At 38.0% G+C, this 144,179-nt stretch overlaps 1 protein-coding gene and 1 long non-coding RNA gene across 3 annotated transcripts; both read right to left on the reverse strand.

Annotated features, from left to right (window-relative positions):
• Window positions 1-38,526: 38,526 nt before the first annotated feature.
• LOC111899100 (thylakoidal processing peptidase 1, chloroplastic) lies at window positions 38,527-111,125 on the reverse strand. Its single transcript, XM_052766781.1, has 5 exons — window positions 111,051-111,125; window positions 39,108-39,251; window positions 38,912-38,980; window positions 38,756-38,824; window positions 38,527-38,662 (listed from the first exon to the last, which is right to left on the reverse strand). The coding sequence occupies exons 1-5, from the start codon at window positions 111,123-111,125 to the stop codon at window positions 38,546-38,548; spliced, it is 474 nt and encodes a 157-aa protein (XP_052622741.1). The 3' UTR covers window positions 38,527-38,545.
• A 15,513-nt stretch (window positions 111,126-126,638) lies between these two features.
• Window positions 126,639-134,724, reverse strand: LOC122195515 (uncharacterized). Of its 2 annotated transcripts, XR_008225484.1 has the most exons (3): window positions 129,772-134,724; window positions 128,567-128,628; window positions 126,639-127,277 (listed from the first exon to the last, which is right to left on the reverse strand). It is a non-coding gene; the product is annotated as an uncharacterized LOC122195515 (long non-coding RNA). The 2 variants fall into 2 exon arrangements; XR_006185758.1 differs by having other exon boundaries at window positions 128,567-134,724.
• Between the last annotated feature and the right edge of the window lie 9,455 nt (window positions 134,725-144,179).

The following is a 144,179-nucleotide window of genomic DNA, read 5'->3' on the forward strand; positions in this document are numbered from 1 at the left end:
TATCTCTTGAATATCTGACAAGAAAGTCTTATATGTCAAGAGGACAGTGGGAGTCTTAAAGGTCTTGAAAGTCTCAAGAACTAATCAACAATAAAACCTGAAGTTCTTCACTAGCACACGACTTGGGGTTTATAACCTATCGTGTTGACATATTTTGTGCCCATTCCAGTTAAAGTTAGCTTTGCATATGAGTTCTTAGAGTTCTCAATTTGTTGCACAACAACTTGGAAGCAATGGCAGGCCCTTGAGCTGCCAGGTGGCAAGGAATTAAGATCGAGTTCAGTCCATATGAGTTTGGAATTGTCATTATCCTTGTCTTGTGACTATGGTTTTGACAATTCACATGGATCAGAACACATACACCAGCAAATCTAAGTGTCATAAGGTTTCTCTCCGATTCATGAAAATGATGGTGAGGAAACACTTTCACTAAGTAGATTTTAGTTAGATAGCAATTGTGATATTTGCATTCTCAAAGTCGTTAGTGGAGCGTGTGTGGTTTACCGGCACACTAATTTGGACCTGTGAGAAGTGGCAAAAAGGTCTAACCATTATGATTACGACATCCCTCTTCATAATTGTTGAGATACACAAGTGTGCTATCTAAGGGAAGGTGTATGATTTTGATAAAGTTTTATCAAAACAATCTAGCATCAGAAATCTGAACTTTGGTAAGAAAGTCAATGAAGTATTGATTTCTAGAAGTCCAGCTGATTTTTGAGTACATGTCAAAGCTAGTGGGAGCATAAGTGTTATGCTAATAATCATCATGTTAGTGGGAGCATGATAATTATGATAAGTATTGCAAGTTAGCAATGCTAATTATAGAAAACAAAAGGTTTCAATTGGGAAAAGTTGTTTTGCTATAATTAAGGGAGAGGAAATTATACTTCATCTCAAATCTATAAGCTTAGATCGTGAGGTTTTAATCATTTAGTCAAGGGTATATGTATGAATTTCTTGTTGGAATGGCTCAACATAAGGAAATTTTGTATATGGGTCCATTATTTGCGTTCTAAAATTCTATTATGATTACGGCATCCCTTTTCATAATCTGAATTATGAGAACTTGGCAAATTGAAATCGAAATATTATAGCAAATGACTGGTTTAGTCTTTATGTGAGACATCATGAATCGTGTCCCATATGCTTCGGATATAGGATCGATTACATGTGCTATATTCATCCTTTCTAAAATTTTCTAAATGCCTGGGGCATTAAGAAGGAAAAAGGTTTAGAACTGGATATGACTAAAAGGATTACACAATTGTCGAGGACAATCTAAGGTTTACCAAAGATTGGTTGCTCAAGGACAGTTGGAAGAATAGTGATAAATCTGGAAGGACCATATTGACATAGTCTGTAAGGAGGCCACTCTTGTTCAGAAGTGATTGTCAAAATGGAATCTGGAAATGTTTCAAAGTTAGAATTTTCAATCTGTTGAAGATTAGGAAACTTAATGCAAGAAGGATGTTTCCAAGGAGCTAATCTCCTTTGGAATACTCTGTAATGATTGTTGTCAAGTCTTTCTGACTTTGTGCATAATCATTACAAGAGGATCAATGCATATAAGTTTAAAATCTAACAGATTTCAGTAAATGACATGAATTTGGAATTCTTGTATTTGCAGTAAGGATTTGGGAGTGTGAAAAGAGAATCATTGAAGTTATGTTCAATGGATCTAGTTCACAAAGTAAAGATCATAGACAAACATAGTATGCATACTTGGTGTATGGCATGACTAGTGTTTAGAAAACATAGTGTACATGCTTGGAGCATGGGACAACTATTGTTTTAAATTCAAGAATAAAGTTGATAGCTGAAACAATATACAATGAATAATGTGTAATCATATGGTGATAAATAAAAGGTGTTTTATTTATGTTCATAGGTTTTGATACCATATTGGATTCAATTATTATTGTGTTTCACTTTGCATGTTTTGACTTCCCGAATAAACTGGATTATTCTTCCGGAATGACTAAGTTATTCAAACCATCCACAGTCGGTCATATGTTGGAAGTAGATATGAATTAAGACTATCATGGGTTGGCTTGTAGAGGTCTAAGGTGTTGGAGAAAGGGCTACAACACTCATGAGTGCTCATAAGTTCTGAGTATTGGATTCAGCCCACGCTCATTGGAATCACTTCATGGATTTTATCACAAGTGATCATGAGACGATAATATCTTATATTCTTCAAACCTAGAGATATGAGTTGTTACTATGTGTTAATAGTACATTGATTGCACGAAAACACATTTGGTAACTCTGTGCTATAAAACGTGTCTTTGTGTATGATTCAACAAGTAGTAGAACAAGCCATATGAGTCGAAGTTTATCCATTCCTTTTACCTTCGGGATAAAAGCGATATTTGTGGGCCCCTCGATGATTTGATGATGACAAATGTGTAACAACCCGATATTTCAACTCTTTGTAATGACCTCAAAAGTCAAGTATTGTAACCACCTTGGAGTTAATAAAATTAACTTTGATAATAAAATGCCCAAAAAGTATCTATTTAAATTCCAACTATGTTTAATATCATTAAACCGGGATCGTACGTAAAAAGAATGCCCAAATCCGGCTTCGTATATTGAAGTTAAGATTTTTCCAAGTTCGGCTTAGCAGCAGACAGCTAAAAACTCGAATCGGAGATCGAGCGACTTTTGGCCGGAATGACCTAAACGAGAATCGAAGGTCTCGACAATGGTATTTCAGCGGTAAAAAGTCTGGCAAAAACCGACGTCAGGTAAAGAAGTTATGAATTTTTAAAGAAATTCCTTAATCACGACATTTTATAAATAAATAATAAAAATAATTTCATAATTTGCCAACGGAGTCTAAACGAAGGTTGTAGATCATAGTCTCACCTACGCGTGGATATAAAGACCATCGAAAACGGAGTCCTTATGAAAAAGATATGATTTTTTGAAGTTTATTAAATAAATTATATATAAATTTAAATCAAAAATCTGGTAATATCCGAAGGAGGAGTCAGCGTCCTCATCCGAGTTATGCGCTGCGTAGCCTCGTACGCCCCGCGTACGCGAAGGCCTTCGTCTCGGTCCGTCCACGACGCCCCTATGCAAGCCTATGCGATCCGTCCCATCCGAAGCGAAGCAGTCGAGGACTCGATACGGGTGACGCATGAGTACGCCCCGCGTATCGAGGCTTCCCAGACCACTATAAATAGAGATGCGAGGGTTCCGGAAAATTCACCCCATTTCTCTCATTTCTCTCACGATATTGCCTCGATTTCCGTTCCCGCACTACCCCGAAGCCCTGATCATTTTGCTCAAGTCCCGAAGGTCGATTTTACTCCCGAGATTCCCGAAAATCCCGACAAAAATCCGTTTCCCAAGACGAAACTCTGCCCGGTTTTCCATCTCGCTATCTTCAAACTTTCAAGTGAGTTCATACCCCTACAAACACACTTTAAATACGTTTTAAATGTTTTTCTTTTGATACATATACTCTTTTAGGGGGGAATACAAGTAAACATACGGTTATTATCGTGTATTTCATAAAATTTCACTTTACTCGTTTTTATCAAATGAATCACTTGTGATTTAGTACTACTATGTGAAACTCTTGTCATACTTTGCATGCACTAGATTTATACAAAGTATTTAGTAATTCCAAAGTATCCTTCGTTGCTAAACCGTTTTATACATTCTAAAAACTTATGATTTATGCTTTGTCAAACATTGTGAAAAAGGATAAACTTTGCATACAAAACTATTACTTTAATACAGACTTAGTTGAGAATCCATGAGACGTGTACATCTTCAAATACTGCCTTTTTGTTAGAGGGTATCGCTACAAGTCCTGTCTATAACCAGAGTCTCCCGTTCGGAGAACGTGTCAAATGTGTATAGATCTATACAGGAAGTCATGATCCCGCGCCCTGACTGTTAGCTACAGTGCTTCCTTTGGGGTGACAGTTTGTCATAACGCTACGACGCCTGAAGAACGTCGCTACAGACATATTATGTTTAGTATGGTTATAAAACTCATCGGATACACAACTATTATAGTACTTCTGATTGATGAACGAGTAGCTACTAAAGTTATTCCTTATCTAACAAACTGAAATCTTCGGATAGGTTTATTATATAAATCTATGTTTAAAATCTTCTAAAGCATGTGGATTGCTTCCAATTTTTAGTCTTGGACATTAAACAAACAACTATTAGGAAAATAAGGGATTTTCTTGGTTCAACTATCTACATTTTTCAACACAAATACTCTCATGCACTACATACTTTTATAAGAAAATAAGGGATTTTCATGGAAAATATACACTCATTTTGGAATGGCATTCAATGTTTCTAAATCACTTATGAACTCACCAACTTAATTGTTGACACTTTTTCTTTGAAAAAACTTGTATTCTCAGGGAACCGTTCAGCAGGTTTGGAAATCAACTTTTGGGGATTAACGCGCTGGCATTAATTATTTCTTTTGAAAGATGTTTATGCATTTATCTTTTGAGCATGTAATGAATACAACGATGTAAACATTTTTAAAACCTTTATATATGTATGGTGGTGTGTACCTTCCTTTCTATGAACTGTTATGATACTGAATATGACGTCCTCCGCCCCCGAACGTTTCCGCCGTTCTGGTTTGGGGGTGTGACAGATTGGTATCAGAGCTTTGTTTATAGGGAATTAAGTATATCAAAACCATTTCTTTTTGGTATACAACTATAAACTCAACTGGGCAAAAACACTATGAGAAGAGTCATACTTTTGAAATTAAATTTAATTAGTTTTTAAAGTAGGCATGCACTCATTTCATACTAATAACAGTTTCATATCGGATAATTTTAGAAGTATTATAAATAAATTGTGCAGTACAGGTACGCATTCGGACATGTAATCAGAACTGGGAAGAATATAGCCTGATCAACTATATTTGTCCGAGAGTCGACTAACATGTGCCAAGGAGTGTCTGCAGTGGACAACAATTTTAAAACTTACCAAAAGCACATCATTACATAATACTAAGGGAGTTTTTGTGTTGTCATCAACCATTAAACTTAAGGGTAAATTTCATGTACTCTAGCTTATAGTAAATTCTTAACCCTATTCTCGTACAGACTCAATGGCTGGATTCCACCACCCCAATGATCCCTACCACCCCAACCAAGGTAATGGAGGATGGATAGAAGAAGATCCCGAAGAAGACGAAGAGCCGATAGAATTGGATGAGGGAGATGACTCTGGTACAGATTCAGAGCCAAAGGTTATCAATCCACCGGCCCCACAACCTCCTATCCATGTGAGGAACTTCCAATGACCCACTCCTATGTGGGGAAGTTACCTCCACCATTAGAGCCGACAACAAAGCTTACGCCCTCCCTACGGCATGTGCCGAGACTTTTATGATATCATAGGCGAGGGATCGGCAGACCGAGGACTTCCGGTCATGGTTGGCAAACTAGCCAACCAATGCTATCAATCCAGAGTTCAAGCCAACTGGATCCGCGAGATAACCGTAGAAGTACAGGTTCACACTTCTGACATCCGTAGGCTGGATGGGATTCAGGACCATGCCCAACTCCAAACTGAGGCATTTCAGGCACAAATGATTGTAGCCCTAGCCGAGTTAAGGGAGCAACAAGCCGCTTTTGATAGGCGTCTAATGGAATCGAAGCAATCAGATGCGGAGTCAAGCTCCAAGTGCAACCTACGTCGCAAATAGTGCTTGCCAGGATTTCAAATTTTGTTATAAATCAGGACTTCGGATAAGAATATTGTCACACCCACAAACCAAGGATGGCGGAAACGTCCGGGGGTGGAGGACTTCATGTGTAGTATCATAACAACAATGGCAATAGTGATGAAAGTAAACACAACCAACATATATATAATTGAATGAGTTACATGATTGTATGAATTACATGTTTCAAAATCAATTACAATATGTTGTCAAAATATGATAAGTTTGACGCCTCAACGCCCCATCCTCAAAAGTACTTTGTTACCTGTTTAGCGATTTCCTGAGAATACAAGTAGTTTGAAAAAGAAGTGTCAACACAATGGTTGGTGAGTTCATAAGTTTTTGTATATAATTATGAAAAAAGCTTGTCTCGTAATTGTATAGTTATTCCAGAAAAATCCGATATTTTCGTTAAAATAACGTGAGTTTATTTCAATATAAACGCGTATGATATTAGTGAAATTCTCGTAAATTCTTAAGTTTGTTAATACTTTCTGTGAGTTATTATAACCATACTTGACATAGACGGCCTCGTAATGCGACGTTCTTCAGGCGTCGCCGTTAAATGACACTTGTCACCACAGACCTGCCGGTCTAGCTGTTGCAAGCAGCTCTGGTGTGGGTTTGTCAAACCCAATATAGATCTATACACAACTATCACGTTCTCCCTACAAGAGACTCTGGTTACAATTTACAGGACTTTTCGACTTTGTTACTTTGGATGTAACCCGAAGGGAATGCCTCACAATTTATTCATTAACAGATTTACATGAACTAAACTGAAAACCTTTGGTAAATAAGTTTGAGAAGTAAATGATACATAAACTATACCAATTATAGTTTATCCAAAACGTTTGTAATGTATAAGAATTCTTTTATGAATGCTTTAATGCTATGAATCCATAAACTATGCTCATTATAGTTTAATATACGTGTTCTGAATAATCTTATCATGAATAACTATATTTCAGTTTATGATGATGAACTAACAAGGTAACACATTCAATATTTAGAACTTATCGTTATACACTTTGCTCAACATAATACAAAGTGTTATGAAGGTTATAAGCTGTTAACAAATTTTCAACCTTTCTACACTGTTTTTGAAAAATCATAGAAAAATCATACAAAATTGAAAACTAGATCCGTAAATTCTGAGAGTTCCCAAAGTGTGTCTAGTTTACTCATAATTTTTATCATGATTTTTAGTGACCTCCAACTTGGGTGAAAAAGTCCATAATCACAGACTGGTCCGGCTTGGTGTTTGAAATGATAGGTAGTTTTGTAAAAATCACCATAAATTGTAGAAAAATCGTATGGAAATGTGCAAGTAGTCATTTTAAAGCTAAGAACTGGAACTACTTCCACCTAAAACAGTTTTTCAAACAAAAATGTTTAAGTTGCCCAAAACAGTCCGTGAATGGAGTCCAACTTTTCTGATGAAAGCTGTTAGAAAAATTTAGTTATGTTTGAACTTGTATTCCCCCCCCCCCCCCCCCCCCCCCCCCCTAAAAACTTGAGAAAACATGAAAATATAGGGGTATGAACTCACCTTGAGTGATTTCAGTAGATAAGTGTTGAAGAATGGAGGTTTTTAACTCAAGAACACTTGGAGATGCCTTGAAGATTTTTGAGAATCTAGCATCATAGTTATGGAGTTTGTATAAGCTATCAATGATTTGAGTAGAATGAAGTGTAAAAATCACAAGGAGGATGAATTACACTTACCAAGAGTGGAAGAACACTTGATGATCAGCCTTGGGATCTTGAATTAGAGAGAAAAGTTGGAGAGAAAAATTGGAGTTGGATCTTTGGTGGAATGAGAGTGATTGAAAGAAAATGAGGAGAGAGGTTGAGTGACCAGCCCTAAAAACGTGGGGATGGCTTGTGAGAGGGATAAAAAGTACAAGGAAGTGACAAGGTATGGTGGGGAGGAGTGTGGGTTAATCATGGAGTGGGTATGGGTTGCTTGTGTCATAAAATAAGGTAAAGTCAACACTCTACCTTTGTACTTTACCTACTCTCTTTTGGATAAGGTTTTATCCTTAAAATGTGATTAAATCATTAATTTAGGGGTCTTATATTTTAAAATAAAGTTTTGGGTGAAAATCCTGTGTTAAAACAATTAAAAACGGGCTTAAAACGCGAATTTAATCAAAAACCGGGAGAAAAAGGCTTCCCAGCGAGACCTCTCGGTCCTAGGCCGAGGTTCGGTCCCTAGGCCGAGGTTCGGTCCTTGCTGAGGATTGTAGCCGGAAACGAACAGAGGGAAACGAAGGGGCGAGGAGCTCGGTCCGAAGTCAGAAGCGAAGGTGAGGGTTCGGTCCGGAGATAAAAGGCGAGAAGTCAGAACCGAATGAACTGTAGTGAACAGTACCTTCGGGTTCGGTTCATCCTTTTAAGCGAGGTTCGGTTCGGAGATAAAAGGCGAGAAGTCAGAACCGAATGAACTATAGTGAACAGTACCTTCGGGTTCGGTTCTTCCTCATCAGAAGGTTCGGTTCCTAAGAGGGGTTTCGGTTCCTAAGAGGGGTTTCGGTTCCTAAGGTCCGTTTTTCGCGTAGACTTCCGTTTTTGGGCTGTTTTCGCCAAATTCGAGGGTCGGGATGCCCCGAGTGACTATAGAAAGTTGGGAGTGATTTCGAGAGAGATTTGAGGGAGATTCCACATACTCAGAGAGATTTGGGAGAGATTTGACATACTTGGAGAGATTTCACATACAGAGAGATATTTGGGAGAGATTTCACTTTCTTAGAGAGATTTGGGAGAGATTTGACATACTTGGAGAGATTTCACATACAGAGAGATATTTGGGAGAGATTTCACATACTTAAAGAGATTTGGGAGAGATTTGACATACTTGGAGAGATTTCACATACAAAGAGATATTTGGGAGAGATTTCACTTTCTTAGAGAGATTTGGGAGAGATTTGACATTCTTGGAGAGATTTCACATACAGAGAGATATTTGGGAGAGATTTCACATACTTAGAGAGATTTGGGAGAGATTTGACATTCTTGGAGAGGTTTCACATACAGAGAGATATTTGGGAGAGATTTGACATACTTGGAGAGATTTCACATACAGAGAGATATTTGGGAGAGATTTCACTTTCTTAGAGAAATTTGGGAGAGATTTGACATTCTTGGAGAGATTTCACATACAAAGAGATATTTGGGAGAGATTTCACTTTCTTAGAGAGATTTGGGAGAGATTCTCGATAAGAAGAGATAGAGTGAAAACGATTGAGAGCGGTTTCGTGTGTGACGAATGTGAGTGTCCGGCTTCGCAATGCAAGGTCCGTAGTCCCCTTTATGCCATGTTTTAGGATCTTACACACTCCCTATGAGTATGCAACATTGTTTTATTGTTCTTGTTCATTGTTTAGCACTAAGGTTAAAGAAATTTAAACACACGAACTTTCCAAGTGATGTTTTCTCATTAAGATATTGAGTTATGCAGAAATTACATAATACAAACCCTATTATACAAGGTTTAATTGAGTTGACCGGTTTGACTCGTTGACCTTGTCCGGCTTAGACTTGACCCGAATTTGACTATTGTCACAAATATAATTTTCTTTAAAACTTTCTGTAATCGGAGGCCTTTAGAAAGGTCAAAAAGTTTTGTCTAAACTCGGATGTAACACAACTATATGTTTAATATATATAGGGCATATCTCTTTCTTGTTTTAATTATGTGTAGTCCGTTCAATTCATAAGTACATCTATTCAAACGTTATTTATGAATCAAGCTCAAAACCCTGTGTTGGCCAAACCAAATTCTTAAACTATTAAAGGAAGTTAACTCAATATCATTCAACTTGCAACCACCAAAACTTATAATCTCTCATTTTTTTTTCTTTTGGCAGCGCGATGCCTCCTCGTAGATCAGCACGTACCAACGCAACCCCACCACCACCTCCACCACTGACATATGATCCGGCCATGGTCCAGGCTGCTATCACAGCAGCAGTAACAGCAGCTCTCTCGCAAATAAACTCCAATGCAAATGGAGGTACAGGAAGCAGCACGAATCATTCCAATCGTGGCACCGGCCAGGGTCATGTAAGGGAATGTACTTACAAGGAGTTCTCCAACTCAAAGCCAAAGACTTTTAATGGCATTGGAGGAGTCATTGCACTACTGCAATGGTTCGAAAAGACCGAAACAGTCTTCGAGATCTGCTCGTGCCAAGAAACAAGCAAGGTTAAGTTCGCTCCTTGCACCTTCATAGATCGAGCCCTCACTTGGTGGAAAAGCCATGTGAATTCAGTGACGCTCACTGTCGCTAACGCCATGAGTTGGGAAGATCTGAAAGTTCTACTACTGGAAGAATACTGCCCAAGAGGTGAAGTGAAAAAGCTTGAGCAGGAGCTCTGGAATCTGAAAATGACTGGGTCTGATCTAGTCGCCTACACAGCTAGGTTCAACGACCTCGCTGCTTTGTGCCCTACCATGGTCAACCCAGAATCAAAGAAGGTCGAAAGGTACATTTGGGGGTTGTCACCCCAGATTCAAGGGCATATCCTAGCTTCCAACCCTATTACCTACAACAACGCTAAACGCCTGGCTCAGCGACTCATCGACCACGGAGTAAAACAGGGTACCATTGCAACAACCGCAAATCCACCTAAGGAGGCTCAGGGCCAGAGTAGGCCTTGGAACAAGAGGAGGGGACAAACCTGTTGGATTAGTGTCTAAGTCCATAACTATTTTGGTATGTACTTGACCCGATGGTGCATGGTCCTTTTGGGTTGCCTTCACCAAAGCAACTTGATTGGAGAAATAAATAGAAAGAGAGGATAATATGATTTATTAATATGTTATAAGGATAATATATTAAAGGAGAAATCATATTTGTTTAATTAATATTGGTCAATAATTAATTGAGAATTAATTTTGTGATCAAGTGTAATTAATTAAACTTGAGGGGCTGAATTGTAATTATGTGATAGTTACAAAATAAGGTAAGGATTATCTTATAAGTATGGTGAACGAATTTAAGGTTGGAAAGCCTTAGAATTCGAGTATGATAAGGATTCAAGGATTATCTTATTGGTTGCTTAATGGATAATCAACTAGATAAGGATAATGACTGAAACCCTATCTCTACACCTATATAAACACCCCTAGGGTTATGAATTCGAAAATCCCTTCCCAAGAAGTCTTAGAGACGAATTCTAACCTCCCTCCTCTCTCCTTATACCTTCTCCACTTGCTTATGGTGTTTGTGAGCCATTAGAGGAGTGACACTTGTGACTCTTTGCTTTCCAAGGTCAATTCAAGGAGGAATTGGATTGTTATTGCTATATAACAATCAAGGTATGTTCTTAAACCTATTTACATGTGAATTCTGATTTCCATATGCTAGAATTAGGGTTCAAGTCTTGGATTCAAAGTATGTACAATAGAGAAACCTAGATCCGAGCTTTAGGGTTTGTATGAGCACATAGGATGTCTTATGACCAAAACCCATCAGTGGTATCAGAGCCTTGATTGGTTTCTATTGTATTGATGCTTGTTGTAACTGAAAAATTCGATTTTTTGCATTCTGGAGGCTGGACTCGCCGAGTCCATGGCTGAACTCGCCGAGTCCAAGGTGACTCGACGAGTCCAAGGCTGACTCGACGAGTCAACTCGTCAGAAGGAGGGTACTTCGGGATTTCTTGCTGTTTTTGCTTATGGATAATTACCTTATCATGTTAGATTAATATTAATCCGATTATGTGATATATTTGACTGTATTTTTAATCTAATTGAAGATATTTATCAATTAATAGGATAATTGTTTCCTTATAAGATAATTGATTAATTATTTTAAGTAAATTGATAAATTATTTTGCAAGAAATCATCAAATATGGATAATTATGTGATTAAATGTTAATTTGAATTATTTGTTATTTGATCCTTGTTGTTGTGAAAAGTTTCATATTTGGCCCTTTAGGTTTTATAGTTTAAATTTGAACCCCAAAAGTTTTGTTGTTTTGAAATTTAAATAGTTGAAACCTTAATGTTTTGAAATGTTTCAAAACTTGCCCTCAAGTTTTGGAATTTAAAAGTTGATTAAAAGTTTAATTAGGAATGTTAAATTCTAAAACATCTAAGTAATTTTGAAAAAGTTCAAATCACACCCTTATGGTTTTATTAATTAATTAAGGTGTATAATTAAAAGAGATTTAATAAATCCATTAAAGTTTAGGTTTACAGTTTAAGTAAATTAAAAGTATAATTGTTAAATTGAACCACCTAATATTTTAAAAGTGTAAAATACACCCTATACTATATATAACATTAAAAGTCTAACATTATATATATGTATGAGTAAAAGTCAGTCTTACCGTTAGTAGGCCTCATTCACGAAGCTGGTCTATAAGGGGTGTTTAAGGAAATTGCCTATAAAATGGCGATTGAATGGGTATCCACTCTTACCCACCGCACTCTTGACTAGTGGAGGGTCGTTAGCCGAACGGGTAGGATAGGACGAAACCTCCCATTATAAGTATAATGAATTATCAAGTAACTAAATGTTTTATAAAATTCCCAATCTTAGTTACTTAGGCAAAAGTGAATTGATGCAATTCCATGAAATTACACTTTGTGCCCTTGCGAAGACGTTAGTGGAGCGTGTGTGGTTAACCGGCACACTAAATGGGTCTAAGCAAAGGTAGCAAAGGGTGACTCAATGTTTGTCATAGTTCGGTGGAGCGTGTGTGGTTTACCGGCACATCGAATAGGCGACTGTAACATGTGAGGGCACCATGTAGTTTGCATGGTTATTCACACCCGCTTTGTGATCCTCGGCATCCCAGTCACAAACAAGAGGGGCATATCGAGATATAAACATGCCATTGAAAGTTCAATGTATCTCAAAGGATCTAGGAGTTTTCATAGATTTAAAACTTAAATTCTTTTTCGTTTTTCGTGGTGGAAATTAGTGAATCGTCATTCACTTACCTTCAAATGTTCTGCAATTTGGGTTACGGCATCCCTCTCCCGAGTTGTAGAATATTGTGTTGGGTCCTAGCCTTGGAATTTCATTTGGGTGATTTACCAAGGACTCAATCAATCAACTAACTTGAATTGGTTTCTCCCGTTTTGTAGATGTCAAAGTTCGACAACTATGGTATTCCCAAATCCCGTGGAACAAGCATTCCACATGAAGATGATATTCCACGATTCGATCAAGGATCAAGAAATCATGTTTCACTTCCTCCTCCTCCTCAAATTATTCTCCCTAACCCACAAGATTGTAAAATTGAAAGGTTCAATATCACTCAAGCCCTTTTGGCAAGTAAACATAAAGAAGGAAAGTCGGTGTGTGCACACGTCCTAGGGATGAAATCGCGCATTGATAGACTAAGAATGATGGGATCCGTTGTTAGTGAAGAGATGGCTGTTGATTGGGTTCTTCAGTCACTTCCCAACTCATATAGTGAGTTCGTAAGAGAGTACTATATGACGAACCACAACGTGGCCTTATAGATCTCACCTATATGCTTATTGTTGCCGAATCAGCAATGGTTTGGCGCAATAGAAAAGCAAGATTGATTGGTGAATCTGCCTTCAAGAACTCTATGGATATAGACAATGGCAATAAAAGACATGCAATGATCGAAAAGTTTGATCATAAGAGAAAGGCGATGTCTGAAGTAGTTCCATGTGTTGTTCCAAAAGAGTCAATTTGCTTTTATTGCCAAGAGAAGGGGCATTGGAGACGAAGTTGCCTTAATTACCTAAGAGATCTAAGAGATGGGAGAGTCAAAGGTATGACTGCGCTTTAGGTAAAATCCACTATCTAACTCCATTAAGTTCCTATTCATTAATTCTTAATACATAATGTAATAAGATTGCATTTGAATGTTTTACAGGATCGGTGAAAAGAAAGGAAGCTTGGTGAAAGAGCAAGATGAATCTAATCACAAGGAATGGATCTTGATCGCATGGACTTGAAGATTAGATTTTGATCTTAGAAAGTTATGATAGAGTTGTTAGAAAATTTTCTTTTGAAATACATAGTTTTCAATGGATTTTGCATTGTAAGGACATATATTCTCCGCTGCTTTTATAAATAAAATAAAATTTTTGTTTGACTTATTTATTTATTTATTTCCTTGCGATGAAATCGTTATGAAAATTGGTGTTTGCATATTTCTACAACAAATGGATATGATTCTTATTTATGGTGTTTATGGAAAAGTCAAGAATTTACCAAATAGGGAGAGTTTTCTCATCGCCCAAGTTTCAATTGGACAGAAATTTGGAATCATGCAACTTGGTTGCACGATGAATGAGAAATTTCATATTTGGAAATTAGACCAATTCGTTGACAAAGTGTCAAGTGAAGGACTAGAAGATCGAGTACACAAAGTTGCGTGTTGATCAAGACCACCATAAGAGTAACAAAGATATTCGACATGATTTACTAAAGGTTTAGTAAATATGATTATACTTACAAGACTAAGTGTAATTCTGAATTGATTAAAGGTTTTAGATCAATAGCAGAACGAATAAGAAGAATCAAGTAGGCAGAAAGATAAAAGTTTCTCCATTCTAAGAAGAAGGGAGAGTAGCTTTTATGCTTTATGATATGTCTTAGTGATTAAGAACCATATCTCAATTGATCCTCTAAGTGAGTCTTAGTACAATTGTATGTCTAAGAAAAGGAATCAAGAATTGAAGAAATGGTTAAATCAAGAAGTCAATCATACTTCGTTCCAATGATAAATCTTAAAGTTAAGATTGTGACATTGAGTGAAAAGTATTAAAAAGGTTTATAACATTCATCAAATGTGGAAAGTTGTGATGTCTTGAATAAGACAAAGACCGACTAGGACCAATTTATGAAGTGTTCTTGATAAAAGCTACACTAACTCTTGAATATTTGTTTGTCAAGAAATGTTTATTGACAAAAGAATCTTATATGTCAAGGAGTCAGTGGGACCCTTAATGGTCTTGAAAGGTTTCAAGAACAAATCAAATAAACCTTATCGATCATCACTAGCACACGAGTTGAGGTTTGCAACCTATCGTATTGACATTATTTTGATTATGTGCTGTTCCAATTGAGTTAATTATGCATATGAGTTCTTTGAGTTCTCATCTTGAATGCATAAAAGGCAAGGCACCTTAATCAATGAAAGGTACATTGATAAGAAAGGGTGAGATGCTTAACTACTTGGAAGACGTGGTGGGCAGCTGTGCTACCATGAGGCAAGAAATCAAGATTAAGAAAGTTCGATCCATATGAGTTTGAATTTGTCGTAAACGTTGGTTTTGACAAATTCACATGGATAGGAACGTTTATACACTATTTAAATCTAAGTGTCATAAGATTTCCTCCTTCATGAAAATGGTTGTGAGAAAATGCTTTCACTAAGAAAGATTTTAAGAAGATAGTGATTGTAAAATTGCATTCTCGAATTCAATTATGGTTACGGCATCCCTTTCCATAATTTGAATTGTGAGGTTTGGCAATTAGTCTTAATTGTTTAGACACACATATGAACTATCGAAGGCAAAGGTGTATAAAGAATCCTTGATAAAAGATTATCAAAGCACTAAGTATTAGAAACATGAACTTAAGAAATTCAATAAGCATTGTTTCTGAAAGTTAAGATGTTTATGAATACATGTCGAAGCTAGTGGGAGCATAAGTGTTATGTTTTATAATAATCATCAAGATAGTGGGAGCATAAAAGTTATGATTGTATGATTATTAAGGAAAGTATTGCAAGGTTAGCAATATTAATTATAGAAAACAAGAGTCATACTTTGCAAAGTCGCAATAGTTGAAGAATTGTTTTGCTATAATTAAGGGAGAGAATATTATGCTTCATTTCAAATCTAAAGGATTAGGTTGAGAAATGTTAATAAATTTAGTCAAAGGTACATAGTGTGTTCTTAAAATTTCGATTATGATTACGGCATCCCTTTTCACAATTCGAATTTTGAGAACATAGCAAATAAAACATTATGCGTCGTGTCCCATACGCTTCGGGTATAGGATCGATTGCAAATGCTTTAATGTTTGACCATTCTAAAATTTTCCAAATGTCGAGCACATTTAGAGGGAAAAAGGACAAGAATCGGTTTAGACTAAAATAATTAAACAACTATCAAAGGACAATCCAAGTTCGACGAGGATTGGTCGCTTGTGAGTAGTTGGAAGTATAGTATTGGAAAATATGGAAATGTTTCCATATTGGATGGACCATATCGACATCATTATGAATAGATAAGATTCTATTAAGAATGAGTTGTCATATGGAACATATGGAAGTGTGTCCATATTGGGAATTGAATATTGAGAAATCTATGACTAGATTAGAAACTTCTATGCAAAAGGATGTTCAAAGAAAGTACTTTGAGTGAGAGACATCACATCTATAGAATTGTCTTGTAACAATCTCCGATAGAAGACTTTGTAATATCATTGGCAATAGTCTTTGTGACTTTGGTGCAGTGACATTACGAAAGGATAGTTGCATAGAATGTTAGAATCTAGCATATTCTATGAGTAGCAAGAATTTGATATTCTTTCACTTATGAAAAAGGATTTGGAGTTGTGAAATGAGAAGGATTGGAAATGTGTTCAATGTGATCTATTTCACAAAGTAAGAACCATAGGTAAACATTGTGTGCATGCTAGGAGCATGAGACAAGTGTTACAATTCAAGTAAGAAGTTGATTACCCGAAACGACAAATAATGAGTAATCAATATGGTGATAAATAAAAGGTGTTTTATTTATACTCAAAGGTTGAGGCCATATGGGATTAGTATTATTCTTGTGTTTCACATTTGCATGTTTTGACTTCCAGAATAATTGAGTTTATTAAGAATAATCGAATTATTCAAACGGGCCACAGTCGTTCATATGTTGGAAGTAGGTATGAATGAAGACTGTCGTGAATTGGTGTGTGGATTGTCTAAAAGAGTATTAGACATAAGCAAATGTTTGCTGCAACGTTCATGAGTGCTTATGAATATGATTTGAGCATTGGATTAGACCCACGCTCACTTGGATCACTCCATGGATTGTATCACGAGTGATTGGTGAGATGATAACATCTTATATTCTTGAAACCGAGATGTGTGAGTTGTATCTTGCAAATCGGTTGCACATTGATAATATGTAAACGCACCAGTAACTTGGTGTTATAAAACATATTGTTGTGTGTGATTCGGTGCGTGAGTGCAAGCGAGCATTGTATCAAAGTTTATCCGTTCCTTTTATTCAAAGTAGGATAAAAGCGATATCTTTGGGCCCCTCGATGGTTTAGTGATGACAAATGTAAATGCTCGGCCGGGCTAGGGCTAATTTGATTTGTTCAATTAGTCAGTCGTCATAAATCAGAAATCGAGAAGTAGTACAAAGAAAAATGATTTGAAATCATTTCTCATATGATATCTAGAATGGAGGAATATATGATCCCTTATCTAAGGACACGCGTATTTGATATGATCAGAGTTGACAGCGGCTTTGGAAAGCTACGATTGCAGATCGGGATCCGAAGTCATACGCAGAATAGTTGTTAGACTTATCCAAGTGGGAGACTGTTGGATTAGTGTCTAAGTCCATAACTATTTTGGTATGTACTTGACCCGATGGTGCATGGTCCTTTTGGGTTGCCTTCACCAAAGCAACTTGATTGGAGAAATAAATAGAAAGAGAGGATAATATGATTTATTAATATGTTATAAGGATAATATATTAAAGGAGAAATCATATTTGTTTAATTAATATTGGTCAATAATTAATTGAGAATTAATTTTGTGATCAAGTGTAATTAATTAAACTTGAGGGGCTGAATTGTAATTATGTGATAGTTACAAAATAAGGTAAGGATTATCTTATAAGTATGGTGAACGAATTTAAGGTTGGAAAGCCTTAGAATTCGAGTATGATAAGGATTCAAGGATTATCTTATTGGTTGCTTAATGGATAATCAACTAGATAAGGATAATGACTGAAACCCTATCTCTACACCTATATAAACACCCCTAGGGTTATGAATTCGAAAATCCCTTCCCAAGAAGTCTTAGAGACGAATTCTAACCTCCCTCCTCTCTCCTTATACCTTCTCCACTTGCTTATGGTGTTTGTGAGCCATTAGAGGAGTGACACTTGTGACTCTTTGCTTTCCAAGGTCAATTCAAGGAGGAATTGGATTGTTATTGCTATATAACAATCAAGGTATGTTCTTAAACCTATTTACATGTGAATTCTGATTTCCATATGCTAGAATTAGGGTTCAAGTCTTGGATTCAAAGTATGTACAATAGAGAAACCTAGATCCGAGCTTTAGGGTTTGTATGAGCACATAGGATGTCTTATGACCAAAACCCATCAAAACCCTCCAGGAGAACCCCAAGAAACAACAAGTAGTAGCAACCCACGCGATTACTGTACCTACCAACTCTGCCCCCACAAGCTCATACAATGGGAAACTTCCGAAATGCAACCAATGCAACTTCTACTACCACGGTCTCTGTCGTGACCTTCAATGCACCAGGTGCAATAAGAAGGGACATACAACCTGCTATTGCAAAGAGCCAACCCAAAAATCCGCCCCCACTGCTAATACTAGAGTAAGCCGCGCCTGCTTTGAGTGCGGAGACACGGGGCACTACCGCAGGGACTGCCCGAAGGCAAACAACAGGAATACCGGCGGAAGGGGCCGAGTTTTCGCAATGGGACAAGATGAAGCCGTTGCGGACCCTACTGTTGTTACGGGTACGTTTCTTCTCGATAACTCGTATGCATGCATTTTGTTTGATAGTGGAGCGAAAAGGAGTTTTGTGAGCCACGACTTTAAAGGCATGCTAAAACCAATACCACAATCATTAAGTGAACCATTCATAGTAGAAATGGCCAACGGGAAAACCGAAGGCACTAAGGAGATATACTTAAACTGCACCCTAACTCTAAACGATAATCCCTTTCCAATCAACCTCATGCCAGTCTCGATTAAGAGTTTCGATGTCATCATTGGCATGGATTGGCTGAGTTCACATCATGCGGACATTTTATGTTACGATAAGGCCGTTCGCCTTAATCTGCCAACCGGCGAAACCTTCCTTGTCTTGGGCGACAAACCTTGTACCACTCTTCGTATCATCTCAAGTATCCAAGCTCAGAAGTACCTACGCAAGGAGTGTCACGCGTTTTTGGCACATGTTGTAGATGTGAAGCGCGAAGTCCTGGACGTCAAGAATGTGCACGACGTATGCGATTTTCCCGACATTTTTCCTGAGGACCTTCCAGGAATAACACCCGCAAGACAAGTCGAGTTCAGAATCGATCTGGTTCCCGGAGCTACCCCAGTAGCCAAAGCACCCTATCGATTAGCCCCGGCAGAGATGCAGGAGCTATCCAGCTAACTGAATGAACTACTTGGAAAAGGATTCATTAGGACGAGCTTCTCGCCATGGGGAGCACCCGTGTTGTTCGTGAAAAAGAAGGATGGATCGTTCAGGATGTGCATCAACTACCAAGAACTCAACAAACTTACCATCAAGAACTGATACCCCCTACCCCGAATCGACGACTTATTCGATCAACTCCAAGGAGCCAACTACTTCTGTCACACCCCAAAACCAAGAACGGCGGAAACGTTCTGGGGCGGAGGACGTCATGTAAGGTAATCACAACACAGTAAATGTAAATAGGCAAACAACATCATCCATTGCATTAAATATATAAATTTAATACATGCGTGTTCTGTACAATTTTAGACACCAAAAATATAACGTAAATCAAAATAATAAAATGATGAGTCTTGAGTACACTCCATCATCTCAAAAGCTGGCATTGGTACCTGTCTACTGATGACCTGAGAATACAAGTTATTTTGAAAGAGTTTATCAGCATTAAGCTGGTGAGTTCATAAGTATTTTAGTGTCAATGTTCGTTGTCAAAAACGTTTGAACCTGTCTCAATGTATAAGTTTGTAAAAGTTTGATTCTCTCAAAAAATCCTATATTTTCTATAAAAGTAACCTTCTACCAAGGCTAAACTGTTTTGTAAACTCGTCTGTTGTAAAAGTGTGTAATTACCCAAGTATAACTATCATTTGTTAAAATATAGTTTGTACATTAATGCTTAAGTGCGGTTATCCCTAAAATATGTAATGGGTAAATCGTTATAGTACTGTAGCTTGGTATAATAAGACTACTGCTGTACTAAATACTACTACCTTAAACCAGATTTATATTAAGGTATACTGTGATAAATTGCACCATGCTATCGACTGGTAACAACGACATAAAGAACAGTCGTAATAACGGAATGACGTTTGGCACCCGCAGACCTGCAGGTCCGGCTGTAGCTAGCAGCAAGGTGTAGGATAGTCAATCCAGTATCGATCTATACGCAAACTCAACGCTCTCCCTCCAAGAGAATTCTGGCTACAACTCGGGCCATGACATTTAAGGCATGCTCCGATACAGTGGATCACATTTGTTATCATATTCTTGCATATGTGATGAAATGTTTCTTGTTCTAGTATAGTTGTATATGTTCTCATAGTATAGTTGTATATATTCTCTTCCTAGTATACACTCATGAATGAACTGACTCATTGATCTAGCAGTTGTAATAGTATGGTTCTGTGTTACCCCGATGGTAACTTGTTAACGGTGCGTCTAGTACGTATGATTATGGAAGTACTTTTATGTCTGTATATGTATATTTGATATATAATTAACATGGAAACGACCTTCGGATGGTCACCCAAAATCCCACCAGACCACATCCAAATCGAGGAAAAGGAAATAGGGTGGATGGCCTTCCTAAGCCCTTTAAACATTATTTATACGTCTATACATATATGGGCATGCAATTTATAATATAAAAGCATAAATAAGTATTTATAAGACATTTGAAACATAAGTATTATTTTTAAAGAAATATTGACTTGATGTCAATCTATAAAACAATTTGAAGGCGTAGATTTGATTAAAACAGATTAAGTATAAGGAACATTTGTTTAAATCACAGTTGCAGTGTAAATTCGAAAAGTAAATGGGTTTGGAAAACATTTTGAAGTAAAACAGTTTGATAGGCAGTTTGAATAATGATAAAATCACTGGTTTCCCTAGTTATTAATCACATGTGATTAATGCAATCACATGTGATTGAAACAATAACTATAAGTATTTAACTTGTATTCCCCCCCTTGAAAGCATATAAAAGCATTTAGAATATTTAAAAAGGTTGATTAAGGGGTATGAAACTCACTTGATTGATTGAAGAAAGCAAGATGGAAAACCGTGCAGAGTTTCGTCTCGGAAAACAGATTTTTCTCGGGATTCTCGGGAATCTCGGGAGTAAAATCGACCCTCGGGACTTGAGCAAAAAGACCAGAGCTTCGGGTTATAACGGACACGGAAAACGAGGCAAGATCGAGAGAGAAAAGAGAGAAATGAGCAACATTTTCGGAAAACCTCGCATCCTATTTATAGGAAGGCTGAACCGCCTCGGTACGCGGGGCGTACGCTCGTACGCAGCGCGTACGCATACGTCATGCATGACCGAAGCCTCGACTGCCTCGGCCTCAGATGGGACGGGTTGCTGGGTACGCGGGTCGGATGGGACGGCGGGTCGGACGGGACAGCGGGTCGGACGGGTCGGAGCTTCGGACGGGTCGGACGGGTCAGATTCTTCGGATAGTGCGACGTGGACGATCCGAGACCCTCGATCTTAATACGCGGGGCGTACAAAGGTATGCAGGGTGTACTTCGGTCCTATCCGATGACTCCCCTTGGGATAATACCGGGAATTTATAATTAAATTCATATTTATTTTAAATAAACTTCAAAAATTCATATCTCCCTCGTACGAACTCCGTTTTTGACGTTCTTTATATCCACACGAAGGTGAGACCATGATCTACAACTTTCGTTTAGATTCCGTTGGCAAATTCCGAAATTATTTTTATTATTTATTTATTAAAATGACGTGATTAAGGAATTTCTTCAAAAATTCATAACTTCCTCATCCGAAGTCAGATTTGGACGTTCTATTTATGTATGCAAACCTTGATATGATTCCTACTACTTTATTTAGCCCGAATAAGATTTTAGGAAGGTTACATTTTGAACTAAATTTGATTGGTTTTACATTACATTGACTCGAAATATCGGGTTGTCACATCTTCCCCCCGTTAGAAGGAATTTCGTCCCGAAATTAAAATTTTAAGCAAGTTAGAAATTACAAATAACTAAGCAAAAAGGTGAGGGTATTTCAGTTTCATTTGATCCTCACGTTCCCAAGTGAATTCCGGTCCTCGCTTGGCATTCCAGCGAACCTTCACGATAGGGATACGACTTTGCTTTGTTTGCTTGACCTCACGGTCCATGATCTCTACAGGTTCTTCCACGAAGTTGAGGCTCTCGTTGATTTCGATCTCGTCGAGTGGGATTACAAGAGTCTCGTCGGATAGACACTTTTTCAAGTTAGATACATGGAATGTAGAATGTACGTTACGAAGTGCGTCTGGTAGTTCGAGTTTGTAAGCTACGGGGCCGACTCTTGCAAGAATCTCGAAAGGCCCTATGTACCTCGGATTAAGCTTTCCACGCTTGCCGAAGCGTATCAAGCCCTTCCAGGGTGAGACTTTGAGGAGGACTCGGTCTCCCACCTGAAATTCCAAAGGTTTCCTTCGTTTATCAGCGTAGCTCTTCTGTCGGTCTCTAGAGGCTTTCAATCGTTCACGGATCTGAACGATTTTCTCTGTTGTTTCCCAAATGATCTCCGGACCGGTGAGAGTACTGTCGGAAGTTTGCCCCCTGGCTAATTGGGTATCACCCACCTCAACCCAGCACAGAGGGGATCTGCACTTACGGCCGTAGAGAGCTTCAAATGGAGCAGCCTTGATGCTCGTGTGATAACTGTTATTGTAGGAAAACTCGACAAGGGGTAAATGAGTATCCCATGCCTTCCCAAAGTCAATCACGCAGGCTCGCAACATATCTTCCAGAGTTTGGATGGTCCTCTCACTCTGTCCATCGGTCTGAGGATGGTAGGTTGTGCTCATGTCCAGCCTTGTTCCTAGGGAATGTTGTAGTGATTGCCAAAATCTTGAGGTGAACCTACTATCTCTATCGGAGATAATGGACATAGGTACACCATGTAGCCGTACGATTTCCCTAATGTATGTTCTCGTAAGCTTCTCCATCTTGTCGGTTTCTTTGATAGGCAGGAAGTGTGCAGACTTGGTCAATCTATCAACGATGACCCATATGGTGTCAAGTCCACCCGTCGTCTTGGGCAACTTGGTTATGAAATCCATAGTGATCCGCTCCCACTTCCATTCCGGGATCTCTGGTTGTTGCAGTAAGCCAGAGGGCTTCTGGTACTCGACCTTAACCTTTGCGCAAGTAAGGCATCTACTTACGAAGGTAGCAATTTCTGCTTTCATATTAGGCCACCAGTATAGCTTCTTAAGATCCAGATACATCTTATCTGAACCTGGGTGGATGGAATACCGAGTGTTGTGCGCCTCGGTCATGACCAAGTCTCGGAAACCACCATGTTTCGGTGTCCAGATCCGGTTCATGAAATATAAAGCTCCGTCGCCCTTGGCTTCTAAATTCTTGTCCATTCCTCTAAGGGATTCACTTGACACATTTTCAGGTTTCATGGCCTCTAGTTGAGCCGCCTGAATTTGCTTAGTCAGGTGTGAATGGATGGTTATTGACAGTGACTTGACCTTGCGACCAGAATATTCCTTCCGACTTAGGGCGTCTGCTACTACGTTGGCTTTACCCGGATGATAACGAATATCGCATTCGTAATCACTGAGTAGCTCGACCCACCGTCGTTGTCTCATGTTGAGCTCCTTCTGATCGAAAATGTGTTGTAAACTCTTGTGGTCGGTAAAGATAGTGCTCTTCGTTCCATACAAGTAATGTCTCCAGATCTTCAGAGCAAACACCACTGCTCCTAGTTCAAGATCGTGGGTCATGTAGTTAACCTCGTGTGTCTTCAACTGTCTCGAGGCGTAGGCGATGACCTTACCTCGCTGCACCAGAACACATCCGATCCCTTGATTCGATGCATCGCAATAAACTACGAAGTCTTCTATTCCTTCGGGAAGGGATAGTATTGGTGCGGTGCACAAGGCTCGTTTGAGCGTTTGGAACGCTCTTTCTTGTTTCTCTTCCCAGTCAAAGGCCACGCCTTTCTGGGTTAGGGTTGTAAGAGGTTTCGCTATTCGAGAGAAGTTCTGAATGAATCTGCGGTAGTAGCCAGCGAGACCTAGAAATTGACGAATTTCTGTAGGCGTCTTCGGTGCTGACCAGTTCTCAATGGCTTTAATTTTGGATGGGTCCACGTGGATTCCCTCTTCGCTTACCACGTGTCCTAAGAATTCGACTCTTCGGATCCAAAATTCACATTTCGAGAATTTCGCATAAAGTTTCTCCTTTCGTAATGTCCCTAGAACTTGTCGCAGATGATCGCCATGTTCTTTCTTACTTCGGGAGTAGATCAGGATGTCGTCAATGAAAACGATGACGAGCTGATCCAAGTAGGGTCGGCATACTCTATTCATCAGATCCATGAAGACTGCGGGCGCATTGGTCAATCCGAATGGCATCACCACGAACTCGTAATGTCCGTAACGAGTTCGGAAGGCGGTCTTCGGCACATCCTCCTCTAGCACTCGTAACTGGTGATATCCGGATCTCAGATCAATCTTAGAAAAATAGTTCGCCCCTTGCAGTTGGTCGAATAGATCATCTATGAGTGGTAGAGGATAACGATTCTTGACCGTCAGTTTGTTGAGTTCTCTGTAGTCAATACACATACGGAAGGATCCGTCCTTCTTCTTAACGAACAAGACCGGTGCTCCCCAAGGTGAGAAACTCGGTCTTATAAAGCCCTTGCTGAGCAGTTCGTTAAGTTGACCAGAGAGTTCCTGCATCTCAGCTGGTGCTAAACGGTAGGGCGACTTGGCTACTGGGGTAGCTCCTGGGACTAAGTCGATTCTGAACTCGACTTGTCGTTGCGGAGGTAATCCGGGTAGCTCTTCTGGGAAAATGTCGGGGAAGTCGCTCACTACTGGGAGGTTCTTTAGTTCTTTCGTTTCTAGGTTCGTGTCGACGACGTGAGCAAGGAATGCGTGGTATTCCTTACGCAGGTATTTCTGTGCTTGAATACTTGATATGATGCGAAGACTTGCACCGGGTTTGTCGCCATAGACTATAAGAGTTTCGTTAGACGAAAGGTTTAGATGGACTGCTTTCTTGAAGCACATGATGTCGGCACGATGAAGGCTTAACCAATCCATGCCAATGATAACGTCGAAACTTTTTATTGAGACTGGCATGAGGTCGATTGGAAATGAATGGTTATCTAGAGTTAGGGTACAACCTAAGTATATGCTACTTGTATTTTCAGTTTTTCCATTAGCCATTTCTACTGTGAATAGTTCTTTGAGTGCGTGCAGTGGTTGATTAAGCATGCGAGCAAATTTATGGTTTATGAAGCTTCGCTCCGCTCCACTATCGAACAGAATGCATGCATAGGAGTTATCGAGGAGGAACGTACCAGTCACCACTGTCGGGTCAGCAACTGCTTCCCCGTGGCCTATAGCTAGTACCCTCCCTGCTCCTCCCGCATTCCTCGCTTTGGGGCAGTCCCTCTTAAAGTGGCCTGCTTCGCCACATCCATAGCAGGTCGGGCTCGCGCCAGAGCCAGGGACTTGGTTGATAGGTTGTGCCGGGAACTTACAGAATCGGACGGTGTGTCCTTTCCTGTTGCAGTTAGAGCACTGCAATTCACGACAGGGGCCATTGTGGTGGTAGCCGCATTTGTTGCACTTGGGCGAACTTCCAGCATACCGACTCACCGGAGCAGTAGTAGCAGTAGTAGGGGTTACTGCGGCATGAATTGGCACTAATTGTTGCTTTTTGGCAGACTGCTGCTTCTTCTTTTCATCCCAGAATTTCCGCTTAGTATCGGCAGGTTTGGAGGGTTCCGGGATGGCTAGGGTGGTTGTGGTTGCAGGGGTTTTGACTCCATGGTCAATGAGTCGTTGTACCAATCGTTTGGCACTGTCGAAGGTAGCGGGGTTTGACGCTAGCACATTCCCCTGATACGGAGGCACTAGCCCCCATATGTACCTCTCAATCTTCTTCCCCTCGGTGGGAACCATATTGGGGCAGAGGGCCACCAGCTCGCTGAATCGGGCAGTATAAGCGACCACATTGGTGCCCTTCATCATCAGGTTCAAGAGTTCCTGCTCCAGTTTCTGGATCTCGCCCCTCGGGCAGTATTCCTCAGTCATGAGGTCTTTCATTGTTTCCCAGATAGATAGATCTCAAAAATACTGGTATTACTGATGTAATAAGTTCAGGGAAAATCGACCTAACAGTAGGTCATACATCATACCATATAGAAAAGTTTGATAGTTCTTAGATTTCAAATTTTGAGTAAGGAAAGTTAGAAACATTTTACACACAAGTGCTACTTGGAGCACAGATGTTAAAGGCTATCCTTTAATTAAAAGACGGAGATGTACTAGACATCAACCAACGGCGATGGGAAAATCCCGGGCGAGTACTGCGGTCGGACACTTGATGAAACACCTCTTGAAGGTGTCGATCCTGAGTCCTCTGACGAGCTCGAAGCTCCAAGATTTCAGCTCGTGAGGCAGCCAACTGCTATTGCAGGGTTTTATTTGTCCTCCGGGTCCGTTCCATGTCTTCTTCAGGATGGCGGATGTTGGCTGTGTTGACACCTGAGTCGGCATCAATCTCTATGACCCGGTCGACGGCTGCTCCATTTTGCTCGACAATACGAGCTATTCTGCGGATAATGATAGGCAGAGCTCGGTCAGTAGAGCCACCATTGCTGACGTTGTAAAAGGTTCGGTCCCCAAAATATGGTAAGGGTTGACCCTGATCATCACTCCAGCGGTTCAGGTTGTTTGCCCACAAGGGAGTAGGATCTGGAAACGCTGGTCGAGGGTTGTTGTTCGGGGCTTGACCTACAATCGGTAGGTTGTTGACTTCAGGCTCGGAGTCGGATCCATCCGAAAAGCCTTCTGCGAGGTGATCATCCAAAGGGATTGGATGCTCAACTTCAGGCTCTTCATCGATCCACCCGGCATTGCCTTCATTGGGAAAGTACGGGTCGCCATGATGGATATCTAGCCATCAAGGTCTACGCGAGAATAGAGGTATAAGAATATAGTATACGTGTAACTAGTAGCACAAAATACTCCTATAGTATTTTTAAGTTTAAGTTCTATTGATCTTCTTGTGGTATTGTTGGTAAGTTTTTAGACTTGTTAATCTATCACAACCATTCTAAGGCATGTGCTAATCACTCCTAGGACCAGCATAGTTGATCAGGCTATGCCATTCCCAGGACTGACCCTACATCCCCGAGCTCACTTGTGATATTTAATAATCGTAATACTTTTGTTCTTGTCATTGTGACACTGGTTTTAGTATGAATGCAGACTAGTATACTTAATTAAATATTTTAATATTTAAAGTATAGACTCTAGGTCAGAGTTTAATCCCTAATGGGTTTATAGTTTAGTATATCTTTTATGGGTTGATATATTCAATTCACTATAAACAATGCTCTGATACCAATCTGTCACACCCCAAAACCAAGAACGGCGGAAACGTTCTGGGGCGGAGGACGTCATGTAAGGTAATCACAACACAGTAAATGTAAATAGGCAAACAACATCATCCATTGCATTAAATATATAAATTTAATACATGCGTGTTCTGTACAGTTTTAGACACCAAAAATATAACGTAAATCAAAATAATAAAATGATGAGTCTTGAGTACGCTCCATCATCTCAAAAGCTGGCATCGGTACCTGTCTACTGATGACCTGAGAATACAAGTTATTTTGAAAGAGTTTATCAGCATTAAGCTGGTGAGTTCATAAGTACTTTAGTGTCAATGTTCGTTGTCAAAAACGTTTGAACCTGTCTCAATGTATAAGTTTGTAAAAGTTTGATTCTCTCAGAAAATCCTATATTTTCTATAAAAGTAACCTTCTACCAAGGCTAAACTGTTTTGTAAACTCGTCTGTTGCAAAAGTGTGTAATTACCCAAGTATAACTATCATTTGTTAAAATATAGTTTGTACATTAATGCTTAAGTGCGGTTATCCCTAAAATATGTAATGGGTAAATCGTTATAGTACTGTAGCTTGGTATAATAAGACTACTGCTGTACTAAATACTACTACCTTAAACCGGATTTATATTAAGGTTTAATGTGATAAATTGCACCATGCTATCGACTGGTAACAACGACATAAAGAACGGTCGTAATAACGGAATGACGTTTGGCACCCGCAGACCTGCAGGTCCGGCTGTAGCTAGCAGCAAGGTGTAGGATAGTCAATCCAGTATAGATCTATACGCAAACTCAACGCTCTCCCTCCAAGAGAATTCTGGCTACAACTCGGGCCATGACATTTAAGGCATGCTCCGATACAGTGGATCACATTTGTTATCGTATTCTTGCATATGTGATGAAATGTTTCTTGTTCTAGTATAGTTGTATATGTTCTCATAGTATAGTTGTATATATTCTCTTCCTAGTATAGACTCATGAATGAACTGACTCATTGATCTAGCAGTTGTAATAGTATGGTTCTGTGTTACCCCGATGGTAACTTGTTAACGGTGCGTCTAGTACGTATGATTATGGAAGTACTTTTATGTCTATATATGTATATTTGATATATAATTAACATGGAAACGACCTTCGGATGGTCACCCAAAATCCCACCAGACCACATCCAAATCGAGGAAAAGGAAATAGGGTGGATGGCCTTCCTAAGCCCTTTAAACATTATTTATACGTCTATACATATATGGGCATGCAATTTATAATATAAAAGCATAAATAAGTATTTATAAGACATTTGAAACATAAGTATTATTTTTAAAGAAAGATTGACTTGATGTCAATCTATAAAACAATTTGAAGGCGTAGATTTGATTAAAACAGATTAAGTATAAGGAACATTTGTTTAAATCACAGTTGCAGTGTAAATTCGAAAAGTAAATGGGTTTGGAAAACATTTTGAAGTAAAACAGTTTGATAGGCAGTTTGAATAGTGATAAAATCACTGGTTTCCCTAGTTATTAATCACATGTGATTAATGCAATCACATGTGATTGAAACAATAACTATAAGTATTTAACTTGTATTCCCCCCCTTGAAAGCATATAAAAGCATTTAGAATATTTAAAAAGGTTGATTAAGGGGTATGAAACTCACTTGATTGATTGAAGAAAGCGAGATGGAAAACCGGGCAGAGTTTCGTCTCGGAAAACGGATTTTTCTCGGGATTCTCGGGAATCTCAGGAGTAAAATCGACCCTCGGGACTTGAGCAAAAAGACCAGAGCTTCGGGTTATAACGGGCACGGAAAACGAGGCAAGATCGAGAGAGAAAACAGAGAAATGAGCAACATTTTCAGAAAGCCTCGCATCCTATTTATAGGAAGGCTGAACCGCCTCGGTACGCGGGGCGTACGCTCGTACGCAGCGCGTACGCGTACGTCATGCATGACCGAAGCCTCGACTGCCTCGGCCTCGGATGGGACGGGTTGCTGGGTACGCGGGTCGGATGGGACGGCGGGTCGGACGGGACAGCGGGTCGGACGGGTCGGATGGGTCAGATTCTTCGGATAGTGCGACGTGGACGATCCGAGACCCTCGATCTCAGTACGCGGGGCGTACGAAGGTACGCAGGGCGTACTTCGGTCCTATCCGATGACTCCCCTTCGGATAATACCGGGAATTTATAATTAAATTCATATTTATTTTAAATAAACTTCAAAAATTCATATCTCCCTCATACGAACTCCGTTTTTGACGTTCTTTATATCCACGCGAAGGTGAGACCATGATCTACAACTTTCGTTTAGATTCCGTTGGCAAATTCTGAAATTATTTTTATTATTTATTTATTAAAATGACATGATTAAGGAATTTCTTCAAAAATTCATAACTTCCTCATCCGAAGTCAGATTTGGACGTTCTTTTTATGTACGCAAACCTTGATATGATTCCTACTACTTTATTTAGCCCGAATAAGATTTTAGGAAGGTTACATTTTGACCTAAATTTGATTGGTTTTACATTACATTGACTCGAAATATCGGGTTGTCACAACTTCTCCAAGATCGATCTGAGGTCGGGATATCACCAGCTGCGAGTCCTGGAGAGTGATGTTCCCAAGACGGCCTTCCGAACGAGATACGAACATTACGAGTTCGTAGTGATGCCGTTCGGACTAACCAATGCCCCGGCCGTATTCATGGATCTAATGAATCGGTTATGTCGTCCATTCTTGGATAAATTTGTGATAGTATTCATAGACGACATACTCATTTATTCAAAGGATAAAGAAGAACATAGTCAACATCTGAGACAAGTCTTAGAGATGTTACGGACTGAGAGACTTTATGCAAAATTCTCAAAATGTGAGTTTTGGATTAGAAAGGTGGACTTCCTCGGTCACGTGGTCAGCAAGGAAGGAATCCACGTGGACCCCTCAAAAATCAAGGCTATCAAAAACTGGTCTGCACCAACTACACCAACAGAAATTCGCCAGTTTCTAGGTCTTGCTGGTTATTATCGAAGGTTCATCCAGAATTTCTCCAGCATCGCAAAGCCTCTTACCGCTTTAACCCAGAAAGGTGTGACCTACAACTGGGGAGAAAAGCAAGATGCTGCATTTCAGACTTTGAAACAGGCCCTTTGCAGTGCACCCATCCTTTCTCTTCCAGAGGGGACCGAAGATTTTGTGGTGTATTGCGACGCTTCGAAGCAAGGACTGGGCTGTGTGCTAATGCAGAGGGGAAAGGTTATTGCATATGCCTCACGACAACTGAAAATGCATGAGGTCAATTACACCACTCATGACTTAGAACTTGGAGTGGTGGTCTTCGCTCTTAAAATCTGGAGACACTACCTATACGGTACCAAGTGCACTATCTTTACATACCACAAGAGCCTCCAACACATCTTCGACCAGAAGGAGTTAAACATGAGACAGCGACGTTGGGTCGAATTGCTCAACCACTACGAATGTGATATTCGCTATCATCCGGGAAAGGCAAACGTTGTGGCCGATGCCCTTAGTCGAAAGGAGTACTCTGGCCGAAGAGTGAAGTCATTAGCCATGTCGATCCATTCGCACCTGTCAGCGCAAGTCAGGGAAGCTCAAATAGAGGCCTTGAAACCCGAAAACGTGACAGGTGAGGCCCTTAGGGGAATGGACAAGAACTTAGAAATCAAGAGTGATGGAGCACGCTACCTCATGAACCATATATGGACACCCAAGTTTGGTGGATTCAGAGAGGTAGTTATGAGCGAGGCACACAGGACTCCATACTCCGTACACCCAGGGTCAGACAAGATGTATCTAGATCTCAAGCAACTCTACTGGTGGCCAAACATGAAAACAGAGATTGCTACCTATGTGAGCAAGTGTTTGACTTGCGCCAAAATAAAAATAGAACACCAGAAACCCTCAGGTCTACTCCAACAACATGAAATACCTGAGTGGAAATGGGAGCAGATTTCTATGGACTTTATAACGAAACTGCCCAAAACTCAGGGTGGCCAAGATACTATTTGGGTGATCGTCGACAGATTAACCAAGTCTGCTCACTTCTTACCGATCAAGGAAACTGATAGGATGGAATCGACTTTGTCCATCATCTCAGATAGAGACAGCAGATTCACTTCCAGATTCTGACAATCATTGCAAAAATCCATAGGAACAAGGTTGGATATGAGTACAGCATACCACCCACAAACTGACGGACAGAGTGAGAGGACGATCCAAACCTTCGAAGACATGTTGCGAGCATGTGTAATCGACTTTGGTAAGGCATGGGATGTTCACTTAACTTTGGTCGAGTTCTCTTATAACAATAGTTATCATACTAGTATCAAGACTGCTCCACTTGAAGCCCTTTACGGCCATAAGTGCAGATCACCTCTGTGCTGGACGGAAGTGGGCGACACGCAATTGGCAAAAGGTCTAGTCCCCAATAGCACCCTCACTACTCCGGAGATCATCAGAGAAATGACTAAAAAGATCGTGAAAATACGAGAACAACTGAAGTCCTCAAGGGATAGGCAAAAGAGCTATGCCGACAAAAGATGTAAACCTTGGAATTCCAGATTGGCGACCGTGTACTATTGAAAGTCTCACCCTGGAAGGGCATGACATGCTTTGGAAAGCATGGGAAGCTAAATCCTAGGTACATTGGACCATTCAAAGTCATTTCAAGAGTTGGTCCAGTGGCCTACAAACTCCGACTTCCAATCGAGCTTAACAAAGTACATCCAGTATTCCACGTATCGAACCTTAAGAAGTGTTTGTCCGACGAAACACTTGTAATTCCACTCAATGAAATCGAACTAAATGAAAATCTTAACTTTGTGGAAGAACCCATCGAGATCATGGATAGGGAAGTTAAACGAACTAAACAGAGTCGCATTCCAATAGTAAAGGTTCGATGGAATGCTAAGAGAGGACCCGAGTTCACACGGGAACGGGAAGACCAAATGCAACAGAAGTATCCGCACCTCTTCCTCAGCCCCTAAGACCTCTCTTTTGTATTAAAATTTCAGGACGAAATTCCCTCTAACGGGGGGATGATGTAACAACCCGATATTTCAACTCTTTGTAATGACCTAAAAAGTCAAGTATTGTAACCACGTTGGACTTAATAAAATTAACTTTGATAATAAAATGCCCAAAAAGTATCTATTTAAATTCCTACTATGTTTAATATCATTAAACCGGGATCGTACGTAAAAATAATGCCCAAATCCGGCTTCGTATATTGAAGTTAAGATTTTTCCAAGTTCGGCTTAGCAGCAGACAGCTAAAAACTAGAATCGGAGATCGAGCGACTTTTGGCCGGAATGACCTAAACGAGAATCGAAGGTCTCGACAATGGTATTTCAGCAGTAAAAAGTCTGGCAAAAACCGACGTCAGATAAAGAAGTTATGAATTTTTAAAGAAATTCCTTAATCACGACATTTTATAAATAAATAATAAAAATAATTTCATAATTTGCCAACGGAGTCTAAACGAAAGTTGTAGAGCATAGTCTCACCTACGCGTGGATATAAAGACCATCGAAAATGGAGTTCGTATGAAGAAGATATGATTTTTTGAAGTTTATTAAATAAATTATATATAAATTTAAATCAAAAATCTGGTAATATCCGAAGGAGGAGTCAGCGTCCTCATCCGAGTTACGCGCTGCGTAGCCTTGTACGCGAAGGCCTTGGTCTCGGTCCGTCCACATCGCCCCCATGCGAGCCTATGCGATCCGTCCCATCCGAAGCGAAGCAGTCGAGGACTCGGTCACGGGTGACGCACGAGTACGCCCCGTGTACCGAGGCTTCCCAGACCACTATAAATAGAGATGCGAGGGTTTCAGAAAATTCACCCCATTTCTCTCATTTCTCTCACGATATTGCCTCGATTTCCGTGCCCGCACTACCCCGAAGCCCTGATCATTTTGCTCAAGTCCCGAAGGTCGATTTTACTCCCGAGATTCCCGAGAATCCTGAGAAAAATCCGTTTCCCGAGACGAAACTCTGCCCGATTTTCCATCTCGCTATCTTCAAACTTTCAAGTGAGTTCATACCCCTACAAACACACTTTAAATACGTTTTAAATGTTTTTCTTTTTATACATATACTCTTTTAGGGGGAATACAAGTAAACATACGGTTATTATCGTGTATTTCATAAAATTTCAATTTACTCGCTTTTATCAAATCAATCACTTGTGATTTAGTACTACTATGTGAAAACTCTTGTCATACTTTGCATGCACTAGATTTATACAAAGTATTTAGTAATTCCAAAGTATCCTTCGTTGCTAAACCGTTTTATACATTCTAAAAACTTATGATTTATGCTTTGTCAAACATTGTGAAAATGGATAAACTTTGCATACAAAACTATTACTTTAATAGAGACTTAGTTGAGAATCCATGAGACGTGTACATCTTCAAATATTGCCTTTTTGTTAGAGGGTATCGCTACAAGTCCTGTCTATAACCAGACTCTCCCGTTCGGAGAACGTGTCAAATGTGTATAGATCTATACGGGAAGTCCTGATCCCGCGCCCTGACTGTTAGCTACAGTCCTTCCTTTGGGGTGACAGTTTGTCATAACGCTACGACGCCTGAAGAACGTCGCTACAGGCATATTATGTTTAGTATGGTTATAAAACTCATCGGATACACAACTATTATAGTACTTCTGATTGATGAACGAGTAGCTACTAAAGTTATTCCTTATCTAACAAACTGAAATCTTCTGATAGGTTTATCATATAAATCTATGTTTAGAATCTTCTAAAGCATGTGGATTGCTTCCAATTTTTAGTCTTGGACATTAAACAAACAACTATTAGGAAAATAAGGGATTTTCTTGGTTCAACTATCTACATTTTTCAACACAAATACTCTCATGCACTACATACTTTTATAAGAAAATAAGGGATTTTCTTTGAAAATATACACTCATTTTGGAATGGCATTCAATGTTTCTAAATCACTTATGAACTCACCAACTTAATTGTTGACACTTTTTCTTTGAAAAAACTTGTATTCTCAGGGAACCGTTAAGCAGGTTTGGAAATCAACTTTTGGGGATTAACGCGCCGGCGTTAATTATTTCTTTTGAAAGATGTTTATGCATTTATCTTTTGAGCATGTAATGAATACAATGATGTAAACATTTTTAAAACCTCTATATATGTATGGTGGTGTGTACTTTCCTTTCTATGAACTGTTATGATACTGAATATGATGTCCTCCGCCCCCGAACGTTTCTGCCGTTCTGGTTTGGGGGTGTGACAAAATGGAAGTGCTCGGCCGGGCCAGGACTGATTTGATTTGTTCAATTAGTCGGTCATCATAAATCGGAAATCGGGAAACAACAAATGGACAGAGAGAATGATTATAATCCATGTCTCAGTCCATATGATATCTAGAATGGAGGAATATATGATCCCTTATCTAATGGAAAAGTCACTGACAAAGGTCAGAGTTCATCTACAAGGTCAGAGTTCGACAGAAGCTTTTGTGAGCTACGATTGCCAGTCGGTTCCTGAGGTCATACGCAATATTAGTTTAAGACTTATCCAAGTGGGAGACTGTTGGATTATTGTCTAAGTCCGTAACTATAATTGGTAAGACTTGACCCGACCCGGCATGGTCCATTTGGGTTGCATGGCATCATGCACTTGGATAGACTATAATGAGAGAAATAAGACACTTATGGTTATTAATATATTATAAGTTCTAGTATATTAATAATAAGAATAATAAGATTATTTAATTAGTATTCATCAAGAATTAATCTAGGATTAATTAAGTGATCAAAAGAAGACTAATTAAATATATGGGTTGATTGTGTAAATCATCCATACTTGTATAGTGGGCTAATGCTCCCTGGATAATCAAGTTGGGCTAAAACCCATAGGATGGTCCATGGATGCTCCATGGTGTATATGAACCCATGGATCCAAGGAAATGGAAAGTCATGACAATTAGGGTTTACCCTAATTGTAACACTATATAAAGATCTTATTCTTGACAAAAATCGGCCACTAGTGAGAGTAAGAAAGGGCTAGCCGATTTTCATAGATTGTAGATTTCTCTCAAGTTATTCCAAGTGTATCTGGTGTTGTGTGAACCATTTGAGGTGTCACACTTGGGGCACTAGCCACTCAAACTTCATGAAGATATTCTACATCAAAGAGGTATGTATTCTATCTTGTTATATTGATAGTTTTGTATGCTAGATTAGGATAATACCTTGGATGTTCATATTTGCATGTATAATAGAGAAAACATAGATCCAAGGTATTTAGGGTTACATGTACACTTAGGAGTGTTAGAATGCTCAAAACCCAACACCAACTTGGATAAATCTATAACTATATATGCAAGTATAGCCAAATAGCAAAGACTGCTTTCCAAAGCCACTGTCAAACTCTGATTCAAATCAAACGTTGGCCCTAAGATGTTGTCACACTACTAGAAAACAGCCTTTTACGACGCTCATTGCGCGTCGTAAAAGGCTCAGACAACATGCAAATGCGTGTCAAGGAAGGCCCTGTCATAAAGAGAGACGACGCGCATTTACGACGCTCATTTACGACGCGCAATTACGACGCGCGTTTACGACATGCAATGCGTATCAAGGAAGGCCCTGTCATAAAGTAAGATGACACGCATTCGCGTGTCGTAACCTTACGACGCGCATGTTAATGACACGCAATGCGTATCAAGAAAGCCCCTATCAAGAAAGGCCATGTCATAAATGAAGATGACACACATTTTTGCGTATCGTAAATTTAAATGTTTAAAAAAAATAAATTTATATATTTATTAATTTTTAAATTAAATTTGCATTTAATTTCTCATAATAGAAATAAAATACCATATACAAAAAATACAATCCATTGCATAATATAAAATAAAATTTCATACTCAAAAAATAAAATAAATTGCACAAATTGTAATGTCATACAAAGAATCATTCAAATGTTAAACAAAAATAATACATTGCTAACATGGGTTATACATTCCTATAAAACTAACAAATAATCTTACAACTCTGTTTCTTACTGGAAAGGAATGTCAAACATGATTACAAGTCTCCCTTAATCTTGATTACTCACCTGCTTAAGTAGAATGTTGTTGTTGAGAAGGTTACCTAGCAACAGAGAAAAACACAACACCTCTCCCACAATCACAACATCATTTACAGAGAAAGGGTTGTCAATTACTTTCATTAAGTCTTTCATTCAATCACAAAAATATTAAATAAAAGGGTGAAACAGTAACTTACTTTTGATAAGTTGATCTCCCTTAGAGCAAACACAGCTGAAGCATTGAACAAGCCCCTATTTCAAAATTTTATAAATACACAAATCATGATACCTGATATTGGAATACACACTTTGAGACATGAATAAATACGAGTAGATTAACCTGGATACATAGGAAGTAAAGATGGAAGGTGCCAGAACTCCGGGGGCATTGGGTTGGTTCCTTCCCACTCGCACACACCAAGCCAGAACTCCACTTAATCCAACACCAAAATAAGCCTGCATTGGGTTGTACATCCAGACGATTTTATCACGAACATAAGTCATGTTATCAACTTTCTGAAGAAGTATACCAAGACATTTGTAGGAGAAGAATACTCTCAATAAGATAATTTAATTAAAAAAATGTAATGATAATGATAATGAGTTCATACCTGTGAAGTAGTGCATAATGCTCATCATCATATGTATAAAGATCATACTGCTTCGCAAAAGCATTTCCAAGAGAAATGACCCAATCAATGTCTTGAACAACATCCAAAGTTTCTGCAAGAAACTGCAAACAAAAAAAGAAATAAATAATAATGACATGAAAAGTAAGACTATCAGTCTATAACCTCAACAATAAAACAAAACAAATTATTATTAAAATCAAATAATGATAATACAAATTGTTACAAATTATGGGACAGCAGGGTCTTCTATGATGACATATAAAGCATCCCTATTACAATATTACCCTTGTGGGACAGCAGGGTCTTCTTCTATGATGACAAATTGTGGGACAACAGTACATGACTAAATGCATGTAGATTGATAAGGTTGTTTCTTTTTTACTTAATAAAATCAAAATGACTTGACGTGCTAAGTGATAGGTTGGTCACTTTATATATTAAGACCCTCCCTATTACAATATTACCCTTGTTTATTTTTTTATTTTATTCAACTTTTGACAATCTCATGAAAAAGGCACTATCGACCTCGTTTTTTTTCAATGTTCACAAAATTTTAAGCAAAATGTTGGCATCTATTTACCTGTTGTTGTTTGTTTTAGAATTTGGAGAGAGAGAGAGAGAGAGAGAGAGAGAGAGAGAGAGAATCTTCATGCCTTTATGGTGTATCAAAGGAGGGCGCGAAAAGACAACCCAGTTACCATCCTAAGCAATTAGTGGTCCTAGACCATGTGAAAAACAGAGCTCATATCATAAGCTGATTTCATAAGGGGCAACAACGAGTATGGCAATCCTAACATTCCAAAATTTGAAAACTCAAAGCTTGTCATTGGCTCACAAGTTTTGTTGTATTTCCGCACCACCTGACCATCTAAACACTCTTGTTTCTTAGAGGATATTGTAGTTCATCAATTAAAACAAAAGGAAAATATTTAATTTTACCTGTGTCACAAATTACGATATTGTCCTGAAAAGTTACCACAGAATAAAGCAGACCCGCATGTGAAATACACTCCATCGAGAAATTATTTTGTGGCAGCTACTGACTAGGCAGTATTTCTTTTACGAGGGATGATTTCTCCTTTATCAACTGTCCACAGATCTCTATAATCTTTGAAGATCCTTCACACAACAAAAAATATTTTTAAATAACATCATAATTAACCTAGAAACATCAAAAGAATATGTAGACAATAGAAGTCAAACCTTTGACCACTTCTTGAATGATACCAGATGACAGATCCATGATCCATAAAGTTTCAAAACTGCATGAAAACATTATATAGCAGATTAACTGTATATCATGTTAATTAAAATATGACATGTAAAATGTGGTAATTTTCCAATGACTTCAGAAGATGCCAGGGGTAAAAACATAAACATGATTTGAGATTAAACCCTTCTGGCACAAGCTAAACCACAAACAACATAAACATGATTTGAGATTAAATATTTTGTTCTAATTAGCATAATGAAGGCTTTATATGGAGTTGAAGGGAAAAAAAGTTACCATAGGTTTCATTTCGTATTTTAATGGCTCTAAGATGAATTCTTCATCTTGTGCTACACCATTCACTAGTAGTTTACCTCCTCTTACCTAAAATATGGAACGAATTTAACATCTTGGAAAGATAAATGTTGTAGATAATTCTCTTGAAAAAAGGAGGTTAATCATAAATCATAATCTTACCTCAACCCAATCTCCAGCCTTTGCTACAATTCTTTTTATAAATACATCACCAGAACTGTAGCCAAATTCCTACAAGATTATTGATACAAGACAATGAGCAAACAACAAAACACAGAACTAATCAAAGATACTTATAATCAAGAAGTGAAATCGCACCTGAAGAATGGGAGGATCCTTGAAGATCACAATATCTGAAACTTCTGGCTTCCAAAAGATGTATGAAACCTAAATCAATAACAGGCAAAAACTCAAAATCTTGCATACAATCACTATGTGAATTGAAAAGCCAAAATGGCGAAATTGGCAACCATCATTCATATAGTGTGTAATAAGGTTAGAATTGGGATTATACCTTTTCGGCCATTATACGATCACCCACATCAAGGGTAGGGCTCATGGATGCAGAGGGGATGGATCTTGAACCCGCCGTTGCTGCCGGACCGTACCCGGCGAAGTGATCTCGGTCGGGATGTATTGGATTTTCCGGAGGCGGTGGCTAGGTTTTGGGCCACGTAGCCGGAGTAAGAAACAGTGAATCTGATCGCCATACACGCAATTTTGATTAACAACAAAAAGATTTGGAAAATTGCTTCTTCGGTGATCAACTGTTGTGACGTGAAAAGAAAACTCACAAACAAAGAGATCCCATTGAAAATGAAGGAATCAGTGAGATTAGGAGGGTGGGGTGGAATCAAAGGGTAAGATTAGAACAAGAAGGGAAGAATCGGGAGCTGAAAATTGGGGAAAATGATGAAATCGAAAAACCCCAAAGCTGAAAACAACCTGAGATTTCCTCCGGAAAGCGATGGAGAGATCTCAAGGGTGTGGAGACGAAAGAGACTTCCGGTGAAAAACATTGTGGGTAGGTCTGTGTTCAAAATTGATAGATTTTTTTTTTCAAAATTTATAGGGGGTTGTGATTCTTTAGGCTTCAAAATTGATAGATTTTTTTTCGATTCTTTCAAGTTTGAATCAGAAAATGAGAAAGAGTTAGGGAAATCAAGATTGCAATGCTCGTCCTTGTTAGGTTGAAGATGAAAGATAGATAGAAGATAGAAAAAAAAAGGCGGGTTTTCAAAATTTTGGGGATTTCATTTCCCCCCTTGTCTACTAAAAGCTTGCTTCATTAAAATTATAAAGCGACAGGTACAGACGACGCGCGTTTAAGATAAAGCGCCCTCCGTGTTTTTAATTTTTTTTCTTGAGACACTAAATTAAGGGCACACAATAAAGCGTGACGTAAATCCTTAAATTTTTTTGGAGAGATGACACTATTTTAAGGGCACGTCCTTTTGCGTATCGTTAATTATCGCGTGTCGTAAAAAGCGCGTCATTAAAGGTCTTTTTTCTAGTAGTGTCACACCCCGAAACCCAGGGCAGAAACGTTCCAGGGCGGAGGTGACTTCATATTGAATATCATAACCAATGTACATAGTAAGCAAAGTAAACAACCATTACATTACATATAAAAGTTTACATTTGTTTAAAAACCAAGTTGTACAAGTGTTATACATAGTATATATGAACAAAAGTAAGACGTGTCTTCAACGCACTCCGTCTTCGTCAAAAGGATTGTCGGGTACCTGTCTAATGCGGACCTGAGAATAAAAGCAGTTTGAAAATCAACATAAAGCCGGTGAGTTCATAAGCGGTTTTGTTTTTTGAAAATGTACAAGTTTCCTTTCTGTTTTCTGAAAAAGTTACGCACCAAGAAAATACCATATTTTCTTATAAGTTAGTTACCAATCCGAAATGTAATGTAAAAGATGTATACTGAAAACATGGTTACCCTTGTGAAGTGTTTAGTTATCTGGTTTGTTACACGAATCTGGTTATGTACAAATGTTACCCCAGGAAAATCCCATATTTTCCTAAAAGTTGGTTACCATTCCGAAGTGTAATGTAAAAGATGTATTCCGAAAACCTAGTTATCCTTGTGAAATGTATTAGTTTTAACACGTATATAAAACTAATATGTACAAAGTAAACTAGTTACTAAATCCATTATTACTAAGAACTAAATCTCTGTTATCCAAATTGCGAGTTCCATAACCATACGATAGACTAGATATGGCAATAAGTAATCCACATCACCTTATGACTTTCGTCACCCTTGAACCTTTCGGTTCGGTTGTAGCTAGCAGGCAGGTGTGGGGTAGTCAGCCCCGTATAGATCTATACACTCAAGTCACACTCCCTATCTAAGAGATTCTGTTTATGGGTGTGGTCCTCCACTCGCGTATCTTTGTGGAGTGTTCACCGAGGATGTGTCTCCAATTTATAGGAATAGCAAATTTACTAGTAATAATACAGAAAAATCCTGTTACAACAATAATCCTTCACTCGCGTATCTCTGTGGAGTGTTACCGAGGACAAAACAGTGTACTAAGTTTCATGTTTAAAAGTTCAAATGTTATGCTTTTAACTGATATAATGTGTAAAACCATTTGTGAAATATAAAACATAACAGTTTATAACGTATTTCACAAATAATATGAATATGTGTTCTACAAGTTTAAACGGTTATCTGTTATGATTGTCAATGTTAAAAGCACATGAAATATTAAACACAACACATGTAAAACAAGTTTTGAGGACAAATATTCCTTGTACTTTGCTTCTATTCCCCCTGAAAATAGTGAAAAACATTGAAAAAGGGTAGGGGTATGAACTCACAAGATGAGAAAACATGACGGTTTGGATGCTATGTGTCGGTTCGGGGCTGGATAACGCGTGAGGTTCCTATGTAATATGAAATGATATACAAATGTATCTAATTAGACTTTTAATCACTAATTAGATATGGTTATACACTCCAAGACGTGAAAACACTTCAAATCAAGTGTGTGGAGTGACCTGGGTGACATCTATGGACGTATAGGGCTCAGATAATGGGTTTGCTCTTCAAGAGTAAACTCCTTAGGAATTTTACGGCCCTAATACCATGACCTCATGAGTTCACGGCCATGAACTCATGGTTGATGGGTTTTAAGGTGCTAAATGGTCAAATATCACTTGGGGAATGTTGGTATGATTTAATCTAAGGCATGGGAATGAATTAAACCACCAAGGACATTACCAAATGGAGTTTACGGCCGTAATCTCCTATGTGACAATTCCTTACATGATTTTGTGGCCCTAGCTCAATCACATGTGATTCAAACCAATTTTACAAGCCTTAGAATGAATTTAGGGCATCATTTGACTTATATATGTGAGTTTACGGCCCAGGAACCCATTCTTGGGGGGGTTTACGACTGTGAACTCTTAAAGGGAAGGTTTTCATCATGCTTATGGTCCTTAAATCGATTGTGGTTGGTTCTAGAATTTAATCCAAGGCTATTGGTGTGTTTAAGTGGCATTTAAACACTTGAATTTGAGTTTACTCCCCATGAATATGAGTTTACGGCCCAAGCATGTTCTTGGGCAGTAAACTCAAGTTTACTCCCCAAAAGCTGGATTCAAGGTGTTCTATGTCCGTTCCATTAAGTCATTAAGCCATATCCAAACCCCAAAGGTGATTTGGAAGGATTTTAAGGCTCAAAACCCCATTTACATGTGTTCACGGCCTAAGGATGTTCTAGGGCCGTAAACACATGTTTATGGTTCTATTTCTAATATAATTCACGAATTTGAAGGCCAAAGGTGTTATACTAGGAGCCAGGATAGTTACCTTGATGATTTGGGGCTTGAAATGAGTTATTTTGGATCAAGAACTTGGATTTGAGGAGAGAGGTTATAGAGAGAGTAGAGAGAGTAGAGAGAGGGTGCAAAAGCTTCAAATGGAAGACTTTTGAACTTTATATATGGTTCAAGTTTTGGACACGGTGAAATTCTACCCAATACCGACGTTATACGGTGCTTTTGGTCGCACCCGATTAAGTTGCCGTAACCCGATATGGTCGATTCTAAAAATATTCCGATTACTAGAATGGGATGTTAATCTGAGTTCTAAATGCGTTTAGACACCCAATAAGTCATAATAACAATCTAAAATTAATGACTTAATTTAATAGCGTAAACGGAAACGAAATTAAAAACGACGAATGTGTTAACGGAAAGGGTTACAATTGATGGAACGAACTTCGGGTTGTCACAGATGTGTTATCAATTACTCCTTCGTTATGCTAGATATTGTATGGACACGAGACATGGATTCAAATCAATCTCATGGTCCAAATTTTTTTTTCCTGATTTCCGATTAATGATGATTGGATTCAGACTATTGAATGAACACATTAATTTATTCAAGGCAAGGCCTTGCACATGAATATCAACATCAATCATCGAGGGGCCCAAAATATATCACTTTCCTTATTTAGGAAAAAGGAACGAAGTACATTGACTATATAGTCATACCTATAATGACAACTACAAATTACTGAGCGGTCCAAAGATATCGATTTTCCTGTTAAGGTAAAAGGAACGAATAATCTTCGACTACATAATCATACATTTCACTTTCCAAATCATGCATGTAATTACAATTTATAACATCCAGTTACGAGATGAATTTGATTAAACTAAAACACGACTGATTTGTGAACAATGAGCTATATATCTCTTCTTTAAGAAGAGTAGATATTATCATCTTAGAATTACTCGTGATGAAATCCATGAAGTAATCTCTAAGAGTGGGTTTATCCAATACTTAAAATATCCATTTTCTAAGTACTCATGAATATTGTAGCAATCCCGTGCAATGTCTAATCTTGATGGACAATATACAATTGGTTCATGACAGTCTTGACTCGCTACTTACTTCCAAAAGTATGAGCGAAGTGGAATTTGAATAATAAAATTAATTAGTAAGTGAAACATGCAAAGTGAAATACAATAATAAACTAATTAACTATAGTATCAAACCCTTTAAATATAATTAAAACTTTATTATTTAATCACCATAACAATTATAAATTTATTCATTGTATATTTTTTCGTGTAATCAACTAACTACTTGAATGAAGTAACATCAGTTATGTCATGTTCTAAACACACATACCATGCCTCTCTATAGTCCTTCCTTTGTAGACATATCGACTAGACATTACTCCAATGATGCTCATTTCATAATTCCTAATTCTTATCTCTATATGAGATGTAGTGAGATTTTTTCGTTACATGTATTGTCCTTCTGTAATGTCGAGGTCCTAAAGTCTTAGAAATAGAGCCTTCAATATTACAGAATGTTCCACTGGAACTTGTTACTCAAAATAATTCCATGGTTATGAAGTCTTAAATTCAAGGCACACTCCTTGAACACTTCTCTTACATTAAAGTTTCCAATTCACATGTAGATTTTATAACCAACACATATTATGTACCCATCTCCTATTATGGAATAATTTTCATATTCCCATATGACCATCAGTTCTGAAAAAGAGTCATCTCAATCCAAAACGTGCCACTATGTTCCTTCCAAAACAATACCATACTTCCAACTATCCAAAAGCAACCAACCTTCAGTAAACCTCAAAATGTTCTTGACAGTATGTTTAATAACGCTAGTCACTTAAAATCCTAGTCATTTTCCTCACAATGCTCAGAGCATTTGAAAAATTAGAATAAGAAAATATTATAGCATATGTAATTGATCCTATATCTGAAGCATACGAGACTCGAGTCGTTGTATCTTATATAAGGATTTGATATCTCTTCAATCTATTGCTATAATATTTCCATATAGAATCTTCTATGTTGAAACATTTCAACATGATATTCATATATGATTTTGACTAAGTTCTGTTAAACTATATGATCTAAACCTTTAGATTCATGACGAAGTATGAGTGCCCTCTCCCTTAAGTCCATTATGCTCCTAATAGCTTTGACATGTACTCAAAAATTAATTGGACTTGTAGAAGTCATTACTCTTTGATTTCTCATGGAAGTGTTGATTCTTATTTTGCGATGCTTCGTCAAGACTCTAATTAGGTTTCTTAAGCTTATAAACTTTATTCAGATAGTGTATGTGTTCAAATCCTTTCATGTCGTGATAAACATCTCTCCTGAAAGTTTAAACAAATAATTGTCATTCCTCACAAATCGAAATATGAAGAGGGATACTGTAATCATATTGTGAGTTTGAGAATGCAACCAGTATCCGTATTGATCGTTATCATATCTTGAAATCTACTAGCGAGAGTGTTCCCTTATAACCATTTTCATGAATTAGAGCAAAACCTTTTGCCACCAAGATTCGAAAGTGCATACATTCACATCCATGTAGAATTTTCATTTTCAACCTACAGTCATACGGAAAGGTTGAAAACAAACCAAAATCACTTTAGTTGTCCTTCATGGACTGAACTTTTCCTCACTCTTCATTTCTTGCTTTCTGGCAGCTCAAAACCCTCCAATGTTTTTTTTCCTGTTAGTAATGATGGGTTTTATACATAAGAAAATCATATTTTTAGGCGGAAAAATAAAACCATAAGTTTGCATACACCCTAAAGGATCTACGTTCTCACTATGATTTACGAACATCAATTTGAATTCAAGAACCCTAAAGTAGATTGCTATTTTTGAAATTGAGAAAGGGTTATTAGAAACATATCTTTTTGTTTATTGTTGTAGATAAACTTGAATTCTTTCCTTGGATAAGCCTTATCCCTTTGGTCCCCCCCCCCCCCCCCCCCCGCGCCCCAAGTCTCCATAGAGCCCAAGAAAGGCTCTAGAAACCTTCTAGAACCCATTAGAACTCATCCAACCTCTAGCGAGGTTCTACAATTGGTCAATGCTGAATCATTTGAACATTGTCACCTTTAGTCCTTCCATTTTTAATTATTCCAATTAATCCTAAAATTAATTCGAGTTAGTTTCTGATTAATTTATAATTAAACAATATACTTTTGATTTAATATATATTTTAAAAAAATATTAATAAATTATTTATTTTGATTTCTAATTAATTTATTAGTCATATAATAATTAATAAATCAGTCTCTCTCTCCAAATTACATTCTAGTCTCTTACTAGGGTCAAGGGCAACCCAAAAGGACTTTGCTAATAATTTAAGTTTATAATAATTTAGTTAATGGCTTAGAAACCTAATCCAATAGTCTCCCACTTGGATAAGTCTATAACTAAATTACAACTTCCAAATTCAACAGCAAAGTGTGCTCTCCGAAGCAACTGTCGAACTTTGATTTAAAAAGATATTGGTCCTTATATAGTCATGAGATATGGATTAGAATCAATCTCACTGTCCAAATTATGTTTCCTAATTTCCTGATTTGTGATGACGACATAAGACTATAAAATGAACATCTCAACTGAGTCCTAGTTGGGCGCAACACTATAAGTCAACACCAAATCACCGAGGTGCCCACCGATACCGCTTTTCCCGTTAGGACAAAAGGAACAAATAAAATTTGAATTACATGCTTGTATCCTTTACTCACCAAATCATATCTGACACTACGTTTTATAACATCATGTTACTGATGCATTACGCAACACCAATGCACAACCAATTTGTAAATTACAACTCATATATATATATATATATATATATATATATATATATATATATATATATATATATATATATATGTTTCAAGAATATAAAATATTATCATCTTAGATTTACTCATGATATAATCCATGAAGTAATTCTCTGAGCATGAGTTAATCCAATACTTAAATCTCCATTTCTAAGTACTCATGAATGTTGTAGCAATACAATTTCTATGTCTAACTTCATTAGACAATCTACAATCCAATTCATGATAGTCTTAATTCACTTCTTACTTCCCAACATATTAGTGAATGTGGAATTTGAGTAATTAAATTATTCAGGAAGTAAAACATGCAAAAAAACACTAGAATAAATAATTGACAAAGGCGGTAAACAATCTCATAAATAATCTCTATTATTTAATCACCAAAAGTCAATTACATTTATTTTGTTACAAGTTTTCAACTAATCATCAAAATACTAAAAATAATGGCATCTCTCAATCAAATGCTTTTAGCATGTTGTCTATGCATAAGCCTACATAGAGCGTTCGTAAAAGGATCAGCAGGTGTAACGCTCTAAAAATTTCATCCAATTTAAAATTTTCAAAAGCAACCCAGTTTCATTAAGTTATTACAAAAAGTTTTTCAATACAATTATTATCAGAGTCTTCACAGAGACACATCAAAACATATTCATGAGGAGCGGTACGATAACGCCTTTGCCTTGCCACAGTCTCCTGAAGTACCTGAAAAACATTAAACCACAACTGTAAGCTCGAAAGCTTAGTGAGATACCCCCAAAATACCAACCACATATACCATACACGCACAACATATCATATCATAACAGAACACAGAACAGCCATGCACTTCGGGTCTAGTCACATACATCGAGTCTACAGTGTGATTGGTCCGCCCGCACAGGGCCTTCAATCCACCTGGTCCACTCTCTGAGTCAACAGTATGACTGGTCCGCCCGTACTGGGGCTTCAGTCGGCCTGGTCCATTCTCCGAGCCTCGGCACATCTTGTCTTCCCTCTTGGGGCCTACATCCTATCCGGACCGCTCACTGGGCCTTCGGGATAACCGGTCCGCCCTGGGTATGTTGGCCTTCAGCACAAAGCAGGACCCGCCTCATCCCAACCCCAGTCCAACAACCATGTGCATATAAACAATCAATCATATAACGAATCACATCCAATCAAACCGATCTAACAGGTCACATAGCATAACATCATCCTAACCAGGATACCGACCTAACCGGTCACTAGCATAGCATCATCCTATATACCAGGATACCGACCTTAACCAGGTCTCTAACATATACCATCATAACTACCAGATGCAAACATAGCAAAGCAAAACATAACAACGACAACCGGATCACAATCCGATAAAGGGTCGGCCTTGGTGTCGTAGACTCTATCGATATAGTGAGGATAAGTCACCTCGCAACTGCCGACTAAAAAGATAAGACCAAGATGCTCCGACCACTGGTACAATCTCCACCACTAGCCAACACCAACACTAAACTCAAAACAAAAGCCAACAATTATCAAAATGCCCCTGGAAGTCAACTGGTCAACCCTTGGTCAAAGTCAAAGTCAAAGTCAACCTCTTGACTAACTCTACTCGCCGAGTCACCCCGAGACTCGCCGAGTCCAACAACTCTGAGTCCCCTCACACTCAACTCACCAAGTCGTCCCTTGACACACCGATTCACGGCTCAACCAGAAGAAGGTTAGGACCTCACGACCAGACTTGCTAAGTCCAAGAACAGACTCGCCGAGTCCAATGCTATCTTCAACCAACTCGTCGAGTTGTTCTTCCAACTCGTCGAGTTTCTGCCCACCTTCAAGCAACTTGCCGAGTACACCCATGTGACTCGCCGAGTGTCACTAGCTCTTAACCCATACAGAGGCTTTCCAAGCCATTCAGGGCCTCAAATACATAGATCTACTCTTATACAAGTCATCCATCACGTAAAGTGGCAAACTTTACGTGAATCCAAGTAGATCTAAGCATTTTACACTCTAGGGTTTGGGTTTGGGACAAGAGGGCTTCATCAACCATTCTTGGGCAGCACCTTTACAACAAATAGGATCATTACAAGCTTGGATATGAAGTTTCAACTTTAGATCTAGCTTCTAAACTTGCAATTGAATCCACCCAAGCCATAATCCCCAAAAATAGCAACTAAGAACAAATCAAGAAGAAGGAAACTCAAGGTAACAAATTTTTACCTTAGAAATGATCCAAAGGAGGAGTAGATCCCTGATCTACAACAATATCCAGATGTTAGCCTCTGTCACACCCCCAAACCTGAACGGCGGAAACGTTCGAGGGCGGATGACTTCATGTGGTAATGTAACAAATGAATACATAGTAAAGAAAGCAATACAACCATCATATATATAATTGAAAGTTTACATTTGTCAAAAGTTACATGTTCAAAAGTCAATTACAATATGATGTCAAAATACGAGATTAAACTGGCGCCGCAGCATCCCTTCATCAAAAGCGAAATGAATACCTGAAATTACTGATTTCCTGGGACATGCAAGTAATTTTGAAAGAGTAGATCAGCATTTAAGCTGGTGAATTTCATAAGTATTTAAGTGACAATGTTTGAATGAAATGAAATGTTTTATCTTGATTTGTTTGTGTTTAGAAAATCCTATATTTTCTACTAGTATAAAAGTAGCCTTCACTCAAGACCAATGTTTGTTTCCAAAATGTATGTAAATGTAAAATAACCAATGAGTTTGAAAACCTTGTAAATCAATGCATTCTTAATACCCCATGTGAGTTTTATAACCATACTATTGACTCGGAATGCCTATACACAACGTTCTTCAGGCGTTGGAATGTTATGACGTTTGTCACCCCAAACGGTGGACTGCAGCTAACTGTCAGGGCGCGGGTTGTCAAGCCCGTATAGATCTATACACAAACACCATGCTCCCCCTCCAAGGGATTCTGGTATATAATACAGGACTTGAAATGTGTACTCGAACGTACATGAAGTTAGTGTCTCACAAAACCGTGGTATAACAACAGATCTACTTGTTAAAATGTTACGTTTGTTCTTGTATACGAAAGTAAACTTCTTGAAATTCATGTTTCTAGTACATAAGAGTTAGAAATCTGTTCGTAAAACTATACCTATTATAGTTTTCAAAAAGTGTGTCTTGTTTGTTTAGAAATACCTAGAAAAGGAATCACTTGTTTATGAAAGCATAGATTTTTGGTGTAGAGTCTAAGATAGACAAGAATAATCTAAGAAAAGTTTAGTTTATACATGCATTACAATAATGTATATTTCAAAAGATAGAATGCTATTTTAACATATTATATATATATGAAAGTTCCTTATAAAGTTTGTAAATCGCATGTGATTTGGATATATAAAAGCATATAAAAGAGTTTCTTTATGTAACACACGATAATACTCGTGTGTTTTACTTGTAATCCCCCCCTTGAAAGCATATAAAAGAATTTAAAGAATATTTAAAAGGTAGATTAAGGGGTATGAAACTCACTTGAAAGTTTGAAGATAGCGAGATGGAAAACCGGGCAGAGTTTCGTCTCGGGAAACGGATTTTCCTCGGGATTCTCGGGAATCTCGGGAGTAAAATCGACCTTCGGGACATGAGCCAAAAAGACCAGAGCTTCGGGTTTGAACGGACACGGAAAACGAGGCAAGGTTGTGAGAGAGAGGAGAGAAATGAGCCCTTTTCTTGGAAGCCCTCACATCCTATTTATAGGAAGGCTGGTCTGCCTCGGTACGCGGGCCGTACGCTCGTACGCAGCGCGTACGCGTACGTCATGCATGACCGAAGCCTCGACTGCCTCGGCTTCGGATGGGACGGGTTGCTGGGTACGCGGGTCGGTTGGGACGGCGGGTCGGACGGGTCGGATTCCTCGGATAGTGCGACGTGGACGATCAGAGGCCAATCCTCTCGGTTACGCAGGGCGTACAGGGGTACGCAGCGCGTACCTCGGATGAGGACGCTGACTCCCCTTCGGATAATATCCGAATTTTGATTAAAATAAATAATTAATTTATTTAATAAACTTCAAAAATTCATATCTTCTTCATACGAACTCCGTTTTCGATGGTCTTTATATCCTCGCGTAGGTGAGACTACGCTCTACAACTTTCGTTTAGACTCCAACGGCAAATTCCGAAATTATTTTTTTATTATTTATTAAAAACCCATCGTGTTTAAGGAATTTCTTTGAAAATTCATAACTTTTTTATCTGATGTCGGTTTTTGCCAGACTTTTTACCGCTGGAATACTAATGTCGAGACCTTCGATTCTTGTTTAGGACATTTCGGCCAAAAGTCGCTCGATTTCCGATTCGAGTTTTTAGCTGTCTGTTGCTAAGCCGAACTTGGAAAAATCATAACTTCGCTATATGAAGTCGGATTTGGGCGTTCTTTTCACGTACGATCATGGTTCAAAGACATTTAATCATAGAAGGAAATTAAATAGAACTTATTTGTACATTTTATTATGAAAGTAAATTTTATTACTCAGAAGTGGTTACAATACTTGACCAATTTTGGTCGTTACAAAGAGTTGAAATATCGGGTTGTCACATCATCCCCCCGTTAGAGAGAATTTCGTCCCGAAATTTAAAGTAGTAAAGATACTAGTGAACATGAAAGAGATGAGGGTACTTTTGTTTCATCTGATCTTCGCGTTCCCATGTGAATTCAGGTCCCCGCTTGGCGTTCCAGCGAACCTTCACGATGGGTATGCGACTTTGTTTTGTTTGTTTGACCTCTCGGTCCATGATTTCTACTGGTTCTTCCACAAAGTTGAGGCTCTCGTTGATCTCGATCTCGTCGAGTGGAAAAACAAGAGTCTCGTCGGATAGACACTTTTTCAAGTTTGAGACGTGGAAGGTTGGATGGATGTTACTAAGTTCGCGCGGTAGGTTAAGCTTGTAAGCCACAGGGCCGATTCTGGCAAGAATCTCGAAAGGCCCTATGTGTCTTGGATTTAGTTTCCCACGCTTTCCAAATCGTATTAAACCCTTCCACGGTGAGACCTTTAATAAGACGTGGTCTCCCACCTGGAATTCCAAAGGTTTCCTCCTTTGGTCAGCGTAGCTTTTCTGTCGGTCTCTTGAGGCTTTCAATCGTTCACGAATCTGAACGATCTTCTCTGTTGTTTCACGTATGATCTCCGGACCGGTGAGAGTGCTTTCAGGAACTCTTCCTCTAGCTAACTGGGTATCGCCAACTTCAGTCCAGCATAGAGGGGATCTGCACTTTCGACCATAGAGGGCTTCAAACGGAGCAGCCTTTATGCTTGTATGATAACTATTGTTGTATGAAAATTCGACAAGGGGTAAATGCATATCCCATGCCTTTCCAAAGTCAATCACGCAGGCTCTCAGCATGTCTTCTAAAGTTTGTATTGTTCTCTCACTTTGTCCGTCTGTCTGTGGGTGGTAGGCTGTACTCATGTCCAGCCTAGTTCCCAGGGAACTTTGTAGTGACTGCCAGAACCTTGAAGTGAATCTACTATCTCGATCGGAGATAATGGATATCGGAACACCATGCAGTCGCACTACTTCCCGTAAGTAAGTTCTTGTAAGCTTCTCCATTTTGTCAGTCTCTTTGATGGGTAGGAATGCGCGGATTTGGTCAGTCTGTCGACAATGACCCATATGGTATCGAGTCCACTTGTCGTCTTGGGTAACTTGGTTATGAAGTCCATAGTAATCCGCTCCCATTTCCATTCTGGTATCTCTGGTTGTTGTAGTAATCCTGATGGTTTCTGATACTCGACCTTAACCTTAGCGCAAGTAAGACATTTACTCATGAAGGTAGCAATTTCTGGTTTCATGTTAGGCCACCAGTACAGTTTCTTAAGATCCAGATACATTTTATCTGAACCTGGATGAACGGAATATCTTGAGTGGTGAGCCTCGGTCATGACTACATCTCTGAAACCACCATGTTTCGGGGTCCAAATTCGGTCCATGAGATAGTAGGCTCCGCCACCCTTGACTTCTAGATTCTTCTCCATTCCTCGCAGGGATTCACCCGCCACATTTTCAGGTTGCAAAGCTTCCATTTGTGCTTCCTTAATTTGTGTGGATAGGTGGGAATGGATAGTCATGGTCAGAGATTTGACCCTCCGACCAGTGTATTCCTTTCGACTGAGGGCGTCGGCTACTACGTTGGCCTTGCCAGGATGATAACAAATTTCGCATTCGTAGTCATTCAGTAACTCAACCCATCATCGTTGTCGCATGTTGAGTTCCTTCTGATCAAAAATGTGTTGAAGGCTCTTGTGATCGGTGAAAATAGTACTCTTTGTTCCGTATAAGTAGTGCCTCCAGATCTTCAGAGCAAATACCACTGCTCCTAATTCGAGATCGTGTGTCGTATAGTTCACTTCGTGTGTCTTAAGCTGTCGGGAGGCATAAGCGATAACCTTCCCTCTCTGCATAAGAACACAACCAAGTCCTTGATTTGAAGCATCGCAATACACTACGAAGTCTTCTATCCCTTCGGGGAGGGATAGTATCGGTGCGGTGTACAAGGCCTACTTTAGTGTCTGGAATGCCTTCTCTTGTTTCGCTTCCCAGTCAAAGGCCACACCTTTCTGGGTTAATGTAGTAAGGGGTTTCGCAATGCTTGAAAAGTTCTTTATGAATCTGCGATAGTAGCCAACTAGACCTACAAATTGACGAATTTCTGTAGGTGTCTTTGGTGCCGACCAGTTCTCAATAGCCTTAATTTTGGAGGGGTCCACGTGTATACCTTTCTCGCTAACAACGTGGCCTAAAAATTCGACTCTTCGAATCCAAAATTCGCATTTAGAGAACTTCGCATAGAGTTTCTCCGTTCGTAGTGTTTCTAGGACTTTTCGTAGGTGTTGACTATGCTCTTCCTCACTTCGAGAGTAGATAAGTATATCATCGATAAAGACGATGACGAACTGATCCAAGTAAGGGCGGCATACCCTATTCATTAGGTCCATAAATATTGCTGGTGCATTGGTTAATCCGAACGGCATCACCACAAATTCGTAGTGTCCATAACGAGTTCGGAAAGCTGTCTTTGGAATGTCCCCCTCTAGAAATCGTAATTGGTGATATCCGGATCGTAGATCTATTTTGGAGAAGTAGCTCGCCCCTTGAAGTTGATCGAATAGATCGTCGATACGGGGTAGAGGATAGCGGTTCTTGACAGTAAGTTTGTTCAGTTCTCTGTAGTCGATGCACATACGAAACGATCCATCTTTCTTCTTTACAAACAAGACCGGTGCTCCCCAAGGTGAGAAACTTGGTCTTATGAATCCTTTGTGAAGGAATTCATTAAGTTGACTGGAAAGTTCCTGCATCTCTGCTGGTGCAAGACAATAAGGCGACTTCGCTACTAGGGTAGCTCCTGGAATTAAGTCGATTCTGAACTCGACTTGGCGTTGCAGTGGTAATCCTGGTAGTTCTTCTGGAAAGATATCGGGAAAGTCGCGTACTACCGAGATGCTCTTGATGTCCTTTAGTTCTTGACTTGTATCGACAATGTGCGCTAGGAATGCTCGACAATCCTTCCGCAAGCACTTTCGAGCTTGGATACACGAAATGATGCGAAGGTTTGTACTAGATTTGTCGTCGTAGATAACTAATGTTTCGTTGTTAGGGATGTTAAGACGGACTGCTTTCTCAAAGCACATGATGTCGGCGCGAAGAAGACTCAACCAATCCATGCCGACTATGACGTCGAAACTTTTAATTTGAACCGGCATGAGGTTGATTGGGAAAGAATGGTCGTCTAATGTTAACGTACAGCCCATGTATATGCAATTTGTGTTTTCGGTTTTTCCATTGGCCATCTCTACAGTGAATGATTTTTCTAACCTGCTAGGTTTAGGTTTAAGTAAATGAATAAAGTTTTGACTCACGAAGCTTCTCTCCGCTCCACTATCGAATAATATGCATGCGTATGAATTATCGAGAAGGAACGTACCAGCAACTATAGTTGGGTCAGCTACAGCTTCGTCGTGGCCTATTGCCAAAACTCGTCCCACACCTCCGGTGCCTGCTGCCTTAGGACATTTCCTCTTGTAGTGGCCCACCTCGCCACAACCGTAGCAAGCCTGCCCTACACCCGCACCGGGAACTTGAGTGATCGGCTTCGCGGTTTCCTTGCAGAAACGGGCTGTGTGTCCTTTCCTATTGCAGTTGGCGCACTACATTTCTCGACAAGGTCCATGGTGGTGGTAATTGCATTTGGTGCATTTTAGGAGGTTACCTATATAAGGCTTTGTTGGGTAGGTATTTGTAGGGGTTGTAGCAGGTACAGTGGCAGCATTCACTGAAACCAGTTGTTTCTTTGCGGATTCTTGGGAAGACCCACCCTTCCCTTTAATCCACGCTCTCTTCCTGCCATTGTTGTTGTTGTTTCCTTTTTGTGGTGCTGGTGCAGAAGTGGTTGAGTTCTGATGACCTCCGTAGTCGATCAGAGATTGTGCCAGTTCCTTAGCACTTTCAAAGGTGTCAGGTTTAGAAGCTAACACGCTTGACCGCATTTGGGGCGTCAGTCCCCAGATGTACCTTTCTATTTTCTTGCTCTCGGGAGCAATCATATCTGGACAAAGGATTGCCAGTTCACAGAATCTGTTGGTATAAGTAACGATGTCGGTACCCACCATTCCGAGAGTCCATAGCTCGTGTTCAAGCTTTTGAATTTCTCCCCGTGGGCAGTATTCTCTCATCATCATGGCCTTCAAGCTCTCCCAGCTTATGGAGTTTGCCACGATTAGGGTAAGTACTTTAACGTGGCCATTCCACCAAGTTAAAGCTTTATCGAGAAGGGTGAAAGTTGCAAATTTGACCTTGCTGTGCTCGGGACAGGAGCAGATTTCAAAGACTGCCTCCGTCCTTTCAATCCACTGCCTCAGGGCCATCACACCACCAGTACCATAAAACATTCGGGGCTTGGCATTTGTGAAGTCCTTATAGGTGCATTCTCGAGGTGGTCCATGACTCTCGCCATGGTTGGATAGGTGTGTGCCAGATCCCGAGCCATTAGTACTCGAGTTATTGATCTGTGACATGGTAGCTGCTACCGCTGCGGTGACTGCTGCTTGAAACATAACAGCATCAAATTGGGGTGGTGGAGGTGGTGGTGGTATAGGTGCTTCCTCACCGTTGTTTCGCCTTGGATTCCTACGCGGAGGCATCCTTCAACTATACGTTGAAAAGACAAGGATAAGAATTTCATAGAATAGAAAATGTATGTGTCTCATGAACTAAATCTCTATAGTTCAACAACAGATGATAGTATGAGTCTTAAAATAGAAGAATGAAAGTTATTTGTAAGACTGAAGGTATGAAACAAGTATTTAGGTTCACAAAGACCATTCAAGGTTCGAACGAAATACTTAACATAGTAGTAATAGTGTCACTTATATTAATATAAAAGTTGTTACAACGATCATGAAAATTTGACCCCTAAAAGGGTCTCCGATTACAAAGTTCGAGAAATTTAAAGACTTTTAGTCGTGGTCCTAAGCTATAACAAAATTTGAGTCCTTGAAAAGCACTACTTGCGTCGAAGGTTGCGCTTGGAGCTTGACTCCGCATCTGATTGCTTTGACTCCATTAGACGCCTATCGAAAGCGGCTTGTTGTTCCCTGAGTTCAGCGAGGGCTGCAATCATTTGCGCTTGAAACGCTTCGGTTTGGAATTGAGCGTTGTCTTGCATCTTGTCCAGCCTACGGATGTCAGAAGTGTGAACCTGCACTTCCACATTGATATCCCGGAGTCGGCTAGCTTGAACTCCAGACTGATAGGACTGATTGGCTAACTTACCCACCATTACCGGGAGTGCTCGATCAGCCGAACCTCCGCCGCGGACATCATAGAAGTCCCGGCACATGCCGTAGGGAGGGCGTAGGTTTTGCTGTTGGCTCCAATGGTGGAGGTGACTTCCCCAGACGGGAGTCGGTCCTTGAAAGTTCCTTACGAAGACGGGAGGTTGAATGGGTGGTGGATCGATAACTTCCAGCTCTGAGTCGGTACCGGAGTCATCACCCACTTCTATGGGTTCCTCGTCCTCTTCGGGATCATCTTCGATCCATCCTCCGTTGCCTTGGTTGGGAAAGTAGGGGTCGCCAGGGTGGTGAAATCCAGCCATTTGACTGTACGAGAAATAGGGTTATAAGAATTGAATAAAGTCGGAACATGTAAAACATGTAAGTTAAACTAGTTTAGATAGCAAATACTCCTATAGTATTTAAATTCTTGTGTTTGATTCTTGTAATGGTTTGGTAAGGTTTGACTTGTTTCTTACTACGATCATTCCTCGATATACGTTGGTCCAATCTTGGGCAAATATAGTTGATCACGCTATATTTGTCCAAAATCTGATTACATATATCGAGTCTCAGTCGTAGTGTCAACTTGTCTAAATACTTGTATAGTTGTATAACATGAAAATAGTTTGTGGTATGCATGTAATTGTACTTAAATGAACTATCAATTTAAGTTGAACGAAATGCTGCTTAAGTGTAAAAAGAAAATTTGTTTTGTCAGAGAGTATTAGTCCCTTAAGCATTTATAGTTTGTATATCTTATGTGGTTTGATATACTTAGTTCACTATAAACATTGCTCTGATACCAATCTGTCACACCCCCAAACCTGAACGGCGGAAACGTTCGAGGGCGGATGACTTCATGTGGTAACGTAACAAATGAATACATAGTAAAGAAAGCAATACAACCATCATATATATAATTGAAAGTTTACATTTGTCAAAAGTTACATGTTCAAAAGTCAATTACAATATGATGTCAAAATACGAGATTAAACTGGCGCCGCAGTTTAATCTAAGAAAAGTAATCACTTGTTTATGAAAGCATAGATTTTTGGTGTAGAGTCTAAGATAGACACGAATAATCTAAGAAAAGTTTAGTTTATACATGCATTACAATAATGTATATTTCAAAAGATAGAATGCTATTTTAACATATTATATATATATATATGAAAGTTCCTTATAAAGTTTGTAAATCGCATGTGATTTGGATATATAAAAGCATATAAAAGAGTTTCTTTATGTAACACACGATAATACTCGTGTGTTTTACTTGTAATCCCCACCTTGAAAGCATATAAAAGAATTTAAAGAATATTTAAAAGGTAGATTAAGGGGTATGAAACTCACTTGAAAGTTTGAAGATAGCGAGATGGAAAACCGGGCAGAGTTTCGTCTCGGGAAATGGATTTTCCTCGGGATTCTCGGGAATCTCAGGAGTAAAATCGACCTTCGGGACTTGAGCCAAAAAGATCAGAGCTTCGGGTTTGAACGGACACGGAAAACGAGGCAAGGTTGTGAGAGAGAGGAGAGAAATGAGCGCTTTTCTTGGAAGCCCTCGCATCCTATTTATAGGAAGGCTGGTCTGCCTCGGTACGCGGGGCGTACGCTCGTACGCAGCGCGTACGCGTACGTCATGCATGACCGAAGCCTCGACTGCCTCGGCTTCGGATGGGACGGGTTGTTGGGTACGCGGGTCGGATGGGACGGCGGGTCGGACGGATCGGAGCTTCGGACGGGTCGGACGGGTCGGATTCCTCGGATAGTGCGACGTGGACGATCAGAGGCCAATCCTCTCGGTTACGCAGGGCGTACAGGGGTACGCTACGCGTACCTCGGATGAGGACGCTGACTCCCCTTCGGATAATATCCGAATTTTAATTAAAATAAATAATTTATTTATTTAATAAACTTCAAAAATTCATATCTTCTTCATACGAACTCCGTTTTCGATGGTCTTTATATCCTCACGTAGGTGAGACTACGCTCTACAACTTTCGTTTAGACTCCGTCGGCAAATTCCGAAATTATTTTTTTATTATTTATTAAAAACCCATCGTGTTTAAGGAATTTCATTGAAAATTCATAACTTCTTTATCTGATGTCGGTTTTTGCCAGACTTTTTACCGCTGGAATACTAATGTTGAGAGCTTCGATTCCCGTTTAGGACATTTCGGCCAAAAGTCACTCGATTTCCGATTCGAGTTTTTAGCTGTCTGTTGCTAAGCCGAACTTGGAAAAATCATAACTTCGCTATATGAAGTCGGATTTGGGCGTTCTTTTCACGTACGATCATGGTTCAAAGACATTTAATCATAGAAGGAAATTAAATAGAACTTATTTGTACATTTTATTATGAAAGTAAATTTTATTACTCAGAAGTGGTTACAATTCTTGACCCATTTTGGTCGTTACAAAGAGTTGAAATATCGGGTTGTCACAGCCTCTTAATCTTCAACCTTCTTCTTCTCAAGTTCTCTTCCCAAGCTCTAATTCTTCATCAATGGTGGCTATACACGATTCAAGGGTTTTCTGGACTTCAAGAGAGGGTAACGAGGCTGGGGAGAGGGTATAATGTCCTTTCTATAGGGCTCATCCTCCAAAATTAGGGTTTTCCCCACACAGCACCAACTCGCCGAGTCTAGCCGCCGACTCGCCGAGTTGGCCACTTAACACGCGACCAGAATCGCGACCCTACTCGCCGAGTCCACCCATGGACTTGCCGAGATACCCTTTCACATTTACACTTTGAACCCTGAACTTGCACTTCTGAACTCGGGATGTTACAGTTCTCCCCCACTTAAATTAGGCTTCGTCCTCGAAGCCTGCAGTAACACAACTCCAGAACTACTCTCGCAATGCACCACCTAGAATTAACAAGACCAGGTTCTTCAAAACACAACCACCGAAACCCAAAACCCACCTTTCCCTCCCGCGGTGTTCTGACCACCACTTCCAGCCAGCCAACGGCCTAGTCCTCTGATAACCAAACTTATCAATCAAGTACCATTCTAGGATACTTCACTCGCTCCCAATTACGCCAATCACTTGACTCATTCGAGCTAGAAATAACCCTGAACCACCGGAATCCCGATCGGAGTCCAACTTTATCCATTCCAGGTTGACAGAAGAACACATCCTTCAGTCTCAGAGCAACTCCCATGAGTTCTCCTCTGCAATCTCATACCCATGCTGGACTGGTTCTAACATCCTCGGGTTGGGAAAACCCGATGCACTGATGACACCTCCAAACATCCCCCAGTATGAATTTCCGCCCCATACATAATTCCTCGATAAAAATCAAACCGGGAATGCAAGATTCCATCCCTGCATCCTTTCCGAGCCTCTTGGCTTGTCACACCCCCGAACCAGACGGAGGAAACGTCCGAGGGCTGTTGTGACTCAATTGAATACCATCACAGTGAATATACATGAAACATAACATCATTCATCACCATGCATTGAATTAGTACAACTGGTAGTGTTTACATTTAGTACATTGTTTCATAACATTACATTCCCAAAAAGTAAATTTTTCGATACTGAATAAACAAAAAACAAAACATCACTGAGTACAGTTTTCCCTTCGATTTACCTGTTACCTGAGAATACAAGTATTTTGAAAAATGTCAACATATGAAATGTTGGTGAGTTCATAAGTAATGTTTGAAATATAATGTTTTGTATTGTTTTGAAAACCACCAGAAAATCCGATATTTTCCGAAAAGAGTATCGTAAAAATAAGTGTGAAGATCCATAAGTATGCTTTTTTGTTTCTAAAAACAAAATTGTTAGACTTGGTATGCATCTTGTAGGTGTATGACTTGAGAAACCCTAGGAAAACCCGATGTTTTCCTAATACTTTAACTTATGCGTTATACCGTTGTGACGTGTGTATTCGATATTTCCAGGTGACGTTGGATTAATTATGGGTTGTGAGTTGTTATAAACACGCATTAATGAAAACGGCTAGTTTACAACTATACAAACGATCCCTTAGGCGTCGTTCATACTATTCACTTAATCCAATCACCCTAATTTCTCATAGCCCCACAACCGAGGAGGAAAGAGAGCACGAAGCCCTCGATAATTCCATAAGTCGTTCAGGGCTATCGTGAATGCGAAGGGCCCTTAGCCCGATCCGCAATGGTGAATTCTTGACTTTACTAGCAGTACCAAAGGACCCTTGGGGCCCAACAGCACAAAAGCCATTGAAAGTCCTTTTACACGGAATTAGGTCATATAAGACCCAACAACATGTAAGCGAGTTTCCTTCGGGCCTAAAGATCATGTCATTGGGCTAGCTAGGCCCAACAACCACGATTTGAAACTTTCGGGCCCAAAGATGGTGTATCGACATCTGGTGAATTCCCATGTGTGTATTGACTTCCCGTAATTTCAGCGTGTGTATTGTAGTATCGTCGCGTATAGGTTTCTGATTCATTATTGATTCGAGACCGAATCAATTCATTTGGTAACGATTTTTGGTGTTGAAGGTGTATTATGTTTCGTCGGTAGCCGTGGTATTAGTATTTTAGCATAACGGTTTTATTGTTTAACACATTAAAATTTTACTTTTTACAACCCATTTCTTATGGTTAATTTACACTTTTGACCCTTTGTATAAACGAATTTCCATTTTAGTCCTTAAACCATTTTTCTTGACACTTTAGTATCAAAACTTGTTGAAAAGATATTTTTCAGCTCAAATTTGTTTGGAAAACAGTTTTAGTCCCTCAAAATGAAGTTTTCTCGGCTGAAACCTCATTTTTCGGAACTTTTACACTTTTGGCCCAAAATAGAATTTTTTTTCATTTTTGGTCCTTTTTAAATATGAAAAGGATTTTTGACCCTTGAAATGGACTTGGAGCACTAGTAGTCCCCTGTTTTATAGAAAAGTACAGTTTCAGTCCTTCAAATTTGAAAATCTCTCATATTAGGCTTTAGTGGGCCGAAAAATTCATTTTTGGCCCATTATGCTTGAAATTTTACATTTTTAATCCTTCAAGAGAGTATATTTTCAGAAAATACTTTTTTAAAACTGTTTTGTCCCATTTCAACCATCAGAATTCTTATTTTGTCATTTTGGGCCCTATAATTTTATGTTTTTAACATTTTGAGCCCAAAAATGGGTTTTTAGCCCAAAAATGTTCATATTAACCAACTTAGTTATTTTTCTAGAAATGATTTGTGTGTAATAATATGTTTTATACTTGTTTCATACATCCTAATGTAAATCTCGGTTTTAAGGACTTTTTGACTAGATCCAACACCACAATCTCATAAAAACATGAATATAAACATAGAAATCACACAAAGCATACATATACCCATAGATTTACACGTTTGCTTGTATTCCCCCCCCCCCCCCCACAGAACTCATATAAACCGAAAATAGGGGGTATGAAGCTCACCTTTGGGTGTGGTTTCGGTTTTGGAGAAGAGATGGAAGAAAATGAGTTGATATTCGGCCCTAGCAACCTTTCCTTGGAAGATATCGAGTTTAGGAGCTTCTAAGGTGCAAGATCACAAGATTGAATGAATTTAGAAGAGATTTTTATGAAGTGAAGGGAGTAATATCATAAGTTAGCCATTAACTTACCTTAGATGATGAATCACTTTATGAAGATCCTTAAGCTTCAAGCCAAATTTTCGAGATTTTGGATGGAGAGAGTGGGTGATTCTTGAGTAATTTAGAGAGTGTTTTTGTGAGGTGTGTGTGTGTGTGTGTGCTCTAGGCCGAAACAAGAAGGGAGGGGAGGAGAGAGAGGTTTGACAAGATTGTTGCATGGAGATATGTGCGTTGCATGGAAATCCTAAGTGCAAAAGTGAGGTGTCATGAAATAAGTCAACTCTTCCTTTCCTTTTGGGCTTGCCTTGGGCCGAGAATGGAGAGGGGAGAGAGAGGATTTTTGGGCTTTTTGCCCCTAAGCCGATATTAGAGTTAGGTTGAATGATTGTTGGCCTTATAAAATATAAGTGTAATTTTTATGCTTTATTAGGCTAAATTAGGTTAATTATGGTCCATAATAGATCATAATATTTAATTTATTTCATTCTAGACCCAATATGGCCCAAAATGTTGAAATAAATGAAAGTGGGTCCAATTAGAGCCCATTTAAAGGTTCTAAGCCCGAGATAGTCAAATTGGAAGCTTATTGGCCAATTGGGCCCAATAAGGAAGTCCTAGTCCAAAATGGACCTAAACAAGAACTTCTAGGGTTTCCAATTACTTGTTGACTATTTGAAATGCTTGTATAGTGTACTTGATGGAAATTTTTGTTGCCATGAAGTGAGCATCTTACATGCTCTTAAGTTTTTGATTTAAAATTTTACTTGAGTGTTGTAGTTACAAGGCACAAAATTTCTAGTTGTGACATCATCCCCCCGTTAGAGGGAATTTCGTCCCGAAATTCTGTTTGAAAGCTAGATTTGAGAATGCGAGAATAGCTGAGGGTACTTTTGCTTCATTTGATCTTCGCGTTCCCACATGAATTATGGCCCACGTTTCGCGTTCCACCTTACTTTCATGATCGGGATGCGACTTTGCTTAGTACGCTTCACCTCCCAGTCCATGATTTCAACCGGTTCTTCAATGAACAGGAGATTCTCGTTGATTTCAATCTCGTCAAGGGGAATGACGAGGGTTTCATCCGATAGGCACTTCTTTAGGTTAGAGACATGGAACACAGGGTGCACACTGTTTAGCTCCGCGGGTAGTTGCAGTTTATACGCCACTGGACCTATTCGGGCGACGATCTCGAAAGGTCCAATGTATCGTGAGTTCAGTTTTCCCCGTTTTCCGAAACGAATGACTCCTTTCCATGGTGAGACTTTTAACAGTACTTGATCCCCGAATTTAAATTCTAAGGGCTTTCGCCGTTTATCGGCGTAGCTCTTTTATCGGTCGCGGGATGCTTGTAATCGAGCTCTAATTTGAACGATCTTTTCCGTGGTTTCACGAATGATCTCCGGCCCCATTAGCGCCTTGTCCGACGTATATGCTTTTGCTAGTTGGGTATCACCCACCTCAGCCCAACATAGCGGTGACCTACACTTACGCTCGTACAGTGCTTCAAAAGGAGCGACCTTGATGCTCGAATGGTGACTGTTGTTGTACGAGAATTCAACTAAGGGTAAGTGGGTATCCCAAGACTTCCCAAAGTCTATCACACATGCACCAAGCATGTCTTCGAACGTTTTAATGGTTCGTTCACTTTGACCATCCGTTTGCGGGTGGTAAGCGGTGCTCATGTCGAGATAAGTTCCTAGTGCTTTCTGGAGTGATTGCCAAAAACGTGAAGTGAACCTACTGTCTCTATCCGAGATAATAGACACTGGTACTCCATGGAGTCTCACGATTTCTCGAATGTATAAGCGTGTCAATCTCTCCATCTTGTAGGATTCTTTTATTGGCAGGAAATGGGCAGATTTCGCCAGTCGGTCGACTATTACCCATATGGTGTCTAGTCCATCTGACGTCTTGGGTAGCCTGGTCACGAAATCCATAGAAATCCCTTCCCATTTCCACTAAGGGATTACCGGTTGCTGTAATAACCCTGAGGGCTTCTGGTACTCCACCTTTACCTTGGCACAAGTAAGGCACTTACTAACATAGGTGGCAATTTCCGCCTTCATGTTAGGCCACCAATAGTGTTGCTTAATATCCAAGTACATCCTGTCTGTGCCGGGATGAATGGAGTATCGCGTCTTGTGGGCTTCCTTCATCACTACCTCCCTAAATCCTCCGAGTTTAGGGACCCAAATACGGTTCATGAAATAGTATACTCCGTTCTCTTTTACCTCTAGATTCTTCTCCATTCCGCGTAGTGCTTCGTTTGCTCTGTTCTCCATCTTCATGGCTTCCGACTGGGCTGCTCCAATCTGAGTGGTTAAGTGGGATTGGATGGTGATTGAGAGAGTTTTCGCACGACGATTAGAGTACTCCTTCCGGCTCAATGTATCTGCTACCACGTTGGCCTTGCCTGGGTGGTACTTGATTTCACACTCGTAGTCGTTTAACAATTCAACCCATCTTCGTTGTCTCATGTTCAACTGTTTCTGGTTCAAGATGTGCTGAAGACTTTTGTGGTCCGTGAAGATGGTGCACTTCGTCCCATAAAGGTAATGCCTCCATATCTTCAGAGCAAAGACCACTGCTCCTAATTCCAGATCATGGGTTGTATAATTCACTTCGTGCATCTTTAGTTAGCGGGATGCGTAAGCTATCACTCTTCCACGCTGCATAAGAACGCAACCTAAACCCTGATTTGACGCGTCATAGTAGACCACGGAATCTTCTGTTCCCTCCGGTAGAGCTAGTACCAGGGAACTACAGAGGGCTTGCTTCAGGGTTCGAAATGCAACCTCTTGCTTGTCTGTCCATTTGAATGGTACGCCCTTTTGCGTAAGTGAGGTAAGTGGCTTGGCGATTTTTGAGAAGTTTTGAATAAACCTCCTATAGTAGCCTGCTAGACCTAAGAATTGATGAATTTCCGTGGGTGTCGTCGGGACGGCCCATCCTTCGACGGCTTTGACCTTGGAAGGATCCACATGAATTCCTTCTTGACCAACAACATGACCTAGGAAGTTCACACTACAAAGCCAGAACTCACACTTGGAGAGTTTTGCATATAGCTTTTCTGATCGCAGAGTTTCTAGAATTTGTCGGAGATGTTGACCATGCTCTTCCTTGCTTCGGGAATAGACAAGAATGTCATCAATGAAGACAATGACAAAGTTGTCGAGGAATGGTCGACAAATTTGGTTCATTAGACCCATAAATGCGGCAGGAGCATTCGTTAGACCGAAGGGTATTACGACAAATTCATAATGTCCGTAACGAGTTCGGAAAGCGGTTTTAGGAATATCCTATTCCCGGACTTTGAGTTGATGGTATCCAGACCGTAGATCTATCTTAGAAAAGTAACTATCTCCTTGGAGCTGGTCCAATAGATCGTCGATTCGTGGGAGTGGATAACGATTTTTGACAGTGAGTTTATTTAACTCTCTATAATCGATGCACATCCTAAAAGATCTGTCCTTCTTTTTGACAAATAGGACCGGAGCTCCCCATGGCGAGTAACTAGATCGGATGAATCCCTTGTCCAGAAGTTCGCTGAGTTGACTGGACAATTCTTGCATTTTAGCAGGAGCTAGCCGATAGGGTGATTTAGCGAGAGGGGTTGCTCCTGGGACGAGCTCAATTCTGAATTCAACTTGCCTTTCTGGGGTTACTCCAGGAAGATCTTCAAGAAATACATCGGGAAATTCACGTGCTACTGGAATGTCTTGAATGTTAGTCTCTTCCTTGGTTTTATCCACTATGTGGGCCAGGAACGTCAAATCTTTCTTTCGTAGATGCTTTTGTGCCTGGATGCACGAGATGAGGCGATGGTTCGTGATGGGTTTGTCTCCGTAAATAACTAGGGTTTCGTGATTAGGAAGGAGAAGACGTACGGCCTTCTCGTGACACATAATCTCAGCATGGTAGAGGCTTAACCAGTCCATGCCAATAATAACACCGAAACTCCTAATGGACACAGGCATTAAGTCTATTCGAAAGACGTGTTGGTTCAGGGTTAGGGTACATCCGATGTAGATTTCCCTGTGGATTCAGTTTTCCCATTGGCCATTTCCACCGTAAAGGTTTCATTGAGCTTCTGGGGTTGTTGTTTTAATAAATGCTTAAACTTATTGCTTACGAAACTTTTCTCCGCTCCGGTGTCAAATAGGATGCATGCATAAGTGTGGTTTAGGGGAAACGTATCGGTAACAAAAGCGGGGTCCTGAATCGCCTCTCCCTGACCCATGGTCAGCATCCTTCTTGTTTCTCCATTTTTGGGATTGTTGTTGTTAGGGCAATCTCGGCGGAAATGCCCAGTCCTCCCACACCCATAGCAGGTGTGGCTAGGCCCTGCATTGTTGCCGTTGGTGTTGATGTTGTTGTTGTTGCGGGTATTGTTGTTGTTGTTGTTGTTGCTGTTTCCCTATTGTTGGTTCTGGGGAGGGTAAGTCCTGCAGTACCTCGCCGTGTGTCCCCTTCGATTGCAACTGGTGCACTGCAACTCCTTGCATTCTCCATTGTGATAGAAACCACACTTGTTGCACTTGGGAAGATTACCGTAATAAGGTCTGGGAGCATTTGAAGCAGCTGAGGCTGGAGCATGTGGTGTGGCTGGAACTGGTGCGGTGGCAGCATTAAATGCCACTGTCTGCTGCTTCTTGGAAGTCTCGGAGCCTTGGCGCCCCTTCCTTTTGTTGTTCTTCCCTTTCTTGCCATCACTTTCCTTCTTGGCGTCATTCTCAGCTGGCTTCTCACCCTTCTTGTTGTTGTGGTCATACAACTTCTTCGCCAATCTTTTAGCACTGTCGAAGGTTTCGGGGTTGCAGCTATCACATTTCCCTGGATCGGAGAGGTTAGTCCCCACATGAATCGCTAAATCTTCTTTCCTTTCGAGGTGATCATACCCGGGCATAATAGAGATAGTTCACTAAATCTCGATATGTAGGCATCGATATCCGCATTCCGCACAGTGAGGTTCCACAGCTCTTGCTCCATTTTTTGAATCTCGCCTCTTGGGTAGTATTCAGCCATCAGCATTCTTTCATTTCCGACCACGACATGGAGTTGGCTACAGGGAGTTTCATGGCTTCCACGTTTCGTTCCACCATGTGAGTGCTTGATCGACAAAAGTACAGGCTGCGAACTTCACCTTCATCTCCTCAGGACAATCGCATATCTCGAATACCGATTCCACCTTCTCGATCCATCGCTTCAGAGTGATCACCCCTCCAGTGCCGTTAAAGGTTTGTGGTTTAGCGTTTGTGAACTCCTTGTAGGTACATGTTTTGGTGGGTCCTTGATTCATTCCGTGGTTCGAACTCCCGGCCCCTTGCCTGTTGACTGCAGCAGAGACTGCTGCCTGGAATGCGGCTGAGTCAACTTCGGGTGGGGTTGGTCTAGGGTTTCCGCGAGTAGGTCGGTGAGGCATCTTCTTGTCACGAAACAGAAAGATGTTGAGTGTACGTGGTTTCCGTGAGGTTGTGGTCCTACTGACTAGGTGTATGGCACGACCTTAAGTACTTCTATCATTTAGCATACAATCATAGATTCGCAACACATAGCAAAACACGTAAAAGTTCACTAATATTATCTTATGCCTCTTCCACTATTGCAGACTAAACAGACGTTCTCTTTTTGGTGATAAAGGGGTTTGTTTTTAGGTTCCCTAGCCATCGCGATCTCCTCAGAACATCTGTTAGTTATACCTTGGAGGGAATGTAGTTGATCAGGCTACATTCACTTCTTGATATCACTAAAACAGTCCTGAACTAACCGGGATACTAGCATTATCTTGTTTGGTTCGGCGTTATGTTCTTATTCCTAATACAAGCATGGGTGTTTTATTGTTATGTTTTACTTGTTTTGTTCAGAGTTGGGTTAGTCCCTCTTTTGGTTTATAGTTGCATATCAATGTGTGGTTAGACATGCTAGTTCACTATAAACAGAGCTCTGATACCAACTTGTCACACCGCCGAACCAGACGGCGGAAACGTCTGGGGGCTGTTGTGACTCAATTGAATACCATCACAGTGAATATACATGAAACATAACATCATTCATCACCATGCATTGAATTAGTACAACTGGTAGTGTTTACATTTAGTACATTGTGTCATAACATTACATTCCCAAAAAGTAAATTTTTCGATACTGAATAAACAAACAACAAAACATCATTAAGTACAGTTTTCCCTTCGATTTACCTGTTACCTGAGAATACAAGTATTTTGAAAAATGTCAACATATGAAATGTTGGTGAGTTCATAAGTAATGTTTGAAATATAATGTTTTGTATTGTTTTGAAAACCACCAGAAAATCCGATATTTTCCGAAAAGAGTATCGTAAAAATAAGTGTGAAGATCCGTAAGTATGCTTTTTTGTTTCTAAAAACAAAATTGTTAGACTTGGTATGCATCTTGTAGGTGTATGACTTGAGAAACCCTAGGAAAACCCGATGTTTTCCTAATACTTTAACTTATGCATTATACCGTTGTGACGTGTGTATTCGATATTTCCAGGTGACGTTGGATTAATTATGGGTTGTGAGTTGTTATAAACACACATTAATGAAAACGACTAGTTTACAACTATACAAACGATCCCTTAGGCGTCGTCCGTACTATTCACTTAATCCAATCACCCTAATTTCTCATAGCCCCACAACCGAGGAGGAAAGAGAGCACGAAGCCCTCAATAATTCCATAAGTCGTTCAGGGCTATCGTGAATGCGAAGGGCCCTTAGCCCGATCCGCAATGGTGAATTCTTGACTTTACTAGCAGTACCAAAGGACCCTTGGGGCCCAACAGCACAAAAGCCATTGAAAGTCCTTTTACACGGAATTAGGTCATATAAGACCCAACAACATGTAAGCGAGTTTCCTTCGGGCCTAAAGATCATGTCATTGGGCTAGCTAGGCCCAACAACCACGATTTGAAACTTTCGGGCCCAAAGATGGTGTATCTACATCTGGTGAATTCCCACGTGTGTATTGACTTCCCGTAATTTCAGCGTGTGTATTGTAGTATCGTCGCGTATAGGTTTCTGATTCATTATTGATTCGAGACCGAATCAATTCGTTTGGTAACGATTTTTGGTGTTGAAGGTGTATTATGTTTCGTCGGTAGCCGTGGTATTAGTATTTTAGCATAACGATTTTATTGTTTAACACATTAAAATTTTACTTTTTACAACCCCTTTCTTATGGTTAATTTACACTTTTGACCCTTTGTATAAACAAATTTCCATTTTAGTCCTTAGACCATTTTTCTTGACACTTTAGTATCAAAACTTGTTGAAAAGATATTTTTCAGCTCAAATTTGTTTGGAAAACAGTTTTAGTCCCTCAAAATGAAGTTTTCTCGGCTGAAACCTCATTTTTCGGAACTTTTACACTTTTGGCCCAAAATAGAAATTTTTTTCATTTTTGGTCCTTTTTAAATATGAAAAGGATTTTTGACCCTTGAAATGGACTTGGAGCACTAGTAGTCCCCTTTTTTACAGACAAGTACAGTTTCAGTCCCTCAAATTTGAAAATCTCGCATATTGGGTTTAGTGGGCCGAAAAATTCATTTTTGGCCCATTATGCTTGAAATTTTACATTTTTAATACTTCAAGAGAGTATATTTTCAAAAAATACTTTGTTAAAACTGTTTTGTCCCATTTCAACCATCAGAATTCATATTGTCATTTTGGGCCCTATAATTTTATGTTTTTAACATTTTGAGCCCAAAAATGGGTTTTTAGCCCAAAAATGTTCATATTAACCAACTTAGTTATTTTTCTAGAAATGATTTGTGTGTAACAATATGTTTTATACTCGTTTCATACATCCTAATGTAAATCTCGGTTTTCAGGACTTTTTGACTAGATCCAACACCACAATCTCAAAAAAACATGAATATAAACATAGAAATCACACAAAGCATACATATACTGTCACACCCCCGAACCAGGCAGCGGAAACGTCCGAGGGCTATCATGACTTAATTGAATACCATAACATTGAATATATATGAAACATAACATCATTCATCACCATGCATTAATATAGTACAACTGAATAAGTTTACACTGAGTACATTGTTTTAACATTACATTCCCAAAAATAAGTTGTTCGGTTCATAAATAAACAAACTGCAAGCCATCACTGAGTACATTTTTCCTTCCGTTTACTTGTTACCTGAGAATACAAGTATTTTGAAAAACGTCAACATATGAATGTTGGTGAGTTCATAAGCGGTATTTGAAAAGCAATGTTTTGTATTGTTTTGAAAAACTACCAGAAAATCCGATATTTTCTGAAAAGAGTTTATGAAAAAGTTTGCGAAGATCCATAAGTATGCTTGTTTGTTTCTATAGTTGTAAAAATTGTTCATTAACTTGTATACGTTTCGAAACCATATGTATTGAAAAAAAAAACCGTAGGAAAACCCGATGTTTTCCTAACACTTTGAATTCCATGTAGTTGTTGTACCATCGCGGCGTGTGAAGTCATTGATTCCAGGCGACGTCGGATTATTGCGCATGGTGAATTGCTATAAACACGTGTTACGCAAACGACCAGTTTACAACTATACTAACGATCTCGTAGGCGTCGTCCGTAGTATTCATGTAATCCTACCGCCCTGACTTCTAGTAGTCCCACATCCGAAAAGAAAGAGGGCACGAAGACCTCGATAACTCCGTTAGCCGGTTGGGGATAAAAAAAGAGTGCGAAGGGCCCTTGACCCGACTCGCATTAAAATAACCGACTTTACTAGCAGTACCAAAGGACCCTTGGGGACCAATAGTATAAAAGCCATTGAAAGTCCTTTTACGCTGTGTTAGATCATGTAAGACCCAACAACTCGTAAGGTTGAAGTCTTCGGGCCTAAAGATCAGGTCATTGGGCTAGCTAGGCCCAACAAACAAGATTTTACACTTTGGGGCCCAAAGATGGTGCGTCGACGTCTGTGCACTCTCATGTGTGTATTGAATTCCCAAATGTTACTTGAGTGAATCGAGTTATTGTCGTGTTAGTAGTTTCGGGTTGTTATTGATTCGAGACCGAATCAATTCGTTTAACAACGATTTTGGGTATTGTTGTGTATTGTATTTCGTCGGTAGTCGCGGTGCCAATATTTGATCACGATGGGTGTATTGAATTAGCCTTGAAAATTTTCTGTTTTTAGCCCCTCTTTATTTTGTAAATTTACTTTTTCAACCCTTTGCATAAATAAATTTCCGGTTTAATCCTTAAACTATTTTTCTTGGCATTTTAACATCAAAACTTATTGGAATTGATATTTTTCAGCACATTTTTAGTTGAAAACAGTTTTAGTCCCTGAAAATACAGTTTTCTCGGTTGTAACCCCTCTTTTTGGCAGTTTTTACAATTTTGGCCCAAATTGGAAATTTTTTGCAACTTTGGTCCTTTTAAATTTTGAAAAGCATTTTAAACCTTAGAAAAGGACTTGGAACACTAGTAGTCCACTGTTTTACAGAAAAACACAGTTTTGACCCTTCAAAATAGAAAATTTCATATATTGGGCCCTATTGGGCCGAAATTGTCATTTTTTAGCCCATTAAGCTTGAAATTTATATTTTTAATCCTCCAAATGAGTATATTTCCAGAAAATATTTTATTGAAACTGTTTTGACACTCCTCATCCATCAGAATTCGTAATATGTCATTTTGGGCCCTTTAACTTTATATTTTTAGCATTTTGTGTCCAAAAATTGAGTTTTTAGCCCAAAGAAGATGTTACTAAGCCACTTAGCTATTTTTCTTGAAATACTTTGTATGTAGAAATGTAATTGATGCTAGTATCATTTAACATAAAGTATATCTCAATTTTTAGGGGTTTATGGCTAGATCCAACATCATAAACACACAAAAACACACATATGAGCATAGAAATCATATAAGGCATACAAAACACATATAGATCTACAATTTCACTTGTATTCCCCCCCCCCCAAAAAACTTATAAAACAGAAAAATGGGGAGTATGAAGCTCACCTTAGGGTGTAGTTTCGGTTTTGGAGGAGAAATGGAAAGAAAATGGGATGATTTTCGGCCTAAGCAACCTTTTCTTGATGATCTCGAGTTTGAGAGGTTCTAAGACACAAGATTATAATTTCATATGAGTTAAGAAGAGATTTTTGGATATAAGAAGAAGTCTAAAGTGTGGATCCAAGTTTCAACTTACCTAGATGATGATTTTTGGGAAGAATTCTCCTTGCAATGCTCTTGAATCTTCGAAATTTAGGAAAGGAATGGAGAAAGTTCCTTGAGAGAAAAGATGAGTGAAATGTTTGTGTGTGTGTTTAGGATTCGGCCGAGAGGGAGAGAGGGAAAAGAAGAGAGTGACTTTGACAAGATAGATGCTTGGAAGTATGAGTTTCATGCATGGAGACCCAACAAATAAAAGTGAGGTGGCAATCCAAGGTCAACTCTTCCTTTTCCTTGGGCTTGGGCCGAGAATGTAGAGGGAAGAAAGGATTTTTGATCTTTTTGCCCCTAAGCCCAATATTAGAGTTAGTTTGGGTGATCATTGGCCTTATAAAATAAAATTGTGATTTTTATGCTTTATTAAGCTAGATTAGGTTAATCATGGATCAAAGCTTTTAATTCATTTTATTCTAGGCCCAAAATGGCCTAAAATGTTGAAATAAATGATTGTGGGTCCAATTAGAGCCCAATTAGGGTTCTAAGCCCATGATAGTCAAATTGGAAGCTTATTGGTCCATTTGGGCCCAATAAGGGAGTCCTAGTCCAAAATGGACCTAAACAAGAACTTCTAGGGTTTCCAATGGTTTGATGACTATTTTGTAGTACTTGTATGATGTATTTGATTGAAGTTTTTGATGTCATAATAATAGGTATCACACATGCTCTTAAGTTTTTGATTCAACATTTACTTGAGTGTATAGATTACATGACACAAAATTTCTAGTTGTGACATCATCCCCCTGTTAGAGGGAATTTCGTCCCGAAATTCTGTTTGGAGCTAGGTTTGAGCATGCTAGAATAGGTGAGGGTACTTTTGCTTCATTTGGTCTTCGCGTTCCCACGTGAATTCTGGCCCACGCTTTGCGTTCTACCGTACTTTCATGATAGAGATGTGACTTTGCTTAGTACGCTTCACCTCCCTGTCCATGATTTCGATTGGTTCTTCAACGAACAAGAGCTTCTCGTTAATTTCGATTTCGTCAAGAGGAATGACAAGTGTTTCGTCCGATAGACACTTCTTTAGATTAGAGACATGGAACACGGGGTGAACACTGTTTAGCTCTGTGGGTAGCTGCAGCTTATACGCCACTTGGCCTATTCGGGCGACGATCTCGAAAGGTCCAATGGATCGTGGGTTCAGTTTTCCCCGTTTTCCGAAACGTATAACCCCTTTCCAGGGTGAGATTTTCAACAGTACTCGATGACCAACCTGAAACTCTAAGGGCTTTCGCCGTTTATCGGCGTACCTCTTTTGTCGGTCGCGCGATGCTTGTAATCAAGCCTTGATTTGGACGATCTTTTCTGTGGTTTCGCAAATGATCTCCGGTCCATTAGTTCTTTGTCTGACGTATGTGTTCTTGCCAGTTGGGTATCACCCACCTCAGCCCAACATAACGGTGATCTACATTTACGCCCGTACAGTGCTTCGAAAGGTGGGTATCCCAAGACTTCCCAAAGTCTATCACGCATGCGCGGAGCATGTCTTCGAGTGTTTGGATGGTTCGTTCGCTTTGACCATCCGTTTGCGGATGATAAGCGATGCTCATGTCGAGATGAGTTCCCATTGCCTTGTGGAGTGATTGCCAGAAACGTGAGGTGAACCTACTGTCCTTATCCGAGATAATAGATTTTGGCACTCCATGGAGTCTCACGATTTCTCGTATGTATAAACGCGTCAATCTGTCCATCTTGTAGGATTCCTTGATTGGCAGGAAATGGGCAGATTTCGTCAGTCGGTCGATTATTACCCATATGGTGTCTAGTCCATCCGACGTTTTGGGTAGCTTGGTCACGAAATCCATAGAAATTCCCTCCCATTTCCACTCAGGAATTACTGGTTGCTGTAATAACCCTGAGGGCTTCTGATATTCCACTTTTACTCTGGCACACGTAACGCACTAACTAACGTAGGTAGCAATTTCCACCTTGATGTTAGGCCACCAATAGTGTCACTTAATATCCAAATACATCTTGTCTGAACCAGGATGAATGGAGTATCACGTCTTGTGGGCTTCCTTCATAACTACCTCCCTATATCCTCTGACCTTAGGGACCCAAATACGGTTCATGAAGTAGTATACTCCATTCTCCTTTGCCTCTAGGTTCTTCTCCATCCCGCGCAATGCTTCGCTTGCTCTATTTTCCGTCTTCATGGCCTCTGACTGGACTGCTGCAATTTGGGTGGCCAAATGAGATTGAATGGTTATCGAGAGGGTTTTCGCACGGCAATTAGATTACTCCTTCCGACTTAATGTGTCAGCTACCACGTTGGCCTTGCCTGGGTGGTACTTGATCTCGCACTCATAATCGTTTAGCAATTCAACCCATCTTCGTTGCCTCATGTTCAGCTCCTTTTGGTTCAAGATGTGTTGGAGGCTCTTGTGATCCGTGAAGACGGTGCACTTCGTACCATAAAGGTAATGCCTCCAAATCTTTAGGGCAAAGACTACGACTCCCAATTCTAGGTCATGGGTCGTATAATTTACTTCGTGCGTCTTTAGTTGGCGAGATGCGTAAGCTATCACCCTTCCACGCTGCATGAGAACGCAACCTAAGCCCTGATTTGACGCGTCACAGTAGACTACAAAATCTTCCGTGCCTTCTGGTAGAGATAGTACAGGAGCACTACAGAGAGCTTGCTTCAAGGTCCAAAACACAATCTCTTGTTTGTCTGTCCATTTGAATGGTACGCCCTTCTGCGTAACCGAGGTAAGTGGTTTGGCGATCTTAGAGAAGTTTTGAATGAATCTCCTATAGTAGCCTGCTAGACCCAAAAATTGACGAATTTCAGTGGGCATGGTCGGGGTTGCCCATCCTTCCACGGCTTTGACCTTAGAGGGATCCACATGAATTCCATCTTGGCTAACTACGTGACCTAGGAAGTTCACACTCCGGTGCCAGAACTCACACTTGGAGAGTTTTGCGTATAGCTTCTCCGATCGTAGAGTTTCTAGGATTTGTCGGAGATGTCGGCCATGCTCTTCTTTGCTTCGAGAATAAACGAGAATGTCATCAATGAAGACAATGACAAAGTTGTCGAGGAATGGTCGACAGATTCGATTCATTAGGTCCATAAATGTAGCAGGAGCATTTGTCAGACCGAAGGGCATTACTACAAACTCATAATGTCCGTAGCGGGTTCGGAATGCGGTTTTTGGAATATCCTCTTCCCGGACTTTGAGTTGGTGGTATCCGGACCGTAGATCTATTTTAGAAAAATAACTAGCTCCTTGGAGCTGGTCGAATAGATCATCGATTCGTGGGAGTGGGTAGCGGTTCTTGACTGTGAGTTTTTTTAACTCTCTGTAATCGATGCACATCCTAAAGGATCCGTCCTTCTTTTTGACAAAGAGTATTGGGGCTCCCCATGGCGAGTAACTAGGTCGGATAAATCCCTTGTCCAGAAGCTCACTGAGTTGGCTGGACAATTCCTGCATTTCAGCAGGAGCCAGCCGATAGGGTGATTTAGCAAGAGGAGTTGCTCCTGGTACGAGGTCGATTCGAAACTCCACCTGTCTCTCTGGGGGTACTCTCGGAAGATCTTCAGGAAACACGTTTGGAAATTCACACGCTACCGGAATATCTTGAATGTTACTTTCTTCCTTGGTTTTGTCCACTATGTGAGCCAGAAATGCCGAATCCTTCTTTCGTACATGCTTTTGTGCCTTGATGCACGAGATGAGGCAAAGGTTCATGCTAGGTTTGTCTCCGTAAATTACTAGGGTTTCGTGATTTGGGAGACGAAGACGAACGGCCTTCTCGTGACACATAATTTTAGCATGGTGGGGGCTTAACCAGTCCATGCCAATAATCACATCGAAACTCCTAATTGATACATGCATCAAGTCTATTCGAAAGACATGTTGATTGAGGGTTAGGGTACATCCTATGTAGATTTCCCCAGTGGATTCGGTTTTCCCATTGGCCATTTCCACCGTAAAGGTTTCATTTAGCTTTTGGGGCTGTTGTTTTAATAAATGCTTAAACTTATCGCTTACGAAACTTCGCTCCGCCCCGGTGTCAAATAAGATGCATGCATGAGTGTGGTTTAGGGGAAACGTACCGGTAACAACTGAGGGGTCCTGAATCGCCTCACCCTGACCCATGGTCAGCATCCTTCCTGTTCTTCCGTTTCCTGTATTGTTGTTGTTCGGGCAGTCTCGGCGGAAATGCACCGTCCTTCCACACCCATAGCAGGTGTGGCTAGGCCCTGCATTGTTGCCGCCGGTGATGACGTTGTTGTTGTTGCGATGGTTGTTATTGTTGTTTCCCTGATTTTGGTTTTGGGGAGGGTAAGTCCTGCAGTACCTTGCAGTGTGTCCCCTTCGATTGCAACTGGTGCACTTAAAATCCTTGCATTCTCCATTATGATGGAGACCGCACTTATTGCACTTGGGAAGATTACCGGAATAAGGTCTTGAAGCATTTGAAGGAGCTGAGGCTGGAGCATGTGGTGCGGCTGGAATCGGTGCGGTGACGGCGTTAACCGCCACTGTCTGTTGCTTTTTAGAGGTCTCGAGGTCCTGGCGCCCCTTCCTCTTATTATTCTTTCCCTTCTTGCCATCACCTTCCTTCTTTTTCTCAGCCTTCACTGGCTTCTCGCCCTTCTTGTTGTTATGGTCATACAACTTCTTTGCCAATCTTTTTGCACTATCAAACGTTTCAGGGTTCGCAGCTATCACATTCCCTTGAATTGGTGCTGTTAGTCCCCAGATGAATCGCTCAATCTTCTTTCCTTCCGAGGTGATCATACCCGGGCACAACAGAGATAGTTCACTAAATCTCGATATGTAGGCATCGATATTCGCATTCTGCACAGTGAGGTTCCATAGCTCTTGCTCCATCTCCTGTATTTCGCCTCGTGGGCAGTATTCAGCCATTAACATTTATTTCATCTCTGCCCACGGCATAGAGTTGGCTACAGGGAGCGTCATGGCTTCCACATGTCCGTTCCACCAGGTGAGTGCTTGATCCGCAAAAGTGCAGACCGCGAACTTCACTTTCATCTGCTCAGGGCAATCGCATATCTCGAATACCGACTCCACCTTCTCGATCCATCGCTTCAGGGCGATCACTCCTCCAGTGCCGTTAAAAGTTCGTGGTTTGGCGTTCGTAAAGTCCTTGTAGGTACATATTTTGGTAGGTCCTTGATTCATCCCGTTGTTCGAACTCCCTGCCCCTTGCCCGTTGCCTCCTCCATTATTCCCCTGATGGAGTTGTACCATAGCTGCGGTGACCGCAGCAGACACGGCTGCCTGGAATGCAGTGGAGTCAACTTCGGGTGGAGTTGGTCCTGGGTTTCCGCGAGTAGGTCGGAGAGGCATCTTTCTGTCACGAAACGGAAAGATGTTGAGTGTATGTGGTTTCTGTGAGGTTGTGACCCTACTAACTAGGTGCATGGTACGAACTTAGAACACTACTCCCGTTGAACATACAATCATAACTTCTTAACACATAGCAATTTGTAATATCATAGCAAAGCACGTAAAAGTTCATTAATATTATCCGCATTTGATACAAGAAAATTTTGCCCGTAAGAGCATACATGAGTGAGACCAGTTCGACAGCATAACGACTCTATGAGTAGTGTAGTCACTTAAACATAGAGTCGGGGTACATAGCATAGTTCCTAATGACCTACTAAGATAAGTCTATCTCTAACCGCGATGAGCTGCGTCCTACGTAGTGACGAGGTCATATGCCGAAATGTTGCGCCAGTAACTGAGCCATCTCCGCCATGTCTCCAATAACCTCATCCCTCTCATGCTCAGCTCGCACTGCCCGAGCTTCCATAGCATACAGCTGTTGCCGCAGTGCGGCGATCTCAGCTTCGGGGGAACGGTTCTCCCTTGGGGGGTTCACTGGTGGAGCGGGGTGTCACAACTGTAAATTTTAAGCTATGTAATCTATACATTTAAGTTAATGAGAATCAAAAACTTTAGTCAAATGCAAGATACAAGTACTACAGATAGTCATCAAACAATTGGAAACCCTAGAAGTTTTGGTTAAGTCCATTTTGGACTAAGACTTCCTTATTGGATCCAAATGGACCAATAAGCTTTCAATTGGACTATCATGGGTTTAGGACCCTAATTGGGCTCTAATTGGACCCACATTCGTTTATTCCAATATTTTGGGCTAGGTAGAACCTAGAAGGAAATAAAACACAAGTTTTAATCCATAATTAAACCTAACCTAGCTTAATAAAGCACAAAAATCACAATTTCATTTTATAAGTCCAATAAATACCCTAATTAACACTAATGTTGGACTTAGGAGCAAAAAGCCCAAACACCTTATCTTTCCTTCCCATTTTCGGCCCAAAAGAAAAGCCCAAGAAGAAGGGTTGACTTAGCACTTGCCACCTCACTATTATCTAATGGACTTCTAGGCATATCACATACCTCCATGCATGTATCACTTCAAAGTCACTTCCTTTCTCTCTTCTCTTCTTGTTTCGGCCGAGGATAACCAACCCACACACACATCTCACAAAATTCTCTCAAAAATTCTCTCAAGAAGCTCTCTCCCTCCCCTCTCCAAAGATCTCGAAATTTAGGGACTTTCCAAAGGGATTTTTGCAAGTAAATCATCTCCTAAGGTAAGATTATGCATAGATCTATGGTTTAAATTCTTTTGTTATCAAAATCCTCCCCTAATCTATACAAAAATCGTGATCTAGCATCCTCAAACCATCTCAAACTCAAGATCTTCACCAAAGGGAGCCAAGGCCAAAAACACTTCATTTTTCCTTCCATTTTCATTGCAAAAACCGAACCAACACCCCAAGGTGAGATTCATACCCCTATTTTCTGTTTTTAAGAGTTTTTGTGGGGGGGAATACAAGTCAAAGTGTAGATCTATATGTATTTGTATGCCTTGTATGATTTCCATGCTTATATGTATGCTTATATGTGTTTTAATGTTGGATCTAGCCATTAAACCCCTCAAAACCGAGATATAACTCATGTTTTATGATATTAGCTTCAAATATGTTACTACATAATAAGTGATACTAGATAAATAGCCAAGTGGTTAGCAACAATTTTCTTTAAGCTAAAAACACACATTTTGGGCCAAAAATGTGAAAAATACAAAATTAAGGGCCCAAAATGACATTTTACAGATTCTGATGGTTGAAATGTGTTAAAACAGTTTCAATAAGGCTATTTCTGGAATTCTATTCAATTGGTGGATTAAAAACATAAATTTCGAGCCTATTGGGCTAAAAATGCAAATTTCGGCCCAATAAGGCCCATTATGCGAATTTTTCTGTTTTGAAGGGCCAAAACTGTGAAATTCTGTAAAACAGTGGACTATAAGTGTCCCAAACCCTTTTCAAAGGTTTAAAATGCTTTTTAAATTTAAAAAGGACCAAAGTTGCAAAAATTCTCCATTTTGGGCTAAAATTGTCAAAATTGCGAAAATATGGACTAAACCGAGAGAAACTGCATTTTTAGGGACTTAAACTGTTTTCTTTGAAAAATATGCTGGAAAATATTAATTTCAATAATTTTTGGTGTTAAAATGTCAAGAAAAATAGTTTAAGGACCAAACCGGAAATTATTCAAATAAAAGGGTTGAAAATGTAAATTTTACAAATAATGAGGGGCTGAAAACAGAAATATTTCAAGGCTGATTCATTATGTACAATGTGATCAAATAATGATACCTCAACTACCAACGAAGTACAACTCATTACAATACCAAAAGTCGTTGTTAAACGAATTGGCTCGGTCTCGAGCCAATGAAAATCCACAACTACTAACTCTTTGATACATACAAATAACGATTGGTAATACACATACATACGAGTGTGCACAGACGTCTACGCACCATCTTCGGGCCCCAAAAGTGTAAAATCTTGTTTGTTGGGCCTAGCTAGCCCAATGACCTGATCTTAAGGCCCGAAGACATTTTCTTTTACTACGAAGTGTTGAGTTTTACCGACTCGGCACAACGTAGGGTGACTTTCAATGGCTTGTATCATTGGACCCCAAGGGCCATGGTATTGCTAGAAAAGTCTACACATTTTACGAGGCGGGTCGGGGACCCCTCGCACACATTTTTCCCAGCCGGTTAATAGAGTTACCGGGGTCTTCGTGACCTCTTTCTCTTCGGATGTGGGACCACTCATAGTCCGGGCGATTGGATAACGTGATTAGTACTGACGACGCCTTCGGGAATCGTTGGTATATCTATAAACCGGGCATTTGTGTAATGCGGGTTTGTAGTAAATAATCAATGCTCGAGAACCTTCCAACGTCGCTTGGGACCGATACTACTATTTTTGTAATGGTTTCAACGCAACTCAACGGATTTCAAAAGAACTAGGGGAACATCGGGTTTCCCTAGGGTTTTTATCACATACAGATTTTAAACGTATACATCTTAAATGAACAATTTTTGCAAGTATAGAAACAAACAAGCATACCTATGGATCTTCACAAACGTTTTTGAAAGCTTTCCTTTTCAGAAAATATCGGATTTTCTGGTGGTTTTTCAAACAATATAAACATTCGATTTCAAACACTACTTATGAACTCACCAACATTTCATATGTTGACGTTTTTCAAAATACTTGTATTCTCAGGAAACCAGTGAATCAAGGGAAATCATGCTCAGTGACGGTTGCAGTTTACTTTTGAATGAACCAAACAATATTAATTTTTGGAAATGTAATATCTCAAACAATGTATGACATGTAAACACTACTGGTTGTATTCTGTTGATGAATGGTGACGAATGTTGCTTGTTTCATATATATTCAATGTTATGGTATTCAATTGAGTCACGACAGCCCCCGGACGTTTCCGCCGTCTGGTTCGGGGGTGTGACAGGTTGGTATCAGAGCTTTGTTTATAGTGAACCAGCATGTCGAGCCATACATTGATATGCAACTATAAACCAATAAGAGGGACTAACATAACTCTGAACAAAACAAATGAATAAAATACACTTGCTTGCATTAGGAGTAAGGACCTAACGCTGAATCAAACACCATAATACTGGTATCTCGGTTAATTCGGGACTGTTCTTAGTGATACCAAGGAGTGAATGTAGCCTGATCAACTACATTCTCTCCAAGGTAAAACTAACACACGTCTTGATGAGATCGGAATAGCCAGGGAACCTAAAAATTGTACCCTATATCACCCAAAAAGAGAATGTTTGCTTAGTCTGTGTAATAGTCATAGTACCCTAGGAATAATGTAGCATAATTACGTACTCGCGCAGACAGCATGGCTGGCTTTCATCACCCTGGAGACCCCTACTTCCCTAATCAGGGAAACAACGGGTGGCTAGAGGAGGAGCCTGAGGAAGAGCCTGAAGAAGAACCTGAGGAGGACCCCGAAGAGGAATCAGATGGGGAACCGGAAGCAGAAGTCGAGGGCGAGCCTGCCGAACCTGAAGAAGATGAAGAACCTTTCGAAGAGGAGCTCGATGGCAGCGAAGGGGGTGATTCGGATGCAGAGTCCGAGGTCATCGACCCCCCTTACCCGATCAGGGTACCCGCTTATCGTGTGGGACCCACTGGACCTACCCCTCCTTGGGGCATGGATCTTTGGAGATGGAGCAGACATCAGGGACAGCGACCCCCGTTTGGCATGTCACGCGAGTTCTTTGACTTGAGGGACGGAGGACCGGCCGACCGAGCCCTACCGGTCATGGTGAGACGGTTACGGGACACCGGCGACCTTGCTCAGGACACTGCTGATCAAGTACGCCGGTTGTGGACTAGAGTCGAGCGTGCGGAGCAGGAGACACGTGACGTCCTCCGGGAGTTTCACATGAGGCAGGTAAGGTGGGAATCTCGACTTCAGGATGCAGAACGCTTGGTGACTCGTTTTCAGGGAGCGTCCACATCTTCGGCACCACCTCCTGACGCAGCTCATCGCGGTTAGGGATAGACCTATCGTAGTAGGATATTAGGAACTATGTTATGTACTCCGGCTCTATGTTTAAGTGACTACACTACTCATGGAGCCGTTATGCTGTCGGATTAGTGTTACTTATGTATGCTCCTGCGAGCAAATTTTCTTGTACTAAACACGGATAATATTAATGAACTTTTGTGTGTTTTGCTAAATTATTCTCAGTTGCTATGTGTTGAGACATTATGATTGCATGCTTGATGATAGTAATGCTTAGGTTCGCACCATACGCCTAGTTAATAGAATCATAACCTCACCGAAACCACGTACACTCAACATCTTTCCGTTTCATGACAGAAAGATGCCTCGCCCAGCTACTCGCGGAAATCCCGAACCAACCCCGCCGGAAGTTGACTCCACTGCTTTCCAGGCAGCCGTGTCTGCTGCAGTCACAGCAGCTATGGCACAACTTCACCGAGGAAACAACGGAGGAGGCAATGGTCAAGGCTCCGGAAGTTCGAACAACGGGACGAACCAAGGACTCACTAAAACGTGCACCTACAAGGATTTTGCGAACGCTAAACCCCGAACTTTCAACGGTACCGGAGGAGTGATCGCCCTAAAGCGATGGATCGAGAAAGTAGAGTCGGTGTTCGAGATATGCGAGTGCCCCGAGCAGATGAAAGTGAAGTTCGCGGCCTGCACTTTTGTGGACCAAGCGCTCACTTGGTGGAATGGTCATGTGGAAGCTATGACACTTCCTGTCGCCAACTCTATTCCCTGGACAGAGATGAAAGAGATGTTGACGGCTGAGTACTGCCCCCGAGGCGAAATACAGAAGATGGAGCAGGAACTATGGAATCTCACGGTGCAGAATGGGAACATCGATGCTTACATATCGAGATTCAGCGAACTATCTCTATTGTGCCCGGGAATGATCACATCAGAGGGAAAGAAGATTGAACGATTCATTTGGGGACTGACATCCCCCATTCAAGGGAACGTGATTGCTGCTAACCCTGAAACGTTTGACAGCGCGAAGAGATTGGCAAAGAGGCTCTATGATCATAACCACAAAAAGGGCGAGAAACCGGTAGAGACTGAGAAGAAGAAGGAGAGCGATGGTAAGAAGGGATGGAACAACAAGAGGAAGGGGCGTCAAGGTCCCGAGACCTTTAAAAAGCAACAAACGGTGGCAGTTCACGCTGTCACTGCGCCGGTACCAGTCACATCACATGCTCCAGCCTCAGCTGTTTCAAATACTTCAAGACCCTATTCCGGCACTCATCCCAAATGCAACAAGTGCGGTTTCCATCACCAAGGAGAATGTAGGGAGTTCCATTGCACCAGTTGCAACCGAAGGGGACACACTGCAAAGTTCTGCAGGACTTATCCTTCTCAGAACCAGAGTCAGGGAAACAACCAGAACAACAACAACAATCACCGCAACACCAACAACACCAATGCCGGCGGCAGTAATGCAGGGCCTAGCCACACCTGTTTCGGGTGTGGAAGGACGGGGCATTTCCGTCGAGATTGCCCTAACAACAACAACAACTCCGGAAACAGAGGAACAGGAAGAATGCTGACTATGGGTCAGAGTGATGCAGTCCAAGATCCCGCAGTTGTGACCGGTACGTTTCTCCTAAACCACACTTATGCATGCATCTTATTTGATACCGGAGCGGAGCGAAGTTTCGTAAGCGAGAAGTTTAAACATCTATTAAAACAACAACCCCAAAAGCTAAATGAAACCTATACGGTGGAAATGGCCAATGGGAAAACCGAATCCACTAGGGAAATCTACATCGGATGTACCCTAACCCTTAACCAACACGTCTTTCGAATAGATCTGATGCCAGTGTCAATTAGGAGTTTCGATGTGATTATCGGCATGGATTGGTTAAGCCCCCACCATGCTGAGATTATGTGCCACGAGAAGGCCGTTCGCCTTCGTCTCCCGAATCACGAAACCCTAGTAATTTACGGAGACAAACCTAGCACGAATCTTCGTCTTATCTCGTGCATCAAAGCACAAAAACATCTGCGAAAGAACAACTTAGCGTTCTTGGCCCACATAGTGGACAAGACCAAAGAAGAAACTAACATCCAAGACATTCCGGTAGCGTGTGAATATCCGGACGTGTTTCCCGAAGATCTTCCAGGAGTACCCCCAGAGAGACAGGTTGAATTCCGAATCGACCTCGTTCCAGGAGCAACTCCCCTCGCTAAATCACCGTATCGACTGGCTCCTGCTGAAATGCAGGAATTATCCAGCCAACTCAGTGAGCTTCTGGACAAGGGATTTATCCGACCTAGCTACTCGCCATGGGGAGCTCCGGTGCTCTTTGTCAAAAAGAAGGACGGATCTTTCAGAATGTGCATCGATTACAGAGAGTTGAACAAACTCACTGTCAAAAACCGCTACCCACTCCCGCGAATCGATGATTTATTCGACCAGCTCCAAGGAGCTAGCTATTTTTCTAAAATAGATCTACGGTCCGGATACCATCAACTCAAAGTCCGAGAAGAGGATATTCCAAAAACCGCTTTTCGAACCCGCTATGGACATTATGAATTCGTCGTAATGCCCTTCGGTCTAACAAATGCACCTGCCGCATTTATGGACCTAATGAATCGAATCTGTCGACCGTTCTTGGACAACTTCGTCATTGTGTTTATCGATGACATCCTCGTCTATTCTCGAAGCAAAGAGGAGCATGGCCAACATCTTCGACAAGTCCTAGAAACGCTGCGATCGGAAAAGCTTTACGCCAAACTCTCCAAGTGCGAGTTCTGGCTTCGGAGTGTGAATTTCTTAGGCCACGTAGTTAGCCAAGACGGAATTCATGTGGACCCTTCTAAGGTCAAAGCTGTGGAAGGATGGGCAACTCCGACTACGCCCACGGAAATTCGTCAGTTCTTAGGCCTAGCAGGCTACTATAGAAGATTTATCCAAAACTTCTCAAGAATCGCCAAGCCACTTACCTTGCTTACGCAAAAGAGTGTGCCATTCAAGTGGACAGACAGACAAGAGATTGCATTTCGAACCTTGAAGCAAGCTCTTTGCAGCGCTCCTGTACTATCTCTACCTGAAGGAACGGAAGATTTTGTAGTTTACTGTGACGCGTCAAATCAAGGCTTAGGTTGCGTTCTCATGCAACGTGGAAGAGTAATAGCATATGCGTCCCGTCAACTAAAGGCGCACGAAGTAAATTACACAACCCATGACCTAGAACTGGGAGCTGTGGTCTTCGCCCTAAAAATTTGGAGGCACTACCTGTACGGTACAAAGTGCACCATCTTTACGGACCACAAGAGCCTCCAGCACATCTTGAATCAGAAGGAGCTGAACATGAGACAACGAAGATGGGTGGAATTGTTAAACGACTACGAATGCGAGATCAAGTACCATCCAGGCAAGGCCAACGTGGTAGCTGATGCATTAAGTCGGAAGGAATACACAAATCGACGTACGAAAACGCACTCGATAACCATTCAGTCTCATCTAACCACTCAAATTGCATCAGCCCAGGCAGAGGCCATGAGAGCGGAAAACAGAACTAGCGAGGCATTACGCGGAATGGAGAAGAACCTGGAAGTCAAAGAGAATGGGGTATACTACTTCATGAACCGTATTTGGGTTCCAAAAATCGGAGGATTCAGGGAGATCGTTATGAAGGAAGCCCACAAGACACGATACTCCATTCATCCTGGTTCGGACAAGATGTATTTGGACATTAAGCAGCACTATTGGTGGCCTAACATGAAGGCGGAAATCGCAACTTATGTTAGTAAGTGCCTTACGTGTGCCAAAGTGAAAGTAGAATACCAGAAACCTTCCGGATTGCTACAGCAACCGGCAATCCCTGAGTGGAAATGGGAGGGGATTTCTATGGATTTCGTGACCAAGCTGCCCAAGACGTCGGACGGATTGGACACCATATGGGTAATAATCGACCGACTGACGAAATCTGCCCATTTCCTGCCCATCAAAGAGTCCTACAAGATGGAGAGGCTGACGCGGTTGTACCTACGAGAGATTGTAAGACTTCATGGAGTGCCAAAATCTGTCATCTCAGATAGGGACAGTAGATTCACGTCACGCTTTTGGCAGTCGCTCCACAAGGCAATGGGAACTCATCTTGATATGAGCACCGCGTATCACCCACAAACGGACGGTCAAAGCGAACGAACCATTCAGACGCTTGAAGATATGCTTCGTGCATGTGTGATAGACTTCGGAAAGTCTTGGGATACCCACCTACCGTTGATCGAGTTTTCATATAACAATAGTTATCATTCGAGCATTAAGGTGGCCCCTTTCGAAGCACTGTACGGGCGTAAATGTAGATCACCGTTATGTTGGGCTGAAGTAGGCGACACCCAGCTAGCAGGAACACATACGTTAGATAGGGCAATGACAGGACCGGAAATCATTCGCGAGACCACAGAAAAGATTGTCCAGATCAGAGCTCGATTACAGGCATCGCGCGACCGGCAAAAGAGCTATGCTGATAAACGGCGAAAGCCCTTAGAGTTCCAGGTCGGTGATCGAGTATTGTTGAAGGTCTCACCCTGGAAAGGGGTTATACGATTCGGAAAACGAGGAAAGCTAAACCCACGGTACATTGGACCTTTCGAAATCGTCGCCCGAATAGGTCCGGTAGCCTACAGACTACAACTACCCCCGGAGCTAAACGGTGTGCACCCCGTGTTTCATGTTTCTAACCTGAAAAAGTGCCTATCAGATGAAACTCTCGTCATTCCTCTTGACGAAATCGAAATCAATGAGAATCTCCTGTTCGTCGAAGAACCAATCGAAATCATGGACAGGGAGGTGAAGCGTACTAAGCAGAGTCGCATCCCGATCGTGAAGGTGCGGTGGAACGCAAAGCGTGGGCCAGAATTCACGTGGGAACGCGAAGATCAAATGAAGCAGAAGTACCCTCACCTGTTCTAGTTTTCTCAAATCTAGCTTTCAAACAGAATTTCGGGACGAAATTCCCTCTAACGGGGGGATGATGTCACAACTGTAAATTTTAAGCTATGTAATCTATACATTTAAGTTAATGAGAATCAAAAACTTTAGTCAAATGCAAGATACAAGTACTACAGATAGTCATCAAACAATTGGAAACCCTAGAAGTTTTGGTTAAGTCCATTTTGGACTAAGACTTCCTTATTGGATCCAAATGGACCAATCAGCTTTCAATTGGACTATCATGGGTTTAGGACCCTAATTGGGCTCTAATTGGACCCACATTCGTTTATTCCAATATTTTGGGCTAGGTAGAACCTAGAAGGAAATAAAACACAAGTTTTAATCCATAATTAAACCTAACCTAGCTTAATAAAGCACAAAAATCACAATTTCATTTTATAAGTCCAATAAATACCCTAATTAACACTAATGTTGGACTTAGGAGCAAAAAGCCCAAACACCTTATCTTTCCTTCCCATTTTCGGCCCAAAAGAAAAGCCCAAGAAGAAGGGTTGACTTAGCACTTGCCACCTCACTATTATCTAATGGACTTCTAGGCATATCACATACCTCCATGCATGTATCACTTCAAAGTCACTTCCTTTCTCTCTTCTCTTCTTGTTTCGGCCGAGGATAACCAACCCACACACACATCTCACAAAATTCTCTCAAAAATTCTCTCAAGAAGCTCTCTCCCTCCCCTCTCCAAAGATCTCGAAATTTAGGGACTTTCCAAAGGGATTTTTGCAAGTAAATCATCTCCTAAGGTAAGATTATGCATAGATCTATGGTTTAAATTCTTTTGTTATCAAAATCCTCCCCTAATCTATACAAAAATCGTGATCTAGCATCCTCAAACCATCTCAAACTCAAGATCTTCACCAAAGGGAGCCAAGGCCAAAAACACTTCATTTTTCCTTCCATTTTCATTGCAAAAACCGAACCAACACCCCAAGGTGAGATTCATACCCCTATTTTCTGTTTTTAAGAGTTTTTGTGGGGGGGAATACAAGTCAAAGTGTAGATCTATATGTATTTGTATGCCTTGTATGATTTCCATGCTTATATGTATGCTTATATGTGTTTTAATGTTGGATCTAGCCATTAAACCCCTCAAAACCGAGATATAACTCATGTTTTATGATATTAGCTTCAAATATGTTACTACATAATAAGTGATACTAGATAAATAGCCAAGTGGTTAGCAACAATTTTCTTTAAGCTAAAAACACACATTTTGGGCCAAAAATGTGAAAAATACAAAATTAAGGGCCCAAAATGACATTTTACAGATTCTGATGGTTGAAATGTGTTAAAACAGTTTCAATAAGGCTATTTCTGGAATTCTATTCAATTGGTGGATTAAAAACATAAATTTCGAGCCTATTGGGCTAAAAATGCAAATTTCGGCCCAATAAGGCCCATTATGCGAATTTTTCTGTTTTGAAGGGCCAAAACTGTGAAATTCTGTAAAACAGTGGACTATAAGTGTCCCAAACCCTTTTCAAAGGTTTAAAATGCTTTTTAAATTTAAAAAGGACCAAAGTTGCAAAAATTCTCCATTTTGGGCTAAAATTGTCAAAATTGCGAAAATATGGACTAAACCGAGAGAAACTGCATTTTTAGGGACTTAAACTGTTTTCTTTGAAAAATATGCTGGAAAATATTAATTTCAATAATTTTTGGTGTTAAAATGTCAAGAAAAATAGTTTAAGGACCAAACCGGAAATTATTCAAATAAAAGGGTTGAAAATGTAAATTTTACAAATAATGAGGGGCTGAAAACAGAAATATTTCAAGGCTGATTCATTATGTACAATGTGATCAAATAATGATACCTCAACTACCAACGAAGTACAACTCATTACAATACCAAAAGTCGTTGTTAAACGAATTGGCTCGGTCTCGAGCCAATGAAAATCCACAACTACTAACTCTTTGATACATACAAATAACGATTGGTAATACACATACATACGAGTGTGCACAGACGTCTACGCACCATCTTCGGGCCCCAAAAGTGTAAAATCTTGTTTGTTGGGCCTAGCTAGCCCAATGACCTGATCTTAAGGCCCGAAGACATTTTTTTTTACTACGAAGTGTTGAGTTTTACCGACTCGGCACAACGTAGGGTGACTTTCAATGGCTTGTATCATTGGACCCCAAGGGCCATGGTATTGCTAGAAAAGTCTACACATTTTACGAGGCGGGTCGGGGACCCCTCGCACACATTTTTCCCAGCCGGTTAATAGAGTTACCGGGGTCTTCGTGACCTCTTTCTCTTCGGATGTGGGACCACTCATAGTCCGGGCGATTGGATAACGTGATTAGTACTGACGACGCCTTCGGGAATCGTTGGTATATCTATAAACCGGGCATTTGTGTAATGCGGGTTTGTAGTAAATAATCAATGCTCGAGAACCTTCCAACGTCGCTTGGGACCGATACTACTATTTTTGTAATGGTTTCAACGCAACTCAACGGATTTCAAAAGAACTAGGGGAACATCGGGTTTCCCTAGGGTTTTTATCACATACAGATTTTAAACGTATACATCTTAAATGAACAATTTTTGCAAGTATAGAAACAAACAAGCATACCTATGGATCTTCACAAACGTTTTTGAAAGCTTTCCTTTTCAGAAAATATCGGATTTTCTGGTGGTTTTTCAAACAATATAAACATTCGATTTCAAACACTACTTATGAACTCACCAACATTTCATATGTTGACGTTTTTCAAAATACTTGTATTCTCAGGAAACCAGTGAATCAAGGGAAATCATGCTCAGTGACGGTTGCAGTTTACTTTTGAATGAACCAAACAATATTAATTTTTGGAAATGTAATATCTCAAACAATGTATGACATGTAAACACTACTGGTTGTATTCTGTTGATGAATGGTGACGAATGTTGCTTGTTTCATATATATTCAATGTTATGGTATTCAATTGAGTCACGACAGCCCCCGGACGTTTCCGCCGTCTGGTTCGGGGGTGTGACACGGGGTGGTCTGGTTGCGCCTCATTCTCACACGTCGGGACGTGGTCCTTGTCCCCGACCTGGCCTTCCTCGACGTCGTCGTCGGTCTCTCCAAATTCGTAGTCGGTGTCTATGTATTCGTCAGGTCCGACGTCGTGTGCTTCCTCTGGATTCTCTCCTGGTTCATCCTCAAGCATCCCGTGAGCCACTAGGACTTGATGGAACTAGATACCCTGCTGCTCTTCCTCCATGACGACTGGGGGAAAGTATAAACTATCATCACTCTCACGACTATGATATATAGTAAATAGACGTTCTCTTTTTTTTAGTGCTAAAAGGGTATAGTTTTAGGTTCCCTAGATATCCCGATCTCATCAGGACGTGTGTTAGTTTTACTTTGGAGAGAATGTAGTTGATCAGGGTACATCCACTCCTTGGTACCACTAAGAACAGTCCTAAATTAACTGAGATACTAGCCTTAATTTGTTTGGTTCAGCGTTATGTTCTTATTCCTAGTGCAAGCAAGGGTGTTTTATTTACTCGTTTTGTTCAGAGTTATGTTAGTCCCTCTTTTCGGTTTATAGTTGCATATCAATGTGTGGCTAGATATGCTAGTTCACTATAAACAAAGCTCTGATACCAACCTGTCACACCCCCGAACCAGGCGGCGGAAACGTCCGAGGGCTGTCGTGACTTAATTGAATACCGTAACATTGAATATATATGAAACATAACATCATTCATCACCATGCATTAATATAGTACAACTGAATAAGTTTACACTGAGTACATTGTTTTAACATTACATTCCCAAAAATTAGTTGTTCGGTTCATAAATAAACAAACTGCAAGCCATCACTGAGTACATTTTTCCTTCGGTTTACTTGTTACCTAAGAATACAAGTATTTTGAAAAACGTCAACATATGAATGTTGGTGAGTTCATAAGCGGTATTTGAAAAGCAATGTTTTGTATTGTTTTGAAAAACTACCAGAAAATCCGATATTTTCTGAAAAGAGTTTATGAAAAAGTTTGGGAAGATCCATAAGTATGCTTGTTTGTTTCTATAGTTGTAAAAATTGTTCATTAACTTGTATACGTTTCGAAACCGTATGTATTGAAAAAAAACCCTAGGAAAACCCGATGTTTTCCTAACACTTTGAATTCCATGTAGTTGTTGTACCATCGCGGCGTGTGAAGTCATTGATTCCAGTCGACGTCGGATTAAAATAACCGACTTTACTAGCAGTACCAAAGGACCCTTGGGGACCAATAGTATAAAAGCCATTGAAAGTCCTTTTACGCTGTTTTAGATCATGTAAGACCCAACAACTCGTAAGGTTGAAGTCTTCGGGCCTAAAGATCAGGTCATTGGGCTAGCTAGGCCCAACAAACAAGATTTTACACTTTGGGGCCCAAAGATGGTGCGTCGACATCTGTGCACTCTCATGTGTGTATTGAATTCCCAAATGTTACTTGAGTGAATCGAGTTATCGTCGTGTTAGTAGTTTCGGGTTGTTATTGATTCGAGACCGAATCAATTCGTTTAACAACGATTTTTGGTATTGTTGTGTATTGTATTTCGTCGGTAGTCGCGGTGCCAATATGTGATCACGATGGGTGTATTGAATTAGCCTAGAAAATTTTCTGTTTTCAGCCCCTCTTTATTTTGTAAATTTACTTTTTCAACCCGTTGCATAAATAAATTTCCGGTTTAATCCTTAAACTATTTTTCTTGGCATTTTAACATCAAAACTTATTGGAATTGATGTTTTTCAGCACATTTTTAGTTGAAAACAGTTTTAGTCCCTGAAAATATAGTTTTCTCGGTTGTAACCCCTCTTTTTCGCAGTTTTTACAATTTTGGCCCAAATTGGAAAAATTTTGCAACTTTGGTCCTTTTAAATTTTGAGAAGAATTTTAAACCTTAGAAAAGGACTTGGAACACTAGTAGTCCACTGTTTTACAGAAAAACAAAGTTTTGACCCTTCAAAACAGAAAATTTCGCATATTGGGCCCTATTGGGCCGAAATTGTCATTTTTTAGCCCATTAAGCTTGAAATTTATATTTTTAATCCTCCAAATGAGTATATTTCCAGAAAATATTTTATTGAAACTGTTTTGACACTCCTCATCCATCAGAGTTTGTAATATGTCATTTTGGGCCCTTTAACTTTATATTTTTAGCATTTTGTGTCCAAAAATTGAGTTTTTAGCCCAAAGAACATGTTACTAAGCCACTTAGCTATTTTTCTTGAAATACTTTCTATGTAGAAATATAATTGATGCTAGTATCATTTAACATAAAGTATATCTCGATTTTTAGGGGTTTATGGCTAGATCCAACATCATAAACACACAAAAACACACATATGAGCATAGAAATCATACAAGGTATACAAAACACATATAGATCTACACTTTCACTTGTATTCCCCCCCCCCCCCCCCCCCCACAAAACTTATAAAACAGAAAAATAGGGAGTATGAAGCTCACCTTAGGGTGTAGTTTCGGTTTTGGAGGAGAAATGGAAAGAAAATGGGATGATTTTCGGCCTAAGCAACCTTTTCTTGATGATCTCGAGTTTGAGAGGTTCTAAGACACAAGATTATAATTTCATATGAGTTAAGAAGAGATTTTTGGATATAAGAAGAAGTCTAAAGTGTGGATCCAAGTTTCAACTTACCTAGATGATGATTTTTGGGAAGAATTCTCCTTGCAATGCTCTTGAATCTTCGAAATTTTGGAAAGGAATGGAGAGAGTTCCTTGAGAGAAAAGATGAGTGAAATGTTTGTGTGTGTGTTTGGGATTCGGCCGAGAGGGAGAGAGGGAAAAGAAGAGAGTGACTTTGACAAGATAGATGGTTGGAAGTGTGAGTTGCATGCATGGAGACCCAACAAATAAAAGTGAGGTGGCAATCCAAGGTCAACTCTTCCTTTTCCTTGGGCTTGGGCCGAAAATGGAGAGGGAAGAAAGGATTTTTGGGCTTTTTGCCCCTAAGCCCAATATTAGAGTTAGTTTGGGTGATCATTGGCCTTATAAAATAAAATTGTGATTTTTATGCTTTATTAAGCTAGATTAGGTTAATCATGGATCAAACCTTGTAATTCATTTCATTCTAGGCCCAAAATGGCCCAAAATGGCCCAAAATGTTGAAATAAATGATTGTGGGTCCAATTAGAGCCCAATTAGGGTTCTAAGCCCATGATAGTCAAATTGGAAGCTTATTGGTCAATTTGGGCCCAATAGGGGAGTCCTAGTCCAAAATGGACCTAAACAAGAACTTCTAGGGTTTCCAATTGTTTGATGACTATTTGTAGTACTTGTATGATGTATTTGATTGAAGTTTTTGATATCATAATAATAGGTATCACACATGCTCTTAAGTTTTTGATTCAACATTTACTTGAGTGTATAGATTACATGACATAAAATTTCTAGTTTTGATATATACCCATAGATTTACACATTTGCTTGTATTCCCCACCCCCCCCCCCCCCCACAAAACTCATAAAAACCGAAAAATAGGGGGTATGAAGCTCACCTTTGGGTGTGGTTTTGGTTTTGGAGAAAAGATGGAAGAAAATGAGGTGATTTTCAGCCCTAGCAACCTTTCCTTGGAAGATCTCGAGTTTAGGAGCTTCTAAGGTGCAAGATCACAAGATTGAATGAATTTAGAAGAGATTTTTATGAAGTGATGGGAGTTAGATCATAAGTTAGCCATTAACTTACCTTAGATGATGAATCACTTTATGAAGATCCTTAAGCTTCAAGCCAAATTTTCGAGATTTTGGATGGAGAGAGTGGGTGATTCTTGAGTAATTTAGAGAGTGTTTTTGTGAGGTGTGTGTGTGTGTGTGCTCTCGGCCGAAACAAGAAGGGAGTGGAGGAGAGACAAGTTTGACAAGATTGTTGCATGGAGATATGTGTGTTGCATGGAAATCCTAAGTGCAAAAGTGAGGTGTCATGAAATAAGTCAACTCTTCCTTTCCTTTTGGGCTTGCCTTGGGCCGAGAATGGAGAGAGGAGAGAGAGGATTTTTGGGCTTTTTGCCCCTAAGCCCATATTAGAGTTTGGTTGAATGATTGTTGGCCTTATAAAATATAAGTGTGATTTTTATGCTTTATTAGGCTAAATTAGGTTAATTATGGTCCATAATAGATCATAATATTTAATTTATTTCATTCTAGACCCAATATGGCCCAAAATGTTGAAATAAATGAAAGTGGGTCCAATTAGAGCCCATTTAAAGGTTCTAAGCGCAAGATAGTCAAATTGGAAGCTTATTGGATCATTGGGCCCAATAAGGAAGTCCTAGTCCAAAATGGACCTAAACAAGAACTTATAGGGTTTCCAATTACTTGTTGACTATTTGAAATGCTTGTATGGTGTACTTGATGGAAATTTTTGTTGCCATGAAGTGAGCATCTTACATGCTCTTAAGTTTTTGATTAAAAATTTTACTTGAGTGTTGTAGTTACAAGGCACAAAATTTCTAGTTGTGACATGGCTCTACACCCGTGGAATTCCTTCCACGAGCTCAGCAGACATCCAACCCGGATGTGAGTTCAAACCACCGCCGCAACACACTGCTCAATAACCATAATTGGGAACACCCCAATCATAACTCCGCACTACTGCTTTCACTTCTGTGAACTTACACTCCCTCTCGGAGCTACATTCCTTTCCCTTTCCTTACCAAGGAAGTCCATTTGGCTGCCTTGACACTACCACAAGTGCCACGGTGCTCACCCAATACTACACCATTTCCTTATAGCATAACCGTTATCCAATGCACCACACATACCCTGAATCCACTCCCAAGGATTCTCGAGTCCATGCACTACCTCCACTAATCATGATCAATATCCGGGGCCAGACCTTCTGATGCTATCACATCGCGACATACTCATTCCATATCCTCATACAGATCTATCAACACGTGCAGAGTCTTCAGCATGAATGGACCGCCTTACCAGGCCTTCAGCCCATCTGGACCACTCTCAGAACCTTCAACAGGTCTAGACCACCCTCCAGGGCCTTCAGCCTGTCTGGACCGTCCCCCGAGCCTTCGGCTTGACTGGACCGTCCTCCGACCTTCAGTCTATCCGGACCGCTCAACTAGCATCCAACATCCCGAATTATCCCTCCAGGGAACTCTCCCATGCATATTTGTGACAACCCGATATTTCGAGTCAATGTAATGTAAAACCAATCAAATTTAGGTCAAAATGTAACCTTCCTAAAATCTTATTCGGGCTAAATAAAGTAGTAGGAATCATATCAAGGTTTGCGTACATAAAAAGAACGTCCAAATCTGACTTCGGATGAGGAAGTTATGAATTTTTTAAGAAATTCCTTAATCACGTCATTTTAATAAATAAATAATAAAAATAATTTCGGAATTTGCCAACGGAATCTAAACGAAAGTTGTAGATCATGGTCTCACCTTCGCGTGGATATAAAGAACGTCAAAAACGGAGTTCGTATGAGGGAGATATGAATTTTTCAATTTTATTTAAAATAAATATGAATTTAATTATAAATTCCCGGTATTATCCGAAGGGGAGTCATCGGATAGGACCGAAGTACGCCCTGCGTACCTTCGTACGCCCCGCGTACTGAGATCGAGGGTCTCGGATCGTCCACGTCGCACTATCCAAAGAATCTGACCCGTCCGACCCGTCCGAAGCTTCGACCCGTCTGACCCGCTGTCCCGTCCGACCCGCCGTCCCGTCCGACCCGCGTACCCAGCAACCCGTCCCATCCGAGGCCGAGGCAGTCGAGGCTTCGGTCATGCATGACGTACGCGTACGCGCTGCGTACGAGCGTACGCCCCGCGTACCGAGGCGGTTCAGCCTTCCTATAAATAGGATGCGAGGCTTTCCGAAAATGTTGCTCATTTCTCTCTTTTCTCTCTCGATCTTGCCTCGTTTTCCGTGCCCGTTATAACCCGAAGCTCTGGTCTTTTTGCTCAAGTCCCGAGGGTCGATTTTACTCTCGAGATTCCCGAGAATCCCGAGAAAAATCCGTTTTCCGAGACGAAACTCTGCCCGGTTTTCCATCTCGCTTTCTTCAATCAATCAAGTGAGTTTCATACCCCTTAATCAACCTTTTTAAATATTCTAAAAGCTTTTATATGCTTTCAAGGGGGGGAATACAAGTTAAATACTTATAGTTATTGTTTCAATCACATGTGATTGCATTAATCACATGTGATTAATAACTAGGGAAACCAGTGATTTTATCACTATTCAAACTGCCTATCAAACTGTTTTACTTCAAAATGTTTTCCAAACCCATTTACTTTTCGAATTTACACTGCAACTGTGATTTAAACAAATGTTCCTTATACTTAATCTGTTTTAATCAAATCTACGCCTTCAAATTGTTTTATAGATTGACATCAAGTCAATCTTTCTTTAAAAATAATACTTATGTTTCAAATGTCTTATAAATACTTATTTATGCTTTTATATTATAAATTGCATGCCCATATATGTATAGACGTATAAATAATGTTTAAAGGGCTTAGGAAGGCCATCCACCCTATTTTCTTTTCCTCGATTTGGATGTGGTCTGGTGGGATTTTGGGTGACCATCCGAAGGTCGTTTCCATGTTAATTATATATCAAATATACATATATAGACATAAAAGTACTTCCATAATCATACGTACTAGACGCACCTTTAACAAGTTACCATCGGGGTAACACAGAACCATACTATTACAACTGCTAGATCAATGAGTCAGTTCATTCATGAGTCTATACTAGGAAGAGAATATATACAACTATACTATGAGAACATATACAACTATACTTGAACAAGAAACATTTCATCACATATGCAAGAATACGATAACAAATGTGATCCACTGTATCGGAGCATGCCTTAAATGTCATGGCCCGAGTTGTAGCCAGAATTCTGTTGGAGGGAGAGCGTTGAGTTTGCGTATAGATCTATATTGGATTGACTATCCTACACCTTGCTGCTAGCTACAGCCGGACCTGCATGTCTGCGGGTGCCAAACGTCATTCCGTTATTACGATCGTTCTTTATGTCGTTGTTATCAGTCGATAGTATGGTGCAATTATCACATTATACCTTAATATAAATCCGGTTTAAGGTAGTAGTAATTAGTAAAACAGTAGTTCTTATTATACAAAGCTACAGTACTACAATGATTTACCCATTACATATTTTGGTGATAATCTCACTTAAGCATTAATGTACAAACTATATTTTATCAAATGATAGTTATACTTGGGTAATTACACACTTTCACAACAAATGAGTTTACAAAATAGTTTAGCCTTGGTAGAAGGTTACTTTTATAGAAAGTATAGGATTTTCAGAGAGATTCAAACTTTTACAAACTTATACCTTGAGACAGGTTCAAACGTTTTTGACAACGAACATTGACACTAAAATACTTATGAACTCACCAGCTTAATGCTGATAAACTCTTTCAAAATAACTTGTATCCTCAGGTCATCAGTAGACAGGTACCGATGCCAGCTTTTGAGATGATGGAGCGTACTCAAGACTCATCATTTTATTATTTTGATTTACGTTGTATTTTTTTGGTGTCTAAAATTGTACAGAGCTCGCATGTATTAAATTTATATATTTAATGCAATGGATGATGTTGTTTGCCTATTTACATTTACTGTGTTGTGATTACCTTACATGACGTCCTCCTCCCTAGAACGTTTCCGCCGTTCTTGGTTTTGGGGTGTGACAATATTGTTCTAGCCCGCTAGGGGTTCCGAACTCTATCTCCATTCTACATACTCAATCCTAGCCCGATCCCAGGCCTTCCACAATCAATCACTCTTGGTCTGCATCCCGCCCCGTCTGTCTGATACTCGCTCAAACCAGCCTACGCTCGGCTGACAGAACCACTGTTGAATCCCAACAGCTAGACAACCTCTCTTGCTTATTGATCTCCCGGAGAATTTCCAATTCTCCCCCACTTAGAGCACTGACTATCAACCACCGTTCGCCATCACCGACCTCCCTTATCAACCCTACACAACACAAAACCTTCCATGCGAACTGATTCCCAATAGAAGGAATGACCTTCACAAAATTACATAACAACACTGATCATCCCGGGCTCCAAAGAAACCCGACCTTCAGCTAACCACTCCTCAGACTACACATGCTACCCGACATTCAAACCAAAAGCCAGATTTCTCACTATTAAACCTCATGAATGATAATAAATGAAATTCCCCACACCAAACCAATAACCACACCATAACCCTGAAGGAACAACGAATACCATACCAAAAATTGAACAACGAGACTAGCAGATATACAATACTCCAAAATAATCACAAGATAACAAGACATCAAGAAAGAAACGTACCCACAGCTGCATCCAACATTGCCCTGACCTCCTCTGCTGTAAGCTAAAAAACACGACCCTGAGCCCTCGGGGGCTCTGCTCCACCCTGACCTCCACCCGTAATCCTCAAAGTGGCCGGTGCTGGAGCCTGCACCGGTCTTGTAGCAAGCTGTGGACAGTTGACCCTCAAGTGTCCAACCTGATGGCAATGATAACAAATCCTCAAATCCCGAACCGAGGCTGTCTGCCGACAATCCCTCGCATAGTGCCCCATCTTTCCGCACTTGCGGCATGCACCACCGGACCTACAAACTCCGGTGTGACCCTTCCCACACCTTCCACAAGTGCGGCTACTCTGATCTCCAAATCTAGAATCTACGGTCTTGGACTATTTCTGCACCGGCTGCGACTGTGTCGGGGCCTTCCTCTGCTTTCTCAACTGCAACTCAATGTCCAACTCACGCCTCCTGGTGGCCTCCTGCAACTCCAACAAGGTCTCGCACCTCTGCATAGACACAAACTGCCTGATATCCCTCTTGAGCATACTCAGATATCGGGACATCTGAGCCTGCTCCGAAGCGAACTCAGGGCAAAACATCACCCTCTCAGTGAACACCCTGGTGATCTCCGTCACCGACTCCGAATCCTGCTTCAGCTCTAGCAACTCCTGAGCTAATCTCTCCCTCTCAACCCGCAGAACATAACGAGTGCTGAGCATCTCCCGGAACTGATCCCAAGAAACACAGCCCTCTACGCATCCGAATATAACCCCGTGGTCAATCTCCACCAATCCTTCACCCCGAGCCTTAACAGGTTCAGAGCACACCTCTCCCTCGGATCAGCAGGACATAAACACGTGAAGAAACACCCCTCCACATCCGACAACCATCTCATAGAAACAATCGGGTCCTGAACTCCATCGAAGGTAGGGGCTTCGTATTATCGAAGTCCCGATACTGAAAGCCTCGACCGGCTCCTCCCCTTGCCGCTGCTACAGCCGATGTAGCCGCCGCAGCAGCTGTCTCTATGAGAGCCGCATAACGCTCATCAAAATACTCAACCGTGGCGGTCTTGATCGACCCAAACAGCTCCGGCAACTCGGTCCAGAACAACGTAGCAACCTCATAATGCAGGATCTCTTGAATCCTAGCATCCAACTCGCTCGTGCTCATCTGACCAATAACCTCGGGCAGTACTGACCCACCCTGACTGCCCTCTCCTGATCCCGATCCTGACCCGGATCCGCTCCCAGCATGCATCGTAACCACCATACTGAAAAACACCGCAAGACCTCATATACTTCCCACAAACCCGGGAACGAACCCCCAACCAAACCCTAGAGGTCATGGTTTCTTTGATACGCATACGGGTCCTGTGCTTTCAGTAGTACGGGCCCATACTACCTTCCACACCTACCCATATTTGTATCAAGTATCACCACATCACCCTAGTGAAGAACATACATAACAAGCACTCAACCCTCACTCCTAGAGGAACATTGGAAATCTCCCACGGAAGAAACATTAGGCTAGCAGGCATCATAAATCAGGAAACATTATCATGAAATCCTGAAGATCCCTAGCCTAGTACTAGCACGCTGTTCTATCAAAGCTCAAAAACAAATATCATGTATGGTATTTTTGATGGGTTTTAGCCATAAGAACATCCTATGTGCTCATACAAACCCTAATGCTTGGATCTAGGTTTCTCTATTGTACATGCAATTCATCCAAGACTATAAACCCTAGATCTAGCATATGATAATCAATATAACATATAAATTAGGGTTTAGATCATACCTTGATTGTTATGTAGCAATAACAATCTCAAATCCTTCTTGTATTGACTTTAGAAAGCTTAGACTCACAAATGTCACTCCTCTAATGGTTCACAAACACCAAGAGCAAGAGGATGAAAAAGAGAAGAGAAGGAGGCTGCCTAAAACGTGTGGAAACCCTAATCAACTAGTTCTCCACGTTTTTGGGGCTTAAGGGTTCTTTAAATAGTGAGACTATTAGGGTTATCTAACAAGGAAACCCTAATTTGGATGATTAAGCCCTAAGCAACCCATGGGCTCCTTCCTTAAAGGCCTTGGGAAGATTTCTAATGGGTTTCCCCATAGAATTCGTCCACTCCTTTAATATGGAGTCCATTAGCTCCATATTCAACTATCATACAATTGACAGTTCTAGTCCCTTAGTTTAATTAATGTTTTTTACCCACAAACTTAATTCTTATTAATTCTTGACTAATATTAATTAAACAATATGATTTTTCCTTTAATATATTATTCTCATAATATATTAATAAATCATATTTAATTCTTTCTCTCCATTATTCATCCTATCAAGTTGCTTTGATGAAGCCAACCCAAAAGGACCATGCACCATCGGGTCAAGTACATACCAAAATAGTTATGGACCTAGACACTAATCCAACAGTCTCCCACTTGGATAAGTCTAATAACTATTTTGCGTATGACTTCAGATCCTGATCTTCAATCGTATCTTTCCAAAGCCGATGTCAACTCTGATCATATCAGATATGCGTGTCCTTAAGATAAGGGATCATATAGTCCTATATTCTAGATATCGTATAGACTAAGACATGGATCTAAATCATTCTCTCTGTCTATGTGTTGTTTCCCGAATTCAGATTTATGACAACTGACAACTACTACAATTTGAACACACCAAATTAGTCCCGGCTTGGCCAAGCACTTAGGTGCCATCACTAAATCATCGAGGGGCCCACAAATATCGCTTTTATCCTACATTGAATTAAAGTAACGGATAAACTTTGACTCAATGCTCGCTTGCACTCACTCACCGAATCACACACAACAATATATTTTATAACACCAAGTTACTGGTGCGTTTACATATTATCAATGTGCAACCGACTCGCAAGATACAACTCACACATCTCGGTTTTAAGAATATAAGATATTATCATCTCACCAATCACTCATGATAAAATCCATGAAGTGATCCAAGTGAGCGTGGGTTTAATCCAATTCTCAAATCATATTCATAAGCACTCATGAACATTGCAGCAAAACATTTGCTTATGTCTAATATACTTTAGACAATCCACACACCAATTCACGACAGTCTTCATTGATATCTACTTCCAACATATGAACGAATGTGGCCCGTTCGAATAATTTGTCTGTTCTCAACCAATTAAATTATTCTGGAATTCAAAACATGCAAAGTGAAACGCAAGAATAATACTAATCCCATATGGCCTCAAACCTTTGAGTATAAATAAAACACCTTTTATTTATCACCATATCGATTACTCATTATTTGTTGTTTCGGGTAATCAACTTCTTACTTGAATTATTACAACACTTGTCCCATGCTCTTAGCATGCACACAATGTTTACCTACGGTTCTTACTTTGTGAAATAGATCAAATGAACACATTCCCAATCATACTCATTTCACAACTCCTAATCCTTTTCACAAGTGAAAGAATATCAAATTCTTGCCACTTGTGGAATATGTTAGATTCTAACATTTAATGCAATGACCCCTTTTGTAATGTCATAACACAAAAGTCACAATGACTATTGCCAATGAATTACAAAGTCATCTATCGGAGATTGTTACAAGACAATTCCATAGATGTGATGTCTCTCCCTCAAAGTACATTCCTTTGAACATCCTTTTGTATAAAAGTTTCTAATATAGACATTGATTCTCAATATCCAATTCCCACTATGGAAACATTTCCATATTTTTCCATATGACAACTCATTCTTGATAGAATCTTTTCTATTCATAATAATGTCGATATGGTCATCCAATACTATACTTCCAACTACTCACAAGCGACCAATCCTCGGCGAACTTTGGATTGTCCTTTGATAGTTGTCTAATTATCTTAGTCAAAACCGATTCTTGTCCTTTTTCCCTCTAAATGTGCTAGACATTTGGAAAATTTTTAGAATGGTCAAATGTTATAGCATTTGCAATCGATCCTATACCCCAAGCGTATGGCACACGATGCATAATATCTTACATAAAGATTTGATACTTTATCAATCTTTTGCCATAATATTTTATGTGCTACGTTCTCACAATTCAAATTATGAAGAGGAGTGCCGTAATCATAATCGAAATTTAAGAGCACACTATTTATCCTTGACTAAGTTTATTAACATTCCACAACCTAAGCCTTTAGATTTGAAATGAAGCATAATATTCTCTCCTTTAATTATATCAAAACAACTATTCAACCCTTACATCTTTGCAAAGTATGACTCTTGTTTTCTATAATTAATATTGCTAACTTGCAATACTTGCCTTAATAATCATGCAATCATAACATTTATGCTCCTACTATCACGATGATTATTACAAACATAACACTTATGATCCCACTAGCTTTGACATGTATTCAGAAACAGTTAACTTTCAGAAAAACAATGCCTATTGAATTTCTTTAAGTTCATTTTCTAATACCCAATGCTTTGATAATCTTTTATCAAGGCTTCTTAAACTTATACACCTCTGCCTTAGATAGTTTATATGTGTGTCTTAAACAATTTAGACTAAATGCCAAATTTCATAATTCGAATCATGGAAAGGGATACCGTAATCATAATCGAATTCGAGAATACAATTTTCACAATCACTATCTTCTTAAAATCTTCCTTAGTGAAAGCATTTCCTTATAGTCATTTTCATGAAGGAGGGAATCTTATGACACATAGATTTTAATGGTGTATGTGTTCCTATCCATGTGAATTTGTCAAAACCAAAGTTTGCGACAAATCCAAACTCATATGGACCGAACTTTCTTAATCTTGATTTCTTGCCTTATGGTAACACAGCTGCCCACCATGTCTTTCAAGTAGTTAAGTAGCTCACCCTTTCCTATCAATGTACTTTCAATTGATCAAGCTCCTTACCTTTTATGCATTCAAATGAGAACTCATAGGACTCACATGCATAATTAACTCATTTGGAACGGCACAGAAACAAGGTAATGTCAACACGATAGGTTGTAAACCTCTACTCGTGTGCTAGTGATGATCGATAAGGTTTATTCTCTATTTGTTCTTGAAACCTTTCAAGACCATTAAGACTCCCACTGACTCCTTGACATATAATATTCTCTTGTCAATAAACATTTCTTGACTACCAAATATTCAAGAGTTAGTGTAGCCTTTATCAAGACAAAACATGTCATAAAATTGGTCCTAGTTGGTTTTTGTCTTATCCAAAACATCACAACTTTTCCAATTTCAAATGTGCGAGAATAGGAAAGCCTTTTTCCAAATTCTACATTTGATGAATGTTATAAACCTTCTTAAGACTTGTCACTCAATATTACAATCTTAATTCTTAGACTTGTTTTGGAATGAAGTATGATTGACTTCTTGATTTAACCATTTCTTCAATTCTTGATTCCTCTTCTTATACATACACTTGTACCAAGACTTATTTTAGAGGATCAATTGAAATATGGTTCTTAATCATTAAGACATATAATAAAGTATAAGCGGTACTCTCCCTTCTTCTTAGAATAGAGAAACTTTTATCTTTCTGCCTACTTGATTCTTTTATTCGTTCTGCTATTGATTTAAACCTTTTTTTTCAATCAATTCAGAATTACACTTAATCTTATAATTATTATCATATTTACTAATCCTTTAGTAAATCATGACGAATATCTTTGTTACCCTTTTGGTGGACTTGATCAACACACAACTTTGTGTACTCGATCTCCTACTCTTTCACTTGACACTTTATCAATGAATTAGTCTAATTTACAAATATGAACTTTCTCATTCATCGTGCAACCAAGTTGCATGATTCCAAGTCTCTGTCCAACTGAAACTTGGGCGATGAGAAACTCTTCCTATTTGGTAAATTCTTGACATTTCCATAATTAACATAATTAAGAATCACATCCATTCGTTGTAGAAATATGCATACATCAATTTTTCATAACGATTTCATTGCAAGGAAATAAATAAATAAATGAGTCAAATAAAAAATTTATTTTATTCATAAAAGCAGTGGAATACATTTGTCCTTACAATGCAAAATCAACTGAAAAAACTATGTAGTCAAATATTCCTAACAATTCTATCATAACTTTCTAATCTCAAAATCTAATCTTGAAGTCCATGCGACCGAGATCCACTTCGTTGTGATTAGACTCATCTTGCTTTTCCATCAAGCTTCTTCTCTTTTCACTGATCCTACAAAACATTCAAATGTAATCTCATCACATTATGTATTAAGAATCAATGAATAGGAACTTAATGGAGTTAGATAGTGGATTTTACCTGAAGCACAACCATACTCTTTGACTCTCCCATCTTCTGGACTCTTCAGGCTCTTAGGGCAGACTTGTATCCAACGCCTTTTCTCTTGGAAGCAAACGCATGTCGATTCTCCTAGAACGTCCTCGGAAGTATGGTTGGTTGACTTTTCCAACAAATATGCTCCATTGCTTTGCCAAATCACTTCTGATTCAGCAACAATGAGCATGTAAGTTAGGTCAATGAGGTTTTCGTCATGATCCATCATATAATACTTTCTTTTGAACTCATTATATGATTCAAGAAGTGACTGTAGAACCCAATTCACAACCAACTTATCAGGGAAAGACGCACCCAACATTATCAACCTATCGATGTGTGATTTCGTTCCTAGAACGTGGGCGCACACGGGTTTACCATCTTCATGTTTCATTTCCAATAGGGCTTTAGTGACATTGAACCTTTCAATTCTTCGATCTTGTGGGTTAGGGAGAATAATTGGAGGAGGTGGGGGAAGTGAAGCATGATTTCTTGTTCCTCAATCGAATCGTGGAATATCATCTTCATGTGGAATGCTTGTTCCACGGGATTTGGGAAGACCATAGTTATTGTACTTTGACATCTACAAAATGGGAGAAAATAGATTCAAGTTAGTTGATTGATTGAGTCTTTAGTAAATCAGCCAAATGAGATACCAAGGCTAGGACCCAACACAATATGTTACAACCTAGAAAAGGGATGCCGTAATCGAGTTGCAGAATATTTGAAGGTAAGTGAATGACGATTCACTAATTTCCACCATGAAAAACGAAAAAGAAATTTAAGTTTTAAATCTATGAAAACTCCTAGATCCTTTGAGATTCATTGAACATTTCCATGGCATGTTTAAATCTCGATATGCCCCTCTAGTTTGTGACTGGGATGCCGAGGATCACAAAGCGGGTGTGAATAACCATGCAAATTTACATGGTGCCCCCACATGTTACAGTCACCTATTCGATGTGCCGGTAAACCACACACGCTCCACCGAACTATGACAAACATTGAGTCAAACTTTGCTACCTTTGCTTAGAACCATTTAGTGTGCCAGTAAACCACACACGCTCCACTAACGTCTTTGCAAGGGCACAAAGTGTAATTTCATGGAATTGCATCAATTCACTTTTGCCTAAAGTAACTAAGATTGGGAATTTGTGAAAATATTTAGTTACTTTTGTACTTCATTATACTTATAATGGAAAGTTTCTGTCCTATCCTATCCGTTCGGCTAACGACCCTCCACTAGTCAAGAGTGTGGTGGGTAAGAGTGGATACCTATTCAATCGGCATTTTATAAGCAATTTCCTTAAACACCCCTTATAGACCAGCTTCATGAATGATGCCTACTAATGGTAAGACTGACTTTTACTCATACATATATAATGTTAGACTTTTAATGTTATATATAGTATAGGGTGTATTTTACACTTTTAAAATACTAGGTGGTCAAATTTAACAATTATACTTTTAATTCAATTAAATTGTAAACCAAAACTTTATGGATTTATTAAACCTCTTTTAAATATACACCTTAATTAATTAATAAAACCATAAAGGTGTGATATGAACTTTTCAAAACATCACTAGGGTTTTAGAATTTAACATTCCTAAATTAAACTTTTAATCAACTTTTAAATTCCAAAACTTGAGGGCAAGTTTTGAAACATTTCAAAACATTAGGGTTTAGAATTTAAATATACATCAAAATTAAACTTTTAATCAAAATTTAAATTCCAAAACTTGAGGGCAAGTTTTGAAATATTTTTCAAAACATTAGGGTTTCAACTATTTAAATTTCAAAACAAAACTTTTGAGTTCAAATTTAAACTATAAAACCTAAAGGGGGAAAATTGAAACTTTTCATAACACAAGGATCAAATAACAAATAATATAAATTAAACAATTAATTTCATCATTATCTATATTTGACCTAATTTCAATTTCTTGCAAAATAAGTTACCCGATTAATACAAATAATCAACTATAATCATATAAGGAAGTTATTATCTAATCAATTGGTAATTATCTTTTGTTTAATCAAGAATATACTCATAAATATGTTTAAAATCGGATTTTAATGACCTTAAACAGATAAGGCAAGTATCCATGAGTAAAACAACAACAAATCCCGAAACTAGCTCCATCTGACGCTCGAACTCGCCGAGTACCACACTGGACTCGCCGAGTTGAGGCCTACTCGCCGAGTACACTGTGGTACTCGCCGAGTTCATCAGGTAGAATGTTCAAAAAACGATTTTGCAACTTGAATAAACACACAATGCATCAATACAATAGAAACCAATCTGCCTCTGATACCACTGATGAGTTTTAGCCATAAGAACATCCTATGTGCTCATGCAAACCCTAATGCTTGGATCTAGGTTTCTCTATTGTACATGCAATTCATCTAAGACTATAAACCCTAGATCTAGCATATGATAATCAATATAACATATAAATTAGGTTTTAGATCATACCTTGATTGTTATGTAGCAATAACAATCTCAAATCCTTCTTGTATTGACTTTAGAAAGCTTAGAGTCACAAATGTCACTCCTCTAATGGTTCACAAACACCAAGAGCAAGAGGATGAAGAAGAGAAGAGAAGGAGGCTGCCCAAAACGTGTGGAAACCCTAATCAACTAGTTCTCCACGTTTTTGGGGCTTAAGGGTTCTTTAAATAGTGGGACTATTAGGGTTATCTAACAAGGAAACCCTAATTTGGATGCTTAAGCCCTAAGCAACCCATGGGCTCCTTCCTTAAAGGCCTTGGGACGATTTCTAATGGTTTTCCCCATAGAATTCGTCCACTCCTTTAATATGGAGTCCATTAGCTCAATATTCAACTATCATACAATTAACAGTTCTAGTCCCTTAGTTTAATTAATGTCTTTTACCCACAAACTTAATTCTTATTAATTCTTGACTAATATTAATTAAACAATATGATTTCTCCTTTAATATATTATTCTCATAATATATTAATAAATCATATTTAATTCTTTCTCTCCATTATTCATCCTATCAAGTTGCTTTGATGAAGGCAACCCAAAAGGACCATGCACCATCGGGTCAAGTACGTACCAAAATAGTTATGGACTTAGACACTAATCCAACAACTTTGGGGTTACTTACTGGCTCCGGCTGATCGTACCTCCACGTCCTCATTTACTCATTTTGAAAACCATTTTAAATTCTCTTTTGGAAACTCTCCTTGATTTGAGACTGGATTCACACGAATGTTCCTCCAATTCACTAAAACCAAGGCTGTGATACCAACTTGTAACGCTCTAAAAATTTCATCCAATTTAAACTTTTCAAAAACAACCCAGTTTCATGAAGTTATTACAAAAAGGTTTTCAATACAATTATTATCAAAGTCTTCCCAGAAACACATCAAAACATATTCATGAAGAGCGGTACGATCACACCTTTGCCTTGCCATGGTCTCCTGAAGAAACCACAACTGTAAGCCTGAAAGCTTAGTGAGATACCCCCAAAATACAAACCACATATACCATACACGCACAACATGTCATATCATAACAGAACACAGAACAGCCATGCACTTCGGGTCTAGTCACATACATCGAGTCTACAGTGTGATTGGTCCGCCTGCACCGGGCCTTCAATCCACCTGGTCCACTCTTTGAGTCTACAATATGACTGGTCCGCCCGCACTGGGCCTTCAGTCGGCCTGGTCCACTCTCCGAGCCTCGGCACGTCTGGTCCGCCCTCTAGGGGCCTACAACCTATCCGGACCGCTCGCTGGGCCTTCGGGATAACCGGTCCACCCTGGGTATGTAGGCCTTCAAAACAAAGCAGGACCCACCTCAGCCTAACCCCAGTCCAACAACCATGTGCACATAAACATTCAATCATATAACAAATCACATCCAATCAAACCGATCTAACAGATCACATAGCATAACATCATCCTAACCAGGATACCGACCTAACCGGTCACTAGCATAGCATCATCCTATATACCAGGATACCAACCTTAACCAGGTCTCTAACATATACCATCATAACTACCGGATGCAAACATAGCAAAGCAAAAAATAACAGCGATACCCGGATCAAAATCCGATAAAGGGCCGGCCTTGGTGTCGTAGACTCTGTCGATATAGTGAGGATAACTCACCTCGCAACTGTCGACTGAAAAGATAAGACCAAGATGCTTTGACCACTGGTACAATCTCCACCACTAGCCAACACCAACACTGAACTCAAAACAAAAGCCAACAATTATCAAAATGCCCCTGGAAGTCAGCTGGTCAACCCTTGGTCAAAGTCAAAGTCAAAGTCAACCTCCTGACTAACTCTACTCGTCGAGTCAACCCGATGACTCGTCGAGTCCCCATGCTCAGAACTTCCCCAATCCGCGATTCAACTCGCCGAGTCACCCCGAGACTCGCCGAGTCCAACAACTCTGAGTCCCCTCGCACTCAACTCACCGAGTCCTCCCTTGATTCACCGATTCACGGCTCAACCAGAAGAAGGTTAGGACCTCATGACCAGACTCGCTGAGTCCAAGAACAGACTCAACGAGTCCAAGGCTATCTTCAACCAACTCGCCGAGTTGTTCTTCCAACTCGTCGAGTTTCTGCCCACATTCAAGCAACTCGCTGAGTACACCCATGTGACTCGCCGAGTGTCACCAGCTCTTAACCCATACAGAGGCTTTCCCAGCCATGTAGGGCCTCAAATCCATAGATCTACTCTTATACAAGCCATGCATCACGTAAAGTGGCAAACTTTACGTGAATCCAAGTAGATCTAAGCATTTTACACTCTATGGTTTGGGTTTGGGATAAGAGGGCTTCATCAACCATTCTTGGGTAGCACTTTTACAGCAAATAGGATCATTACAAGCTTGGATCTGAAGTTTCAACTTCAGATCTAGCTTCTAAAGTTGCAATTGAATCCATTCAAGCCATACTCCCCAAAAATAGCAACTAAGAACAAATCAAGAAGAAGGAAACTCAAGCTAACGGATTTTTACCTCAGAAATGATCCAAAGGAGGAGTAGATCCCTGATCTACAACAATATCTAGATGTTAGCCTCTTAATCTTCAACCTTCTTCTTCTCAAGTTCTCTTCCCAAGCTCGAATTCTTCATCAATGGAGGTTATACACGATTCTAGGGTTTTTTGGACTTCAAGAGAGGGTAACAAGGTTGGGGAGAGGTTACAATGTCCTTTATATATGGCTCATCCTCCGAAATTAGGGTTTTCCCCACACAACACCAACTCGCCGAGTCCAGCCGCCGACTCGCCGATTTGGCCACTGAACACGCGACCAGAATCGCGACCCTACTCGCTGAGTCCACCCATGGACTCGCTGAGTTGCCCTTTCACAATTACACTTTGAACCCTGAACTTGCACTTCTGAACTCAGGATGTTACAACAGGTTCTATGTTTGATATACTGGTACTTTCTGTTGATATGTCTCTATTTTCCACGACCTCTTGGTTCTTTGGTCAAAACAATCACTCCTTCATTATTGCAGAAAAGTTCCATTGGTTCATGAAAGGCCAAAATAACTCCAAGATCGCCGATGAATTTCTTCAACCATGCTGCTTCCTTTGATGCTTCACTTGTCGTTATGTACTCTCATTCACAAGTAGAATAAGCTAATTGTCTTGCTTTGAACTTTTCCAAGAAACTGCTCCTCCATTTAATGTAAATAACCAGCCAGATTATGAACGAAAGTTGTCTTTATCTGTTTGAAAGCTGGCATCACTATACCTAGTTACACTCAACGCATCACTGCCACCAAGGACTAGAACCATTTACTTTGTCCTTCGCACAGCTTTGCCAGGATCTCCTAGCTAACGACTAACCATGCTTCAAGCAAAGGACACATCAGGGCGAGTACATGTCATAGCATACATGATCAATAGTCGAAGCTTAAGGACTCGACTTATATCAACTATCTCTTCACACCTACTTGGGCTTTGAGTCTTACTCAATTTGGCATTGCTCTGAATAGGTAGCTCTCCTTTCTTGTAATTTTCCATACTAAATTGTTTTAGTACCTTGTCCAAGTATGTACTTTGACTAAGTCCAATTAGTTTGTTCTTTCTATCTCTTAAAATTCTTATCTTGAGAATATAGGCTGCATCTCTTAGATTCTTCATAGCAAAACACTTTCCAAGCCAAGATTTCACTTCTTGAAAGGTTCGAATGTCATTTCCCATGAGTAGTATGTCATCAACATATAATACTAGAAAAGTTACTAAACCCCCACTAGCTTTGACGTACACGTAAGACTCATCCTCACTCCCAGAAAAACAAAATTCTTTGACTTTTTCATGGAAGCAAAGATTCTAGCTGCGAGATGCTTATTTCAATCTATAGATGGATTTCTCAAGCTTAAACACTCTATTGGGAAACTCTGCATCAACAAAACCCTCTGGCTGACTCATGTAAACATCTTCAACGAACTTCATATTAAAACAAGCGGTTTTGACATCCATCTAAAAAATTTCATAATCATGAAAGTCAGCTATGGCTAGCATTATCCTAATAGATTTTATCTTGGCCACTGGTGAGAAGGTCTCGTCATAGTCAACCCCTTGGGTTTGAGTAAAGTCCTTTGCAACCATTTGTGCCTTGAAAGTGTGCACATTTCCATCTATGTCGGTCTTCTTCTTGAAGATCCATTTGTAACCAACCATCTTTCTACCAGGTTGTTGATCAACCAAATTCCCAACTTGGTGGTAATACATGGACTTCATCTTGCTGTCCATTGCCTCTTTCCATTTTGCAGCCTCAATACTTCCATTGCTTCCTTGTAGTTAGTTGGCTCATCCAAATTTATCAATGTTTGATCACTAATAAACATATCAACATCTGAAGTTATATGGAAACCATATAGCACAAGCAACAAGCTAAATCTATTGGAACGACAAAGAGGTAATGAATTGTCAACTGTCTCAAATGGAATTTCATCCTCTGGTTGAGTGCTAGTGTCTTTTAAGGTTCTTTCATTGGTTGACTCTTGAATCTCTTCAAGGTCAATTGTGCTCCTACTATCCTCTTTGCATATGAGCTCTCTCTCGCGAAAGACTCCTCTTTGTGCTACAAAGACCATGTTTTCACTTGGTATGTAGAACAAGTATCCAAAAGACTTTTGTGGGTAGCCAATGAAAATACATCTCTCACTTCTGGCTTCTAGCTTGTCATGAGTCTCTCGTTTAATGAAAGTTGCACAACCCCAGACTTTGATATATGCTAACGAGGTAACTTTCCCTATCCACATTTCATGAGGTGTTTTGGCAACCTTTTTAGTAGGAACAAGATTAAGGATGTGGGCGCCTATCTCTAAGGCATACCCCCAGAAGGAAATGGGAAGAGTGGATCGACTCATCATGGAACGAACCATGCCCAACAAGGTTTGATTGCGCCTCTTAGTCATACCATTAAGTTGTGGTGTCCTAGGGAGTCAATTGTGAAATTATTCCACTTTCCTTGAGGTAGTCATGGAAATCGATACTAAGATACTTTCCTCATCTATCAGATCAAAGTATCTTTATCTTCCTGCCTAATTGATTGTAGACTTCATGCTTAAACTCTTTGAACTTTTCAAAGGTTTCTGATTTATGTTTGATCAATTAGATATAACCATATCTACTTTAATCATATGTAAATGTTACATAAAATTGATTATCATCTCTAGTGGTGGATCTGAAGGGTCTATATACATTTGTGTGTATGAGGTCCAAAAAACCGTCACCACTTTCACAAGATCCGGTGAAAGGTGATTTTGTCATCTTGACCAAAAGACAAGATCCTCATTCATCATTTGGCCTTAGGTCAAATGATTCCAAAACTCCATCCTTTTGAAGTTGGGTGATGCGTTTCTTGTTAACGTGCCCAAGATGACAATGCAACAAGCATTCCTTGTCTAAAACATTATACGAATCAATGTGAAATACACTATTGCCTAAGCTATCAACACAAGTCATAATTTCATGAACACCATTACAAGGTAAGGCTTCAAATATAAAAACACCATTTTTATAAACTAGAATTGAACCATTCAAATCATCAAAAGAGTATCGAAAACCTTATCTAAATAATAGATGAAATGAACTAGTGTTTCTTGTCATTTTTGACGAGTAGCAACAATCAATTAAACTAATCCAAACATCACTACTAAGCACAAGTTGATAAGTCCCAATCTTTGTAACAGGAGAAGATCACGTATTTCCCATGATCGGATTCACCCCCATGCTCCACTTCCTCATTTTATTTTAGTTCCCGCAAATTAGAACAAAATTGAAATCCACATCCTATATGAAGGACCAAAGAATGAGTAGATGGTGAGTTATTAGTTTGAATAGTATATATACCCACCGAGGCTTGACCTTGCCATCATTGATGTCGTGCAAGTATTTGGGGCAACTCTTCTTCCAATGGTCCTTGTCATTGCAATAGTAAGAAGTGTCCTCTTTGGGGTCACTAACCGTTGTAATGTCTAAGTTGGGCTTCACCTTTGGCCTATTGCTTGATGACACTGCATGGGCCTTGTGTTGGATTAATGTCTAAGTCCATAACTATAATTGGTAAGACTTGACCCGACCCGGCATGGTCCATTTGGGTTGCATACCATCATGCACTTGAATGAGAGAAATAAGACACTTATGGTTATTAATATATTATAAGTTCTAGTATATTAATGATAAGAATAATAAGATTATTTAATTAGTATTGATCAAGAATTAATCTAGGATTAATTAAGTGATCAAAAGAAGACTAATTAAATATATGGGTTGATTGTGTAAATCATCCATACTTGTATAGTGGGCTAATGCTCCATGGATAATCAAGTTGGGCTAAAACCCATAGGATGGTCCATGGATGCTCCATGGTGTATTTGTACCCATGGATCCAAGGAAATGGAAAGCCATGACAATTAAGAGTTTACCCTAATTGTGTAACTATATAAGCATCTTATTATTGAGGAAAAATCGGCCACTAGAGATAGTGAAGAAAGGGCTAGCCGATTTTGGTGAGTGTAGAATTCTCTCAAGTCATTCTAAGTGTTTTGATGATTGTGATTCCATTTGAGGTGTCACACTTGGGGCACTAAGCACTCAAGCTTCATGAAGACTTTCTACATCAAGAGGTATGTATTCTATCTTGTTACATTATTGTTTTGTATGCTAGATTAGGATAATACCTTGGAAGTTCTTATTTGCATGTATAATAGAGAAAACATAGATCCAAGGTATTTAGGGTTGCATGTACACTTAGGAAGTGTTAGAATGCTCAAAACACAACAGTGGTATCAGAGCCACGGGTTGTTTTCTGTTATATTGATGCAAATATTTTATTTTCAAAGTTGAAAAAAAAAGAAAAAAAAAACATGAAGTTCGTCAAATTTTAAGATAATTACTTGTTCTTGTGAAAAACTAATTATTTGTAAAATTTGAATAATTTGCTTTATGAGTTGAATTAGGTCAAATTTAATAAAAGATAAAATAATATGATTATTTTATTAGTTTTAAAAGTTTGATCTAAAGAGTTTTATTTTTTGAAACCTCCATAAGTTATGGATATGAAAAGGTTTTAAAAAAAAATTGATTCAAAGTTTTATGGAGTTACAAAAAAATTTGGTGTTAATGTTTTAAAGGATTCCATAACTTAAGAATAAGTTATGGATCACCAAAAGTTTTTTGTGTTACTTTGTTTTATGAGTGAATTTAGATTAATGAATAAAATTATGTGATAGTTGGTTTTAATCCAAATTAATCTAAGAATTGATTCTAAAATGTGTTTTTGTAACTTGTCCTCAAGTTATATGAAAAGTCACATTTAAGAATCATAAAACTCATAAAAATTGGCAAAGGTTACAAAAATGAAGAGTCTAGTTCTAATTAAATGGTTTTATGACTCCATAACTTGTCCTCAAGTTATGGAGGACCAAGAGTCTCTTCATTTAATAAAATAAAAATAAAATAAAAAAAGTGTAACCTTAATTAATTCCATAAGTTATAAAATAAAGAAAAGTTAATTCTTTTATTAGTTTAAAGTCTTCCATAACTTGTCCTCAAGTTATGGAACTTGAAGAGTTTTTGGATTAAAACTACTTTAAACTCATAAGTTATGGAATTAATTAGTTTTGAATAGTTTCAAAACTTGCCCTCAAGTTTTGGAATTTGTAAAGTTTTCACTTATGAATACTTTAACTCCAAGTTAGCCCTTAGAATTTTAAAAGTTAAAATTCAACCCTTATACTTTATAATATTATAAGTTAATAATATATATATGTATAAGAGTAAAGTCAGTCTTACCGCTAGTACGCCTCATTCACGAAGCCGGTCTTTAAGGTGGGTATAAGGTTGTTGCCTATAAAATGGCAACTTAATGGGTGTCCACTCTCACCCACCGCTTGCTTGACCGGTGGAGGGTCGTTAGCCGAACGGGTTTGACAGGACTAGAATTCTCCCTTCATTAAAAGTATTAATGAAAAATACTAAGTAACTAAACTCTTAATAATACCCAATCTTAGTTACTTAGGAAAAATGTGAATAAGGTGCTAATCCATGAAATTACACTTTACACTTTGTCTAAGTCGTTAGTGGAGCGTGTGTGGTTAACCGGCACACTAACTTGGACTTAACAAGGTAGGTAAAGGGTGACTTAATATTTATCATAGTATCGATGGAGCGTGTGTGGTTAACCGGCACATCGATTGAGGGGTAATTTATTAAGGGTACCAAGTGATTTGCATGGTTACTTCACACCTTGTTTTGTGATCCTCGGCATCCCAGTCACAAAACCTGAAGGGCACACTCGAGATTGAAACATGCCTTTGAAAAGTTCAATGAATCTCAAAGATCTAGGAGTTTCAAAACCAATTAAAACCTAATAATACATTTCGTTTATCTTGGTGGAAATTGGTGAATCGTCATTCACCTACCTTCAAATATTTTATAGCTTGGATTACGGCATACCTCTTCTAAGTTATAAAATAGTTTGTTGGGTCCTAGCCTTAATATTTTCATATTAGGTGTCATATTAAGGACTTTAAAATCAACTATCTTGAATATCTCCCAAAAGATGTCTGGTTTAGACACCTATGATCTTCCCAAATCTCTTGAAACAAGGTTTCCTAATGAAGATGATGTCCCATGGATATCATACTTCTTCACCTCTTCAAATTATTCTCCCTAACCCACAAGTTCTTGAAAAGTTTAAGGTCACTCAGGCCCTATTAGGCAAGGCAAGGTCTAGGTGTGGTCACATCTTGGAGATGTAGTCACATATTGACAAGCCGGGAGAGTTGGGTGTACAAGTCTTGAGAAAGTTGGTGGTTCAACTACTTTCTAAGTCACATAGTGAGTTCTTTTGGAACACCTATGAAAAAGACTATGACAAGACCCTTAATGATCTTATCTATTTGTTAAGATCAACTTCCTAAAACTTTATGGACATTGACAATGATGACATTGGATATCTAGTAAAGCATTCTCTTCCCAATGGAAAGGGATCGGCTATAGTCAACTCGGTTGACCAAATGGTAAAGAGAAAAGCTAAGTCTGTGATAGTCCTGTGTACCATTATCAAAGGGTCCATATGTTTGTATTGCCAAAGAAAGGGCATTGGTTGCGAAGCTGCCAAATTTACCTAAGGATGTTAAAGTCAATAAGTTTGACTCTACTTCAGGTAAAATCCACTATCTAACTCTATTAAGTTTCTATTATGAGATTCTTGATACATGATGTGACCGGGTCGCATGGTGATGGTTTAAGAATCAAAGGAAAGTGAAGAAACTTAAAGGAAGAATATGCTGAATCTGATCGCATAGATGGATTTCTATCGCATAGTTTGAAAAATCGGATTCTTGAGCTACTTCTTAGGAGTTATGAGATATTGCTTAGGAATAGATAACAACAAGTTTTCATATGGATTGTAAGGATAGTTTTTCCGCAAAGTTTTAAAATAAAAGGAAATTTTTGATTTTATTTATTTTAAAATATCCTTACAATGGCATCTGTGGAAATTTTTGTTGCTTATAAGATTCCATTAGTAGCAAGAGTGGAAGTATGAAATTGATTCTTTCATTTGTGGTAATGTCTAAATTTACCAAATAAGGAAAGATTCTCATCACCCAAGTTTCAATTGGACCGGAACTTGGAATCATGCAAGTTGTATAGCATGATGAATGAGAACTTTCAAGTTTTGGAAAATTAAGACTAATTACTTGTTCACATGGATGTGTGAGTCAAGTAAAGGACTTAGGGATCGAGTACACATTCTTGTGCACTGATTAAGTCCACCACAAAAGATCGATAAGAAGAATCAAATAAGGCAGAAGGATAAAAGTTTCTCAAATCTGAAAAGATGGGAGAGTACTTAGTATCAGTTTTGTGATCATCTTAATGATGAGTCATACTTCGTTCCAATACAAGTCTTAGAGTCATACTCCAAGATTGTCATTTGAGTGACATGTCTTAAAGAAGGTTTAAAACACTTGTCAAATGTAAGAGTAAAAGTTTTCTACTCTTGTACATTTGAAATTGGTAAGTTGTGATGTTTTGGATAAAACAAAGACCAACTTAGGCCAATTGGATAAAGTGTTTTTCTTGATTAGAATCCGCACTATCTCTTGGATGTTTGACAAGGGAGTCTTATATGTCAAGAGGGCAGTGGGAGTCTTAAAGGTCTTGAAAGTCTCAAGAAATAATCAAGAATAAAACCTCTAGTTCTTCACTAGCACACGACTTGAGGTTTATAACCTATCGTGTTGACATATCTGTGCCCATTCCAGTTAAAGTTGGCTTTGCATATGAGTTCTTAGAGTTCTCAGTTTGTTGCATAACAACTTGGAAGCAATGGCAGGCCCTTGAGCTGCCAGGTGGCAAGAAGTTAAGATTGAGTTCAATCCATATGGTTTTGGATTTGTCATTATCTTTGTCTTGTGATTATGGTTTGACAAATTCATATGGGTAGGAACTCATACACCATATAAATCTAAGTGTCATAAGGTTTCTCTCCGATTCATGAAAATGATGGTGAGGAAACGCTTTCACTAAGTAGATTTTACGAAGATATCAATTGTGTTATTTGCATTTTCAAAAGTCGTTAGTGGAGCGCGTGTGGTTAACCGGCACACTAACATGGACTTGTGAGAAATGGCAAATGCCTAAGCAATTGAGACCATGATTACGGTATCCCTTTTCATGGTTCTTGAAATTGCTTAGACACACAGGTGAGCTATCTACGGAAAGGGTGTATGAATCTAAATTTCAGACTGTCCAGCTGATTTCTGAGTACATGTCAAAGCTAGTGGGAGCATAAGTTTTATGCTAATAATCATCATGTTAGTGGGAGCATGATAATTATGATAAATATTGCAAGTTAGCAATGTTAATTATAGAAAACAAAAGGTTTCAATTGGGAAAAGTTGTTTTGCTATAATTAAGGGAGAGGAAATTATGCTTCATCTCAAATCTATAAGCTTAGATCGTGAGGTTTTAATCATTTAGTCAAGGATATATATGAATTTCATGTTGGTATGGCTCAACATAAGGAAATTTTGTATATGGGTCCATTATTTGCGTTCTAAAATTCGATTATGATTACGGCATCCCTTTTCATAATCTGAATTATGAGAACTTGGCAAATTGAAATGGAAATATTATAGCAAAAGACTGGTTTAGTCTTTATGTAAGACATCATGAATCGTGTCCCATATGCTTCGGATATAGGATCGATTACATGTGCTATATTCATCCGTTCTAAAATTTTCCAAATGCCTGGGGCATTAAGAAGGGAAAAGGTTTAGAACTGGATATGACTAAAAGGATTAAACAATTGTCGAGGACAATCTAAGGTTTACCAAAGATTGGTTGCTCAAGGACAATTGGAAGTATAGTGATAATTCTAGAAGGACCATATTGACATAATCTGTAAGGAGGCAACTCTTGTTCAGAAGTGATAGTCAAAATGGAATCTGGAAATGTTTCAAAGTTAGAATTTTCAATCTGTGTAAGATTAAGGAAACTTAATGCAAGAAGGATATTTCCAAGGCGTTGATCTCCTTTGGAATACTCTGTAATGATTGTTGCCAAGTCTTTGTGACTTTGTGCATAATCGTTATAAGAGGATCAATGCATATAAGTTTAGAATCTAACAGATTTCAGTAAATGGCATAAATTTGGAGTTCTTGCATTTGCAGTAAGGATTTGGGAGTGTGAAAAGAGAATCATTGAAGTTATGTTCAATGGATCTAGTTCACAAAGTAAAGATCATAGACAAACATAGTATGCATACTTGGTATGTGGCATGACTAGTGTTTAGAAAACATAGTGTACATACTTGGAGCATGGGACAACTATTGTTCTAAATTCAAGAATAAAGTTGATAGTTGAAACAGTATACAATGAATAATGTGTAATCATATGGTGATAAATAAAAGGTGTTTTATTTATGTTCAAAGAGTTGATACCATATTGGATTCAATTATTATTGTGTTTCACTTTGCATGTTTTGACTTCCCGAATAAACTGGGTTATTCTTCCGGAATGACTAAGTTATTCAAACCATCCACAGTCGGTCATATGTTGGAAGTAGATATGAATTAAGACTGTCATGATGGGTTGTAGAGGTCTAAGGTGTTGGACAAGGCTACAGCAATCATGAGTGCTCATAAGTTCTGAGTATTGGATTCAACCCGCGCTCATTGGAATCACTTCATGCATACTATGTTTGTCTATGATCTTTACTTTGTGAACTAGATCAATTGAACATTACTTCAATGATTCTCTTTTCACACTCCCAAATCCTTACTGCAAATGCAAGAATTCCAAATTCATGCCATTTTCTGAAATCTGTTAGATTCTAAACTTATATGCATTGATCCTCTTGTAATGATTATGCACAAAGTCATAAAGACTTGACAACAAACATTACAGAGCATTCCAAAGGAGATCAGTTCCTTGGAAATATCCTTCTTGCATTAAGTTTCCTTAATCTTACACAGATTGAAAATTCTAACTTTGAAACATTTCCAGATTCCATTTTGACTATCACTTCTGAACAAGAGTTGCCTCCTTACAGATTATGTCAATATGGTCCTTCCAGAATTATCACTATACTTCCAATTGTCCTTGAGTAACCAATCTTTGGTAAACCTTAGATTGTCCTCGACAATTGTTTAATCCTTTTAGTCCTATCTAGTTCTAAACCTTTTCCCTTCTTAATGCCCCAGGCATTTGGAAAATTTAAGAACGGATGATTATAGCACATGTAATCGATCCTATATCCGAAGCATATGGGACACGATTCATGATGTCTCACATAAAGACTAAACCAGTCTTTTGCTATAACATTTCCATTTCAATTTGCCAAGTTCTCATAATTCAGATTATGAAAAGAGATGCCGTAATCATAATCGAATTTTAGAACGCAAATAATGGACCCATATACAGAATTTCCTTATGTTGAGCCATTCCAACATGATATTCATATATATCCTTGACTAAATGATTAAAACCTTACGATCTAAGCTTATAGATTTGAGATGAAGCATAATTTCCTCTCCCTTAATTATAGCAAAACAACTTTTTCCCAATTGAAACTTTTGTTTTCTATAATTAACATTGCTAACTTGCAATACTTATCATAATTATCATGCTCCCACTAACATGATGATTATTATCATAACACTTATGCTCCCACTAGCTTTGACATGTACTCAGAAATCAGCTGGACAGTCTGAAATTTAGATTCATACACCCTTTCTGTAGATAGCTCACCTGTGTGTCTAAGCAATTTCAATAACCATGAAAAGGGATACCGTAATCATGGTCTCAATTGCTTAGGAATTTTCCATTTCTCACAAGTCCATGTTAGTGTGCCGGTTAACCACACGCGCTCCACTAACGACTTTTGAAAATGCAAATAACACAATTGATATCTTTGTAAAATCTACTTAGTGAAAGCGTTTCCTCACCATCATTTTCATGAATCGGAGAGAAACCTTATGACACTTAGATTTATATGGTGTATGAGTTCCTACCCATATGAATTTGTCAAACCATAATCACAAGACAAAGATAATGACAAATCCAAAACCATATGGATTGAACTCAATCTTAACTTCTTGCCACCTGGCAGCTCAAGGGCCTGCCATTGCTTCCAAGTTGTTATGCAACAAACTGAGAACTCTAAGAACTCATATGCAAAGCCAACTTTAACTGGAATGGGCACAGATATGTCAACACGATAGGTTATAAACCTCAAGTTGTGTGCCAGTGAAGAACTTCAGGTTTTATTCTTGATTATTTCTTGAGACTTTCAAGACCTTTAAGACTCCCACTGTCCTCTTGACATATAAGACTCCCTTGTCAAACATCCAAGAGATAGTGCGGATTCTAATCAAGAAAAACACTTTACCCAATTGGCCTAAGTTGGTCTTTGTTTTATCCAAAACATCACAACTTACCAATTTCAAATGTACAAGAGTAGAAAACTTTTACTCTTACATTTGACAAGTGTTTTAAACCTTCTTTAAGACATGTCACTCAAGTTACAATCTTGGAGTATGACTCTCAGACTTGTATTGGAACGAAGTATGACTCATCTTCTTGATTTAACCACTTCAACTATTCAAGTTCCTCTTCTTAGTCATAAGATGATTTTCTTAGAGAACTAATTGTGCTATGGTGTCTTAATCATTAAGATGATCACAAAACTGATACTAAAGTACTCTCCCATCTTTTCAGATTTGAGAAACTTTTATCCTTCTGCCTAATTTGATTCTTCTTATTCACTCTGCCATACATTGGAACCTTTTCCAATGTCTCAGAGTTACACTTAAGCATGTAAGTATAATCATATTTACTGAGCTTTAGTAAACTATGACGAATAATCTTATCGATCTTTTGTGGTGGACTTAATCAGTGCACAAGACTGTGTACTCGATCCTTTAGTCCTTCACTTGACTTACACATCCATGTGAACCAGTAATTAGTCTTAATTTTTCCAAAACTAGAAAGTTCTCATTCATCATGCTATATAACTTGCATGATTCCAAGTCCCGGTCCAAATGAAACTTGGGTGATGAGAATCTTTCCTTATTTGGTAAATATAGACATTACCACAAATGAAAGAATCAACTTCATATTTCCACTCTTGCTCTTAATGGAATCATATAAGCAACAATTTTTCCTCAAAAGCCATTGTAAGGATATTTTAAAATAAATAAAATCAAAAAATTTTTCTTTTATTTTAAAATTTTGCGGAAAAACTTAGCCTTACAATCCATATGAAAACTTGTTGTTATCTATTCCTAAGCAATATCTCATAACTCCTAAGAAGTTGCTCAAGAATCCGATCTTCAAACTATGCGATAGAAATCCATCTACGCCATCAGATTCAACATATTCTTTCTTTAAGTTTCTTCACTTTTCTTTCATTCTTAAAACATCACCATGTGACCCAGTCACATCATGTATCAAGAATCTCAGAATAGAAACTTAACAGAGTTAGATAGTGGAATTTACCTGAAGTAGAGTCAAACTTATTGACTTTAACATCCTCAGGTAAATTTTGGCAGCTTCGCAACCAATGCCCCTTTCTTTGGCAATACAAACATATGGACCCTTTGATAATGGTACACAGGACTATCACAGACTTAGCTTTTCTCTTTACCATTTGGTAAACCGAGTTGACTATGGCTGATCTCTTTCCATTGGGAAGAGAATGCTTTTCTGGATTTCCTGTGTCACTATTGTCAATGTCCATCAAGTTTCAGGAAGTTGATCTTAGCAAATAGATAAGATCATTAAGGGTCTTGTCATAGTCTATTTCATAGGTGTTCCAAAAGAACTCACTATGTGACTTAGAAAGTAGTTGAACCACTGACTTTCTCAAGACTTTGACACCCAACTCTCCCGGCTTGTCAATATGTGACTACATCTCCAAGACGTGACCACACCTAGACCTTGCCTTGCCAATAGGGCCTGAGTGACCTTAAACTTTTCAAGAACTTGTGGGTTGGGGAGAATAATTGGAGGAGGAGAAAGAAGTATGATATCCATGAGACATCATCTTCATTAGGAAAGCTTGTTTCAAGAGATTTGGGAAGATCATAAATGTCTAAACCAGACATCTTTTGGGAGATATTCAAGATAGTTGATTTAAAGTCCTTAATATGACACCCAATATGAAATATTAAGGCTAGGACCCAACAAACTATTTTATAACTTAGAAGAGGTATGCCGTAATCCAAGCTATAAAATATTTGAAGGTAGGTGAATGACGATTCACCAATTTCCACCAAGATAAACGAAATGTATAATTAGGTTTTAATTGGATTTGAAACTCCTAGATCTTTGAGATTCATTGAACTGTTCAATGGCATGTTTCAATCTCGATTGTGCCCTTCAGGTTTTGTGACTGGGATGCCGAGGATCACAAAGCAAGGTGTGAAGTAACCATGCAAATCACTTGGTACCCTTAATAAATTACCCCTCAATCGATGTGCCGGTTAACCACACAGGCTCCATCGATACTATGATAAATATTAAGTCACCCTTTACCTACCTTGTTAAGTCCAAGTTAGTGTGCCGATTAACCACACACGCTCCACTAACGACTTAGACAAAGTGTAAAGTGTAATTTCATGGGTTAGCACCTTATTCACATTTTTCCTAAGTAACTATGATTGGGTGTTATTAAGAGTTTAGTTACTTAGTATTTTCATTAATACTTTTAATGAAGGGAGAATTATAGTCCTGTCAAACCCATTCGGCTAACGACCCTCCACCGGTCAAGTAAGCGGTGGGCGAGAGTGGACACCCATTAAGTTGCCATTTTATAGGCAACAACCTTATACCCACCTTATAGACCGGCTTCGTGAATGAGGCGTACTAGCGGTAAGACTGACTTTACTCTTATACATATATATTATTAACTTATAATATTATAAAGTATAAGGGTTGAATTTTAACTTTTAAAATTCTAAGGGCTAACTTGGAATTAAAGTATTCATACTTGAAAACTTTTCAAATTCTGAAACCTGAGGGCAAGTTTTGAAACTATTCAAAACTAATTAATTCCATAACTTATGTGTTTAAAGTAGTTTTAATCCAAAAACTCTTCAAGTTCCATAACTTGAGGACAAGTTATGGAAGACTTTAAACTAATAAAAGAACTAACTTTTCCTTTATTTTATAACTTATGGATATAATTATGGTTACATATTTTTCTTTTAATGAAGTGACTCTTGAACTTCCATAACTTGAGGACAAGTTATGGAGTCATAAAAATTATTCAATGACACAAGACTCTTCATTTTGTAACCATTGCCAACTCTTATGAATTTTATGAAACTTAAATGTGACTTTTCATATAACTTGAGGACAAGTTACACAAACACATTTTAGAATCAACTCTTAGATTAAAATGGATTGAAAACAACTATTTCAATTAACTCTTCTATTAATCTAAGCAACTCATAAGAACAAGATAATTCAAATCAAACTTTTTCATGTAATTAGTCTAAACCTTAAACTAATACAAAACATGAATCTATTGACAATTATCTTTGAAAATGGATTAGCATGAACATTACCACATCAAAAACAAGTTTATAAGTTCAAAAACAACTTAGGGTAATGTTCCTAGTCCATTTCTAGCCAAAACAGTCGAGTTTATGCTGTCTGGGGGTCCAACTCGTCGAGTGCACGAACCAACTCGGCGAGTTGGATGCATTTTACCTTGGACTCGGCGAGTCCATTCATGGACTCAGCGAGTCTGTTGGGCAGACAGCATCAAAACTCGATTTTCCAGCTTCTTTTGCAAGTATAACAAGAAAACAAGCCCAGGCTCTGATACCACTGTTGGGTTTTGAGCATTCTAACACTCCTAAGTGTACATGCAACCCTAAATACCTTGGATCTATGTTTTCTCTATTATACATGCAAATAAGAACTTCCAAGGTATTATCCTAATCTAGCATACAAAACAATAACTATAGCAAGATAGAATACATACCTCTTTGGTGTAGAATGTCTTCATGAAGCTTGAGTGCCTAGTGCCCCAAGTGTGACACCTCAAATGGAATCACAATCATCAAAACACTTAGAATAGCTTGAGAGAATTCTACAACTCATGAAATCGGCTAGCCCTCTCTAGAATAATACTAGTGTCTCTAGTGGCCGATTTTTTCTCAATAATAAGATGCTTATATAGTTATACAATTAGGGTAAATCCTAATTGTCATGACTTTCCATTTCCTTGGATCCATGGGTTCAAATACACCATGGAGCATCCATGGACCATCCTATGGGTTTTAGCCCAACTTGATTATCCATGGAGCATTAGCCCACTATACAAGTATGGATGATTTACACAATCAACCCATATATTTAATTAGTCTTCTTTTGATCACTTAATTAATCCTAGATTAATTCTTGATCAATACTAATTAAATAATCTTATTATTCTTATTATTAATATACTAGAACTTATAATATATTAATAACCATAAGTGTCTTATTTCTCTCATCATAGTCTATCCAAGTGCATGATGGTATGCAACCCAAATGGACCATGCCGGGTCGGGTCAAGTCTTACCAATTATAGTTATGGACTTAGACATTAATCCAACAATCTTATCGCACTACTTATGTGAGACACTTATCATTCAATCCTTTCTGTGTTTTCTTTTGAAGTAAAACTGAAAATATGGAACCTTTAATTCAGCTGCCATACATGTTGCCATCTGAAGAAGCATTTGCTGCTGCTGTTTCTGCTCTTGGTATTGAAAACAAAGATGGAGTTGTTGTTTATGATGTTAAGGGATCTTCAGTGATGCTCGTGTCTGGTGGTAAGTTTCATTTCCTTAAAATTCTGAAGGCATTTTTGTCTTTTACCTTCAACTTCTGAGGTAAAATTTCTAACTAATACAAAAATGTGTACATCTCTTTCATGATATTCCTTTTGGCAGAAACATGAGAGAAGGTTGTTAATATCTGTCCATGCTGAAGGAGCATTGAAGGTATAATCGTTGATTCATATTTATCACTTTATTCCTTTTCTAAATGCTACATTTGTTTTTTTTCCCACATCGTACAGGTTCTCGGCATCTTTGATTCAAGTTATCATATCTTTAATGATATAAAAATCTCGTGTTCTCCTAGGTTAACTTAATCCTAAAATAGCAGAACTTAAAGAAAGGCTTGTAGCCAGTAGGGCTACCCGAGTAGAGGTTTGCTAATAGTTTTACTTGGAGTTATTTAAAATGAAAGAGAAGAAGAAAATCAGAATGAAACAACAAGAAGGGTCTGTACCAATTCAGCTAGTGATTGGCAGTGAGAGTGTTACTTCTGATCCAACAACTTCTACCGTATCTGCTCCAACATAATCATCAGTTCAACCGAAAGGTAAATGTAGAATCTTATGAAACTTATTTACCACTTTTATATGAAATCATTCATCTAACAATATTAACTTTTCTGGTTATGCTATTTTTCGATGACAATCTTTGCACCTTTTCAAGGAAGTGGAGTAAATGATCCAACTACAACAATGGAGGAGTTGTATTCACTTTTGTTGATAATTGGTCATGTATTGGCATATGAAGGAAAATAAGAAACTCCATTGATGAGGTTACACTTCTTCTGATGCAACATTCCAGGGAAGCGTTGCTTTGATTTTCTGCAGAGCATACTCAGGGAAAAGCCTTGCTCAAGATTATTGTGCGAATACCACTTAGAACACTCATTTCATATCCTGGAGAAACTGATTTACAGGTATCTTTACGCAGTGGTCACTAACCTTTTAGTCTTTCATGGAAGTTTCCCTTATATTCATAGATGTAAATATTTAATATATACATATCTATGTATAACTATGATAGCTATTTTTAAAGTTCAGTTGGTAATATATTTATTTCATGTGTCTTACAGGCTCTCACATGTAACCTGTTTCTTGGTGGACAAAAGTTGTTCTTGATCAAGAGTTGGGATTGATATTGCAGCTAAGAGACATGATGATTGGCTGGATACATGAAGGGTTTCAGAGCTTCTTAGGACAACTTAATGATGAGTTACTTAAACAAGAAGGTGCCCCTTTATAGCAATGTAGGATTAGGTTATATAGTTAGGGAAAACCTCTTACTAACAATGTACAATCATATCCCTTTAATATCAATGTATTACAAATTTTTGACATGATATTATTAGATGAAATTGATTGTTTTGGTATATATTTGTTTCTATATTTTTGTATTATGCGTAAAAGAGTATCGTAAAAGCACGTCGTATATGCACATCGTAAATGGTTGCTGATGTTTATGACACGCAAATGCGTGTCATCTTCATTTATGACAGGGGCTTCCTTGATACGCATTGTGTGTCATTAACACGCGCGTCGTAAGGTTACGACACGCGAACGCGTGTCGTCTTCCTTTATGACAGGGCCTTCCTTGATACGCATTGCGTGTCGTAAACGCGTGTCGTAATTGCACGTCGTAAATGAGCGTCGTAAAAGCGCGTCGTCTATAGTCGACGCGCAAAATCGCGTCATGTCTCTTTATGACAGGGCCTTCCTTGACGCGCATTTGCGTGTCGTCTGAGCCTTTTACGACGCACAATGAGCGTCGTAAAAGGTTGTTTTTCTAGTAGTGACAACACCCATTCTTGCTAATATGTTAATGTACAATTTCATTTTTAGAACATGTGCACATACAAAATATCCAGCTTTATGTTTACATGCCAATAAGGCTTGAGTGGTTTCATATCTTTTGACGTTAGGAATACATGACGTTGGGAGAGTCATAGAAGGAGGAGGTGGAAGAGTTGAAGAGAGGTGATGTCCAGTTCCATCATTTCCTAATGAAAGTAAAACAATTTCACATTGACCTTAAATTGGAAGACCATCACCTGAATATTAAGGAAAAACATTTTCATAAGAATTAGGAAGACCATTTATATCTTCATAAGACATAAAAAATGGAAAAATAAAGAATTCAAGTTAGTTGATTTTAATCCTTAATTATTAACCCAAAATTTAAATTAAGGCTAGGATCCATATTTTCAAATTAAACTTTTAGAAGGGATGTCGTAATCAAAGTTGAATATATTTTAGGTAGGTAAGGCTTTTACCCATTTCAGTTGTCACACCCCGCTAAAGCGGAAATACGGGGTGTGGCAGTACAAAGGGTTTCATAGCAAAAGTTAAAAGACAACACCAACCATAGTATTAAAAATCATTACAAATTTACAATGAGTTTGAAAAAATATTTAAAAGAAATTACAATGTATTTAAAAGTCAACACATGCAAATGCTCCTATAAGTGTTGTGTCTCTACGTGCCTCTTACTAGATGATTCCTAAAAAAGCATATAAAATGAGCGTCAACTATAAAAATAGTTGGCGAGTTCATAGGTTTACAAAAATATTGGTTTCATGAATCGTAATCAAAGTTTTGATATAAGTTTCCATAAATAAAAGTATATTGCTAAAATGAGTAAATAAGTTTGCATAAACAAAGTTCGTTGTTATCATGAGAAATAAAGTACATTGCCAAAAGGATATGCAAAGTTCACATTCTCATGGGAAATACAAGTTTCATTAGTAAAATAAGTATAAAAGTTTCGTTGCTAAAATAAGTATACAAGTTTCATTGCTAAAATAAGTATACAAGTGTCGTAGCTAACATGATTATACAAGGTTCGTTGCTAAAATAAGTATAAAAGTTTCGTTACTAAAATAAGTATACAAGTTTCATTGCTAAAACAACTATACAAGTGTCGTTGCTAACCTGATTATACAAGTTTCGTATGTGTATAAAGATTCCATTCATGAGTTCATAACCCAAGCCTAATGATCGAATCGTGCCCTATTAACTACTATGTGTATCACAAACATAGAGAATAAAATGGTAAAATTCACTCAAGCTAGTCGCGTGATTGAGGAGTTGTCTACCTCCTGATAGCACTCTCCATAATGACCATGGACTCAAATGCTTTAATGAGTTGTGTCAAACGATTCCAGGGACATAATCGCAACACAATCCTCGTGAATTAAAGTAACATACATATATGTATAAAATATAGCAACCAAGTTTGATACGAGTCAAAATAAATACAATGAACATAAATAGTTTAGGACATGCTTTTCCACCCCAAAACATTTAAAAACTGAAAATAGGGGAAGGTGTGAATACTCACAATTCTTTGAGATAATGCAAATGGTGCCTTGAACTATGCTCCACTCGTACCACTATCAATTCCTATAACGATGTTACACACTAATGAGTCTCTAATTGAAATTTAATACTAGCATACTTACTTCTACATTAGAATTATGCCAATAATGTGTCAAAATTTTGATATTGATAAGTCATAAGTATTTTTCTATGAGAATTAAATTTCCATGAATCAATTATTATATAACAATTTAAGTGGAAAATTCTCATTATTGAAGTGTCAATATTTAACATTTTAAGAAATGTTCCAATGATTAAATATTCATAAACTAAATCAATTTACTTCTAAAATTTTCCAAACTTAGTATTTTAGTTTCAATTGAAGTCAAAGATGTTAAGATAAATTTTCTTGAATTTTTGATTTGTCTATATGTTTTTGACAATTTTAATTCCTTGAATAATCATAAAATCATGAAAAAAAATAGTAAACTATCATGAAAAATTCTTAAAAATTTTTTGTAACTGTTTTAAAGTGTACATAATCTGGGAAATATTTTTAAAGTCAATTTTGGATAGTGAATCCCTATTTTTAGAATTTAAGTGTGTTTAATACTAAGAAAATAGAAATGAATACTAAATAGTTATGAAAATTCTCCAAACATTGTGCACTACTGATATGCAAGATATATAATCTGGGAAAAATAATAAATGTATTTTCAAACAGCTTAACATGATTTTTCTGTTATTGTGTTATAGCAATAATCAAAATAAATAGGAAACAATTTATAAAATTCTCCAAACTTTTTGTTCCACTGGTAATTAATAAATATAAGCTGGAAAAAATATTCAACTTGGTTTTCAAATAGTTTAACTATTTTTCTTTATTTTATTCATTTAAATAATCATTAATTCATGAAAAATTATTTAACAGAAGGTAAAACTCACTAAACTTTTTATCTATGATTTATATATAATATAGGATACACTGATGAAGTTTCATAATTTTTGAATAAATGTAGTAGTTTTTCATCAATTTAATCTCTTAAACATTTATTAAATCGGTAAAAATAAGAAATTGTCTTGGAAAAATCTGGAAACTTTTTCATAGAGTCTCTACGATTTCTAGAAGATGTGAAAATTAAGAAATATGGATTTGGACATTCATTACATTATTTTTCTATTTATTTCTCTTCAAAATAAATAAATTAGAATTAAATAGAAAGCAACCTTAGAAATATATGCAACTTAATGAAACGTCTTTTCTCAGTGCATAGGTGATATCTGAAATTTACCAGAATTTATTGACCATCAAAAGTACTTTATATGAATTATTACTCAATTTTCTTGTAAAAATAATAATAAATCAAGAAAAATGATTTAGTTTTCAGTAAATTTGCAGATCATCTTGTTTGTTCTCTTGATCAGAAAAGAATGTTTATATATTTATTTGTGAATAAATCTTTTATCACATATTTCAAAGCTTTTTAACAGCATACTTTGATCATCAAGCATCTAAAGCTTGAAGATCATCACATGCATGTTGGTTTTTGGGTGAAATACTATCATCGGCCATCTTCATAAAAATCGTGTTTATGAACATAGGATTAATAATCCATCCATAGAATGGTGTAGAAGTAGAAAAATATGCATGACATGGTGAAATTATGAGTGAAAATGAAGGGATAATGCTTGGTTTTTGTGATTACCTTAAAAAGAACAATAGAAGAAGATGATTTTTGGTGTCTTGTGACTCATTTTTCTGGAAATATTTCGTGAGTTTGAGGGGAGGATGAGAGAAAATGGTGGTGGAGTGTGAGAGAGAGTGAAGAGTGAAAGAGAAGGAAGTATGTAGGAGGATAAAATGATTATTGTCTTGGGGATGAGTGTCATGGAGAGGGGGTGGACGACTTTTGAGGGTATAATGCCCTCCCACTCTTTTAATTTTATAAAAAAAAAAGTTGAATTGTTTTTATAACAATATCAAACTTTTTATAAAATATACACCCTAACCTAGTTTTTATTTATGAAACCTTGATTTTTGACTTATAAATTAAGGACAAAAATGTTAATGATTTAATTTGTAATTTCCAAGATTATATTTTCCTGAATTTAATTATTTTAAATTGATATTCTAAGGTGCATAATTATTTTCATATAATTTTTGAGGTTAAAGTTTATAAAATTAATTATTTAGTGTTTTTCGGATTTTGCTAAACTTTGAATATCGAAATAAATTGAATCTTTGAGACTCCAAATTATTTTTGTGTTCCCTAACTCTTATTCAAGTTAGAAATAATGTTTGTAATTTTTTTATGAGTTTATTGACATTCTATGTAGTGATTCCGAGATTCAAAAAAAATTGAGGAATCAAGTATACTAGTCCTAGTTTCAACTTTTACGTAAGATACTATATGACTCTAACCCAATTTCTGCTTCTACGTCAAGTGCATTATGTGTATATATGATTCATGAAAAGGTGTTCAAGTGAAGGAATGACCCGAATTTGAATAGGTGTTACAGTTAAAGTAACTATAGAAGTTACGTATCAATGTGAAATCTAAGTACAATGTCCATCGTTTCTAATTGTTTCCTAGTTTCTAGTAGGTTATAACATAGCTCCTAGTTACAGAGTCTAGTATGTGTTGTGCCTATATGTGCAACTAAGTTTATTCAAATCTAGAACTGTATTAAATTTTGACAGTTGTCACATAAATTTTATGAAACACCTAGATCTTTTGAGATTCATTGAATCTTTCCAATGGCATGTTTAATATTTGTTATGCTCTCACCTTTCTAAATGGGATACCGAGGATCACAAACGAGATGTGAATAAGCATGAAAACCTGCATGACAACTTTGAGGTCATTTATCATCTCACATTCATGTGCCAGTTAACCATACACACTACATCAACACTAATAATTTCTGAATTATGCCATCATTTCAACTTTATAGTACCACATTAGTGTGTTGGTTAACCATGTACGCTCCACTAACAACTAATAAATAAATGTCGTGTGTTTTCATGTCTTAACATACAATTTCACATTTTTCCTAAAGTAACTAGAGTGAGATCTTTTAAAATGAAGGTTTTAGTACTTGACAGATTATAATTTTAATCTGATTATGTCCTATCGAACCCGTTCAGCTAAAGTTCCCCCACCACACAGGAAAGGTGGGAGAAAAAGACACCCATTCAACGGTTCTTTTATAGGCCGTTTCCTTATACCCTCCTTGTAGCATTGTGATAATGTCTATTTTATGCATATATTTATGACATTTTCATATTATTTTTTACTATATTTTAATGTTATTTAGAACTACAAAATACTTAATATTCTTTGAAATGTTCAACTTTAGTTAAAATGGGAGCTGGAATGCAAAAGGAGGAGAAAGGAGCTAAAAAAACACAAAAATGATGTTGTTGGATAGCTTGAACCCTTGTCATTGTTTTAGCCATATCCCATGACTCGTAAGTTCGATTGATGAGATTAAAAATGATCTGAAAACTAGAAAAAATTTCGTGTTCTGAGAAAAGGTTGATTCTCATTTACCACGACGTGGTAAATCGAAACTTCGTGATCGTTGAGATTGACTTGGAGAATACGGGATATACATTAGGACCACGACGTGGTGCAATTACCACTTCGTGGTGATCAGGTTTTTGGGAATCTATATATTTCGAGCATCTGGATGATTTTTAGGGGGGATTTATGACATTAATTGATCCTAGGTCGACAAGAAACCTTAGAGAAGCTGTTTTAACAGTCTAAAAGGCGGTCGGAAGGCCGTTAAGCTGACATGACAAAGATCTGAAGGATGAGGGAGTGGATTCATATCGGAGATCATGTGGTTTGTTGTTCTGACCATGATTAGCATTCCACTGTGATTCCATGATGTGCTATTTTTCTGATTTGAGTGTTAAAACCTTTTACTTGGTGTTTATGGTTTAATGAATCTTCGAGTTTATGGTTTAATTGCTATTTGGATTGTTTATTCTTATTTAATTTATTTTTTCAAGTTTGATTGAAAGAGCCACATGTTTTAAAGATTGTTACTTTATTCTTTGTTGCTGAATTAATAGATTTGAGATGACCATTTTGATTGTATTAATTTGAATGACAGTTTTCAATGACCATTGGTGATTATGACTAGAGTTGGGCCAAAACCTAGGGTTAGGAAATAAAGTGGTGAACTTTAATGTGTGTGCATGAGTAGATGACCATTCTATGCATGATTTAACTCCTATGACCATTAGTGTTAAATAAGATCAAATCTTGCTTAATACGAACTAAATACTGATTTGCATGATTGTTTGTTCACTTGATCAATGAATTAATAGTTATGTTGAAATCAAAGGATTAGTAGTGTGATGATGATGCTAGTAATATTAGGAATCGTTGAATAATGAATGAATATCCATTTCACTTGAGTAATTAACCATGATTTTGAGATGTAATCCAATCTAAACTAAAGTACATTAAGTGATTTGTCTTCAGTCAGTTTATCGATATTTGTTGTTTAGTTGTTCATTTGAGATTAAATTCCATAAAACCCATATTGATTGCTTTTATCTGTAACCTATAATAAAAAAAAAACTCCAAATTAATTCACCACTATTTCCTAGTGTTCGACACATGGTCTATTATTGCACGATTAGGTTCACTACCTAGTGTATTTAATAGTTTGTTTGCAATGAAATCAGTTTTATAAATTTAAAACATGAGCAATTAAATTATAAATTTAAAACATGAGCAATTAAATTATACACATAAAAACCCACATCACATGGCTTCATGAATGAGGCTTATTATTGATTCGACTAACTTTTATTATACATATAGTAATTAATCTTGTAATACATATATCAGCGTGTATTTTAAACCATCCAAAATACAAGGTTTAAATATTAATTATATTAATTAAACTTTTAATTACTTAATATTAAACCAATTATGATTGATCATTATTCTTTAATTAAACAATTATTTAAAATGATTAAAGCATTCAGGAATTAAATTATTATCTTTAATTAAACAATTAATTAATTAATTCAAATTTAATCCCTATCATGGATTTATATTTATCTTCTAATTAGTCTTATAACTAAATTACTTATTAGATCTATTAGGATCATATTAATTAATCATTATCTTGTCTAAGATTATATCATAATATTTAGGGATTCTATTTTAATCATCTAAGACAAGCAAAAATGGATTTTGGCTGAAAATGAAACAGATAATTACCAAATAAAACCACATAAATCATATTAGTCAAAAAAATCCCGAAAATTTGGATATGAGTCAAGTTCACGTCGTGATAGATGCACTGTCACATCGTGAAGACAATTTTTGTGAAAAAGTTTTCTTCGATTCAATAAATGTGCTTTCAATGTTAGACACACCAAGTAGCTTTGATACTACTAATGGGTTTATTAGGTTACAACAAAATGCTAAATTCGGAAAATCACTTAACAATTTAGAAAGGGCACATGCAACCTAAAATGATCTATGTCTTATACTTTGAAGGCAACATAGTCTGAATAAAAAAATCTAGCATAAACCCTAGTTAAATCAGAATCATAGAAGTGTTAGGGTTTACATACCTTAGAGTTGTTATTGTAAACAAGCCCTTGAATCCCTTCTTTTGTGTGTTTAGAAAGCAAACATCAAAAGTATGATACTTTTAATGGCTCACACCCAAAATCGTAGAACCATTGTTACATAGAAACCCCAGGGTTGCCATATAATTATGCTATAATACAATCATAGGATAGTTTACAATAACAAATAATGAAACTGAAACATTGAGATGCCGAGTCAATGACGAACAACCTTAAAAACGCCAAACCATGGTAACAAAATGGGAAACACCATGACTAATGGTGAATTGTTTCAATTTAAATTACTTATTATTAACTGAGACTTTAGTATTTCCAATAATTATATGATACCTAGGTTTCTAATAAATTAATAAAGCTATAATTCAATGAAGTTATTTAACACTTAAAAGTAATTAGCCTATCATTAGGCTAATACAAACAATAACAAGAAAAAGTAAAGAAGACTTAAAAACGTGAAAAAGAACACGGTAAGCTGAAGGAACCAGAATACTTCAAAGATTATTTTATAACTTAGATGTTCTACTGGATAATGAGGAAGGAGAAGGAGTATAAGATGGAATTTACCTAAAACTTAAAGATGTAAGCTTATTTATAGGCCCGGACTTCAAAATAAATTTAAAAACTACAAACTACTAGAGTACAATAATTGAGCATACTGATTAATGCGTTGTGGCAACTAGATTCATTTTATGTCTTTATTCTTCTTCATTATTATTTCTTTATAAAAGCAAATAGTAGATATTGACAGGTGTGGAAATTTTCACCATGGAGAGTTTATGCTTTTAGCTTTTCCTTTTGTAGTTTCGGCATCATTATGTCTTCAAGTGTGGACAAGGCGTCTTCCATAGTAAATTCTTCAATAATGTCTTCTTCGACATTTAGAGATTCTCCTACAGGTAATTTTCATCATTTCATTATGAAAGCATTAAGCTATCAGGTTTTTGTATAAAATTTTTGAGCAGGTCTTAATTCATTTGACAAGATATTATTTGATTAAATCATCTTTGGATAGGAGGAATTTCCTTGAGATTTCATTGTGTGGATGACTTTTTCATAAGGATTGGAAGTTGTGGAATGCTCTTTAAAAATCATGAATTCCATCTGGGATTTTTATTTTAAAAGTGCCTGATTGATATTATCAATTCTTTGTTTCGAATTAATTTCATTTGAGTTGGGATCTTTATGCAACATTTTTGGTCAAAATTTTATAAGGTATTTTCTTTGTATTGATGGGAATTGAGTGGGACTATAATCCACTTCTTGAATCCATTTCCAGATTTAAGGAATTGAAAACTCTAAAAAAACATGTAGGGTAGGTATTACCTCTTGGCCTCCATTAGAATGGGCAATGGCACCCTTTTATTTAGGAGCTACATCTAACCACGCAACATATAAAGATTTGAGTGGTTCAGGGAGAATTTGAATACTTGGACCATATGATGCCCACCATTTTGTAAACTAATTTGGTAACCTTTGCTTATAACCTTGGTCGCAAACTTTGAAAAAACCAATGTTTCTTTTTTGGATTTTCATAGAGAAAGTTTTATAAAAAATTTCGAGTTAATCCTAAAAATTATATTTTATTAAAATCTTTTGTCCATGCTGGAAAAATTCTCTTTCCCTAAGGGTGCTCAAGCCCCATTCTTTTGCAGATATAATCTTTTTTGAAAGTTGCTTTGCTGAATTTTTAAACTTTCATCTCTTCCGGTGGAGTAATGCGAAATTTCACAAGTACCAGTAGAAATGTGTAGATTCTCATAATAATTCCTCGATTATAGGAACATGCTTCATATGATGTAGCATAAAGATATCTGGAGAATAAATACCATGGATCATTATTGTTCTCAAAATATAACATGATATCTGTATCTTTAAGGAGAATAATTGAATCCTTATGAGGAGTCAAAATGTAATTTGAGGAATCATCATTATCTTCCTCAGAAACTATTTTCGAGTATGAAGGATTATTATTCTTTTGTTGTTTTAAAAATTCTCGGAAAGCCGAAGAAAACAGATCTCCAGATTTGGGAATATTAGCTGATGATGGTTGGGAAGCAATGTTCTCCGCTATTAGCAGATTTCTCCCATATTATATAAGGGGTATCCCTTTCCACTTCCACCTTAGTTAGGGTAGCCACCTCTTCCTTGATTATTGAGAATCATCCTGCAAAATTAATATAGAAGTAATACGAGTTTATTCTCAAGAATTTGAAGATGCATTCTTAGACCTTTTAGTCTTATTCTTGCTATTGCTATTCTTTCAGTATGACTCAAACAATTTAAAACATCTATTAGTGGTAATGAATTAATTAAATTCTCTAACTAATTTTTTTTTTTTTGTAATTGAGTTTCTTGTGATAACAATATCATTAGATAACTATCTTAAATGTTCAATGTCCAGTTAACAATTCTTTGGTTAAAAAGTCTAGAATACTTTTATCTTCATCTTTTCAATATATAATTGTAAAATCAAAGGAGCTAAAAGAGCTTTCCACCTAGAAAGCATTTGCTTAGAAACATCATGTTTGAAATCTTTATTAAACATAAATTTAGTTGATTGGGAATTTGTAATTATAATAAATTGTTCATTGCAAAGATCATCTTGGAATTTCAAGACACATTTTACTATTGCTAGAATTTCTTTAGTAGTAGTAGCATAATTTTACTGAGATTTTGTCCATTTTCCACAATAAAATCTAACCAAATATAATTGTTTATCACTTGGATTAATTTTTTTAATATTCCACCATAGCCCATATCTAAGGCATCATTTTCAATAATTTTTTCCCAATTTCGATGTGTCAAAGTTAAATATGGTAAAAATTTTACCTTTTCTTTTATTCTTTGGACGACTTTCGTAAGATCATCAATCCAAGGGATAGGTTTCTTTTTAAGTCTGTCATATAAGATAGTTGTATCATTAACCAAATCTTTATAAAAAGAATATATATAATTTAAATTTCCTAGAAATATTTGAAATTGAGTTTTATCAATAATTTTATCAGGAAATTTAGAAGCAAATTCTATACTTCTGTTTATAGGAATTAGTTTTCCATTTTCTATAATATGACCAAGAAATCTGATTTTTGATTGAAATAAAACCATTTTTGGTTGGGATATAACTAAACCATTCTTTTCTATAATTTGCTCAAATAAATTTAAAATGTTTAAAATGACTTTTGATGTCCATTGAAAAGACTAATATATCATCGATATATACTATTATAAAATCAGTATGGGGATCATTCATAATATTCTAAAATTCAGAGGGTGCATTTTTCAAACCAAATGGCATAACATTCCATTCATATCGACCAAAAGGAACATTAAAAGCAGTTCTATATTTGTCCCTTTCATCAATCAGAATTTGCTAATATCTGGATTTTAAATCAAAATTTGAAAATTCGGTATTCGACAACAAATCCATTTTAAAACTTTATTTTAGATGTTTATAATTAATTACCAATCTAGAAATACCTCTTTCTTGTTTTGAATGTTTATTAACATAAAAGGCAGTACAAGAGCTAGCCGATTTAGAAGGTCTAATTAAGTTTTTGCTTAATAAAGAAGATATTTCTTTTTTACAAAGATCTAAATAATTATGATTCATTTAGCAAGGACGGGCCTTGGTTGAGATATCTTTTCTTTTATTAAATTTATCTTCATATTAAAGAGGAATTATATGTTTATTTCATTCCAAAAAAGAATTAGGGTGATCGAAATATATTTTTAAAATAAATTGATTTTGTAAGACCTTATTTTTTCTTGTAGTTTTAAATTTTGTAATTTTTCATCTATATTCATTATTAAAATCTCTTATTTTATAAAAAAAAATTGATTTATATTTAAATCTATAAGATCTATCCGAGGAGTAAAAGGTTTGGTAAAATCTAGAATTCCTTTTTCATTTACTCATTTACTCCTAACTCTTGTGAAAATGGAGTGTCCAAAATAATTTCATTGTGGGATATATTCTTAATTATTGTGAAGCTTAGTGGAATACAAATTTAATTATTACAAATCTTTGCCTTAAATAATTTATAATTGATATCTAATTTTTCTCCACCGATAATATGAATCATATGCGTACTTTTTTAAAATATTTGACAGTGATAAATCCATCTTGGATACAATTTATATCTGATCCACTATCATTAAGAGCAATGAATTCTTTTTATTATAATCTCCAATTATTAGATTGATTTTAGTGTACCATTTTTACGATGTGACTAATTCCATAGCACGTAAAAATTCACTAGAATTCTTAGTTGAAGTTGATGTATCATTATGGATTCCTTTTCAAGAATGATGAGTCTATTTTTTATAATTTACTTTTATTATTTTTTAATGAAATAATTTCTAGTTTTAAATTATTGATTTCTTGAGTATAGTATGTAGTTGTAGTATTTAATGAAGTATTGGTTTTTAATTTTAATCTTTGATCTATTCCTTTCATAGAAGAAATTCATCCATTAACCTGAGTATTTTGTTTATTATTTATTATTTGATCAATTCATAATCATTAATATTTTTTAAGATAGATTAGATATCTTTATCTAAGATGTTTATTTTTAAATTATCCTAAAATTGTGAATGAATTATATATATTTCATCATTACATGTACAATTATTGTATTTAGACAAAAACAATTATTTTCTTCTTCATTTGAATTACTTGAAGGGGTATAAATTTCTTCATCATAATTTATATTGTTTATTTCATTATCCGAGGACGATTCTTCTGAAGTATTTAAAAGAATTTCCTTTAATTTATCTTTCATACTATCATCTAGATTTAGATTATTAATCATTTTCTTTATTTTGCATCTATTGAAAAAATGATCAACTCTACCACGTTTCTAACAAGTTGGTAGATTATCTTTTTTCTTTTTATCATAATGTTCTTTTTTAAAATATTTTCTTTTAACTCTATATTATCTTTGATTTTCACTATATATTTTTATATTTTTTAGGGATATACTCCTTTGTGGATATCTTTCTACTTTTAGAAGTATCTATACCAAATTGATCACAAAAATGGCCTAATTTTTGTCTTTCTATAAGATGTTTTTTTAATTTGTTGGTTTACGTTTATTTCATTACATAAAACTAAACCTTCCTGAGTACAAATTCCTATGAGTTTTCCATATGACTAATTTTCATAAGGAACTTGATTATTATTTCCTTGTAATTGGTTCCTAACTCTTTCCTCAAAGAGTGTTGGAAGACTATCAATAATTTTTTTCCAGTAATTAGAATTATAGTTATTAAATTCTAATACTATACACATAAAAGTATCTTTATACCACCTAAATGAGGTTAAAGTTTTACATTTCATGTCATTCAGTAAGGTTCTAGTATTACTTGATTTATTTGACCATCTACCAGAAAAGTTTTCAATTATACTTAAAAGAAGAGTATAAACTACATCTTGGACTATTGTTTGTGTATAAGTTGAAAAATCATCTTCATTATTAATTTGATTGGCAACTATTTTGGTGACATTAGATATCGAAATCTTAGCTGACTCATTTAAATAGTTATACCATGAACCTTTTAATTAGCCAGTAAAACCTGCTAATATCACTTGAGTAACTACTAAATCAATGTTTCCTAATTGTTTTGCACTAGTAGCATACAAAGTCATTCTTTGGGTTAACAAAATTATTTTTCTTTCTGTAAAACCATTTAAATTTTGTACATAGAGGTTTTTCCATTGTAACTATTATGTAGAATAAATTAATGTTCTTTAAATAAAACAACTTGAGGAGTAGGCTTATTGTAATAATATTTAGATTGGATAGGTTTCCTAGGAAATTTGCTATCGTGACCTTCATATTTCATTTTATTAATCTCATAAAATTTATATTGTTTAGATTCAAAATTAGTATTATCTGATTCTTCAGTTTTATTTGAAAATTTATACTTAAATTTTCAGGTTGTATTATTTATTTAAAATTTGACCTAATCTAGTTTCATTGTTAAAGTTAAAATCTTTTATTTCTGGAGCAGGTTGAAAAGTTGCAATTAATTTGTCCTTAATTGGTTTTGTTTTCTCAATATGAGATCTTTCAATTAATTTATCTATGTTTTCTACTTTTTCTTCTAAAGAGAGAATTTTTTTCTCCAAGGATTATAGAATATAAATTTGTAAAATTATTTTTTGAATTAGTTGGTTAATATGTTCGATGGTTACATGCAAAGTATTACTTTCAACTAATTTGTTATAAACATAAAATTTTAAACTTATATTTTCTCTAAAAATTTGAAAACTTTGTTGGGGTGGAAAAATTGATTTTTGTATGTTTACGTTTTGAATAGTATAATCTCTTTTCAATATATTTAAATAACTAATTATATATTCATTAAATTGGAAAATTCATTTATGAGGCAGTAGGATAATGATATGAGATCCATATGTTTCATGAGTTATTTAACACTTCTCTTTCAAGTGAATTTTCCCATGTTTAAAAGAAGTAAATATAGTAAAAAATACTATTAAAAATCAAATAAATAAAGAATATGAAATTCCAAAACAATTAGATTTACTTCATAAATGGACAATTCATATAATACAACCAAAAGAGTTATATGAACCATGTACTTTTAAAGAATTAGGTTTTATATAATCAATTAAAACAATTGAAGAAAAATTAACAATAAATCAAGATGATATGGTTGTTAAAGTTTTAACTTATGATGAAATTCATAGGCATCAAAATACTCATAACTACTTACATATAGGATTAGTGCAAATTCCTTTTAAACCTTTCACTTTAAAAGGTTTACCAAAAGCTTCTTAGTTGTTTTACGAGATGGTTGTAATATGAATTGGTAACAATCTTTAATGGGCATAATACAGTCTAATCTGAACAATGGCCTAGTACACTCATTCCGACAACCATTCATAACTAAAAAGACTAGTTCATATACTTATTCAAAGCTTAAAATATACCTTTTTTCATTGAGGGATTTCGTTAAACACCTTTTGTGTATTTGATTTAAGAAGTTTTCTATCTAAATATTACAATTAAAGAACAAATCAGAAAAATAAACTACATGATGAATCGAAGAAGAGGAGGAGGTGCAACTACTGGAGATAGTGTCTAAGGTCATACTGTTGGTAATATTTCTAAGTAATAACAGTGTCCTTTTGGGTTGGCCTCATGACACAAGAAGCAATATGGAAATGGAGAAAAATAAGTTGTTACTTTGTTATAAATTAATAAATTAATTATAATTTACTTTGGTAATTAATTAAATAGTTCCTTGAGATTAACTGGAATATTTCAGAAGCCTATTGGAAGATATGTGTGAATGAAATCTAGGATATCTATCATTGGATAAGCCAGGTTTTATAAGGATAATGATTATCCTTAGGAAACTGATCACCTTAATGATTCTAGATGTTGCCTATAAATAGAGTGTTAGGGGTTAAACCCTACACCAATTTTTCCACCAAAAATTATTTATCACCTCTCTCCATGTTCTCCTTGATCAAAATTTATATCGTATCTCCAAGTATATAAAAAATGTTGAAATCCCCTTCATATGGATTTGTTATTTGTTGATTGGAGTCATGGGTCTGACTATATTAGAATGATTTTCCTTTGTATCCTTCATCCATTGCATAAGTTGTCAATCACATGGTCTTAATCAAAAGATCAAGATGTTATTGTTCTTACACATAGGGGTGAATTTGATTTTTCCTCTGTGATAATCTAGTCTGTTTTGATGTATTAAAAACCCAATAACAAGAAATCTGATGTGGTGGTGAAACCATCTCCGGCCACCATAAAGTGTACACCAACCACCACATCTACACCTGAAATACATGAAACATATCAGATTTGATGTAGATCTAGTTGCGACCACCATATATCATATAAAAAGAGATAGAATTGACCTGCTGAAGTTTCACTATAGTGGCAGGCTAGCAACATTGATGGAGGAGATTGGTGGTGGTGGTCGCGTTCGTCCGTATTAGAGCTCAAACACATTAGATCTAATGTAGATCGGGTGGTTTCTCACCGGAGATCATGGATAAAGAGATGGAGGAGAGCTCATCGTGTTTCACCGGAGTGATGGGTAGAAAATCAGATACAAAGAGGTTATGGTAGTCGTGGTCATGGCGGAGCAGAATCGAGGAGCGTAGAAGGATGAAGCCAAAAAATCAAAAATTTAAAGGCTACCAAAAAATCGCAGTAAAGGATGAAGCCAAAAAATCAAAAACTTAGAGGCTACCAAAAAATCAAACCTTTGAAGGCTTCTGAATAATCACCAACTTGGATGTCAAGTGGTGCAGGCCGGTAATAGAGCAATGGTGGAAGGAGGCGAAGGTGGTCTTCCAACAGTGGTGCTCTGTTGGCGGCGCCGGTAGATGGTGGTGGTGGTAATAGGTTTGTGTGCTCTTCGAAACTTGTGGGGGAGTTTGAAAGGATTTTACACTTTAAAACATAGATCTAATTTCAAAAATGAAACGTTTATATGTTTTTTGTAGTGTTAATGTTAAATAGACAAAAAATTACCTATAATGAAATGGTTCTGAATTGCATCCTAACCTTTAGTGGTTCTCACTTGATCATATATATATATATATATATATATATATATATATATATATATATATATATATATATATATATATATATATATCTTCACTAGAAAATGCATAACTACAGCAACATATGCTGCAACTAACGATCAAATGACAAGTGTTCATTCCTTTAATTATAAGTAACATATTTTAGAAGTTAATTATGTAGTTTACCCTAAAATAATATGTTCTCATTCTTTTATTGTTTCCAACATATGTTGCCCCAATCATGTATTTTCTATAGAACCTTTCCCCCCCCCTATATATATATATATATATATATATATATATATATATATATATATATATATATATATATATATATATATATATATATATATATATATATATATAGTGTAGGGATCAAAAGAAAATGCATAACCCAAAGTAAAAACCCTAGAAACCCTAAAAATACATAAAAATAGACTTTGAGATATCTAATCTTATTTTTATTTTTTTTACTTTTTAAAATTAAAAATCGCAAATTTTTATACAAAAACAATGACATTTTAAACAACAAAAATAATAATAATAATAATTTTTTTAAGCGAATTTGTTTAAAATGCTGCGATTTTTATGTCTATAAAGTAAATATATATATATATATATATATATATATATATATATATATATATATATATATATATATATATATATATATATATATATATATCACAAAGTATTTGTTTCTGTGTATTTCTATTGATTTCTAGGGTTTCCAAAGTTTATGCAATTGATATATATATATATATATATATATATATATATATATATATATATATATATATATATATATATATATACATGGCTTGGATTATTTATCTTTAGCAAATAGTGTGTCAATGTGTAACCAAATTCTAACCATTGGATGAGAAGAAACGGCTATGATCGTAGGATGTATCTTACTCAAATGGAATAACATCCACCTTATAATAATACAAAATTCATTGTAAGTATAGTCAATTAAGATGTTAAATAAGGAAAATTTCATATTTTAAAGGATAACTAATTCTATTAGTTTAAAATTTTGATAATTGAATCATGATTATTACAATTTATTATGTCATTCCTTAAAGAATGTGATTATCACAATTATAATGTTCTTTTATCATATTTCATTCTAAAAAGCATAAAAAATTGCAATATCTCATTCTCATGAAATTAACGTAATACACAAATATAAAAGTGAAATAGAATGTACTATTTAATACTCATATATGAATATACTATGTAATATTCACATGTGAATATTACATGTATATTTGCATGTGAATATTACATGGTATATTCATTTGTGAATATTACATGGTATTTCCAAATATGAATATTAGAAGGTATAACTAATAGGTTTTCTAGTTTACATTAAACTTTATTGCACAATGGAAACATCAAAAAATCTAATTATTGGCATAT

This window comes from Lactuca sativa, chromosome 8, assembly GCF_002870075.4.
Source record: "Lactuca sativa cultivar Salinas chromosome 8, Lsat_Salinas_v11, whole genome shotgun sequence".
NCBI lineage: Eukaryota > Viridiplantae > Streptophyta > Magnoliopsida > Asterales > Asteraceae > Lactuca > Lactuca sativa.

Excerpts from the sequence above, each read along its gene's own strand:
- LOC111899100 (XM_052766781.1), bottom strand. The coding sequence starts at position 111,125 with ATGGACAGCAAGATGAAGTCCATGTATTACCACCAAGTTGGGAATTTG. Across the intron at positions 38,981-39,107 it reads ATCGTATAATGGCCGAAAAG|GTTTCATACATCTTTTGGAA; the intron begins GTATAATCCCAA and ends TTATTGATTTAG. Across the intron at positions 38,663-38,755 it reads AGGCTGGAGATTGGGTTGAG|GTAAGAGGAGGTAAACTACT; the intron begins GTAAGATTATGA and ends TCCATATTTTAG.